The 144,179-nt window shown below is 47.0% G+C and overlaps 1 protein-coding gene across 1 annotated transcript; it reads left to right on the forward strand.

The window, feature by feature from the left end:
* Window positions 1-1,804: 1,804 nt before the first annotated feature.
* Window positions 1,805-57,454, forward strand: LOC137562390 (embryonic protein UVS.2-like; the record flags this gene model as incomplete). Its single annotated transcript, XM_068273728.1, has 10 exons — window positions 1,805-1,856; window positions 2,478-2,595; window positions 8,601-8,776; window positions 13,178-13,259; window positions 13,355-13,482; window positions 16,692-16,807; window positions 18,499-18,724; window positions 35,921-36,042; window positions 52,389-52,605; window positions 57,188-57,454. Coding segments are annotated over 10 exons (1,245 nt in total), but the record flags the coding sequence as incomplete, so codon positions are not given.
* Between the last annotated feature and the right edge of the window lie 86,725 nt (window positions 57,455-144,179).

The raw sequence follows: 144,179 nt of genomic DNA on the forward strand, positions 1-144,179 counted from the left end.
TTTCATTCTAGGTGCCTGATAACTCCTTTAGGATGATTAGCCTCCCCCACCCACCCTGGCTTGTATCCTAGCCATGCCCTTATTAACAGAAGTTGTGATGAAGTTTACCTACTTTCTATCCTAACAAGAATGCAATATGTAAATTTCCCTCCAACAGATCCATAACATTGGTAAAGTTCAAAATAGTTTGTTAGCCTTTTCCGATTGATCTAAAGCTAGAACAAAAATTTTGGATGGAGTTGCACTATAATGGTTGTATAAGGATCCCTCCTGTAGGTTGCAGTGGAGCTGCAACCGAGCAGTTTTGATTTCTCTGCCTGCATTTGCTTGCTTGGTTTTGATTGCATTTGCAATGAGTCTCATTGCTATCTACAATCACAGGATGTTGCCATGAATCCATCTATGGCTTACTGCAGTTGAACTGCAGTCAGACAGCTGTGGATTTCTTGCATGCATATGGTTGCATAATCTGGCATGCATTTGTAATGAAAGTCCTTTCCATTCACAGGCAGCTTGCAGCCTACAGTCAGGCTAACACAGGATTGCATGATTGCCATTCAGCTGTGTGGGAATTTGCATGTCTGCTCTCATTGGCTGATGTCCACAGAAAAGTCTGCCTCTCCTCTCAAACCTCGCCCAACATAGCGTACAGCTTAGTCATAGTTGTTTGCTGGGTTCCTGGTTTGACAGTTGTATTGTATTATTGTATTGCATTTTTTTGCCTTGCCTGCCTGGACGTTCACTGCACCTGTGGAGATACAGTAAAGTCTTTACCCATCCTGATAGTTTGGAGACTGCCTTCACCACATTGGTGACTGGTAGTATTCCTGCTTGCTCTATTCCTGTGGACATGACTGTAGAAGTGGTTGCTTTTAGTTACGCTCCTACCTGTTTGTTTTGTCCTTGTCAGTGTGGATGTTTGCTATCGCTGGGGCAGCGAATAAATTGGCAAGCATTCTGTCTGTCTCTCTGTTGTCTGTCTTTGTTACTCAGTGTGTTGGACATCAGAGACTCAGGGCTGCGGTTGCCCTGAGCAACCAATGTGTCTTGTTTGCTAATAAGCATTCTATCTGTCTGCTGTCTGTCTTATGTGCTGGACATCAGAAGCTTAGGGCTGCGGTCGCCCTGAGCAACCATTGTGTCTTGTTTATTTGTGGCGGTTATCGGAAGCTCAGAGCTGTGGTTGCTCTGAGCAATCTTGCTCCTTTGTTTATAGCTCCTGGGGTGATCTGTGTAACTTCCTCCACAAGAGCATTCCGCTCTACTACCTAATATCAACCAGCTGCATAGTCTTGTTTGCTCTGGTGGTACTCTGGCTTTCTCAGCCTCAGCCACAATATCTTGCACCTACAAGGCCTGGGTGTAACTTAAGTCGGGCATGTGTTATTTCCTCCCCTCCCGTTCAAGCGGGGACGCGCCACATAGGGCGAAGAAGGTTGGGATAGATTGGGGTATAGTGGTTGAAAGAAAGCAGGAGTTCTGCCAGGCATTACAGGTTGCCATGTTACTGGAGTGTGATTCAGCATTCCTCCTCTCCCGTAGAGTCAGAGGAAGGATGGGAAGTCTCAGAAACTGGGGAAGTCACATGACCACCACTTCTCTCATAATAAGAACAAATAAGAATAGTGTATTTTGTATGGTATGATCAGCTGACATTGATCAGCCAGACTCAGCTATTTTCCTTGTATTGGACTAATTACTTTTCTTTGTAATGTTACATTTAGACCAAAGTTTGTTGACGCACGGAGGTGACATGCTGGTGCCACCTGGACGTAGTGCCTTCCGTTATGCAATCAAATGGCCTAGTGCTGCCGATGGGACTGTGCCTGTTCCCTACGCCCTAGACCCAGCTTACAGTGAGTAATTGCCTTGGTGGCAACACAGCTGAATAATATACATCTATAATATACTTCATAGAAACTTTGCCTAAGTAAAATTAATTCTATTAACCCAGCTCCTTGTTGTGGACAATTTAGCCCTTGACATGAGGGGGAGGACAGAGACACTTTGGCCTGGACTGGTGATGGAAGTGGTGAAAAGGGATGTGTTCACAGTCACCACGGTTTTGGTGGCTAGGTCTGAGCTGAGCTTCATGGCCCACACTATTGAGTACCTTTTTCTCTACAAATACCACTAGATTTCTGGACCACTGAAGCTTTTATTGTATCTGGATGTTCCAAGCGGTTCTTTTTGATAAGTATATAAACATTATCTGAGTGTGGTGCACAGTAGATATCAGTGTGCTTTAAGTTAAGCAGAAGAACTAATACTTCAACTGGTAACCTTCTTTTATATTTTTATGCAAAGTTCCTGGACATAGCTTGGTTTTATACCATGAATAAAGCAAAGACCTGCGTGCAACGTGCATTGGCTCTCAGAAAGTAATCAGTGTCTCTCTTATAATGGTTGACCCCATTCATCACTGTTTATTGCAATGCAGCATGTCATCTAGTTCCCACATCCTCCTCTATTCCCAGATGGCGACCAACTCAACTTGTTCAAGAGGGCCTTTGAGGAGTTCCAGACTTTGACTTGCATAAGGTTCATTCCTCGAACAACAGAGAACGACTACGTGAACATTGTGTATGGAAGCAGGTAGGTTGTTGCCCATCTCCTGAGTCATTCCCAAGAGAGAAATTTATGTCAAGAACAGACAGATGAAAGAGTAGAGAACATGTATATAGCATAACAACAGCAAGTGTGTTCATCATCAACATCCACTTAACTTTCAAAACCTAGGATAGATTGGGCTCGATTCACAAAGCGGTGCTAACCCAGTTAGAGACTTTAGGCGTGATAACCATTGCACCACGCTGGTGAAAATCCAGTTTAGGCATGATAAGTTTAGGCGTGATAAGTTTAGGCATGATAAGTTTAGGCATGATATGTTTAGATAAGTTTAGATCATGCGCAAAGTCCCGCACGCAAAGCAGCGCCATTAAACTCTATACGAAGTGCACCAGACTTTGCTAGCGCAAAACTTTTGATCAGCTGTGCACTGCGGTGCTAACCCAGTTGGTGCTTAAACTTATCACGCCTAAACTTACCACACCTAAACTTATCATGCCTAAACTTATCACACCTAAACTTATCACACCTAAACTTATCATGCCTAAACTGAGTTTAGGCGTGATAAAGGGCTTTTCACCAGCGTGCTAACTGTTAGCACCGCTTTGTGAATCAGCCCATTGGGCTTGATTCACAAAGCGGTGCTAACCCAGTTAGAGACTTTAGGCGTGATAACCATTGCACCACGCTGGTGAAAAGCCAGTTTAGGCGTGATAAGTTTAGGCATGATAAGTTTAGGTGTGATAAGTTTAGGCATGCTAAGTTTAGATAAGTGTAGATAGCGTGCAAAGTCCCGCACGCAAAGCAGCGCCATTAAACTCTATGCAAATTGCACCAGACTTTGTTAGCGCAAAACTTTTGATCAGCTGTGCACTACGGTGCTAACGCAGTTGGTGCTTAAACTTATCATGCCTAAACTTATCACACCTAAACTTATCATGCCTAAACTTATCACACCTAAACTTATCACACCTAAACTTATCATGCCTAAACTGAGTTTAGGCATGATAAAGGACTTTTCACCAGCGTGCTAACTGTTAGCACCGCTTTGTGAATCAGGCCCATTGTGTTTGTTTAAAAAAATGTTTGCCACAGTTGCTGCACATCTGCCATTTTACTAACCTTCCAGCAACCCTACTATAGTCTTTAATGACCGTGGCAAACCATAAGCTTTTTCAAACCAATAGCAAACATGTTAAAGTTCAGACCAGATTTACTGGATGACTTACAGTATATTCGCTAATTTCTACTGTTATCCAACTGTAGTGAGGCTTAACCACTTGCCGACCGCCTTAAGCCGATGGGCGGCGGCTAGGGCTGGGCCCAAACGACCGCAATACGCCCATCGGCGGTGGCGGCGGCGGGCGTGGTTATGCGGCGATCGCGTCATTCGTGACGCGATCAGCCGCCGGCGACTGGCTCCGCCCCCCTCGCGATGTAACCCACCGGCCGTTCGGAAGCGCCGGCGGGTTACTAGCACCCAGATCGCCGCACACACTATGTATAATAGGCTTTGTAATGTATACAAAGCCTATTATACAGGCTGCCTCCTGCCCTGGTGGTCCCAGTGTCTGAGTGACCACCAGGGCAGGCTGCAGCCACCCTAGTCTGCACCCAAGCACACTGATTCCCCCCCCCCTGCCCCCTGATCGCCCACAGCACCCCTCAGACCCCCCCCTGCCCACCCCCCCAGACCACTGTTTGCACCCAGTCACCCCCCTAATCACCCATCAATCACTCCCTGTCACTATCTGTCAACGCTATATTTTTTTAACCCTAAACTGCCCCCTGCTCCCTCCTGATCACCCCCCCACCCCTCAGATTCTCTCCAGACCCCCCCCCCCCTCAGACCCACCACCTGTGTATGCCTCTATCCCCCCTGTAATAACCCACTGATCACCTGTCAATCACCTGTCAATCACCCATCAATCACCCCCTGTCACTGCCACCCATCAATCAGCCCCTAACCTGCCCCTTGCGGGCAATCTGATCACCCACCCACACCAATAGATTGCCCGCAGATCCGACATCAGATCACCTCCCAAGTGCAGTGTTTACATCTGTTCTCTCCTCTAAACACCCACTAATTACCCATCAATCACCCATCAATCACCCCCTATCACCACCTGTCACTGTTACCCTAATCTGCCCCTTGCGGGCACCCAATCACCCGCCCACACGCTTAGATTGCCCTCAGACCCCCCCCCTTATCAATTCGCCAGTGCATTATTTACATCTGTTCTTCCCTGTAATAACCCACTGATCACCTGTCAATCACCTGTCAATCACCTATCAATCACCCATCAATCACCCCCTGTCACTGCCACCCATCTATCACCCCCTGTCACTGCCACCCATCAATCAGCCCCTAATCTGCCCCTTGACAAAAAAATAAAATCTTCTATGAACTCACCATACTCCTAACAGAATACCTTTGGGTGTCTTCTTTCTAAAATGGGGTCACTTGTGGGGTTCCTATACTGCCCTGGCATTTTAGGGGCCCAAAACCGTGAGGAGTAGTCTAGAAAACAAATGCCTCAAAATGACCTGTGAATAGGACGTTGGGCCTCTTAGCGCACCTAGGCTGCAAAAAAGTGTCACACGTGGTATCGCCGTACTCAGGAGAAGTAGTATAATGTGTTTTGGGGTGTATTTTTACACATACCCATGCTGGGTGGGAGAAATCTCTCTGTAAATGGACAATTGTGTGTAAAAAAAAATCTAAAAATTTTCATTTACAGAGATATTTCTCCCACCCAGCATGGGTATGTGTAAAAATACACCACAACAGGCATCTTTTCCTATTTTTCTGTGATACCAAAGGCACTCTTGATGGTCTCTTGCTGCTAAAGCCCGTCCTTTGCAAAATCTGTCTTGTTGTGCATTTAGAAATGCACCTGCATTGAATTCAGCTATAATCTGTCATGTTAACAGAAAAAAGGGAAAAAGGAGGAGCGCTTCATAGTGTAAAAACAGATTTGTTGGGTTAAAATGCGCATAAAACAATTGCACTTACTAGAAAGTAGATGCATACAGGCATATCAAATGAGGGCGAGGCCCTATTCCTGGAACCCTGGGGCGCCGCCTTCTACGTCCTCCATGGCCTGTGGGGGTCTTTGTCCTGATGGACAACGCGTTTCGGCGAATCCTCACCTTCATCAGGTCACCTGATGAAGGCGAGGATTCGCCAAAACGCGTTGTGACGCTGCCAGCACGCACAAGTTCCCTGGGTCGACCACCCCCTCTCCTTTCCATCAGGACAACAGGCCACGAGGACGTGGAAGGCGGCGCCCCAGGGTTCCAGGAATAGGGCCTCGCCCTCATTTGATATGCCTGTATGCATCTACTTTCTAGTAAGTGCAATTGTTTTATGCGCATTTTAACCCAACAAATCTGTTTTTACACTATGGAGCACTCCTCCTTTTCCCCTTTTTTCTGTTTTCATACAAAAATGCCTTCCAGCCAGGCTTGAAGTAGCTGCCAACTGTGTGAAATCAAGTTCTCTTGCCTATATATCCCCGGCGCCAAGAAGCGCAAGATTTCCCCTCATTATAATCTGTCATGTTGTTGCCCTTCTGTTGCTGCGGACTATGCATGCTTCTTGCCTTTAACCTTTCTCAATCACCAGCCTTTTTCGACCAGAACAGTCCTTATCGCTTTAAGTTTTTTTTCTCTCAAATGGCATTCTCTAAACACCCGAGATACTATTGGGTGAGAAAATCCTACACTCTGTAATTTTTGTGTAAAATTGTTGTTATTAGAGCTTATGAGGCCATATCTCTCCAACTGACTAAGGCCTCGTTCACATTGGGTGTGTTCAGAAACGTATTTAAGCACATGATAAAAAATGCATGGGTTCATTTGCGTTTCAGTGCGTTGCAGTGCGCTTTTCATAAACTAACCCATGCTTTTACATGTGCTTAAACGCACTTGAATACAATTTTTGTACAGCATACATTCTACTTATTTGATGTAGCAGTTGTCCACTTGCATTGCTGTCCGCTTCAAAGCACAATGCACGGAAATGCATGCAACCAGTGGTAGGCCGAGATTTCGCATCGAAATTTGCAATTACGCATCATAATTAGAGATGGCCCGAACCTCCGATTTTAGGCTCGTGAACCCGGTTCAGGAAGTGTAAGCCCTCCTCCCCTCCTCCATAGGAGGAGGGTCTTGTCTTCCAGGGAATTGTAGGATTTCAAAAGCCAGCTCACATACATTGGCTGGGAATCAAAACCAGGTCTAGTGCTTGGTAGGCAGCTCTCCTCACCACTATACCACCACCAACACTACATGCTGAAGCTAGCCTAGCATGCACCATTATGATATATCCAAGAGAAAAATTAGCTTGCTTAGGGATTTGTAGGATGTCAAAAGCCAACTCACATACATTGGCCAGGAATTGAACCCAGATCAACTGCTTGGAGGGCAGCTATGCTCACCACTATTCCACTAACACTACAGGCCAATGTATGTGAGTTGGCTTTTGACATCCTACAACTCCCTAAGCAAGCTCATTTTTCTCTTGGATATATCATAATGGTGCATGCTAGGCTGGCTTCAGCATGTAGTGTTGGTGGTGGTATAGTGGTGAGGAGAGCTGCCTACCAAGCACTAGACCTGGGTTAGATTCCCGGCCAATGTATGTGAACTGGCTTTTGAAATCCTACAATTCCCTGGAAGACAAGACCCTCTTCCTCCGGAGGAGGAAAGGAGGGCAGAAGCTGTTGTGGGGTGCTATATAAGGAATAACAATCAGCTAGGAGCAAGCTAAGAAGCCTACAAGAGCCTAACTAATCTTCTCCTAGTAGAGTCTGTCAGCAGCAGTCCCTTGACTAACTACTGTAGGCAGACGAGTGAGTAAAATGGCTAGAGAACCTTGCCTTTTATAAGGGGGGGGGGGCTTTAGGAGTGAGTGTAGTCTGATTGGGGATAATGTGCCTGCTGACTGGGATGTAGAGGGTGAAAGTTGAGTCTAATGGAGCATTACGGGGGCGAATCGAACTTACGGAAAAGTTTGCCTTCGCTGGCGAACGCGAACCACCCAAAGTTCACCTGGAACCGTTCGCCGGTGAACCGTCCGGGCCATCTCTAATCATAATCATAATGCAAAATTTTCAGAGAAAATCATAATTCATTTCGTATGTAATCGTAGTATTTTAAATTTTTGCGTAATTTTGTGCTGACTTTAGAGGTTAATAGCAAAGCCCTCATACATGCTATTGCTACCAAAATATTTACATATGTTAAGCAGAACAGTGGGTATAAGTCACAAAAAGACCTTGTAGTTTTTGAGAAACTCGAGTTTAAAAATGCAAAGAAAAATGGTTTTTAAGTTTAAAAACCATTTTTTACTTGCATATTAAAATAAGGGTTTCTCAAAAACTATAAGGTAGTTTTGCAAAATTCTTTTTTTGACTTGTACCCACCATTCTCCTTAGCATATGTGGCAATTTTGGTGTCCATAGCATATATGGGGGCTTTGCTGTTCACTGTTAAAGTCGGAAAGAAATTATGCAAAATTTCGCGAAATTGTATGCAAAATTATGAATGACTACACAAAATCAATTGCATTTGCAAATCTTAATTACATATAAGAATAGTTGCGAAAATTTACACAAAATGTAGTGAAATCGTAGTTTGTTGATTACGATCATCCCTACATGCAACACCGTGACAGTAACAAAGCGCATAGAGGTGAAAGTGGCACATTAGAATCAATGTAAAAAGCTGTGGAAAGCATCGGCAATGTCCCTGGTGTGATCGAGGCCTGACAGCAATAAAAGACTAATAGAATACTAGGTTCTATCTCTTCCCCGTTCTCCTGCAGAAGAGAGTTCTGGGATTCCCTTTGTGTCTGTTGTCCATCATACAGAAAGAGATGCAATGTAAATCCTGAGCTCACAGATACTGATTATCTTCACAATATAAAGATGCTTCATCTGTTATTTCAAACAAAAATAAATAGCCATTATGCTCTGTGGCTATCCACGACTGAAATATAAACACATTGTGATTTGCTCTGTCTCCAGCTGTGTCTCCTTTATTGGAAAAATTGGTGGTGGCCAATACCTCTCGCTGGGTTCCGGCTGCATGCTCAGAGGGGTTGTCCAGCATGAGCTTGACCACGCGCTGGGGTTTGTCCATGAGCACATGAGAGACGATCGGGATAACTATGTCACGGTTTTCTACCAGTATATTAACCCAGGTAACACAGATCTTTCAAGGTGTATCTTATTATCTTATAACTACTTCTTAAGCAGGAATGGCAATAACATTTGTTATGTATACATTTTATATAATGCTTCTCCTTATCAATGGGAAGATTAAAAAAAGGAACCAATAAGAAAGGAGGAAGAATTTCATAGGCCAGAATGACAATGTGGCTGGTTATTTACTCACTGCAATGTTTCAGGTTTGTCCATATTAATTGCATGATCCAAGCTGATACCTGGGGGTGAAGCAATAAGTCTCATGCAAAAGCAGGAAGCACACTGTGGCAATGAATAAGACATGCCCTGGCTATAAACATAACAGAAGAGTTTGATACAAAACAATGATATAGTAAGGGATGTGTGGTGGAAAAACAGAAGAAAAACAAAACACAGTATCAACATATGTGATAACAGTTCTAATACTTCATCGGGAATCTCTATTTCTTGCTAGCTACGCCTCTCATCATATGTGTCTGTATATATCCCTCTGTGTCAATGTTTACAGGTCCACCTTCATTATGTACATCCTCTTTGTTTGGCCCATCATGGCATCTTAGGCCTCCCAAAATAAATGTAGCATGCCACAAAGTTACTGCAAACTCCCCACACCCTGCCCCTAACCGATCATCACTTTGAGTCTTATACCCACCTTCCACATTTATTGCTTTAATAACCTGTACTGCTGCCACATATGGGCACCTATTTACTAGTTAATGGAAACACATGAGTTTTAATAGCGTTTTTTGTGCGTTTTTAGCGCGTTTTTGCGGATTTTTGAAGATAGACGCGGATTCCGCATATGACAATGAGTACTTCCACATTTTATTGCGGACTCCGCATTTTTATGCGGTTTCCGCATTTATGCACACTGCTATAAGATGCAATTGTCAGATATTATCTTTGGAAGGTACAAATTTAATTTTTAAGGATAAGTCAATGTATAGACATCTTGTTTTCTATAATTACACTGTGCTCAATAAGTATATATCTGTTTATTAACTCTATTTCATACTTTTGTATCTGTATGTTTTTTCTTTGTATAACAATGCCATTGGATGCTTATATATTATGTTTGCTGAAAATGTTTTCAATAAAAAACACTGTAATTGGAAACACATGAGGACGCACACACCATATGCAGGAGATAATATATGCAAAAGTAACACTGAATTGGGTGCTATGTATGTAATGATCCGCTCAGTTGGTTGCACAGGCAGACAGCTGTTTGACCATTCCTTATGTCTGAGAGATGCAGGTCTCTGGAAAAGAGACCTGGCTTCATCTTGCAACTTTCAGAGTTGCTTTGCTGAGGGATTTGCATACATGCAAATTGCCCAGCTGTCTCCTTTGAGGGCTGGCAGTATAAAAGCCTTCTGCTCCCAGAAGGCTTTGCTGGTCATAACGGTTTGTTAAATACACTCCTGGAGTGTCAGCCTTCCCTGTTGGATTGTTATAGTTATCTTAGAGTAATTCTGGGAACTGCACTAGGCAGCTCCTCTAGTGCAGTTAGCCTGCTTATCTGTTTTGTCTATGTTGCCTCTCTGCTGTGATTGTCCTGTCGCCAACGGTGGTCGATAGGAAATCTTCCTGTATGTCTGTGGGTGCTAACCAGTGCAGCGGTTGCTACTGGTAGCCCCTTCTGTTTCATCTGTCTTACTTGGATCGCACCAGTCTCTAGCGGTAGCGGCTGTGGATCCTTCTGATCTGCTTTCTTGGAGTATAGCTGGAGCAGCGGTTGCCACCGGCTATCTCATCTGCCTGTCTTGCTTGGATCGCACTAGCCCCTAGCGGTAGCGGCTGTGGATCCTTCTGATCTGTGAACCCGGATCGCACTCGCTCTGGCGGAAAGAGCAGTGGATCTTTCCTATCCTGTCCCTGAAATTGAATCGCACTCGCTCTGGCGGAAAGAGCAGTGGATCCTGCTAAGCTCTGTTGCTTTACTCGGATCGCACTCGCTCTGGCGGAAAGAGCAGTGGATCTTTCCTATCCTGTTTCCCGTCCGTCTGTCTGTCTTGTCTGATACGAACGCTTGCTGTAGGCTCGGTGTGGTAACAGTTAAGCAAGCGCTCGCGTTCTTTGTTTCGTGTTTGTGTGGCGATGGTTAGTTAGGCATGCTTGTCTCTGTTGCGCTTCACGTGCAAAGATCGCGCTGTAAACGCGTTCGCTGTTGTGAATGAGTGCGGTGTTCGCGTTTAGTTAGCGTTTGTTATTTTCCTTATCTTCTCATTATATGATTTGCTGTGCCTTTGCTACTCTCGTGCCCTGTCTTGCTTAAGTCTTGTGTCACCTCTGGCAATCGCCTCTCTCGCGATTGCGTTCCTACTTTGTTTCTGCTGTTGTGTGTGCACCGTCGCGGGTTGGCGACTAGATTGGTGCACACATATACATTCTGTCCCTGTGCTCATTCTCATTCGTAATCGCTTCTTTTGCGATTGCGTTCTCACTTGGTTTCCTCTGTTGTGTGTTCACTGTCGCAGGTTGGCGACGAGATTGGTGGACATACATACATTCCTCCTCTGTGCTTATTCTGTCTTGTGTCACTGTTAGCAATCGCCATCTCTTGCGATTGCCTTCTCACCTGATCTTCATGGTTGTGTGTTCATCGTCGCTGGGTGGCGACTAGATTGGTGGACACACATACACTCTGTCGCTTTACTCTCTCTCTTTAAGGGCTATCTTGCCCTGCGTTTCTTCCCTTCGTACAATTCCTATCTGGCGTCTGTGGCAGGGCAGGGGATCTGTTCCTCTGCACTCCACAGCTCCATCTGCCGACAGGAATTTCCCTCTACAGGTGCGTTGCACCTTTTGCTGGGTTCTCTCAAATTATACGCTTGTGGAGGATTTACGCAGTGTCAGCGCGCATCCTGTGCGCTGACCACGGAGAGAATTCCACATTTGTTACAGTGTATAAATAAGAGTCTTTAAGTATATATACAAAACACGCAAACCATGCAAGTTCAAATGCAAAAGGAAAGTATTGAAATGTTATAGGCTGACAAAATCAGTTAAAAACATGTATCACAATGCAACAGGGCATATATACAACTATATACAAAGCTCAGCAACAACTATAAGTACGTGTGCATGAAAAAAGGGCGCCATGAAAAAAGGGCCCGGGTTATTAACGAATTTGGCGCCAGTTATTAACGAAATTTGCTAACGAGAATCATCATTGTTAAGCTTTATTAACGATAATTACTGTTGCAAAAACAAGCAAAAAATAATAACGAATAAATATTAATGTTAAATGTCGTAGCGTTTTTCGTCAATACTGCTTAACCCAACCCAATCCTCACACAGAACCCTCCCCTGGTGGTGCCTAAAACTAACCACTCCCCTAGTGGCGTCTAACCCTAACCACCCACCCGGTGGTGCCTAACCCTAACCACCCCCCAGTGGTGCCTAACCCTAACCCCCCACCCCCGGTGGTGCCTAACCCTAACCACCACCCCTGGTGTTGCCTAAAACTAACCGCAGCCTAGGTGGTGCCTAACCCTAACCACTCCCCTTGGTGGCGCCTAAGCCTAACCACTCCCTCTGCAGAAACACCCTTTTACAAATATTGACGATAATACCTTTGAAAACATCAAAAATATGTACTTATTAACGAAAACATATGACAAAAACTATACCGTTGTAAACTTCTAAAACGATAACTACCTCAAAGCCTATAACGTTATAATGATTTTAACGAAATTTTTCGCGCCGCCCTTTTTTCATGCTTTTTTCGCTGTATTAACGATTATTGCATTAAAGTCTATGGTGGCACCCTTTTTGTCCACCCTCAGCCGGCGCCCTTTTTTCCTGCTCCCGTAAGTACAACATATGGGGTAACAATGGATGTGCAAAGTACACACTCCACCACTCTGCAAGCTGCTCTTGCTGCCAACTTCACTTACCCCATTAAAAAAGGACATTCTGAAATGCCGCGTCTGGGTAATGCAGCTGTGTTCGTGCCTCGCACTTGCACCATTATATTGTCTTGTACTCTGTGCAATCCTTTGTACATTTATTGTGCTACCAGCCAGCACTCCATGTTAAAACTAAAGCAATTGCTACTCTTTCTTGTTTCCCTGCATGTAATTTGCACATCTATTGTTACTCCCTATGCTGTACTTACAGTTGCTGCTGAACTTTGTATATAGTTGTATATATGTCCTGTTGTATTGTGATACATGTTTTTGACTGATTTGTCAGCCTATATCTTTTCAATACATTCCTTTTGCATTTGAACTTGCATGGTGCGTGTTTTGTATATATACTTAGCTACCTATTTACTAGTGTCATGTAATAATGGAAATACGATGAAACAATTGTGAAACAATGAGAACAGTCATCTACACAAATTGGTGTCTATAAGAAGTGAAATCAGAATTGTGTTGTTCTTATTGCAGACTATTATGCTGCTTATAACAAAACGGACACTGATGACCAAGGCTTGGAGTATGATTATTCCTCAGTGATGCATTATGACAAGTAAGTGCATTCTGCTGTGCCCATCACCAAACTACTACTGATCAGTGATGAACATCATGCAGTGACATCTTTACATGCTTTTGTGTTTTGATCAGCTCTGCCTTCGGCAACACTTCAGGCAAGCCCACCATGGTTTCCAAGCCTAACCCCAACATACCGTTTGGGCAAAGAGATGGACTGAGTGTTCTGGATGTCTCTAAAATCAACCGCCGGTATAACTGCAGTAAGTATCTGTAGCTGTGGAACCTGTCAGGGTGATGTTTCTGGCTGACTCCCTGGAATAGATTGAGCTATAAAAGACTGGTATATATTACTTTTACTGTATTGGTGAGATCCCTTCGCCCCACATTCCAGTATTCACACTACATTTACCTTATATACTCGTATATAAGCCTAATTTTTTGGCACCAAAATGTGCTGAAAAGTTACCCCCTCAGCTTATATGCAAGACAGTGGAGCAGAACAGATGGTGGAGCAGGTTTTGTTACTGGCAGAGGAATGTAAGGATTGTGCACTAGTGATCCTGCTCTTGCCAGCTGGCTCCTTGCTGTGTCTATGGTCCCCACTACATGTGTAGTCTTGTGAAGCATGCAAACAATGTGTCAGCATTGCAATGACCGGGGAGTCTTCCTGTTTGGCAATTGCTGTGTCTCATATCTATGATGCCATCTAGTGGCATCTTGAGACACAGCTGTATCTTCCTTGGGGCACATCTGTCTAAGGGGAAGGGGGCTGACTTGTACTGGAGGCACATCTGTCTACTGTGGAGGGGCTATACTGTGGAGGGGGCTATACTGGGGAGGGGGCTTATATGCGAGTCAATCATTGTTTCATGGTTTCTGAGGGAAAAGTGGGTACGTCGGCTTATACGTGGGTCGGCTTATATGCAAGTATATACATTACATAAGCTGCACACCAGTAATATGTACAAATGAATGATCTGGCAGAATCTGTTACCATATTTTTTGGACCATAAGACATACTTTTTCTCACCTAAAAGTGGGGGGAGAAAGTCAGTGTGTCTTATGGTCCGAATACAATGATTCCACCGCTGCAATTTGTCCCCCTACACATGCTATCCCTGCTGCGCCCTCTGTCCCACCGCAAGTGTCATCCCTGCTGCTCCCTCTGTCTCCCTGTGTCCTCTTCTGTCCCCATTGCCAGTACTTTTGAGAATACTCCCTTAAGACCCGCTGAGCCATCCATCTATTCCCTTAAGACCCTCAGAGCTGTCTCCTTAACCTCCTTAGCGGTATGGACGCATTGTTATGTCCATTACCGCCGGAGGTCGCCGCTCAGGCCTTGCTGGGCCGATTTTTATCAAGTAAAAAGCAGCACACGCAGCCGGCACTTTGCCAGCCGCGTGTGCTACCCGATCGCAGCCGCTCTGCGGCGATCCGCCGCGAGCAGCGGCGAAAGAGGGTCCCCCCAGCCGCCGAGCCCTGCGCAGCCGGACCAATCAGTTCCGGCCAGCGCTAAGGGCTGGATCGGAGGCGGCTGGCGGCAGGCGAAACAAGGGAGGCTGCTCATTGCGGCCTTCCTTGTTAATTCTGATCGCCGGAGGCGATCGGAAATACGCTACAGGAGCGCCCTCTAGTGGGCTTTCATGCAGCCAACTTTCAGTTGGCTGCATGAAATCGTTTTTTTTTTATTTAAAAAAAACCCTCCCGCAGCCGCCCTGGCGATCTCAATAGAACGCCAGGGAGGTTAAGACCCACCAAGCTGTCCATCTGCTAATTTAAGACCCACCGAGCTGTCCCCTTAAGACCCACCAAGCTGAACAACCAATCCTTTAAGACCCTCGGAAGCGCAGTGATTTGCCCCAATGTCAGACCCATGGACCCGCCACGAGAGACCGTCAACTCCTGTACAGAGCAACTGTGATTGGCAGCTCTCATTCCAGCAGCTGATTGGCCAGTGTGTGTCTAGTGGATGATGATTGGAGCCGCCGCATGCTGCTTCTAGCACAGTAACAGCTGGGACAGCTGTGGGGGTCTTAAGAGGATGGCTTGGTGGGTCTAGAAGGAACAGGTGGATGGCTCGGTAGATTTTAAGGGAATTGCTCGGTGGGTCTTACAGGAACAGATGGATGGGTCTGTGAGTCATAAGGAAATGGATGGATGGCTCACTGGGTCTTAAGAGGACTGGTCGGCGAGTCTTGAGGGAACAGATGGACAGCTCGGCAGGTCTTAAGGGGAGAGCTCGGTGGGTCTTAAGGGTGGTGGATGGCTTGGCAGGACTTAAGGGAATATTCTTAAAAGTACTGGCAAATAGCATGAGCCACCAATTCCAATAGTGTCTACTCTCACAAGTATGTTAAGAGAGGGTAGGAGGTGCCCAAGGTATAATTATTCAAGTGGACTAATACATTGGTAAGAAGATCTTACCTTAGTGTTACCAATTTCAAGAATGCAAGGTTTTCATTAGAAATATACTTTTTATTGTGCACAATAGTCTTATGTGCACAATAAAAAATATATTTCTAATGAAAACCTTGCATTCTTGAAATTGGCAACTCTACGGTAAGATCTTCTTAACAATTTATTAGTCCACTTGAATAATTATACCTTGGGCGCCTCCTACCCTCTCTTAACATATTTAAGTACGCTCCCTTAGGGGATTGTGCTGAGTCCTAGACCCCCTTGAAGGTCAAAAGACTCCCCTTTTTTGTGTTTGGAGCAGCGACCGATAGACCTTCCTCTCTCAAAGGCCGAGTGGGGACGGTACTTCGTCATATGCCAGTACGAGTGGTTGCCTTGCTTGCAACCTATCTTTGCCTTGCTTGCAACCTATCTATATATCGTCAACACTGACTTGACAATATTACACGAGATTGGGCTCCCAGTGTCTCTGTGTCTTTTTCTCGCCCCTACAATATACACTCTCACAAGTAAGCCTGTGTCTCTGATGGAACAGAGGACAGAGGAGGACACAATGGGAAAGAGGGACACAGGGGGGACAGAAGAGGACATGGGGGGACAGAGAATGACACAATGGGACAGATGGGGGCACAGACACAGGAGGGACAGAGGAGGACACAGGAGGGATAGAGAAGGACACGTGGACAGGAGGGACAGAGGAGGACATGGGGACAGAGGAAGACACAAGGGGACAGAGGGGGACACAGAGGGACAGAGGAGGAAACAAAAGGTAAAAAGGGGGGCATAATAATTGGGTGGAGAAATTCCACAAGATGCCTCTGCACCATAGATGCAACTGGCTTACTATATTTTTTTTTCACATGGTTTTTGTTGTCTAAACCTAGGTCTTATGATCAGGAGTGACTTATGGTCCGAAAAATACGGTACTTCAGATGAGTGTAAATGAAACATCTGTAAAATGAGATCCCCGGGTACACATGGGATGACTAATGTTATAAATCTGCTATCTTCACAGAGTGGACTCACTCATTGCTATCTCTCTCTTTTTCAGATGTCTGTGCCAATTTGCTGAACCAGGATAGTGGAGTTTTCACATCAGCTAATTATCCCTCTCCTTACCCCAACAATGTTAACTGTGTTTGGTTGATCAGGACCCCAACTGGACAGGTAAGTGCATGCAAAAGGAGGAGACACCCAGGGATTTAGTGGAAGGCCTATATACTGTATATATGGGCTTTAATTCAGTAAAGGCTTATTTTGGTTTTGCAGCAACACCAACACAGATGAGAGAAAGAAAGCAGGATCGGGAGTCAGATGGGGAAAGTAAAAAAAGAGAGATTGTGGAGACAGATGGGGAGGGAAAGATAGTGACTAGTGAGAAAGTGAGAAGGGGAGAGAGAGTGCAGAGATGGAGAGAACTATATACATACTGTATATTTTATGTATTTGCACTTGTTATAATGCGGATTAATGTTGGTATTCAAATTCGGCATAGCCAAACCAGAAAGAGGAATTATTGGAGTCTCATGAAACACAATGTGACACGCAATACAGTGACCTCCTCCTGACCTTGTCCACTTGTTCGGTACTGAACAGTGGCAGTCGGGAGTATTCTGGTGTTCCAAATTGGCTATGCTGGTTTTGAATACCAACACATATGCTGATATCTTCTGAAGCACTTTACAGAGTGTATAGTCTTGTGACTCTCAGTGGGTCTCAGAGTCTAATCTTTACCACAGTCATCCATCACAGTCTAAGGCCAGTGTTAGGGGAAACCAATATATAGTCATTGGTGGAAACAAGGAAATGAAAAGAAACACTGATCACATCTAAGATAAAGAGAATATAAAAGAAGAAAGAAACTAGACCTGACCAGTTTAATAAAATTTAGCACATTTGCAGATTAATGCATCAATGGAAAGCTGTAGATTCCTCCTTCGGCATTTAAACTTTTTATTTAGCTACAGACATACAACTCTTTGTACTTAACCCCTAAGAAATTAGCCACCCCACCTCCTCTCTGCATGCACAACTGGACTCCACCTTATCCATTATTCATGTTCACAGCAACCTAAAAGGTTACCCCTTCTCTGTCTGCACAGACCTTCTGAATCGTACCTCTTCTCTTGTTGCAGTCACCCAGAACTTTGCTCCTCCTCTGTCCTCACAGCTGTTGCCAGAACTTCACTTGCTCTATATCATAGGCCCTAGGCCCTAGAACCTAGAATTTTTATACCTTCTTTGCCTACACAATCATGTTCTTATTTGCCTGCATAAGGTTTCACTTCCTCTTAGGCTGTGTTCCCAAATGTGCTGGACCATGTGCAGCCAACGGGAGCCGATGGTCCACCATGGACTGTAACTCGGGGCAGATGCGCTCCCCCATAGGCTATAGGCTGTATGGGGGAACACATCCACCTGCACAGGATTATCACAGACTGCACAGAAGTGCACTCTGCTTACTGCATCGGATCATGCAGATCCATTGCAGTGTGACAAGTGTGTACAATTGCTGTAAAATCGTATCATTTTATTGTATTGTGTGTGGCCACCTTTAGCCTTTACAGCCACTTAGATTCCACTCATTCTTTGCTTCCCCAACCACCCGAGACTAATCCTATTCTGCTAATTGCATGGCCTATTTTGTACCCAGTGTTTACAAATTTTGTTAATCTTCATTATGGTGATATCTTTTACAAATATTTGATAAAAAAAGGATTTTAAACAAACAATTTGTGTTTGAATCAAGTCCTTGTCACACTATAGTGCTATCTGTGTGGAGTGTCTTACAGAAGAATACAGAAGAGTTTTCACAATTAGCTATAACAATACTACAAGTTGTTTTCTATGTCTTTCAGGTTTCCCTGAATTTTGTTGCATTTAATCTGCAGTCCTCTCCTGGCTGTACATCTGACTATATAAAGATCTATGATGGCCCCACCAAGTCTTACCCTGTGCTGCTGGATAAAGCGTGCGACAGCAGTACATTTCCCCAAATCATTGCCTCTACCAATCAAATGCTAGTTGAGTTTGTTACGGACAGTGACTCTACCGATGTCGGATTTAAGGCCACATACGATTCAGGTAAGGGTCTATATACATATATTTTGTGCCGTTTTTCTTAATTGAGAGGCAAGACCACATTTGGTAACACAGTTCTAGCTTCTTGGATGATTTGGGCCACAAGTATTGCAGGTGGGTTTTTTTTGTTTCAAAGTTTTTATTAAAGTTTTGAAAATTTAACAGAGCAAATTGTACATAAAGAAATGAACAACATTAAGGAAACTCAGGGGACAACATATACCAGAACCTTCCATTAGTATCTGAACTTGGTCGGGAGGGGATAGGAACGATAATAACCAGTAGTATGTAGAGTTGAGCTGAAATTTTCGTAATTTCGCATTACTATAATTACGCATGCGAAATTTGCGATTACGATGCAAAATTAGCGTAGCGAAATTGCCATTAAAATCGTAATTGAAAATACCGTAAGCGTAATTTTCAACGCGAAATTTCGCGTTTCGTTCTTGCCGTAATTTCGCATTAAACGCTACCGTAATTTCGCGTTAAACCGTAACGCTCCGTATAATATAAAAAGCCGCCGACTTTAAGGGTTAATAGCAAAGCCCCCTTAAATGCTAAGAGCCTCAAATTTGGAGAATATATTAAGGAGATCAGGAGGAATAAGAGGAAAACAATTTTTTTCAAAAAGACCTTATAGTTTTTGAGAAAATCGATGTTAAAGTTTCAAAGTAAAAATGTATACATTTAAAAACCCGCCGACTTTAACGGTTAATAGCAAAGCCTGCTTAAAGTTTAGGAACACCAAATTCCTAGGGTATATTAAGGGGATCAGTGGGAATAAGAGGAAATTTTTTTTTTCAAAAAGACCTTATAGTTTTTGAGAAAATCGATTTTTAAGTTTCAAGGGCAAAAATGTCTTTTAAATGCGGAAAATGTCAGTTTTTTTTGCACAGGTAACAATAGTGTATTATTTTCATAGATTCCCCCAAGTGGGAAGAGTTTTACTTACTTCGTTCTGAGTGTGGGAAATATAAAAAAAAAAACGACGTGGGGTCCCCCCTCCCAGACCTCTTTAACCCCTTGTCCCCCATGCAGGCTGGGATACCCAGAATGCGGAGCACCGGCCGCGTGGGGCTCCGCACCCTGACTATACCAGCCCGCATGGTCCATGGATTGGGGGGTCTCGGAAGGGGCAGCCAAGCTTTCCCCTCCCCCTCTGAGCCCTTGTCCAATCCAAGGACAAGGGGCTCTTCTCCACCTCCGATGGGCGGTGGAGGTGGAGGCCGCGATTTCCTGGGTGGGGGGTTCATGGTGGAATCTGGGAGTCCCCTTTAAAAAGGGGTCCCCCAGATGCCCACCCCCCCTCCCAGGAGAAATGAGTATAGAGGTACTTGTACCCCTTACCCATTTCCTTTAAGAGTTAAAAGTAAATAAACACACAAACACATAGAAAAAGTATTTTAATTGAACAAAAAACATAACCACGAAAAAAGTCCTTTAATATTCTTAATTAACCATTAATACTTACCTGTCCCTTTAAATAAATGATCCCACGCAATATCCTCGGGAATGTTCTATCAGTTACAATGTAACAAAGTTATTACAATGTAACAACTTTGTTACATTGTAACTACGCCGCACCCGACGTCACTCGCCGCTCACCCGCCGCACGGACCCGACAGAGCTCTGAGCTATAGCTCAGAGCTCTCGAAAGCATCTTTGTATTTGGGCTCCAAGGAGCCCCATTGGTCCTTAGCAGACCCCACGCGGCCGGTGCTCCGCATTCTGGCTATCCCAGCCTGCATGGGGGACAAGGGGTTAAAGAGGTCTGGGAGGGGGGACCCCACATCGTTTTTTTTTTATATTTCCCACACTCAGAACGAAGTAAGTAAAACTCTTCCCACTTGGGGGAATCTATGAAAATAATACAATATTGTTACCTGTGCAAAAAAAAACTGACATTTTCCGCATTTAAAAGACATTTTTGCCCTTGAAACTTAAAAATCGATTTTCTGAAAAACTATAAGGTCTTTTTGAAAAAATTTTTTTCCTCTTATTCCCACTGATCCCCTTAATATACCCTATGAATTTGGTGTTCCTAAACTTTAAGCAGGCTTTGCTATTAACCGTTAAAGTCGGCGGGTTTTTAAATGTATACATTTTTACTTTGAAACTTTAACATCGATTTTCTCAAAAACTATAAGGTCTTTTTGAAAAAAAAATTTTTTCCTCTTATTCCTCCTGATCTCCTTAATATATTCTCCAAATTTGAGGCTCTTAGCATTTAAGGGGGCTTTGCTATTAACCCTTAAAGTCGGCGGCTTTTTTATATTATACGGAGCGTTACGGTTTAACGCGAAATTACGGTAGCGTTTAATGCGAAATTACGGCATGAACAAATAACCATTGTAATGCGAAAATTACGCGAAAATTACGCTTACGCGAAATTTCACGAAATCCTTCTTCATTACGATTATGTACTTACGGCCATAATCGTAATTACACTAATTACGTGAAATTTCGCGAAATCGTAATTAGGTCATTACGCTCATCTCTAGTAGTATGAGTTTGGCAGATGTTGGAGCGGCTGGGAGTGAGGTTACTACCATCAGGAATAGATTCTGTGAGCCCTCAGAGGACTAGGTCCAGCTATCTGGGGCATGCATAGGGAGACTTAGGTGATAGGGCAGGGAAGGGTCCAGCTCAGGCTGGGTATTATAAATGCCTCCTTGAACGCCTGTCATCCAGTGATAGACAGGCGGGACAAGAGAGGTTACCAATGGAGTCTAAACCAAAGAGAAGTTGAGAGAGAGAAATAAGGAAAGAAAGAAAAAGAAGGGAAGAGTGGAGAAAGAAAAGAGAGGGGTCAAGAGTAGGGGGGGCCACCTCACAGTCTCGAGAGGGAAGACCACTCCAGATTTGGATGCTCCATGCGAATCCAGGGGTCCCAGATTTTTTCAAACTTCTTTTATGTATCTTTAAGGATACTAGTAAGGCGTTCGTTTACCATTATTGAATTAATTCTTGATTTCACTTCATTGATAGTGACAGAGGGTTTCTTCCAGTTCCGTGCTATGGTCATGGTAGCTGCCGAAAATACTATGGAAGCCAATTTGTTTTGTGCAGAGGTTAGGGATCCTATTTTCCCATGTAATAAGGCTTGCCAAGGGTCTTTCACGATTGATTGGTGGAGGAGAGAAGAAAGTAATTTATATACCTGGCACCAGAAACGAGTCAGTCGTGGGCAAGTCCACCAGGTGTGTGACATATCGCCGAGCACTCTACAGCCTCTGAAGCAATAAGGGTTAGTAGATGGAAATATTTTGACTAAACGGGCTGGGACCAGATACCACCGGGTCATGACCTTATAGGCGGCCTCGACTATATATAAATTATTTGAGCAACTAGAAGTCCTACTCCAGATATCCAGCCAGTCCTCCCTGTCCTTGGGGCTAGCAAGATCTTTTTCCCATTTTGAGGCGTAAGGGTGTGTCACTGGGGGGGAGATGGGCAAGATAAAAAGCTGTATAATCTAGAGATTAAGCCTTTGGTGTTAGGGCTATGAGAACAGATGTGTTCATAGGGAGTTGCAGCAAAAGGGGGGTCTTTTCCACGAATGAGGGATTTGACCCAGTGTCCTATCTGTAAATATCGAAAAAATTCTCTGGGGGGAGCCTGAAATTTTTCTTGTATGTCTGGCCAAGAAAGGAAGCCTCTGGAGGTAAGAAAATGCGTTACTTTAGTGAGGCCTTTCGTGCTCCACCAAGAGAATGCTGCTGGGTCATCAAGGCCTGGGGGAAACAGTGGGTTATTCATCAGTGGGAGCAAGGGTAAGAATGGTGATTGAAGATTAGCGGAATAACGGACCGAGTCCCACACCTGGAGGTAGTGGGCCATAGGAGGGCTGAGTGAGGGAGGCCTCATTTTCGGGGGAAGCCATAATAAAGTACTGGCCAATAAAGGGTCGCAAGTAGGCATCTCCATAAAAACCCAAAGAGGGGTATCGTGCGCCTGAAACAGTAAGTTGGGCAATGGTCGCTGCCCGGTAATAGGATGTGACTTGCGGAACTCCCAATCCCCCATCTAGTTTGTGAGCAAAGAGGGTCGATTTACAGACCCTAGGGCCTTTGCGGCCCCATACAAAGTTCAAAATTTTCTTTTGGAGAATCCGTAGATAATGGCTGGGGACTGTGACCGGAAGTGTGCGGAAGTAATAAAGAAGTTTTGGTAGGTAAGTCATTTTAATTGCATTGATCTTCCCTAACCATGATAAGGGGGAGTGAGACCATCGTTCAGTCAGTGCGGAGAGTGATTTCAGCAGTGGGGGATAGTTAGCAGAAAAGAGGGAGGCATAGTTGGGGGTGAGAGTAATGCCTAAATAAGGTAAGGATTGAACCCAATGAAATGGGAAGTACCCTCGTAATTGGTCCAAGTCGACCGGGGAGAGGGAGATTCCCATGGCCTTGGATTTGTCCACGTTTGTAGGCCTGAGACCCGGGCAAAATGAGCAGAAGCCTGGAGGGCCTCTGGAATGGATGTATGGGGCTGTGTTAAAGTTAACAAGGTGTCATCCGCAAACATAAGGATTTTATGGGTTAGGCCAGCGTGTTCGATCCCTTTGATTGCAGAGTTGTTGCGTAGGTAGAAAGCGAAGGGTTCAAGGGCAAGAATTAACAGCAGGGGAGATAGTGGGCAACCCTGCCTGGTGCCTCGCTTGATGTCAAAAGTTTGGGAATTGTGGCCAGAAAATCTCACTGAAGCTGTGGGACCCGTGTACATCCCCTGTATCCAATTTAAAAAATGTGTGTCTAAACTCCATTTATTAAGGGCAAGTTTTAGGTAGGGCCACGAGAGAGTATCGAAGGCCTTATATATATCCAGGGATAAGGCCACCCCGGGGATTTTATTTGTGTGAAGGTAATGGGTTAAGAGGATAGCTCTTCTGGTGCCGTCCTCAGCCTGTCTACTAGGAACGACACCTATCTGGTCCCTATGAATTAGAGTCGGAAGAACTTTGTTCAGTCGCAGTGCTAAAATTTTGCCCAGTAGTTTAAAATCTGTGTTGATAAGGGAGATGGGGCGAAATTGATGGACTGCATGATGTTCCTGTTCTACCTTGGGGACCATTGAAATATAGGCCTCAAGCATGGATCTAGGAGGACACCCACCCTCACGAATTTCATTGTAACATTTTGCTAATTTAGGGGCTAGTAGATCTGATCATTTTTTTATAATAGAGAGCCGAGAACCCGTCTGGGCCAGGAGTTTTATTAGGTTTCAGGGTTTTAATGGCGAATAGGACTTCAGCTGTGGTGATAGGGGCGCTAAGACTAGTAATGGAATCCTGATCCAGTGTTGGGAGTGTGATCTGATCCAGAAAACTACGGATAGTTGCGTCAGGGGCGGTAGAGGTATCAGTGTATAGATCTGATAAAAATGTTCCAAAGGCATCGACAATTTTGTCTGGGTTAGCAGTGATCTGCCCTGAAGAATTGCAAATTTTTACCATGGTCGGATGAGGGGGTTTATTTTTAAGACACTTAGCCAACAGAGCCAATGGCTTATTAGCATTATAGTAGTAAAGCTGTCTCCGCCATCTAAGCTGTTGTTCCACTCTGTCAGTCAAAAGAAGGTCTAGTTCTGTACGGATGCGGTCTCGGATAAGTCTGTTAATGCGTGTGGGTGTGCGTTTCCACTCTTGCTCCGAGCGATCCAATTTTACGGTTAATTCTTCAATTTTTTGATTACGACGCTTTTTGAGGGCACTAGCAATTCCTATTAGTGTCCCTCGTATGGTGGCTTTGTGAGCCTCCCATAGAGTGAAAGAAGAGGAAACAGAGCCTGTGTTGTCGGCAAAGTATTCCTCAACTTCAGTTGATCAATAATATCTACTCTAGAGAGCAGGGACTCATTGAGGCGCCAGCTAAATGCTCTATTGATCGGAAGGATCGCGGAACAGCAGATAGAAACTGGAGAATGGTCTGACCAAGAGGTTGTATGAATTTTTGCTGCTAGTGCAAGGTGCAAACATGCTTGTTGTACAAATATATGATCAATCCTGCTAAAGCTATCGTGGGCATTAGAGTAAAATGTGAAATCTTTAGAGGAGGGGTGATGTTCCCTCCAAACGTCAACATAACCGTAACAGTCTAGAAGTTCTTTGATCTTTGCACCTTGTGGGTCTGTGAGTTCTGTGTTAGGGTTAGGATTAGTGGTTCGCTGTCTGTCTAATTTGGGGTTTATTGTGGCGTTAGTATCACCTGCGACTATTATCTGGCCTGAACCGTGTTGAGAGAGGACCTGTAAAAAGTGGGAATAAAAGTTGGACTGGTGTGCATTGGGGCATAATATGTAGCTAAAGTGATCTCTCTATCATAAATTATGCAGGAGAACAGAGGCGCCAAAAGGATAAAAGGAAGCTAAATGAACTTAAAAACCAAATTCTTGGTAAATAGAGGAGGCAGTGGTGGACTTACCTCCTCCAAGCAGACACACAACGACTGTAGTAAACACAGTCAATATATTTTATTTATGAACTCCAAATATGCAACGCGTTTCGCAGGTTTGATCCCGCTTCATCAGGCAATAACAACGGAGCAATAGCATATGTGGTCAGTAGAAGAGCCAGGCACCTCACAGAGGTGCCTGACCACATATGCTATTGCTCCGTTGTTATTGCCTGATGAAGCGGGATCAAACCTGCGAAACGCGTTGCATATTTGGAGTTCATAAATAAAATATATTGACTGTGTTTACTACAGTCGTTGTGTGTCTGCTTGGAGGAGGTAAGTCCACCACTGCCTCCTCTATTTACCAAGAATTTGTTTTTTAAGCTCATTTAGCTTCCTTTTATCCTTTTGGCGCCTCTGTTCTCCTGCATAATATTGAGTCCACCCTGGGTGGAGGGTTGAACCCCCTTTTTCTCATCTACAGAGAGCGACTTCTTATTCCTGAGTGGGGTCAGGAAAATCTCCCCACCTGCCTTTACAGTGGTTGCCTAATGGTAACCCTGGTTTGTGAGTATTAATATTTACTCTATCTAGTAACCATTTACCAGTACATATTACACTATTGGGGCTCTTGGTGTTCCTTGTTTTTATCTCTATCATAAATGGTGCCCAATAGGATGAGATGCACTAGACAATTGTAAAGAGGCTCCCTTGGCTCAGGAGAGGCTCCCTTGGCTAAATATTCCATTTAGCTTGGCACTTGTATTGGCCTGAGGAAGCGGGCTTGGACCCGTGAAATGCGTTGCCTGTGCTATAATAAATCTTTTGTTTATTACAAAGATTTGTCGTCATTGAGGTAAGCTACCTCACGTTTTTGTCAATTTTAAACTGTTTTTAGATGCTTTTATCTACGATTAGGGCGCCTCTTTACAATTGTCTAGTGCATCTTGTACCCCCATACGTGTCCCGTTTGAGGGGTGGAGACAGACCACACGTGGTGTACACCACGGTGGACACCTGTCCCCCTTTTTACCCAAGGAGTGTGACCGCATCCAGGTCCTTGGTGACCTCCCCGAGTGGAGTCTGGTTTATTGTCTCCACCTGCTTCCTGCGGTCGGTTGCCCCTCTGCAACCTACCTTTGTGAGTAGATCTTTACTTACTACAATTACCCGATTTTATTGACTTACTGCACCATTGGGCTCCCCGTTTTGTTCCCTGTGTCTTTTTTCAGAAGGTGTCCTGACACCCACTACCCACTTAATAGGATGAGCTATCTGCCAGTAGGATCTGCTATGTGTTTTGTGTAGCTGAAGGGGAAGTTCTTCCTAAAGGCAATTAAAACGCACGCACCTTCTTGCGGGCGCAGGCAAAAAAAACTGTGGGGTAATGGCGACTCAGGTATTTAGGACAGGTAGGCTGGTCTAGTCTGGTCTCTTGTAGGCATATTATATCCGCTTGTCAAGCTTTATAGTAGGCAAACTCTTTGGAACGTTTATGGGGGGAGCCGAATCCCTGGACATTATGAGAGAAAATGTTGAAACTGGAGGAAGTCATGGAGGATTAATGTAGAAGCTCATTGTGTTGTGGAGAACTGTGAGGTGGAAACCCAAGGGAGTAGGAAAGAACAGCAGAGGAAAGTGAAAGAAGGGGAAGAGGAAGAAACAAGGCTTAGAGAGAAGCGAAAACAAGAAGACAGGGAGAGCGCAGTTTCTTGGTATACAAGAAACTGAGCTAAATTGAGCGCATGACCACTTAAGGGTCAGGAACAGAGAGACCTCAGGAGAGAGGGAGTCCCAACAATGTAGTGACTCCGGCTGGGTCATAGGGGGACATGTGTTGGCCGACTGCTCTGCTGGCTAAATTAATGGACCATAATGAAATAAGGCCCCAGCTTGAGTTTTATAATGGGAGGGGGGGGGGGGAGAGGAACGTGTAAGGAACGTAGGAAGGGGTTAGAGGTGCTGTTAAACCAATGGAAGGCAAATGGAGTAGAGAGATATAAGGCTATGAAATTGGTGAGTAATTGAGCGGCAAGCCATGAGAGAAGTTGGTCTGAAATATTGTTTGAGAAACAAAACTTAACTCTAAAACAACATAACAATGAGCATAAGAAAAAGGCTACTTTATAACGGTGTAAAGGGGAGGACATATTGAAGAACATTACCCGTCTACTGACACCGAAAGAGTAGTGAGCACTGTAGTGTATTAGGGGAAGGGGGGGGGGGGAGGACACAAGATATTTGCGCCTCTTGAGTGCAGGTAGTGAAGGGGAGGGCCCTGTACAGCAGGCTTATGCATGCTTCTATTGGCCTCAATTAGATCAGGAAACCAGAATAATAGAAATTTTGCGTAAACATGATGCCCTCCCATGGAGTAAATATGCCACGTCTAAGGCAGAAGCTTCAGAGTGTACTATTGGTTCCATAAGTAATCGTCCAGGGAGGGGGGTTATATTATAAACAGTGCGTGCAGGATCAGGAGGTGAGGTGAAAATGCAAGCTAGTGCCAGCAGAGGGGATGCTCGATCAGGCGCAGGACTTGGCCTGCGTTGTGCAGTAAAGTAGGGAAACTACCCATCTGATCAAAACTTTATATAAAACAAAGGTAGTATATTCGAGCAGTGATGGGTAGGCCAGGTAAGAATGGGGAAGGGGGGAGATGGGGAGAAAGGGGAGGGGGGTAGACTGCTCACATCGGGACAACAAATGATAATCAGCAAGTTACTTTAGAACCCATCAGATAAGCCAACTAAGATTAGTTGAATGGAAATACCAGGTGCGTTATATCTCCGATTGGCATGTGTGTGTGGGGGGGGGGGGGGGGGGAGGGAGAGGGAAGGCAAGCTCCGACGTTGAAGCAGCCGTGAGGGGGAGGGTAAGGGTAGGTGTGGAAGAAAGGGTAATAAAGAGATTTACAGCATACATTACAACTTCGGAATGTAAACATTAAGCATATGCCTAACTATGGTTAGCCGTGGTATCGTCCAGTGAATATCTCATCGGTCCAGGTTACAATAGCAGTTCCACAAACAAAGTAAAACATGTATGATAACAATGAGATAATGAGCCCTAAAAAACAGTTGTGTAGGACTAAGGTCCGTCATTATGAAGGTTCAGGGGCTGGGTAGCAGCCACAGCTGGGTCATAACAGAGTCTAATGAGGAGTGGTATGTGAAACATTAAAAAAGCACACAGTACTTGAATGACTTAAGAAGATCATAAAGTCTTACCCAACCATTGTGGCAGATGGCAAACGAAGAGGGAAAAAGGGCTGTGTCCTTCTAGAAGTCAGCGTTGAAGTGCTGGGTTGACGGAGACATGTGTAAAAAAGCTTAACGAGACACAGTAGCGTACCTAGGGCATTTGACACCTGGTGCTGGGTATTAAAAGACACCCCCCCCCCAAAAAAAAATGGACGTGGCTATAACCTGCGGTGAAAAATGGGCATGGCCATGACCAAATGAGGGCGGAGCTAACTAATTTAAAGTAAACCCGGGATGAGAGTGATATGGAGACTGTACCCCCAGGAGGGGGAAGCAGGGCTAGATGGAGGGGCTGTGGAGGCAGTGGTGGGGAGGGGGGACATATCCCCCCCTCCCTCACCTGGGACCCCTCCTTCTGCCTCTCTCTTCCCCCTCCAGAATAGCGGCCCCAGTATAGCTAGTATAGTTGCCCCAGCCAGTATAGCTAGTATAGTTGCCCCAGCCAGTATAGTTGCCCCCAGTATAGCTAGTATAGTTTAGTTGCCCCCAGTATAGCTAGTATAGTTTAGTTGCCCCCAGTATAGCTAATATAGTTGCCCCCAGTAAGCTAGTATAGTTGCCCCCAGTAAGCTAGTATAGTTGCCCCCAGTATGGCTAGTATAGTTGCCCCCAGTATGGCTAGTATAGTTGCCCGCAGTATGGCTGGTATAGTTGCCCCCAGTATGGCAGGTATAGTTGACCCCAGTATGGCTGGTATAGTTGCCCCCAGTAAGCTAGTATAGTTGCCCCCAGTATGGCTAGTATAGTTGCCCCCAGTATAGCTGGTATAGTTGCCCCCAGTATGGCTACTATAGTTGCCCCCAGTATGGCTACTATAGTTGCCCCCAGTATGGCTAGTATAGTTGCCCCCAGTATGGCTAGTATAGTTGCCCCCAGTATGGCTAGTATAGTTGCCCCCAGGGTAGCTAGTATAGTTGCCCCCAGTATGGCTACTATAGTTGCCCCCAGTATGGCTAGTATAGTTGCCCCCAGTATGGCTAGTATAGTTGCCCCCAGTATGGCTAGTATAGTTGCCCCCATTAAGCTAGTATAGTTGCCCCCAGTATGACTAGTATAGTTGCCCCCAGTAAGCTAGTATAGTTGCCCCCAGTAAGCTAGTATAGTTGCCCCCAGTATGGCTAGTATAGTTGCCCCCAGTATGGCTAGTATAGTTGCCCCCAGTATAGCTGGTATAGTTGCCCGCAGTATGGCTGGTATAGTTGCCCCCAGTATGGCTGGTATAGTTGCCCCCAGTATGGCTGGTATAGTTGCCCCCAGTAAGCTAGTATAGTTGCCCCCAGTATAGCTAGTATAGTTGCCCCCAGTATAGCTAGTATAGTTGCCCCCAGTAAGCTAGTATAGTTGCCCCCAGTAAGCTAGTACAGTTGCCCCCAGTATGGCTAGTATAGTTGCCCCCAGTAAGCTAGTATAGTTGCCCCCAGTAAGCTAGCATATTTGCCCCCAGTATGGCTAGTATAGTTGCCCCCAGTATAGCTGGTATAGTTGCCCGCAGTATGGCTGGTATAGTTGCCCCCAGTATGGCTGGTATAGTTGCCCCCAGTATGGCTGGTATAGTTGCCCCCAGTAAGCTAGTATAGTTGCCCCCAGTATGGCTAGTATAATTGCCCCCAGTATAGCTGGTATAGTTGCCCCCAGTATGGCTAGTATAGTTGCCCCCAGTATAGCTAGTATAGTTGCCCCCAGTATAGCTAGTATAGTTGCCCCCAATATGGCTAGTATAGTTGCCCCCAGTAAGCTAGTATAGTTGCTCCCAGTATGGCTAGTATAGTTGCCCCCAGTATGGCTAGTATAGTTGCCCCCAGTAAGCTAGTATAGTTGCCCCCAGTATGGCTAGTATAGTTGCCCCCAGTATGGCTAGTATAGTTGCCCCCAGTAAGCTAGTATAGTTGCCCCCAGTATGGCTAGTATAGTTGCCCCCAGTATGGCTGGTATAGTTGCCCCCAGTAAGCTAGTATAGTTGCCCCCAGTATGGCTAGTATAGTTTCCCCCAGTATAGCTGGTATAGTTGCCCCAGTGTAGGTGCCCCAGGAGGGAGAAGCAGGACTAGATGGAGGGGCTGTGGAGGCAGCGGTGGGGAGGGGGGAAATATCCCCCCCCTCCCTCACCTGGGACCCCTCCTTCCAGTGGCGTACCTAGGGCATTTGATACCCGGTGCTAGGTATTAAAAGACACCCCCCCCCCCAAAAAAAATAAAAAATAAAAAAAAAATAAAATGGGCGTGGCTATAACCTGCGGCGAAAAATGGGCATGGCCATGACCAAATGAGGGCGGAGCTAACTAATTTAAAGTGAACCCGGGATGAGAGTGATATGGAGGCTGTACCCCCAGGAGGGGGAAGCAGGGCTAGATGGAGGGGCTGTGGAGGCAGTGGTGGGGAGGGGGGACATATCCCCCCTCCCTCACCTGGGACCCCTCCTTCTGCCTCTCTCTTCCCCCTCCAGAATAGCGGCCCCAGTATAGCTAGTATAGTTGCCCCCAATATAGCTAGTATAGTTGCCCTTAGTGTAGGTAATATAGTTGCCCCCAGTATAGCTGCCCCCAGTATAGCTAGTACAGTTGCCCCCAGTGTAGCTAGTATAGTTGCCCCCAGTGAAGCTAGTTGCCCCCAATGAAGTTAGTATAGTTGCCCCAGTATAGTTAGTATAGTTGCCCCTGTATAGCTAGTATGGTCGCCCCAGCCAGTATAGCTAGTATAGTTGCCCCCAGACAGTATAGCTAGTATAGTTGCCCCCAGCCAGTACAGCTAGTATAGTTGCCCCAGCCAGTACAGCTAGTATAGTTGCCCCCAGCCAGGATAGCTGCCCCCAGTATAGCTAGTATAGTTGCCCCAGCCAGTATAGCTAGTATAGTTGCCCCAGCCAGTATAGTTGCCCCCAGTATAGCTAGTATAGTTTAGTTGCCCCCAGTACAGCTAATATAGTTGCCCCCAGTAAGCTAGTATAGTTGCCCCCAGTATGGCTAGTATAGTTGCCCTCAGTGTGGCTAGTATAGTTGCCCCCAGTATGGCTAGTATAGTTGCCCCCAGTATGGCTAGTAAAGTTGCCCCCAGTATGGCTGGTATAGTTGCCCCCAGTATGGCTGGTATAGTTGCCCCCAGTAAGCTAGTATAGTTGCCCCCAGTATGGCTAGTATAGTTGCCCCCAGTATAGCTGGTGTAGTTGCCCCCAGTATGGCTAGTATAGTTGCCCCCAGTATGGCTAGTATAGTTGCCCCCAGTATGGCTAGTATAGTTGCCCCCAGTATAGCTAGTATAGTTGCCCCCAGTATGGCTAGTATAGTTGCCCCCAGTAAGCTAGTATAGTTGCCCCCAGTAAGCTAGTATAGTTGCCCCCAGTATGGCTAGTATAGTTGCCCCCAGTATGGCTAGTATAGTTGCCCCCAGTAAGCTAGTATAGTTGCCCCCAGTAAGCTAGTATAGTTGCCCCCAGTATGGCTAGTATAGTTGCCCCCAGTATGGCTAGTATATTTGCCCCCAGTATGGCTGGTATAGTTGCCCCCAGTATGGCTGGTATAGTTGCCCCCAGTATGGCTGGTATAGTTGCCCCCAGTATGGCTAGTATAGTTGCCCCCAGTATGGCTGGTATAGTTGCCCCCAGTAAGCTAGTATAGTTGCCCCCAGTATGGCTAGTATAGTTGCCCCCTGTATGGCTAGTATAGTTGCCCCCAGTATGGCTGGTATAGTTGCCCCCAGTATGGCTGGTATAGTTGCCCCCAGTATGGCTGGTATAGTTGCCCCCAAAATGGCTGGTATAGTTGCCCCCAGTATGGCTAGTATAGTTGCCCCCAGTATAGCTGGTATAGTTGCCCTCAGTATGGCTAGTATAGTTGCCCCCAGTATGGCTAGTATAGTTGCCCCCAGTATAGCTAGTATAGTTGCCCCAAGTATGGCTAGTATAGTTGCCCCCGTAAGCTAGTATAGTTGCCCCCAGTATGGCTAGTATAGTTGCCCCCAGTAAGCTAGTATAGTTGCCCCCAGTATGGCTAGTATAGTTGCCCCCAGTAAGCTAGTATAGTTTCCCCCAGTATGGCTAGTATAGTTGCCCCAGTATGGCTGGTATAGTTGCCCCCAGTAAGCTAGTATAGTTGCCCCCAGTATGGCTAGTATAGTTGCCCCAGTATAGCTGGTATAGTTGCCCCCAGTGTAGGTGCCCCAGGAGGGAGAAGCAGGGCTAGATGGAGGGGCTGTGAAGGCAGTGGTGGGGAGTGGGGAAATATCCCCCCCCCTCCCTCACCTGGGACCCCTCCTTCTGCCTCTCTCTTCCCCCTCCAGAATAGCGGCGACAAGTGCGGGGCGGCCGGAGGCGCATGGACAATTACGTACCTGATTTCCGCGTTCCAAGCGTGTAGTGCAGCGTCATGACGTTACAGGTCTCCGTCTCCAATGCCGCCCACTGTGCTTCCTGATTAGCGGAAGCACAGTGGGCGGCATTGGAGGCGGAGACCTATAACGTCATGACGCTGCGCTCCACGCTTGGAACGCAGAAATCAGGTAAGTAATTGTCCATGCGCCTCCGGCCGCCCCGCACTTGTCGCCGCTATTCTGGAGGGGGAAGAGAGAGGCAGAAGGAGGGGTCTCAGGTGAGGGAGGGGGGGATATTTCCCCACTCCCCACCGCTGCCTCCACAGCCCCTCCATCTAGCCCTGCTTCTCCCTCCTGCTGTGCTGCTGTGGGGGGTCGTGGCGACACCCCCCTGGGTGTCTGACACCCGGTGCGCCACGCCCCCCTGCGCCCTATTATAGAGACGCCACTGACGAGACATTACCGGAACAAAACTAGAGGCTCCAGCAGGAGCCTAAACAAAATATGAACTGTGAAGCTGTGAACCCTCAAACTTAAGGGCAGAAGAGCGCTTCAGCACCCACATGTGCCTCTGCTATTAGCTGCTGGGCATACGTGGGTTCGTGCAGGAGGAATCCGCATGGAGTAGATAGGGAAGCGGCGTCAGCGATTCTTCAAGTAGGAGAGGTATTCCGAGCAACCGGGGCAGATTGGGAAGATTTCCTGGAGGGAGAAACTTGTTGCCAGGAGTGCTGCGAAGCTGAAGGGTGCCTAGGCGAAGGGTTAGCAGGTTGCTTACTGGTATCCGACGGTAGAATCCGTTTGAGGCGCTCGAACAGCTTCTGCGCGTCATCAGGCGAGGTGACGGAATACGATTTCCCCAACAGCAGGAAGATTAACTTGAACGGGAAGCCCCATTTATATTTAATGTTCTGAGCCCGCAAGGCAGAGGTATAGTCCTTCATTGATCTCCGTTTTTGAATGGTAACAGGAGCCAGGTCTGTGAAGATCTGATATGAGTGATCTTGGAAGCTTAGCGGCTCCTTTTCTCTGGCAGCCTGTAGAAGCGTTTCCTTAGTGCGGTAGAACGTGAATTTGATAATGACGTCTCGGGGGGAACCGGCAGGTCTCTTTGGCCCCAGGGCACGGATGAATCCTGTCGAACTCCAGGCGATCAATGGGGATGCTGGGAACAAGCTCCTGGAACATCGCGGTGGCGGTAGCATTCAGATCTAAGATGGTTTCCGGCAGCCCGCGTATTCTTAGGTTCTCGCGGCGGGACCTGTTTTCTGAATCTTCCAGGCGCAGCTTAGTGTCTGCCAATTCAGATTTGACCTCCGCAAGTTCCCTGTCGTGGGCATCGACCACCGTGGCAGTCTTCTCATATCGCTCCTCGAATTCCGCCATGTGGGAAGTAAGGTCTCTGACTTCTCTTTTAAGTTGGTGGGCTAATCTGGAAGCCACGTCATTCATGGGCATCGACCACCGTGGCAGTCTTCTCATATCGCTCCTCGAATTCCGCCATGTGGGAAGTAAGGTCTCTGACTTCTCTTTTAAGTTGGTGGGCTAACCTGGAAGCCACGTCATTCAGCTCCTTATGGAGAAGAGTTTTGAATTTCTCAAGGAGGAGAGTGTCTTTCGGGGTCCAGTCTAGGGCGGGATCCGAGGATGAGTGTTCCGACCTCCTGGCTCTAGTACAGGGTCTGGAAGCTACCGTAGCGTCCGAGCGCGAGGAGGAGGCGGAAGACGCCATGCTTTTCGGGCCTCTGCGGCGCTGTGAGGAAGGAGGCCGAGAATGAAGAGATCCGTCTCTGGATCCGTTTGAGGATCGGCCCATCGGTGCACCGGTGTGTCTGAGTGCCGTTAGGGGTAAAAAGAGGGGAAAGCTGTGGATCAGTGAGCTGGGATGAATAGCTTCAGCAATCGGCCACGCTGAGCGAGACTAGAAAGCGGCCATCTCTCTAGCGCGCCAGCCATGCCCCCCATTTGCAGGTGGTTTTTTGGGTTGTTGGCTTAAAGGGGCCCATACACCTAACGATTTTCCCGCCGATATACGGCCGTTTTGATCACAGTGATCGAATCGGCTGTGAAATCGCGCGCACACCGCTGACAGAACGATCGATTTCCGTAGCGGCGTTCGAATGCCCGACAACCGACACAATACAGCGGGTATACATTACCTGTTCCGGCCGGCGCAAGTCCCCTGGTCCCCGCTGTCTTCTTTCCACGCTGGGTTCCGGACCGGCTGCAGCTACACAGAACTTCCTGTCCCGGCAGGAAGTTTAGACAGTAGAGCGCCCTCTACTGTTTAAACTTCCCCTGGACAGGAAGTTCAGTAGCTGCAGGAACGGTCTGGAGCCCGGAGCGGAGAAGAAGACAGCAGGGACCAGGGGACTCGCGCCGGCCGGAACAGGTAATGTATGCGGGGGGGGGGGGGGAAGCAGCTGCGGCAGCTCCACAGATTGTGATCGGTTTCAGGCTGAAATCGATTCACAATCTGTTTGCAGTAAAGGTGGCCATACGATCCCTCTCTAATCAGATTCGATCAGAGAGGGATCTATCTGTTGGTCAAATCTGATGGCAAATCGACCAGTGTATGGCCACCTTTAAGGTCCGTACACACGCCGGACTGAAGGCAATGACGGGTCTGTCGCTGCCTCCCGCTGGGTGGGCGTGCCAACGACAGTCCGGCGTGTGTACGCACTGTCGGCGGACTGATACGGCTGTTTCTGAGCGATCCGCCAGGTGTTGCCTCCAGTCCGGCGTGTGTACGGACCTTTAGTCAGACAAAAAGTATTATCTGCTCAGACACTGAGATAGTCTACATATTAAGATAAGGACTTTGAAATAAAGTGTGAGGGTGACAAGGCAGAGACAACCGCGCAGCAAGGTCATCTCCAGTCTTCATGTGAGCATATTTGCTGATTAGTGGAGGAAGTCACAAGGAAGAGCACAATTTCCATCTCCCATCACTAGGACAGAACTGGTTGATTCCATAATCTGAAGTGTTAAATACATTGGTGACATTATCCCTGTAGGTCACTACACCACCTGCTCTCTGGCAATCACAGTAGAAAATGTCTAAGAGAAGAGACAGTGACTTCCCATAACACACTAGAGGTTTCCCTGCTGAATTTCTTCTTGAGCAGGATTGTAATACATAACAATGTAGAGATGGATGCCTCATTTCAGGTTACAAAAAAAACCCTTTAATTTTGTGGAGTTTACATATTTAACTGACACTGCTGTGTTATTTTCCTAACAGTTCCATGTGGAGCAAGTTATTTCTACCCTAATGGAATCATTACTTCTCCTGGGTATCCTAACAACTACCCCACAAACATGAATGCCTGCAACTTCACCATCACTGCGCCTCCGGGATACAAGGTAAACATAAACACCTCCTGTTTAGAAATAGAAGTGACCTTGTCATTTTGGAAATCTCTTGGAACAGGAATGAATGGCTTTTTTAAAATGCGGTCTGCTGGTGATTAGATAGTGTAGTGAATAACTTCTGTGAACAGAAGGAGCGAGCAGCGGAAATTCAATGTGGTTACAATCAAAATAAAAAAATGGGTGTTGCTCTTTAAAATCTACTGCAATGGCAGGGGCGTAGCAATAGGGGTTGCAGAGGTAGCGACCACATCAGGGCCCTTGGGCCAGAGGGGCCCCATGGGGCCCTTTCTAAACCAAAGTATAAGCTGTTTATTGGTCCTGTGGTGGTAATAATCACTTCTATAGAAGCTTTGAATGGTAGTAATCATTAACACACTGTTCCCCATCCCCTTCTTGCACCTCTAATACTGTAGATTTTGTTACGCCGTATCAAGTGTTTTGTATAGAGTGCCTTGGGGGGCCCAATGTAAAACTCGCACCGGGGCCCCGAGCTCCATAGCTACGCCACTGTGCAATGGTAACTTAATCTGAAATGCAAGACAGAAAATAGAGCGCACTCAGGGAGCGGTATATATCAGATCAAATAAAGCTGGAATAATCTCACCTTGTGCAGCAGCTGGCAAGCCCATATAGGTTTGTCCAGCAGCAGGGCTTTTGTCCCTCTAGCTGGGGACTGGGCTTGGCAATTTAGCTGATCCTCCTCTGTTGTAGATAAAACCAGGATTTGCTGGCACACCTCTGTGAATATCTACCTGGTCTGTGTGCTGGTTCTGCTATAAGCAGCTGCACTACAGACTGTGGTAGTGAGGGCTGACAGGCAGCGCTGTCTGAATGGAGAGCTATCAAGAAACTCCTCTGTTGCTCTGCAAGGCTATAGAAACAGCTCCCAGGCAATTAGGGGTATGAATGAATAAGCTGTGCAGCATGCATGCGAGAAAGATAGGTGGCTGCCATGTAATGATAAAAGGTTTTATGATAAAAATAATAAAACCTTTTATAATTACACAGCAAATAATTCAAAGCTATGCCCCTATCATAAAAATGTGCATCAATAATACAATCAGAATCAGTTGAATAAAGGTCTTAAGTTTATCCGTTTTTATTTGATTAATTTGATTTATTAAGAAGTTTGTATGTTCTCCCTGTAGCTCCATGGGTTTCCTCCGGGCACTCTGGTTTCCTCCCACATCCCCAAAACATACAGAGAAGTTAATTGGCTTCCCCCTAAAATTGTCCCTAGACTACGATACATACACTACACCATACATACACAGACATAGGACTATCAGGGCCGGATTTGTACTTTTTACTGCCCTAGGCCGAATATCTCCAGCCGCCCCATGATTACAGTGAGATTAAGATAGGATTATCTGACATGGGGAAGGGGGGTGGTTAGGGATACTCATAGATCAGGCATATCTAAAGTTAGGCAAAAGTAACATAAATACAGTTAGTGGAGATTAGGGCCACATTCACAGTGGTGTGTTACGGTGTATAGCAATAGCACCACCTATGTTCAAATTGTGGCAGGTGCATTGCGGTATAACAGCTTGCGGTACTGTAACATACTGCATGCAGTGTGTTACTACTAAGTGCTCACAATAACAGTGAAAGTGATGCATGCTTTTAATTGACTGTATACTTCACTGTACCCGACACAAGGCTAACATAACATGCAGCACCGCTGTCCCGATCTGTTGCGTTCCTGCTGTCACAGGAAATGCAAGCGCCACTGTGAATGTGGCCTAAAAGCTAAACCCTTTGGCAACCTTGGGTGAGGATACAAATTTGAGAATGGAATTATGGGAAAAGGGATAACAAGTATCAGCTTAGGGTTACTCATCACAAGATTAGGGCAATTACATTGACTTAGGACTCCGTGACATGTGGCTATGTAGTCTGTAACATACTGCAGAAGATGTTAGTGTTATATAAATAAATAATAATAATATGGTAGGACATTAGACTATGACGACGGTAGGATTACATTGTGAGCCCCTCAGAGGACAGTCAGTGACATGACTATGTACTCAGTAATGTGCTGCAGAAGATCTCAGTGCTATATAAATACATAATAATATGGTAGGACATTAGACTATGACTATGGTATGATTAGAGTGTGAGCTCCTCTGAGGACAGTCAGTGACATGACTATGTACTCTGTAATGTGCTGCAGAAGATCTCAGTGCTAATATAAATACATAATAATAATAATATGGTAGGACATTAGACTATGACTATGGTAGTAGGATTAGATTGTGAGCTCCTCTGAGGACAGTCAGTGACATGACTATGTACTCTGTAAAATGCTGCAGCAGATGTTTGAGGGGGTTATAGACTGCAAGATAGGATAGAAAAGAGAGCACTAGATAACAGAGAGGGGAGAGGAAAATACAGCATGTGATGGGGAGGAAAGTGTAGAGAGAGGAGAAAAAGAATTGCAGCGTCAGCTGTAGAATTTATGTTGGACATGCTGAGGGAAGAAAAACAGTCAATAATCAGCAGCAGCCCCCGGCCCCCCTCCCTCTTGTACTTTAACTTATCTTTATTACAGCTGACTGTAGATAACTTTATAAGGGCTGTTACTTGCCTATGTTAGCTTTTCCTATTTAGCACTGATAGCAGCTCCTGCAGTGTGAATTGAATCTCCAGGCAGAGGCTGTGTGACACCAAGCAGCCCGGAGAGGAAGGGGGCGTGGCTGCAGAACACACAGCTCCATACAAGAAGAGAGAGGGGAAAGGGAGGACTCGGGGAGCAACAGGCTGCAGGCATACACGTCACTGTAAACAGCCTGCAGTGTCATCACTTCCCTCTGCCTCCTTACACATCCCCGACCCTGTCCGTGGCCGCCCTCAGCTATTTGCGGTAGAAGCAGGGCGGCCGCGGATCGGGTCTGGCTGGCTGCACGGAACACCCTCCACAGCACACAGACAGGACTATACTGCAGTCAAGCAGTCTCTGCGAGGGTGAAAATCGTCCTTGCTCTCTCAGGCGCCCTAGGCCGCGGCCTATGTTGGCTAGGCTGAAATCCGTCCCTGAAGACTATGGTAGGGATTAGATTGTGAGCCCCTCTGATGGACAGTTAAGTGACAAGAAAATATGCTATGTACAGCTCTGAAAAAGATGTTTGCGTTATATAAATACTAAATAATAATAATAGTAATGGGGCTCTCTCTGGAGGGCACCTGACCTATTTTATCTGTTCTATAGTTTATATACACTACATTTGGATACTGTAGTTTTATTCATACCATTTAACTGCCTAATGACTGCTCCATGCTGATCGGCGTGAGCAGTGCGGCAGCCCCAGGATCACTCCATGCCAATTGACGTGAAGTGCTGGGGGCGGAGATAACATGAGATCGCGTGCGCCGATGCGCTCGCATCTCCACATGAATGACGGAGCTCCACTCCGCCCAGTGGGGGCTCCAGGAATTTTTTTTAGGGGGTGCTATGCAGGTGCTGGACCAATTTCCGAGGGAGCCGACGACCTGCGTCGCGCGAAGCGCGCCGTGGCAAAGAATGGGTGTGGATACAACCTGCGGCGCGCGATGGGCGTGGTCATGACCGGATGAGGGCGGGGCTAACTGTAATTTAAAGTGAACCCAGGGTGAGAGTGATATGGTGGCTGCCATATTTATTTCCTTTTAAACAATTCTAGTTGCCTGGCAGCCCTGCTGATCTATTTGGCTGTAGTAGTGAACTGAATTACACCAGAAACAAGCATGCAGCTAATCTTGTCAGTTCTGACAATATTGTCAGAAACCCCTGACCTGCTGCATGCTTGTTCAGGGTCTATGGTTGAAAGAATTAGAGGCAGAGGACCAACACGGCAGCCAGGCAGCTGGTATTACTTAAAAGGAGATAAATATGGCAGCCTCAATATTATTCTCACCTCGGGTTCCCTTTAAAAGTGCAACGCAAAGACAGAGGGCCCAAGTTTTGGTGACCCTTTCCCCAGAAAATTCACATAATTGTGCAGGGTTTCTCAAGAAAATACACGTAATGTGAGCAGATTTGAACAAAAAACATGTTCAATAACTCCAATATGCACAATCGTTAGCAGATATGGCCCCAATATGCACAATCGGTAGCAGATATGACCCCAATATGCACAATCGGTAGCAGATATGACCCCAATATGCACAATCCGTAGCAGATATGACCCCAATATGCACAATCGGTAGCAGATATGACCCCAATATGCACAATCGGTAGCAGATATGACCCCAATATGCATAATCGGTAGCAGATATGGTCCCAATATGCACAATCGGTAGCAGATATGGCCCCAATATGCACAATCGGTAGCAGATATGGCCCCAATATGCACAATCGGTAGCAGATATGACCCCAATATGCACAATCGGTAGCAGATATGACCCCAATATGCACAATCGGTAGCAGATATGACCCCAATATGCACAATCGGTAGCAGATATGACCCCCAATATGCACAATCAGTAGCAGATATGACCCCAATATGAACAATCGGTAGCAGATATGACCCCAATATGCACAATCGGTAGCAGAAATGACCCCAATATGCACAATCGGTAGCAGAAATGACCCCGATATGCACAATCGGTAGCAGATATGACCCCAATATGCACAATCAGTAGCAGATATGACCCCCAATATGCACAATCGGTAGCAGATATGACCCCAATATGCATAATCGGTAGCAGAAATGACCCCAATATGCACAATCGGTAGCAGAAATGACCCCAATATGCACAATCGGTAGCAGAAATGACCCCAATATGCACAATCGGTAGCAGATATGACCCCAATATGCACAATCCATAGCAGATATGACCCCAAAATGCACAATCCGTAGCAGATATGACCCCAATATGCACAATCCGTAGCAGATATGACCCCAATATGCACAATCCTTCTGTCACGGACGATTGCGGGGACGCAGGCGCGTCCTGGAACCGCCCGTGAAGAAAAGAACGATCGCACTCGATCCCTGCATCGATTGCGCTTCAAAACGATACAATCTGGGTTGAGTGTGTAGGGACAGCTGAAGTCCTTTTCTTAGCAAAGAGAGCACCATTCCAAAGGCTGGCTGGCTCTTTTGATATGCTAATGAGCCTGAGCCTAATCTGCCCCAGAGAGTCCCTGGCTTCAAGCTGTGCTGATGGCCCATCCATCAGGTATAAGGTGACAAGCATCATGGCAGGAGCAATCTAGTTGGGCTAAAAGCCAGACCCACTGGCTCATTCCCAGCAGGGGAGGCGACACCTCGCTGGCTGCTCCAAACTTCAAAGAGCCTTTGCCTGGGAATAACCTGAGTCTCATAGCAAATCCATAACTTCCCAGATCTGTCATATTTCTGGGGTTCCTGAGATGGCAGCTTCACCAAACGTGGGGGAAGTGTAGCATGAGCCCCGGTGCTGGTTCTGAGGAAGTTTCAGAACATTCTGAGGTAAGGACTGCCAGTTAGGCAGTTTGAAAAGGCCCTGATGATACCACAGGGGTCCCACCCCTCATGTCTGGTATCAGGGCGCTGGGTAAATCGAGACAGACCTGAAAATGTTAATAAATCTGCCCTGACCTGTACGGTTCTGTGAGATAGAGCCCAGTACAAGGGGAGGGCTCATCTCATCTTTGAAGGGGGTGTATGGCTCCCCGCCCTCACTCCCTCCTACTGAAGCAGGGGCATAAGAATGGCTGAGGACCCAAACTCAGTGTCCTCCACACTGAACCATCTTGCACTCATCAGATGCCAGCTTGAGGATATGCTGGCATCCACCTGGTCTGAACTCTGAACTCTGGACTTTGAAACCAAGAACTTTATGATTCTTCCCACAATAAGGACATCTTTCCAGGAACTAAGTATTTTTCTCCCTTCTTTTATTTTTCATACTGGCTATTACTGTTTTAATAATTGTTGATTTTCATAATTGTCTGTATATATTAATTATTTATATTGCGTGAATAAACGACTTTCCCCAAGTCATTCACTGTTTCGCTACCCTGCTTATCAGCACACACAGAAATGATCCCCGGTCTCTGAAGATACGCTACTGTTTGTTTGTTGTTGGCTAGACAGAATATCGTGTGTTTAACCGTTTTATTCGCAGGATTAGTCAGTCAGTTAGTGGGCCCCACGGTCCCATAGTAACCGCGGTGGTGGCAGTTTACTCTGAACCAGTAGGTGACGTTGTAATTACCCGTGTCTCACAGGCTCCCTTCTGAGTTGTCTGCGGCTAATTCTTAACGGTTCCTGCGCATTGACTGCGACCAGAGTTCGCACGATCTGTGCGCTGGCACCGTTTAGAAGGCTAAGTGCGGTCAGCCACTGAGGGCTCATGTGACAGTGTTAGGCAGCGGTTGGGACCTGTGTTGTGCTGAAAGTATCTGCGATAGCGCTAGCGCTATCGAGAAACGAACTAATTCGTTGGTGTAGCTGGAAGGCAATATATTTTTTATATATACAGAGAGACTGTGTAGCCAGTACCCCTCCCCAAAAGTTTTATTTTATTTGGCGTGGAAATGTCCGGGAACTACAAGAAAATGTGCCTGGCGGACCTGCAAAATCTTTGCCAAGAGAGAGGCATTGATGTCGGCCGCAAGAAACAAGGGGACCTGGTAACGGAATTGTTTCAATGGGATACCCAGCAACTGCAGGAGCTGGATGTGTCTGCTGAGGTAGACGCTGACCCATCTGACTCAAGGCAAGGGGAACCAGAGACTGAGACTCCTGACCGTACAGAGGTTGTGCATCCTGAGGGCCCTGCATCAACAGTTACGCAGGAGAATGTCAGTGTGGACCCCAACCCCAAAGTTTCTGAAAATACTCGCCCGGAACTGGCCAGTACTGGACTGTCCAGGGATGCTGACCCGGTAATGCAGCAGGCATTACAAAAGCTGATGGAGACTGACCTGGACAAGTACATGCAGTACATGGAAGCCCGCGAGGAGCGGGAACGCCAATCTGCAGAACGCAAGGCTGCTGCTGCTGCTGCTGCAGAACGCCACGCGGAGAGGGATGCCGCTGAGCGAGAACGGGAGCGCCAACGACAGCATGAGCTAAACATGGCAAAAGTGCAACAGGCCAGCCGGAGTTCACCGCCCAGCCTCCCTGCTGAAGGAGCTGCAGCACCCGTAAGTGCAAAATTTAAATTTGCTAATATCGAGAAAGACACAGACATTGACTTGTTTTTGCGATCTTTCGAAAAAGCATGCCGTCAGTATCGTCTGTCCCAAGACCAGTGGGCCAGACATCTGACACCATTGCTGCGCTACAAAGCGCTTGATGCTTTCGCAGAATTGCCTGCGGAAAAGGATAATGATTATGCTGCTATAAAAGACGCTATCATTACTAAGTACCAGCTGACGCCAGAAGCCTATCGGAAAAAGTTCAGGGCCTGGCAGAAAAAGCCTTCTGATTCGTACCGAGATGTGGCCAGCAGCTTGCTCACCACACTCCGCCAGTGGACACTAGGCCTCACCAAAGGGTCTTATGATGTCCTGGAGGACTTGATAGTCCTGGAACAATTTCTGAACATTTGCCCTGCTGATGTACGACAGTTTGTGTTAGAACGCAGGCCGGCTTCAGCCACTGTCGCTGCAGACCTTGCTGAGACTTTTGCAACTACCCGGGTGGCTGATACCCGCAGAACTGTCCCATCCAGCTGGAGAGGAGGTCAGCCCAATACCTCGGCAGACCCTCCTGCCCCTGTGAGCCGTCCGCCACAGAGGCCACCCAGCGCAGCTGCTGCACCCAGGCCTGCAGCGCCTGGAGAGGTCACCTGTCACTACTGCCGCCAGCCCGGACACATGAAATTCGACTGTCCGGAGCGGAGACAGACACCACCAGCACCTGGATCATCTGCATCACCTGTACCTCACCCACAGCAGAGGCAACCCGCCAGCGAACCACAGCCGGGGTCATCAGATTTTGTCCTGTTTGCCCGCGGAAAGGAAATCCGCGACCGAACCGACCAGCAGCAACTTGTTAGAGTGAACGCCAAAGTTGTCACCGGATTTCGAGACACCGGAGCTGACATCACGTTAGTTCACTCACACCTTGTGCCAAAGGAGAGCATCAGCTCCAGCCGATCCCTTGCCCTTACTGGAGTAGAGGGCACCCTTTTTCACATAGCCCACGCGACAGTGAAGCTTGATTGGGGATTAGGAATCCAAGAAAGGGTTGTTGGGGTTATGAAGGATCTCCCAGTCCCTGTGTTGCTGGGGACTGATTTGGGCAAGCTTGTGTCCTACTATGAACCTGCCACGACCGCCTTGTCGCTCACGGAAGGAGACGGACTCTCCACCCACCACCAGGTACTTTATACACTTGGGGGAGCACCAGGGGGAGGTGGGTTGAATGTGCCCAGTTCAAGGGTACCAGGTTCAATAGTGCCTGCTTCAAAGGCACCTGAGTTTGAGGTACAGACTGTCTGTTGTGATGATGCTGTAACTGTACCTGAGTTTCTTGTACAACCTGTCTGTAATGAAAAAATGTCTATACCTGTCAATGTCATTACTGCATGCAATGATGATTTGAGTAATGCCCGTCTGTGCCATTCTGACAGTGTACCTGTGCTAGCAGTACCGCGCAGCTGCACTGCTCAGAACCCGAGCTCAGAACAGGTGGAGGGGGTTCCGGCCTCCTCCCCCTCCTCTGGCCGCAGGGATAAGACCTTTCAGCCGCTGGCCTCGTGTGACATGAGCCAGTTGGCTGAAACTGACAGCGCCATATTCTCAGCCGCACTACAAGGTGACCCGAGCCTGGAGGTGCTCAGGCAGCAAGCCGCTGAGCCCCTCGCAGACGGGGCCGCTTTCAAGGTGTACTGGGAAGGTGGGAGACTGTACAGTGAGTCTGTACAGCCCCCTACAGGTAGATCCCACGCGGATACCAAGTGGCTTGTGGTCCCGAGTGCGTTCAGGGGACATGTGCTGAAATCCGCACATGGTAATCCTCTGACAGGGCACTCGGGTGTCCGCAAGACACTCGCCGGTATTCGGAAACCGTTTTATTGGCCCCGGATGAACAGGGATGTAGCCAACTACTGCAGGGCATGTGCCGTCTGTCAGGAGCTGGGAAGGTCCAGGGATTCCCGCGGGGTTCCCTTAGGTCCACAGCCACTCAGCAGGGGAACCCTGCGTGGGCTGGCTGTTGACCTAACCAACCCACTGCCCGTTGTCAGCAGTCCCGGCAGACACCACGTCCGACTGCAGTGGCGCAAACGCCCTGTCCAGAACGGTCCATGTTGGGTCAACCCTGAGGGTAGCAGACCGCGACCGGTCCAGGGGAACCGAGCCACAGGCTCCAATAGGTTTTCCCGCCGTACCGGCAACTCGAGGCCCGTCAGCCAGGTTAGCGGCGCCGCCACACATCTTGCGGATGAGTGGCTAAGCCACGGACAAGGGGGAGGGCTGTCACGGACGATTGCGGGGACGCAGGCGCATCCTGGAACCGCCCGTGAAGAAAAGAACGATCGCACTCGATCCCTGCATCGATTGCGCTTCAAAACGATACAATCTGGGTTGAGTGTGTAGGGACAGCTGAAGTCCTTTTCTTAGCAAAGAGAGCACCATTCCAAAGGCTGGCTGGCTCTTTTGATATGCTAATGAGCCTGAGCCTAATCTGCCCCAGAGAGTCCCTGGCTTCAAGCTGTGCTGATGGCCCATCCATCAGGTATAAGGTGACAAGCATCATGGCAGGAGCAATCTAGTTGGGCTAAAAGCCAGACCCACTGGCTCATTCCCAGCAGGGGAGGCGACACCTCGCTGGCTGCTCCAAACTTCAAAGAGCCTTTGCCTGGGAATAACCTGAGTCTCATAGCAAATCCATAACTTCCCAGATCTGTCATATTTCTGGGGTTCCTGAGATGGCAGCTTCACCAAACGTGGGGGAAGTGTAGCATGAGCCCCGGTGCTGGTTCTGAGGAAGTTTCAGAACATTCTGAGGTAAGGACTGCCAGTTAGGCAGTTTGAAAAGGCCCTGATGATACCACAGGGGTCCCACCCCTCATGTCTGGTATCAGGGCGCTGGGTAAATCGAGACAGACCTGAAAATGTTAATAAATCTGCCCTGACCTGTACGGTTCTGTGAGATAGAGCCCATATATGGGTAGATATGATTTCTAGCCCCAGTACAAGGGGAGGGCTCATCTCATCTTTGAAGGGGGTGTATGGCTCCCCGCCCTCACTCCCTCCTACTGAAGCAGGGGCATAAGAATAGCTGAGGACCCAAACTCAGTGTCCTCCACACTGAACCATCTTGCACTCATCAGATGCCAGCTTGAGGATATGCTGGCATCCACCTGGTCTGAACTCTGAACTCTGGACTTTGAAACCAAGAACTTTATGATTCTTCCCACAATAAGGACATCTTTCCAGGAACTAAGTATTTTTCTCCCTTCTTTTATTTTTCATACTGGCTATTACTGTTTTAATAATTGTTGATTTTCATAATTGTCTGTATATATTAATTATTTATATTGCGTGAATAAACGACTTTCCCCAAGTCATTCACTGTTTCGCTACCCTGCTTATCAGCACACACAGAAATGATCCCGGGTCTCTGAAGATACGCTACTGTTTGTTTGTTGTTGGCTAGACAGAATATCGTGTGTTTAACCGTTTTATTCGCAGGATTAGTCAGTCAGTTAGTGGGCCCCACGGTCCCTTAGTAACCGCGGTGGTGGCAGTTTACTCTGAACCAGTAGGTGACGTTGTAATTACCCGTGTCTCACAGGCTCCCTTCTGAGTTGTCTGCGGCTAATTCTTAACGGTTCCTGCGCATTGACTGCGACCAGAGTTCGCACGATCTGTGCGCTGGCACCGTTTAGAAGGCTAAGTGCGGTCAGCCACTGAGGGCTCATGTGACACCTTCCTCAGCAGTTTTGACCACAATCAGCACCACCTGAAAAAGAAAAGAAAAACCCATTTACTCACCTACAGCCAGAAGACCTTCTTTCCCGAGTCCCGACCTCCTGTCCCGACCTCCTTGTGGCGCGCAGCGCCCGTGCGCCCACGATCCTCTTCCTTCCCGACGTCACGAGACTTCCTGCCTGCATGCTGAGAGCAGGGCTACGGGAAAATGGCCACCCGAAGCCATACACTGCAGACTCGAAGTCTGCAGAACAGGGCTTCGGGCGGCCATCTTACCGTAGCCCTGCCTGCTGCTCCGGGCTGCCGCTGTGTGAACTGACTTGGCGTCTTTTAGACGCCTGAAGTCAGTTCACTCCAGGGGGTGCTTTGGGGGTGCTTGGACAATTCTAGGGGGTGCTCGAGCACCCCCAAGCACCCCCCTGGCGCCGCCCCTGACTCCGCTAGGAGACTTTTAGACGGTGAAACCGCCCTCTATTTACTATGTACAGCGCTGCAATCTACGGCAGCACTGTACTGAGGACAGCAGTGTGACACGGGAGCGATCCGCTGTGATAGACGGAGGGAGGGTGGGAGGGAGGGTGCCATAATAAAATAAATTAAAAAATAGCAAAATTTACTTTAAAAATAAACAAATAAATATTTATAAAAAAATAAATAAACAAGGCAGGAGGGATGAGACCCCACCAACAGTAAGCTCTGTTGGTGGGCAGAAAAGGGGGGGGGATAACTTGTATGCTGAGTTGTACAGCCCTGCAGCGAGGCCTTAAAGCTGCTGTGGCCTATATTGTAAAAAATGACCTGGTCACTAGGGGGGTTTAACACCGCGGTCCTCAAGAGGTTAATATATGTGTATTCTTGTGTTTGGCTGGAGTTAAACTATGTTATAGTGGAGCATCTCCATCTGTGCCTGGTCTTTTGATTTATATGTTTTTTGTTTTTATAAATCTTTTTATTGTGGGATAAAGAGATATATAAATACATCATATAATTAGCATACGTTCAATAGCAAAAAAACACATTTTGTTGTAAAAAGGAGAACAAAGAGGAAAACAAAATAACATATTCAATCATGCTACATATTGGATTTCCTGGTTTGGTGGATTTGCTCTGATCAAATATAGGAGTAAACATACCAGTAAGCAAATAAGTCGCGGTGCTGTGCGCGGTGTAGCTTTCCGCGGCTATTAGTGCCCGCAAATCTACTTTTCGGGCACTACGTGGCTTTTCACTCCGGCGCTAACACTTAGCGCCGGTTAGTGAATCAAGCCCATTGTGTTCCAATCACACGGCCATTTGATGTGAACGTACCCTAAAACTTATGCAGTATAGTTTATATACACCCAGATATGGAATTAAACAAAATTACATGTAGCTTATAATAGAACCTAAGACGCCTACCAAACTTTACAGCAGTTGTAATCAACTAATGCTAATGAGGCCCATCGGGGGGGTCTCTACTGGGCTGAAGCTAGGGCTATTTCCTCTAATGATGAGCACAAACTGCATAATAATAGAAGGGTATGTTTGAGGAATGAATCGCCAATTCCTATGGCTCAAGATAAAACATTTGTTTGTTCTTGTTTTTTTGACTTTTCAAAGGAACAGTCTCCATGAGAATTGGCCTACCCGATGGCAACAAACAGGGCTTCATTGCTTTGCTGTCACATGTAGTATGACAGTTAAGGGGTAGGGAGTATAAAGTCAAACTTAAAGAGAAACTCCGACCAAGAATGGAACTTTATCCCAATCAGGGATACGGAAACCAACATCCTCCAATGGTAGACAGGTGCATTTTATTTGAATGCTGGGTGTGTATTTTATCCCACTAGTGGGGCTTGCACTCTCAAGCAGGTAGTCATAAGGATGCAATCTGTTTTTAAGTAGCGCTGTTCCTTTCCTCGCCATGTACAAATGTAAGTAACTTTGGTCAGCTGCTCCCATTTAATAGCATTGCTTATTGATGTTTATGCAGAGCTTCTGTTTGGTTTCAAGGTGCGTTTGTAGTTTCTTGGGAAGGGGGGGGGGGGGGGGGGTTCAGCGCACCTCTGATTGGTGGCCATTCAGAGGCAGCCTGGTGATGCACTGATCCATCTTTGCGCAATTTTGAATTTTTACTTGGTAGCGCACCCAGGCTATGCATATGCATAATTTAGGATTAGTTAGTGTTAGGGCCCCTCCCATGGGGGATAAATTCTTCGCAGTGGGAGGGATGGGTACTTAATAAGTTGCATGCAAGCTATTACGGAAACCAACATCCTCCAATGGTAGACAGGTGCATTTTATTTGAATGCTGGGTGTGTATTTTATCCCACTAGTGGGGCTTGCACTCTCAAGCAGGTAGTCATATGGATGCAACTCTGTTTTTAAGTAGCGCTGTTCCTTTCCTCACCATCACTGCATATACCTACCTGTTGTTCAGTGCACCCACCCACCTACTTATGTGAGCGCACGCAATGTCACTGTACCTGTTCGGTACCTGTGTGTTTGTGACAGGTGCACTTTTGTAATACCCATCACTGCATATACCTACCTGTTGTTCAGTGCACCCACCCACCTACCTACATGAGCGCACGCAGTGTCACTGCTGTTGGTGCAGTTTATGAGGTGTCTGAGGCAAGCGAAGCTGGGGAGGATGATTATGATGATTATGATGATACAGATGCCACGTGGGTTCCTAATAGACAAGATGACCAAGGGGACAGTTCAGAGGGGGAGTCAGAGAGGAGTAGGAGGAGACAAGTTGCTGAAAGAAGCAGGGGGAGCTTGTCATCAGAAACAGCTGGTGGCAGTGTCCGGCGCCATGTATCGCCACCTATGGACAGCAAGCCAACATGCCCTTCAACGTCAGCTGCTGATGCCACCATAGTGCCATCACCCCAGGGGGGCTTAGCGGTTTGACAGTAAATTAGAAGGGTCTGCACACCTAATGCAACATCTGCACAACAACAGAAACATGAACTGAGCAAGGTGGGTGCTGGGCTAGTAAACCGGACCTGAGTCCTACAGAGCACAAAAAATATTATAAAATATTATAAAATACCCGCACACCAGGCTTTTGAATAATCAAGTAATCAAGTGTATTGAAAAGAGCATAAAGAAGTTTGACAACAGCAGTACACTATGACACATAGATACAATCAATGAGCAACATAAATTGGATGTACATTGAACAAATACAAAGTCTGTGGGTTACAACAACAGGTTCATACAAGCAGGGCAATTGGCTGAATGGAAAAGTCCATGCACTTTGCCTAAGCATGAGTGCTTTTGCAAAACGAGCCGCTTAATATGGCCAAATGTGCAGCTTATGGAGACCAAATGAACCTTAAGCAGGTTAGACCAGAGTCCTTGACAGCGCTGTTTCGGAATACCTTTTTCAAAGGGCACTGGAGGATCCTTTTCAGGCAGCATCCATCCAGGAGATGGATAGTACGTCTGCATCCAAATTTGTGCAGATGGCGTCTTTCATGCTGTCCAGCCTGTTGAGGGACTCCCGTATAAAAAAAACTCAAGAGGAATGAGCTGTGCTGAGTGGCCACGCTACTAGACCCTCGGTATAGGCACAAAGTGGCGAACATGTTACCAACTCACCTGATGGCAGAAAGGATGCAGCACATGCAGAACAAGCTGGCAACTATGCTTTACAGTGCGTTTAAGGGTGATGTCACAGCACAACTGAATAAAGGTACCACTGCCAGTAATCCTTCTCACATGTCCACGCAGGCAAGGACAGGGCGCTCTAGTGATCTCATGGTGATGTAGGACATGCAGACATTTTTTAGTCCAACGCCTCGCCTTAGCCCTTCCGGATCCACCCTCCACCAACGCCTGGACCGGCAGGTAGCCGACTAACTGGCCTTAAGTGTGGATCTAGACACTGTGAGCAGCGATGAACCCTTGGACTACTGGGTGCGCAGGCTTGACCTGTGGCCAGAGCTGTTCCAATTTGCCATCCAACTTCTGTCTTGCCCTACCTCAAGTGCCCTGTCAGAAAGGACCTTCAGTGCAGCTGGAGGCATTGTCACTAAGAAGAGAAGTCGCCTAAGTTACAAAAGTGTTCAGGACCTGATCTTTATCAAAATGAATAAGGCATGGATCCCGGAGGGCTACTGCCCGCCCGAAGACTAAGTCAGTCCCCACACACAGCATTTCTGCCTGCATGCCATGGGACTGGCTGGCTGCCCGAGGACTAAGTCAGTCCCCACACAGCATCTCTGCCTGCAGGCTGCTTGACTGCCTTCTCCGCCACCACCAACAGGGCCCAGGACTCCAGGCGGATCCCTGAATTTTTAAGGCCGCTGCTAGCAGTGGCCGCTTTAATAATTTTTCTGGTGCGTGTACATGCCTGACAAATTTTTCTGGCTGCACTGCAGCTGCAACAACAAAACAAAAGGCATGTACATGTGTCAATTCCCCTTCGTGATCGTTACCTTGCCGCGGTGAAGGGGCTTGCGTATCACAATGAAGCAATGACCGCCGGCTATATGAGTGTCTCGGGGGGGGCACACCCAAGATAATAATCTTGTTGCTTCATTGTGGACAGACCAAATTCGATCAGCTGGACAGTCACTGTTGTTCTGTCGTTGAGCTACCTCAGTCCGGCGACCATATAGGCTTGAAAACCGTCATGGACTGCACTCTCGCCATGGTGCGCACCAGTCCAGTATGGCCGTCGCTACACAAAAAGCTGTGTGCAATGCGTTACACAGTGAGTTTGGTCTGTCAGTGTGAAGCAGTACACTAATTACACTCCCTGACTGATGTATACACATGCAAGATGTTTTAAAGCACTTTAGGCCTCCAATTTAGCATGCAATGTGATTTCTGCCCTTAAAACGATGCTTTGCATCAAATCCAGATTTTTCCCCGGGACTTTTGACGTGTATCCCACTCCTCCATGCCCCCTCCAGGTGTTAGACCCCTTGAAACATCTTTTCCATCACTTTTGTGGCCAGCATAAATGTTTCTAGTTTTCAAAGTTCGCCTCCCCATCGAAGTCTATTGCACTTCGCGAAAGTTCGCGCGAACCGAACTTTTGCGGAAGTTCACGTTCGAGGTTCGCAAACCTTAAGTCAGAGGTTCGAGCCATCTCTAATGATCTGGTACATTGTATCCTTGTATGACCTTTTGCTATCTGTCACCCCTATTATCATTGCCTGTGTTGTGACCCTTTTTATTGTACAGCGCTGCCTAATATGTTGGTGCTTTTATAAATAGAATAAATAATAATTATAGCATATTGTGTCCTTGGGACTCCACGTATGCCATATTTCACATAAACATTCTAAAGAAAATATTTGATTATTTATTTGCATATTATTACATTATATTAACAAAAGCATTATTTATTTTCATCACCTCAATGCTGGAATCGGTCATTGATACTTGTCAATATGCATTTTTGGGACCTGAGTCTTTCTAAACAGGTTCCTTTCCTGATATTTTCCAAATGAATCACAGTTATGACCAATTGTGTTTACAGATTTCTCTGAAGATCTCAGACTTCCTACTTAATCCTTGCTCTTCCTGTGCATGTAATGGTGTAAGATTTCTGTTTGATAACACCAATTGGACTCCTACGGTCTGTGGCATCATGTATTTTAAACAAACATTTATATCCACTACCAACGTTATGGTGATCCAGATGAGCAGTAACTACGAGTCAACAAACAGAGGCTTCAGTGCAACTTACAGCTTCAGTAAGTATAACCAACTCACCTGTATGTGTGCCTGTGGCTGAGCCTTGGTGGGAATTATCAGGCCCCCTCCAGATAAAATGTAAAAACATTTTCTTCTAACTTCTCTGCCCTACTGAGAACTCAGTTGTGCTTTTTCTTTGTTTATTTATTGCTTATTTTGGAGGGAGCCTTTAATCCCAAATATTTGACATTTTTATATATCGGGCCACATTCATTGCACACAAATAATTATAGCAAATTCACAATCCCCAAAGAATATGGATCACATTAATACCAGACATGAATAGTGTGTGACATTCCCTTCCTGAGAAGTTTAATAACAGGGTTGCTGGTTATGTCAGCTCCTTGAAAGTACTAAAAAGTCCGGCAGGACGTTAGCTGTCAAATGATATAGTTTCCATACAAATCACAAGTACGGTATCTCTAAAAAAGGCAAAAATCATATGATACAACTATTTAATATCCGGTACTAGTGGCCCCACTATGTCTGCTGTCCTGCCGTTCTCAGGGTTGGCTTTTTTTGCCCCAGTAGTCAAATGGTGCATTTCAGGCCAGAGTCCACACTCCTGTGTGAGCCACCTGCTGAAAGAAGATTCAAGAAAAATATTGTCATCCCAGAATAGCAGCTTGTATCCAGCTGGAATAGGCAAGACCCCAGGCTTTTGCTCTGTACTACAACTACACATACAATTTGAATTGGAATTGTGAATCCCATTCAGCAATCAGAAAACCAATTGTGATTGCGATTTCCACAGATTGTACATGACATACCGTATATCATTACAGACACCGATCTTTAAAGAGACTCTGAAGCGAGAATAAATCTCGCTTCAGAGCTCAAAGTTAGCAGGGGCACGTGTTCCCCTGCTAAACCGGCGCTATCTCGCCGCACAAAGGGGGTCCCTTCACCCCCAAACCCACCCCAGCACGACTTGGTCGTGCATTTGGTCGCTCCTGGAGGCAGGGCTAACGGCTGCAGCCCTGCCTCCAGTCGCGTCTGTCAGCGGCGCATCGCCGCCTCTCCCCCGCCCCTCTCAGTGAAGGGAGACTGAGAGGGGCGGGGGAGAGGTGGAGATACGCGCTGACAGACGCGCGTGGGGCAGGGCTGCGGCGGTTAGCCCTGCCCCAACCAGGAAGCGCTCCCCCGCATTACGGAGGGGGATTTGGGGGTGAAGGGACCCCCGTTAAGCCGCGCTATAGCGGCGTTTTAGCAGGGGCACACATGCCCCTGCTAACTCTGAGGCCTGAAGCGAGATTTATTCTCACTTCAGTCTCTCTTTAAACAACTTTCTGCTAATGTCTTTGGAACTTCCACCAGTATCCTTCTTTGCTTAAATCTTCTTGCCGTCTATTGCTGTTGTCTACATCCAATCAGTAAAGATCTTTAGTATATAGATTGTGGAAACGTCATCTGCAGTTTCTAGCAATTGAGTCTTGCAGTGGGTACTTCGCTTTATGCTTTTAGCCATAGACCTTGAACAAGCATGCAGATCAGATGTTCCTGACTGAGGTCTGACTGGATTAGTCACATGCTTGTTTCAGGTCTGTGATTCACACTACTGCAGCCAGATAGATCAACAGGACTGCCAGGCAACTGGTGTTGTTTAAAGGAAATAAACATGGCAGCTTCTATTTCCTTCTCAGCTCAGGTGTCCTTTTAAAATAACATTCCATAATCGGTCAGTTCTACATATTGCATGGTGTAAAGGCAATCATCATTTCAGCTTTCTTAGTTGGTCTTTATTGTGGTATAAAACACAGTCATACCGCAGTGATTACAGTAGGAAGTGACAGGAAGTGTTGCACAGCCAGATGGCAATCACTCCATTAGTCTACACATGTGTGAACCCAATAACCCGGGCAGGGTTGGATTTTGTGTTGTCTATGCAGTATGGTATCTTGGAAATGGCCACACACAAGGAAAATAAAACTTAATCTGGCCATACACTGGTCAATGTGGTAAACAGAAAGACCCCTCTCAGATCATTATCTGATCAGAGAGGGATCTATCTGATCGAATTCCTCCACTTACTATACACAGACTTTCAATAGATTTCAGCATGAAAATATGTGCACTGCCTGCTGGGTGTCCTCATCTATGCCCCCATGGGCCACTCAGAGAGTAGGGGCAGCGGAGCTACTGTCACCTGTCTGCCAGCATGTATCTTCTCTCCACTGCTGGGGCTTCTCTCTATCTCTTCACTCCTGGGGACTGGGAGTTGCGTGACTAAATGCTCTTTCACACCAAAGCCCTTTTTCAGCGTTTTAACGCAAAGTCTATACTTTGCGTTAACCAAGGTAAAAGGAAAGTCCATAGACTTTCCTTTTACCTTTCATACCTGCGTTTCGATGCGTTGCAGTACGACGCATCCCGGTGCATTTTATCGTCAGGAATCGGCATTTCCCCGTCGGGTTAATTGATACTACCGCCGCTACTCAGCGTCGCACCGCAGATTCCCGACGACACGCCACAACGCGTGCAGGAGCCGTTGTCCTGCACGCGTTGTAATGTGTAACCGGCCTAAATGCTAGAGGCCCAACACTAGGAGCACCATGGCACATACCTTGGCTTACATGACTGCTGGAGGCCTCTAGTGTGTGGCCTCTAGTGTCACATGACATCCAGCTTGCTGGAGTGAAGAGACAGGTAGAAGCCTTGGCGGTGGAGAGAAGATAGAGGAAAAGCACTGGTGACAGGTGAGAGTAAGCTCTGCTGCTGCATAAGTTGCCCCTTAATTGAACACTGCTAGCGACACACACCCTACCAGTTGTTGATCAAGAAAAAAGTTCTGTCCGGCGCATTCAACCACATTGATTGATTTTGGCCAAAAAGCAATCAATTAAGCATAATTTGCGGCATCAATTTCTAGCAGATTTAATTAAATGATCAAAATCGACTAATGTACAGTGGGTTGCAAAAGTATTCAGCCCCCTTGAAGTTTTCCACATTTTGTCATATTACTGCCACAAACATGAATCAATTTTATTGGAATTCCACATGAAAGACCAACACAAAGTGGTGTACACATGAGAAGTGGAACGAAAATCATACATGATTCCAAACATTTGTTACAAATAAATAACTGCAAAGTGGTGTGTGCATAATTATTGTGTGCTCCCTTTGATCTGAGTGCAGTCAGTTGCCTATAGACATTGCCTGATGAGTGCTAATGACTAAATAGAGTGCACCTGTGTGTAATCTAATGTCAGTACAAATACAGCTGCTCTGTGAGGGCCTCAGAGGTTGTCTAAGAGAATATTGGGAGCAACAACACTGTGAAGTCCAAAGAACACACAAGACACTTCAGGGATCAAGTTATTGAGAAATTTAAAGCAGGCTTAGGCTACAAAAAGATTTCCAAAGCTTTGAACAACTCACAGAGCACTCTTCAAGCGATCATTCAGAAATAGAAGGAGTATGACACAACTGTAAACCTACCAAGACAAGGCCATCCACCTAAACTCACAGGCCGAACAAGGAGAGCGCTGATCAGAAATGCAGTCAAGAGGCCCATGGTGACTCTGGACGAGCTGCAGAGATCTAAAGCTCAGGTGGGAGACTCTGTCCATAGGACAACTATTAGTCATGCACTGTACAAAGTTGGCCTTTATGGAAGAGTGGCAAGAAGAAAGGTATTGTTAACAGAAAGCATAAGAAGTCCCGTTTGCAGTTTGCCACAAGCCATGTGGGGGACACAGCAACCATGTGGAAGAAGGTGCTCTGGTCAGATGAGACCAAATTGGAACTTTTTGGCCAAAATGCAAAACGCTATGTGTGGCGGAAAACTAACACTGCACATCACTCTGAACACACCATCCCCACTGTCAAATATGGTGGTGGCAGCATCATGCTCGGGGGGTGCATCTCTTCAGCAGGGACAGGGAAGCTGGTCAGAGTTGATGGGAAGATGGATGGAGCCAAATACAGGGCAAACTTGGAAGAAAACCTCTTGGAGACTACAAAAGACTTGAGACTGGGGCGGAGGTTCACCTTCCAGCAGGACAATGACCCTAAACATAAAGCCAGGGCAACAATGGAATGGTTTAAAACCAAACATATCTATGTGTTAGAATGGCCCAGTCAAAGTCTAGATCTAAATCCAATCGAGAATCTGTGGCAAGATCTGAAAACTGCTGTTCACAAATGCTGACCATCTAATCTGACTGAGCTGGAGCTGTTTTGCAAAGAAGAATGGGCAAGGATTTCAGTCTCTAGATGTGCAAAGCTGGTAGAGGCATACCCTAAAAGACTGGCAGCTGTAATTGCAGCAAAAGGTGGTTCTACAAAATATTGACTCAGGGGGCCGAATAATTACGCACACCCCACTTTGCAGTTATTTATTTGTAAAAAAAATGTTTGGAATGATGTATGATTTTCGATCCACTTCTCACATGTACACCACTTTGTATTGGTCTTTCACGTGGAATTCCAATAAAATTGATGCATGTTTGTGGCAGTAATGTGACAAAATGTGGAAAACTTCAAGGGGGCCGAATACTTTTGCAACCCACTGTATGCCCAGCTTTACAGACCAGTACAATAAATGTCTTCTAAGTCTTTTTTGTTTTGCTTTTTTCACAGTTCAATGAAGGAAAAACTGACTGCTGGGAAGATACAATGAATGGGATTGGCAGACACACCACAGAATTGGGACATGCAACTTAGCTCTCACTTACCAAAGATCAGCTCTACCACTAGTTCATCGTCCATTTTGCAGATTTGACAAGATTCTTCTGCATCATGTCATTTTCCAGTCCTGACTGCTTTATACTCTGTATGATTTATGGTGTAAACGTATTTGGATTTTCCTATCACGTTACATATTAATTACTAATTATTTCCAAATAACATTAGGCTTTGTGCTTGTTCTGTGCTGCCTGTCTCCATTAAAGGGAATATGAAGTGAAAATAAACTTATGATATAATGAATTGTGTGTGTAGTACAGCTAAGAAGTAAAGTACAGGAAGTACAGTACAGTACAGGAAGAGTTAAGAAACTTCAGTTGTTATCTATGCAAAAGAGCTTATCTGAGCTCCACGACCAAAAAAGTGGTGGAAAGCACTGTCTTTTGAAGCTCTTATCTCAAATGTCTCTCATTGTTTCTTGTTTGTTCATTCCCCTGGCTCCTCCTTCCGTGCAGCGCAAGACGGTATGAAGGAGGAGCCAGGGAAGTGAACTTGCTTCTGCCAAAATTATGCGCCGGCAGAAGCGGTGAAGAAAGGACATACCGCGCATGCGTGGTGCAGTATGTCCGGGTTAGAGGTCAGGATAGTCGCCCGGACACCGGCATCTATTGGAGAAGACTGGCGGCTGATGCCGGGGAACAATTAAGGTGGTAAGTATTTCATTTTCCTTCCCTAGCCACCGCAACTTTCATTTTACCACAACCGTTCGGTTGTGGTATCCTTTAATGGCACAAGCCTCAAACCTGGTAAAGTTGGTCATTGGGGTTAAAATTCAGAAAAGGGGGTGGAACCACAAACAGCCAATCAGATTTGTTTCATTTCACTGGAAAAATACAAATTATTGATGCCAAGAACCGCAAAGCTCACAAACTTGGTCATTTAGTGTTTGTGTGTTAGGGTTAGAAAAAGTCCGGGCAATGCTGGGTCATCAGTTAGTAATATTAATAAAAAACCACCAACCTGAACCTGCACATATCCCAGTTATTCCAAGGAAAGGTGAAAAACCTACAATAATAATGGATACCACTATATAAATAAATGAATAATATGATAATGAACTATCTCCCTATGCCACTTCAGAAATTGAGCAACCTGAATAATCCAGAAACAGTAATAAAATAAAACAAAGGTTCTCTGCTCAAATTAAGGATAACTTAGATAAGTTTATTGTGTCAAAAAAGCACACACATGGTGACTGCATGCAATTGTCTGCCAAAATAGTTTAAAAACGACAGGGCCATGGGCTAAAGTGCAAAATGCATGAAAAAGCAAACATGCTGCGCTGCATACAATAAGCTAAGCCGGCATATCACACACTTACATACACGTGGCCACCCCATACATTCTCATCAGGCCGAAGAAGCAATGGCAAAGCAACTGCAAAGTAATATTCACCATGACTCTGCTTCAAGAGTTCCCCACAATAGGATATCAAGGTTGTATATGGCAATCATCCCAATTGTGCAGTGTAGCAAGCTCACTTTATGAATTGATGAATGGATGGATCCCACCAAGTTCAAGCAGTCCTGTGGGTACCCGCTCACAATGGAAGGATGAGGAAAAAGTCCATTGCGGGAGCAGTATTTTCTGGTATGCTCACCTGAACGCCGGCCATGAGAGTCCATGTGTAGTGCGATGCATCACTCAAGCTAAGGCCCCACCCACCTGTATTGATGTGAAAGTATCACACTGATCACATGACTACTGTGAGGTTGCCATCAGGGTTGCTCATCACGACCTCGTGATTACAGGATAGTCGTGATTCACGAGCATTTTTTCATTATCCAACATCGTGAGCCGAATTCGTGATTGCCTCTCAATCAGGAATTCAGATCAGAATGCACTCGTGATCGTGGTCCAAATCACCCAATTAACCGCCAAAACTCGCTGACTTTAACGGTTAATAGCAAAGCCCCCTGAAATGCCAGAATCACCAAATTTGCAGGTTATGTTAAGAAGAAAAGTGGGAGCAAGGGGACATTTTTTCTAATAGACCTTATACTTTTTAAGAAAATCAATTTTAAAATTTCAAAGGAAAAAAGTGTACATTTAAATGCAGTAATGACAGTTCTTAGTGAAACAATTCCCACCGACTTTAGCAGTTAAAAGCACAGGCCCCTTACATCCCAGCAACAACAAATTTGCAGGATATGTTAAAAAGATAGGGGGAAACAATATATATATTTTTTAAATTCAATATTTTAATTTGTTTTTTGTTTAGAGTGTGGAGAATTTTTTACAAAAAGACGTGGGGTGCCCCCTCCTGAGCCTCTGTAACCCCTTGTCTCCCATGCAGGCTGGGAAAGCCAGAATGCGGAGCCCCGGCCGACTGGGGCTTCGCACCCTGAGCTATAAAAGCCTGCATGGTCCATGGTATGGGGGGGGGGGCTCCGGGGGAGAGGGGCAGCCAAGCCTTCCCCTTTCGCCCTGAGCCCTTGTCCAATCCATGGACAAGGGGCTTTTACCCACCTCCAGTGCCCCAGGAGGAGGTGGGGGCAATGACTCCCTCAAGGGGGGTTCATGGTGGCATCTGGGAGTCCCCTTTAAGAAGGGGACCCCAGATGCCAGCCCCCCTCCCAGGAAAAATGAGTATAGGGGTACAAAGTACCCCTTACCCATTTTCACAAAGGGTTAAACGAAATAAAAACACAACCACAAGAAAGTATTTTATTAATCTTAATCAACCAGAAATACCTACCTGTACCTTTAAAAAAATGTCTCCACGTCTATATCCTTGAAAAAGGTCCCACGCCAATATCCTCAATCTTCTTAACAACTTGATTAAAGATCTCCGCCGGCCGATGCCACACACGCCGCAGCTCTCAGCTATACTAAGTATAGCTGAGAGTAGTGATGCTCATCTGAGCTAGGATATCCGAGTTCTTTTTTCACTATTCGAGCTCGAATACTGAGCTCGAATAGTATTAGCTATCCGGGCTGTGCTATCCGAGCGCACTCGGATAGCAAGCAGCTATCCGGAGATATCCTAGCTATCCGAGCTCGGATAGCGTCACGAGCTCGGATAGCGTCACGACAGACGTCACCTCGAGTCCTCACAAGCGAATCAGAGGGCTCCCAGCCCTCTGACTGCAGCCAATCACAGAGGGGGAGCCTGGCCAAGCCCCCCTCTATAAATAGCGGACGCCATCTTGCCTCACTCGTCCTGCTTGCGACTTACTGACTGATTGTACTGAGAGACTGCTCCAGTGCTTTTTGTCTGTGTGCAAGTGCATTGCTATTGTTCTAGACCTAGCGTTTTTACACTCCAACACTTGATATTCAACTGTATTGCTTTGTGTTGTAGATAGATTGTATTTTAGGCAGTTTAGTTTGGGTGATTACTAGGGGGACTAGGGAGGGAGAGAGACTGTCACTGGTGCTGCTGCAGGCCTGCAGCCAGCAGCTAGGCCCTGTGCCTAGACAAGGTTATGATTAGGGGATATGTTATATTGAGGGTTGTATTGAGGGTTTTGTATTGAGGGGACCTTGTCTAATAGGTATTAATAAATTGAACTTTATTGGTATAATTATGGTGGCCTTATGACCTTATTATGTGCACACGTATTTATTGAGCCTAGACAAGGCAGCCTGCCCTGCTCTGTGCTCTAGTCTCTAGTTACCTTACCTGTGCTATCACCTGTCCTACTCTACTCCTGTACTACTACTACTTCTGTGTTAGATAGATTTGTACTATTTTGGAGTTAGCAAGGCCCAGCTTTACTGCTATACCTGTCCTGCTGTATCTGCTCTCTGTAATCTAGTCACACCTGTTCTATTATTTAGCTAGATTCTTCTATTGTTTAGTTAGTAGTACTGTAGTGCATAGTCCCCAACAGTCCCGATTTGATCGGGACTGTACCGATTTGGGGGGCCCCTCCCGCCATCCCGCGCTGCCCCCCTTCTGTCCCGGCCGCTGGGCAGAGAGAAGGAAAAAAATTGATCGAGGCACCAGCCCCGGGGATCTGCATGCGGGATAGATTGCCGCCGCTATTTATTTCTCCCTCCCTCCCTCCTAATATGTCCCCCAGTGTCCCCTTCCCCCCCGCACAGTAATTATGGGCAGCGGAGCGGGCAGTGAGTCTTACCACTGCCTCTCCGCTGCGTACCGGGATCTCCTCTGATCTTCCTTCCTGTGACGTCACAGGAAGCGAGAAGATCAGAGGAGATCCCGGTACGCAGCGAAGAGGCAGTGGTAAGACTCACTGCCCGCTCCGCTGCCCATAATTACTGTGCGGGGGGAAGGGGACACTGGGGGACATATTAGGAGGGAGGGAGAAGGATAATGATGGCGGCGGCGGCCATCCATGCCGCATACCGGGCGGGCTGGTGCCTCGATCGGCTTTTTTTCCCCCCTCTCTCTGCCTGGCCACCCCCCTCCTCCTCCTCACCACCACCACCCCGGCATCCTCCCATTTGGGAGTAATTTAATAACAAAATTATTTAAAAAAAACAAAACTTTTTTTCCCCTGGGGTGGGCGTGACTAGGGGGTTGGGGGCGTGGCCAGGGGTGTGGCCTAATTGTCCCGTTTTGGGACATTGAAATGTTGGGAGGTATGCTGTAGTTAGTGTTGGGCGAACATCTAGATGTTCGGGTTCGGGCCGAACAGGCCGAACATGGCCGCGATGTTCGGGTGTTCGACCCCAACTCCGAACATAATGGAAGTCAATGGGGACCCGAACTTTTGTGGTTTGTAAAGCCTCCTTACATGCTACATACCCCAAATTTACAGGGTATGTGCACCTTGGGAGTGGGTACAAGAGGAAAAAAAATTTAGCAAAAAGAGCTTATAGTTTTTGAGAAAATCGATTTTAAAGTTTCAAAGGGAAAACTGTCTTTTAAATGCGGGAAATGTCTGTTTTCTTTGCACAGGTAACATGTTTTTTGTCGGCATGCAGTCATAAATGTAATACATATAAGAGGTTCCAGGAAAAGGGACCGGTAACGCTAACCCAGCAGCAGCACACGTGATGGAACAGGAGGAGGGTGGCGCAGGAGGAGAAGAAGGCCACGCTTTGTGAGACACAACAACCCCGGCCTTGCATGAGGGCAAGAAGCGTGCGGATAGCATGCTTTGTACCGCCATGCAGTCATAAATGTAATAAAGATAAGTGGTTCAATAAACAGGGACCACGCGGCAACGCTAACCCAGCAGCAGCAGACGTGATGGAACAGGAGCAGGCGCAGGAGGAGAAGGCCACGCTTTGTGAGACACAACAACCCAGGCCTTGCATGAGGGCAAGAAGCGTGCGGATAGCATGCTTTGTACCGCCATGCAGTCATAAATGTAATAAAGATAAGTGGTTCAATAAACAGGGACCACGCGGCAACGCTAACCCAGCAGCAGCAGACGTGATGGAACAGGAGCAGGCGCAGGAGGAGAAGGCCACGCTTTGTGAGACACAACAACCCAGGCCTTGCATGTGGACAAAAAGCGTGCGGATATAGCAGCAATGCTTTTTGCCGCCATGCAGTCATAAATGTAATACAGATGAGAGGTTCAATAAACAGGGCCCGGAAACGCAACACCATCCCAGATGTTCATTGGTCATGTTACTTGGTTGGGGTCCTGGAGTGTTGCGTAGTCATTTCCAATCCAGGATTGATTCATTTTAATTTGAGTCAGACGGTCTGCATTTTCTGTAGAGAGGCGGATACGCCGATCTGTGACGATGCCTCCGGCAGCACTGAAACAGCGTTCCGACATAACGCTGGCTGCCGGGCAAGCCAGCACCTCTATTGCGTACATTGCCAGTTCGTGCCAGGTGTCTAGCTTCGATACCCAATAGTTGAAGGGTGCAGATGGATGGTTCGACACAGCTACGCCATCTGACATGTAGTCCTTGACCATCTTCTCCAGGCGATCGGTGTTGGAGGTGGATCTGCACGCTTGCTGTTCAGTGGGCTGCGGCTGCATGGGTGTCAGAAAATTTTCCCACTCCAAGGACACTGCCGATACCATTCCCTTTTGGGTACTAGCTGCGGCTTGCGTTGTTTGCTGCCCTCCTGGTCGTCCTGGGTTTGCGGAAGTCAGTCTGTCTGCGTACAACTGGCTAGAGGAGGGGGAGGATGTCAATCTCCTCTCTAAAGTCTCCACAAGGGCCTGCTGGTATTCTTCCATTTTGACCTGTCTGACTCTTTCTTCAAGCAGTTTTGGAACATTGTGTTTGTACCGTGGATCCAGAAGGGTATAAACCCAGTAATTGGTGTTGTCCAGAATGCGCACAATGCGTGGGTCACGTTCAATGCAGTCTAGCATGAATTGAGCCATGTGTGCCAGAGTCCTACCAGAATCCTCATCATCCTCTTGTGAGCGTTGTGATAGTTGTTGTGATGCATCATAGTCGTCACCTTCCTCCTGGTCTGCTTCTGCTGACCATTCGCGTTGAATTGTGGAAGTCCAACGTGCACCGCTCTGGCCCTCGTCAGTGGTGGCATGAAATTCCTGCTCCAACTCCAGCTGTTCCTCCTCCTCTTCTTCGTCATAGCTGCTGGGGCCAGCGTTCCCTGAGGCGGATGGCCTGATGTTGGTACCATCACGCTGATCGTTTTCTCCTTCAGATTCCCCCAGTTGCATCATGACAGCTGTTTCCTTGATTTTTAACATCGACCTCTTCAGTAAACACAGCAGTGGTATGGTAATGCTGACTGAAGAGTTGTCACTGCTCACAAGCAACGTGGATTGCTCAAAATTTTGGAGGACTTGGCAGAGGTCCAACATGTTGGCCCAATCGGATCCACAGAAGCTTGGCAGCTGGCCGGATGCGCCTCGGTACTGCGCCGTCATGTACTGGACCACTGCACTCTTCTGCTCGCAAAAGCGGGCTAGCATGTGCAGCGTAGAATTCCAGCGCGTAGGGACATCACACAGCAAGCGATGGTGGGGGAGATTGAAGCGCTCCTGCATCTTGGCGAGTGCCCCCGAAGCAGTACTGGAATTTCTACAATGTTTGGACACTCGACGCACCTTCAACAGCAGATCGGGCACGCCTGGGTATGTCCTCAGGAACCGCTGAACTACTAGGTTCATCACGTGCGCCAGGCAAGGGATGTGTGTCAGCTTAGCCAACCTTAAAGCGCGAATGAGATTACTCCCATTATCACACACAACCATGCCCGGTTTCAGGTCCAGCGGTGCCAGCCACAAATCCGTCTGTTCCTTTATTCCCCTCCAAATTTCCTCCCCTGTGTGCTGCTTATCCCCAAGGCAGATGAGCTTCAGCAACGCTTGCTGACGCATGCCAACAGCTGTGCTGCACTGCTTCCACGATCCTACTGCTGCTGGGTTAGCGTTTCCGGATGAGGTACAGCTTTGAGATGCGTTGGAGGAGAAGGAGTCAGAGAGGTAGGTGCTGCTGTTATCCAGTGGGAGGGACGGCGGTGCAGCTGTTTGTGGCGTGGGCAACACCCGTGCCGTAGCAGGTGAGGAATCGCTGCCAGGCTCCACAAGGTTCACCCAGTGCGCGGTAAGGGAGATGTATCGACCCTGGCCGAACGCACTCGTCCAGGTGTCAGTGGTGAGGTGAACCTTGCAGGCAACGGCATTCTTCAAGCTTCGGGTTATTTTGCTGACCACGTGCTCATGCAACTCAGGCACTGCAGAGCGTGCAAAGTGGTAGCGGCTGGGAACCACGTAACGTGGGATGGCCACTGACATCATGCCCTTGAAGCTGTTTGTCTCCACCAATCGATATGGCAGCATTTCGCAGGCCAGAAGCTTGGCTATGCTGGCTGTTACTGCCACGGCCCGGGGGTCATTTGCTGGCAATTTCCTCTTGCGCTCAAACATCTCCGACACAGACAACTGAACCGTAGCGCTGCACACGGAAGGGCTGTTGGTTGTTGTGTTTGATGAACACTGGGAGACCTCAAGAGCACTACTCCGGAAAGTGACAGTGTCAGCGTCGTCTGATGTTTGTGAATGTTGTGAACCACGCAATGGCTGGGCTACTGCTGCTGCTGAGGCGGGTCTGGTGAACCCAAGGGAGGCAGTGTTGTTTCTGGTACCCTGTCCTGACGCGTTTGCCCAAAGAGTGGGATGTTTGGATAGCATGTGACGGCTCATGCTGGTGGTGGAGAGGTTGTTAATATTTTTCCCCCTGCTCAGGCGGGTCTTGCACACCTTGCAAATCGCCATGGTAACATCCTCAGTGCAGTCTTCAAAGAAAGCCCAGACTTTGGAGCACCTGCCTCCTTGCTGGCGATTTCTGTTTGCTCCTCTTTTGCCTCTCACTTGAACTTCCACGCTTGTGGTGCCTGAAATTGCGCGCCGCCTACCTTGTGGCACAAGGCGAACTCGTGCAGCAGCGGGTTCTTCAACAGACTCATCTGTGCTGCTGCTACGACGGCGATGTTCTCGTTCACAAACAAAATCTGGGTCTCTGTCCACATTGTCCATACCCTCCTCTTCCATCTCCTCAAACTCGTCATATGTCATTGTGGGCCACCGCCGTGGAGTAGAGCTCCCCACAACAACCTCTGCGCAGCACACTCCAACGTCGTCTTCCAGATCTTGTCGGCCGACCTCCTGCAATTGCAACCCCTCCTGCCCAAATTGCTCTGGGATTTGGGTTTCCGAGTCCTCTTCGGACTCGCCTTGTATTTCAGTGCGCGGTGCATTTCCCACAGTTAACGGTTGTGAATCCAGGCACAACATTTCTGGCTGTTCCTCCATTGACCTTTGAAAGGTGGAAGTTTGTTGGGCTGGGAATAGCTCCTGCGAATACCCCATTGTGTCCTGAGGTAATTCATCGGACTGGTTATCTGGCAGTTGTGTGCGTGGTGTCGCTGCCGGTTGTGTCAGCTTTGTGCCCACTGGCTCCTTGTAACTGGCTGAGGACTCGGACCTCGTGCGTGATGTGCTGGTGCTGCTTAACCCACTGCTGGACGCTTGAGAGGTCATCCAAGTAATTATCTGGTCCTGTTCTTTTGGATTTGTGAGGGTTGTTGTCCTGGACAACATGGGCGGTATTGAGTGGGTTTTCTTGGGTGCTCCCCTGTGGCCTGTACGTGAACCGTCAGGGGAAACACCTCTTCCCTTGCCCCTCCCTCTTTCACCGGATTTCTTCCTCATTTCACTTATCCTTACAGTACACGCTGACTGGCAGCAGTACAGTGGCAGTACAGAAATGCTATACAGTACCACTATTCCCAGCAGCGACACAGAGCACAATGCTATACAGTGACGGGTGAGCGGTGTACCACTATTCCCAGCAGCGACACAGAGCACAATGCTATACAGTGACGGGTGAGCGGTGTACCACTATTCCCAGCAGTGACACAGAGCACAATGCTATACAGTGACGGGTGAGCGGTGTACCACTATTCCCAGAAGCGACACAGAGCACAATGCTATACAGTGGCGAACGAGCGGTGTACCACTATTCCCAGCAGACACAGAACAGTACACAGAATGCTATATAGTGTGGCTGAACGAGCGGTGTACCACTATTCCCAGCAGACACAGAACAGTACACAGAATGCTATATAGTGTGGCTGAACGAGCGGTGTACTACTGTTCCCAGCAGACACAGAACAGTACACAGAATGCTATATAGTGTGGCTGAACGAGCGGTGTACTACTGTTCCCAGCAGACACAGAACAGTACACAGAATGCTATATAGTGTGGCTGAACGAGCGGTGTACCACTGTTCCCAGCAGACACAGAACAGTACACAGAATGCTATATAGTGTGGCTGAACGAGCGGTGTACTACTGTTCCCAGCAGACACAGAACAGTACACAGAATGCTATATAGTGTGGCTGAACGAGCGGTGTACTACTGTTCCCAGCAGACACAGAACAGTACACAGAATGCTTTATAGTGTGGCTGAACGAGCGGTGTACTACTGTTCCCAGCAGACACAGAACAGTACACAGAATGCTATATAGTGTGGCTGAACGAGCGGTGTACTACTGTTCCCAGCAGACACAGAACAGTACACAGAATGCTATATAGTGTGGCTGAACGAGCGGTGTACCACTGTTCCCAGCAGACACAGAACAGTACACAGAATGCTATATAGTGTGGCTGAACGAGCGGTGTACCACTATTCCCAGCAGACACAGAACAGTACACAGAATGCTATATAGTGTGGCTGAACGAGCGGTGTACTACTGTTCCCAGCAGACACAGAACAGTACACAGAATGCTATATAGTGTGGCTGAACGAGCGGTGTACCACTATTCCCAGCAGACACAGAACAGTACACAGAATGCTATATAGTGTGGCTGAACGAGCGGTGTACTACTGTTCCCAGCAGACACAGAACAGTACACAGAATGCTATATAGTGTGGCTGAACGAGCGGTGTACCACTGTTCCCAGCAGACACAGAACAGTACACAGAATGCTATATAGTGTGGCTGAACGAGCGGTGTACCACTATTCCCAGCAGACACAGAACAGTACACAGAATGCTATATAGTGTGGCTGAACGAGCGGTGTACTACTGTTCCCAGCAGACACAGAACAGTACACAGAATGCTATATAGTGTGGCTGAACCAGCGGTGTACTACTGTTCCCAGCAGACACAGAACAGTACACAGAATGCTTTATAGTGTGGCTGAACGAGCGGTGTACTACTGTTCCCAGCAGACACAGAACAGTACACAGAATGCTATATAGTGTGGCTGAACGAGCGGTGTACCACTGTTCCCAGCAGACACAGAACAGTACACAGAATGCTATATAGTGTGGCTGAACGAGCGGTGTACTACTGTTCCCAGCAGTGACACACAATGACTGGGGGGGACCCTGGCTAGCGTGGCTGGAGCGCGAACTACCCTGCCTGCCTACCCAAAGCTAAACCCACAGACAAATGGCGGAGATATGACGTGGTTCGGGTATTTATTTACCCGAACCACGTGACAGTTCGGCCAATCAGAGCGCGTTCGGGTCCGAACCACGTGACCCGTTCGGCCAATCACAGCGCTAGCCGAACGTTCGGGGAACGTTCGGCCATGCGCTCTTAGTTCGGCCATATGGCCGAACGGTTTGGCCGAGCACCGTCAGGTGTTCGGCCGAACTCGAACATCACCCGAACAGGGTGATGTTCTGCAGAACCCGAACAGTGGCGAACACTGTTCGCCCAACACTAGCTGTAGTGTACTGTACTCTAGTCTGTGTATAGGTACCGTCCGTCACCGCGTTACCTAGGGTCTTTGTGTGTGCAGTGCACGTCTGTGCTGTCCGCACCCTCTCGTTAGTGCTACACCCGTCCTATTGTTTATATATTACTTCTATTGTGTATTCGCTGACTTGTACTGTAGTCTGTGTATAGGGACACCGTCAGTCAGCGTCAGCTAGGGTCTTTGTGTGCGCAGTGCACATCTGCGCTGTCTGCACCCTCTCGTTAGTGCTACACCCGTCCTATTGTTTATATATTACTTCTATTGTGTATTCGCTGACTTGTACTGTAGTCTGTGTATAGGGACACCGTCAGTCAGCGTCAGCTAGGGTCTTTGTGTGCGCAGTGCACATCTGCGCTGTCTGCACCCTCTCGTTAGTGCTACACCCGTCCTATTTTTCCTATTACTTCTATTGTGTATTTGCTGACTTGTACTGTAGTCTGTGTATAGGGACACCGTCAGTCAGCGTCAGCTAGGGTCTTTGTGTGCGCAGTGCGCACTCTCTCGTTAGCGCTACACCGAACTCTGCTGTAGAGTACACCTGTCCGTCACCTCACACACCCACCACCACAAGTCCCACCCCATTAAAGTACCCCACTTGTCCCACCCGCCTTTACATACATACGTTTTTTTTTTTAATTTGTATAATATTAAAAATATACAATGTCTGGCACTGGCAGCCGCGGTTTGGGCAGGGGCAGCAAGGGCAGCAAGGGCATCGGCAAGAGAGGAGGTCGTGGGCGTGGCAGCCGCGCCACCACCACCATGCGCAGTTTTGCGTCTGCACTAGTGGCTATTCTGCCATTAGCCACTGGCAGTGGACGCCTTGGCCGCCCAACAGCTGGGAGTCACGCTGCAGAGACACAGCAGCAGCAGCAGCGTGTGGCCCAGATGTTCCTCCCACCGCCAGGTCATAGCCGTCCTATTGAGGAGAAGGACGCAGACACTGTAGTGGAACTGATGGTGGATGAGCAGGCCACCATTAGCTCTGGAACCGAGTCCTCCACCCCCGCCATCACTCCTGTTCGCAAGAGCAGCAGCAGCCGACCAGCACTGCCTGGGGAGCAGGAGGAGGAGGAGGAGTACAGTTCTCCAGCCCCAGCGGGCGACATTAGCACCCTGTCACTCAGCACCTTGTTATCCCCAAGCGCAGTGGGGTTATGGAATGCTGTTGCGGAAGAATTGGCGGAGGAAGGAATGCTCATGGACACTGAGGGGGGATGATGCTTTGGACAGTCAGACAGTGGTGACTGTCCATCCGCCCATGCATGCAGAAGGGGAGTTTGGGGGATCCCAGCAGGACATGTTTGCGGAGGGGGAGGATGATGATGACACTGTGAAGGACAATGACTGGTTGCCAGGTCCTGGGAGTGGGGATGTCATCAGCTCTGAGGAGGAGAAGGATGCGTCTGCGGGCCTTGCTAGAAGGATCAGCATCGCAGGCATGGGCAGGATCACAAGTGGGCGTGGTATGCAGGCCACACAGCGTGCTGATCAGGAGAAGAGTTCTGCCAGTGCCACCACCAGCCGCACCAAGAACCCCCCCCCCCACCCCCACCCCCAACCACCACAGGGAGACCAGCGGCAGCAGCACCTTCTAGCAGAAGGGGCAACTTCACCTCCCCAATATGGAATTTTTTCACCCTTCCATATTTGGAGTGCAAGTATGCCACCTGCAACCAGTGCCGCAAGCAGCTCAGCAGAGGGAAGGAGCCCTCTGCGTTTGGCACCACCTCTCTGGTAAACCATCTTGCAGGGAAACACTTTCACGAGCATGAGGAGTTCGTGAAGTTGAAGGAAGCTGGCAGTGGCAGTGGCAGACCCGCCACCACTGCGAAGCCGTCGGCAGCAGGAGTGCGTCAGCAACGCACTGCTCCTCCTCCCTCTGCAACTCCTGCCGCCGACACTGAGGCCTGTTCTGGCAGCCAGTCCTCAGTGGCCTCCTCTGCTCCCTCCACTGCTTCCCGTGCCAGCAAAAGGCCTCGCCAGACCCTACTCAGCGACACCTTCCAGGGGGTGGTCAGGGTTCTGCCTCCCAGCAGCCGTCGTGTGCGTCAGCTGAACGGCTTGCTGGCACGGGCCATGTGCTCCCAACGCTTGCCTTATTCCCTAGTGCAGGAGGGGAGCGACATGCGTGCGCTCCTGATGTTACATAGTTACATAGTTACATAGTTATTTTGGTTGAAAAAAGACATACGTCCATCGAGTTCAACCAGTATAAAGTACAACACCAGCCTGCTCCCTCACATATCCCTGTTGATCCAGAGGAAGGCGAAAAAACTCTTACAAGGCATGGTCCAATTAGCCCCTAAAGGGAAAAATTCCTTCCCGACTCCAGATGGCAATCAGATAAAATCCCTGGATCAACATCATTAGGCATTACCTAGTAATTGTAGCCATGGATGTCTTTCAACGCAAGGAAAGCATCTAAGCCCCCTTTAAATGCAGGTATAGAGTTTGCCATAACGACTTCCTGTGGCAATGCATTCCACATCTTAATCACTCTTACTGTAAAGAACCCTTTCCTAAATAAATGGCTAAAACATTTTTCCTCCATGCGCAGATCATGTCCTCTAGTCCTTTGAGAAGGCCTAGGGACAAAAAGCTCATCCGCCAAGGTATTATATTGCCCTCTGATGTATTTATACATGTTAATTAGATCCCCTCTAAGGCGTCTTTTCTCTAGACTAAATAAACCCAGTTTATCTAACCTTTCTCGATAAGTGAGACCTTCCATCCCACGCATCAATTTTGTTGCTCGTCTCTGCACCTGCTCTAAAACTGCAATATCTTTTTTGTAATGTGGTGCCCAGAACTGAATTCCATATTCCAGATGTGGCCTTACTAGAGAGTTAAACAGGGGCAATATTATGCTAGCATCTCGAGTTTTTATTTCCCTTTTAATGCATCCCAAAATTTTGTTAGCTTTAGCTGCAGCTGCTTGGCATTGAGTACGATTATTTAACTTGTTGTCAATGAGTACTCCTAAGTCCTTCTCCAAGTTTGATGTCCCCAACTGTATCCCATTTATTTTGTATGGTGCTAGACCATTAGTACGTCCAAAATGCATGACCTTACATTTGTCAACATTGAATTTCATCTGCCATGTATGTGCCCATATAGCCATCCTATCCAGATCCTGTTGCAATATGACACTATCTTCCTGAGAGTTAATGATTCTGCACAATTTTGTATCATCTGCAAAAATAGCAACATTGCTCACTACTGCATCTACTAGGTCATTAATAAATAAATTGAAGAGCACTGGACCCAGAACAGACCCCTGTGGGACCCCACTGCTAACAGTCTCCCATTTTGAGTATGATCCATTGACCACAACTCTTTGTTTTCTGTCCATTAGCCAGAAATCGGTGCAGCCCCCGATTGGCCAATCCCCAGCCGACATTATTTTGCACGCACGGCCATCCCTGCACTTCACCGCTCTGTGATGGCCAATGTCGAGAGAGGGCTGGAGCACGCGGTGGGTCAACGGGTCCACGTCACTATGGACTCGTGGAGCAGCCGGTTTGGGACAGGCCGCTATCTGTCCTTCACCGCACATTGGGTCAGCTTGGTGGAAGGGGGTGAGGAGGGGGGAGCAGCATCGGGCACTGTCAGAACAGCAGCACCAACAGCGCCGTGGGTGGTGCCACCATGCAGGGCCAGCGGAACAGCAGCAGGTTCATCTGATCCGCTTCCATCCTCCGGCACACCAGCCCAAACCCCCCGCCTCAGCAGCAGCGTGAAGCCTCGCCACTGCCAAGCGCTGCTGGAATTGGTCAGCCTGGGGAAGACCAAACTGACGGCGAACAACGTCCTGGCCAAACTCCGAGAGCAGGAGAGGAATTGGCTGACCCCCAGAGGCCTCAGAGTCGGAGAGGTGGTGTCCGACAATGGGGCAAACCTGGTTGCTGCCATCAGCAGGGGAGACCTGACCCACATCCCCTGCCTGGCGCACGTCCTGAACCTGGTAGTCCAAAAGTTCCTGCGGACCTACCAGGGGATGGACCGACTCCTTGAGGCGGCAAGAAAGGTTGTGTGTCACTTTCGGCACTCGCCTGCAGCCGTGGCGAGCCTGGAAGAGGTGCAGAAGAAGCTGCACCTGCCACAGCACCGGCTCATGCTCGATGTTCCAACTCGCTGGAACTCCACCCTGGCGACGTTGGAGCATCTGGTTGTACAGAGGCAGGCTGTCAGCCAGTACGTTGCACGAGCAACAGTTGCCTCCCTCACTGCAACTGGGCGTGCCGCCACCAACCTCCCATCCATCATCTCCACGGAGGACTGGGGGCACATGCAGCAGGTGTGCTCAGTCCTGGCACCCTTCCTGCAGGCCACCAACATGGTCAGCAGGGACCATGCAATGGTGTGCCAGTGGGTCTTCTTGGTGTGTGTGCTGGACAGGGCCCTGTATGCACTGGTGGAAGAGGGAGCGGCAGCCTTGCACCAGCAGGAGCTGCAGGCAGCTTCACAGGCCACCTCTGAGGAGGAGGAGGGCTTGGAGTTGGTCGAGGTCCCTGACCTTGCTGTTGATGAGGGGGAGCAGCAGAGCGCAGCTGGACTGGTGCGGGGGTGGAGAGAGGATGAGGTGGAGGAGGCAGAGGAGGACAGCAATGTCGGCTCTGGGGCTGCCGATGATGTGCCAACAGATGTGGCCAGACTCTTCCCAATGGCAGCGCACAGGCTGAGGTGCCTGCGCAAGGACCCAAGGGTGATCCAGATGAAGCAGAGGGAGGACATCTGGATCTGCATGATGCTGGACCCACGTCTGAAGGGGAAGCTCAGCCAGTTCCTGCCTGCAGGAGGAGACCGTGCGCAACAAATGGGGGATTTGCAGCTGTCCCTTGTTGAGCGCTTGGAGGAAGCCTTCCCTCAGACATCCACCCCCACTGTCCAGCCAGCACAGAGGCAGCAGCAGGTGCCTGCATCCACCAGCAGCAAGCGCACGCGCACCACAGACCTGCTGTCTCTGACCCAAGAGCTCTACATGAGCGTAGAGCTGCCAAGGACTAGAGAGGAGGTGCCTGCAGCAGCATCCTTCTCCAGTCACAGGCAGCGCTTGACCCGCATGGTGGCTGACTACATGGGGTCCTTCAGCGGGCTTGACAGCGTGGCCCCTGTTGATCCCATGGAGTATTGGGTCAAGCACCTGCCGATCTGGAGCGAGCTTGCGCAGTACGCCCTGGAAGTGCTCTCCTGCCCCCCTTCCAGCGTACTGTCAGAGCGTTGCTTCAGTGCAGCCGGTGGAGTCGTCACTGAGAAGCGATCTCGTCTGTCTCACAAGTCTGTGGACAGACTGACGTTTCTCAAAATGAACCAGGCTTGGGTGGAAGGCGAATTCATGGCCCCTGTTGTCGGCGAGAGGGGGACATGAAGTGACGACTGGCACACACACCTACACCTGCTGCTACTGCTGCTGCTGCTGTTGTATTTCATCCTGCTGTCTGTGTCTCCTCTCCACTGCCAGGGAACACATTACAAGGTGCTGCTGCCCATGCGCCACCAGCTATTACGCTCAACAATAGCTGCAATAATTAAAAAAAAAAATTGTAATTATTTTAGAGGTGTCCGGGCTGAAAATTGTGCTGTCCCAATTGTTTATTGGACACAATGTGGGCTTCACGACCGCTGTCTGGAACCTCATGCTGTGTATTTATGGCCATGGAACCACCGCTAGGAATCAGGGCCTACTATGTCTCGCTGCCTGCCCTCCTGCCTGCTGCCAAATGCCAGTCTGCCACACACTTATCCTCCTCACGCTGCCTGCTGTTATATTTCCTCCTGATGTCTGTGTCTCCTCTCCACTGCCAGGGAACACATTACAAGGTGCTGCTGCCCATGCGCCACCAGCTATTACGCTCAACAATAGCTGCAATAAATAAAAAAAAAAATTGTAATTATTTTAGAGGTGTCCGGGTTGAAAACTGTGCTGTCCCAAATGTGTATTGGACACAATGTGGGCTTCACGACCGCTGTCTGGAACCTCATGATGTTCATTTACGGCCCTGGTACCACCGCTAGGAATCAGGGCCTACTATGTCTCGCTGCCTGCCCTCCTGCCTGCTGCCAAATGCCAGTCTGCCACACACTTATCCTCCTCACACTGCCTGCTGTTATATTTCCTCCTGCTGTCTGTGTCTCCTCTCCACTGCCAGGGAACACATTACAAGGTGCTGCTGCCCATGCGCCACCAGCTATTACACTCAACAATAGCTGCAATAATTTAAAAAAAAATTGTAATGATTTTAGAGGTGTCCGGGTTGAAAACTGTGCTGTCCCAATTGTGTATTGGACACAATGTGGGCTTCACGACCGCTGTCTGGAATTTCATGCTGTGTATTTACGGCCCTGGAACCACCTCTAGGAACCAGGGCCTACTATGTCTCGCTGCCTGCCCTCCTGCCTGCTGCCAAATGCCAGTCTGCCACACACTTATCCTCCTCACGCTGCCTGCTGTTATATTTCCTCCTGCTGTCTGTGTCTCCTCTCCACTGCCAGGGAACACATTACAAGGTGCTGCTGCCCATGCGCCACCAGCTATTACGCTCAACAATAGCTGCAATAATAAAAAAAAAAATTGTAATTATTTTAGAGGTGTCTGGGTTGAAAACTGTGCTGTCCCAATTGTGAGATAGATTGAAGATATAGAAGAAGAAGAAATTGAAGAAGATGAAGAAGAAGATGAAGAAGAAGAAGATATAGAAGAAGATGAAGAAGATATAGAAGAAGAAGATATAGAAGAAGATGAAGAAGAAGAAGATATAGAAGAAGAAGAAGAAGATATAGAAGAAGATATAGAAGAAGAAGAAGAAGAAGAAGATATAGACGAAGAAGATATAGAAGATGAAGAAGATATAGAAGAAGATATAGAAGAAGAAGATATAGAAGAAGATGAAGAAGAAGATATAGAAGAAGATGAAGAAGATGAAGAAGAAGAAGATATAGAAGAAGATGAAGAAGATATAGAAGAAGAAGATATAGAAGAAGATGAAGAAGAAGAAGATATAGAAGAAAAAGAAGAAGATATAGAAGAAGAAGATATAGAAGAAGAAGATATAGAAGAAGAAGAGGAAGAAGAAGATATAGAAGAAGAAGAAGAAGAAGAAGAAGAAGAAGAAGAAGAAGAAGAAGAAGAAGAAGAAGAAGAAGAAGATATAGAAGAAGAAGATGAAGACGACGTAAATGAAGACTGTTACAACACCCATTTTGGACACACCTTCTCATGCAAACACTTTTCATGAAGTTAATTTACTATTTTTGAGACTTTTTTATAACTACTACATCACCACATAATCACTTGATGTTTTTCTTCATAAAAAAGGTGGTTTCATGCATCATTGACCTCCAATACAAGTTTTACAAGCTATTTAAGGCCAGCTCGAATATTTTACTCGAATACAGACTCGGATAGTGACGTCGGATATCCGAGGTCGAATCAGATATTCGATTACATCGGATATTGAACTTCTAGTGAATTCGGATAGTTTACTATCCGAATTCAACCAAACTCGAATAGGATAATGAGGTATCCGATCAACACTGGCTGAGAGCGCATCCACCTATGCGGATGCATTGCCTCCGGCTCCCGCTGTTCTCCCTGCTTCCCACACCTGTCACCCTCATTCTGTAGCTAGTAAAAGGTAAGGTGTTTTTAATTTACTTTTCTCCCATTTAGTTGACTCTTGGGTTTTTGGATTAGTTCCCACTAGACTGCTAATAAAAACTGGCATTTTTGCATGGTTAGAGTAGGACTCACCAGATTGGGGACACTTAGGCGCAGTTGGTGAGCTTAAGCGCGTTAAAGAGTGACCAAGATCCCCTGTCATTGTTTTCCTGTTGTGTGCTGCAGCCCCTCTGTATTTATATATTTCTTATGGAAACTGGAAAAAAATTATAGGGCCAGAGTTAGGACACCTATGTTTACCTGGGTACTTCTGCGCAGTATAGGTGACTAAGCAGGGCCGTGCAGAGGGTCCTTAAGTGGGGGGTGCTCAAATTTAAAAAAGGGGCCTGGCAACATCTTCCCCCGCATGCCCCCCTCCTCGTTTCTGGCTAGGGGGTATTGGTTGTCAACAGTGCTGAATGCAGATGCTGGGTGCCATGTGGGTTCTGGGTGTTAGTACAGAGTCTCATGTGGGTTCTGGCTATGGGTGCAGGTACTGGATGTGACATGGGTGCGAATACTTGGCACTATGCCTGTACTGGGTGCTGGTACTTTATGTGCGGGTACGGGTTAAGTGGGTGCTTGGTGCAGATAGTGGGAGCCATGTGGAGGCTCTGTGCAGGTGTGAGTACTGGGTGCAATTTTAGGCATGGGTGCAGATACTTATACCTTTATAGCAGTATCAAGCAGACTTTGTGTCTCCTTCCAACCAACTCTTTTGGCGCCACCCCCCTCAAATCAGCAGTGATAGGTGCCCACTGTTAGTGGGTTAGAGTGGGCACAGTGGAGCCCACAGTGGAGGCACAGACTCACCTTTCATTACTGGGACCTCTGTCCCTCTTGATCAGCACCCAAGCTTCTTTTCAGGCAAAGAAGAAGTGGTTACCAATATGCAGTGGTTGCTAAGCATTAGTAGATGCAAAACTGCAGTAAGTGCCAAGGTTCAGCGGGTGGTAAGATGCAAAGGTTCACTTTGTGCTAAGTTGCAGTGGGTGATGAGATGCCAAAGTACAGTCTGTGTCAAGCTGCTGTGGGTACCAAGGTCCAGTTTGTATTGGGTGTTTATTTGCAGTGGGTGCTATGCAGTATTGGGTGTTGAATGAGTAGCAGATGTTGATAAACAATAGTGGGTGCCATGTGAGTGTTAATTGGTACAGGGAGACATGTGAGTGTTGGACATGAGTGAGTAGGGAGTGTCATGTGTGGTCTGGATGTGTGCCATGGTAGAGTACTCTCCCATATGGGTTCAGACCAAGGATGGGTACTGGGTGCTATTTGGGTCCTGGCCATGGACGGGTACTGGGTGCATATAATGGCTTTGGAACTTGGTGACGTGCGAGTACTGTGCCATGTGGGTGTTGATTATGGGGGTATTTGGGTCTTAGATACAAATACTGAGTGCCAAGTGGGTACTGGGAGTGAGTACATGGTGACATATGGGTGATGGATGCTGGGTAGTAGGGTATTTGTTGTCATGTGGGTGCTAAAGGCAGATGCTGGGTGCCATGTGGATTCTGGGTGCTGACACAGGGTGTCATGTGGATTCTGGCTTTATGGGTGTGTATCAACTATCATGAAGGTGTTGATTGCAGGTACTCAGTCCCTTGTGAGTTCTGGGTGCAAGTACTGGATGTGATAGGTGAGTGCTTGGTGTTTGTACTGGGCACTTAGTGCAACTGAAACTACTGCAGATGAAGCATGTGGGTGTTGTGTGCAGGTACTGGGTATCACATAGGTGCGAATACTTGGTGCCATGCCTGCACTGGGTGCTAGCTATGGGTGGGCATTGTGTGTTATGTGGGTTCTGTGTGCAGGTACTTTGGGTGCTAGTACTAGTTATGTGAGTGCAGATAGTGGGTGCCATGTGAAGGCGGTGTGCAGGTGTGAGTAGTGAGTGCCATGTTGGGACTGGGTGCAAGTACTGTGCCATGTGGTGTGGGTGTGAGTACTGGGTGTCCGCTATAGGGTGAAAGGGTGCAGGTACTGGGTGTCATGTGGCTATTTGATGCAAGTACTAAGTGCCATATTGTGGCCGGATGTGAGTATTGGGTGCAGGGAGCAAATACTGGGTGCTTGCTATAGTGGGAGTTACTGGTTGAGTGTAATGTGGGTGCTGAATATTGGTGGGATTGTTGTGGGTGCAGGGGGTGGGAGATCACTGTGGGTACTGCTATGAATGGCATAGTTGCTGCTAGGGGAGGTAGAGGTTAGTATGGTTGCTGGGGGAGGTAGAGCTCAGTGTGGGTGCTGGGGGAAGGGTAGGTCACTGTGGGTGCTGGGGGGAAGTAACTGTGGGTGCTGTGGAAGGTAGAGGTCAATATGAGTGCTGGAGGAAAGGGAGGTCACCGTGGGTCCTTTGGGGGAGGTCACTGTGTGTCTTGGGAGAGGTAGAGGTCATTGTGGGTGCTGGAGGAAGGGGAGGTCACTATGGGTGCTGCTGTGAATGGCATAGTTGCTGCTAAGGGAGGTAGAGGTCAGTGTGGGTGCTGGGGGAAGGGTAATTCACTGTGGGTTCTGTGGAAGGAAGAGATCAGTATGGGTGCTGGAGGAAGGGGAGGTGACTGTGGGTGCCGGGATAGTCAGTGTAGTTACTGGAGGAGGGAGTGGATGCTGGGTGTTGGGAGAGGTCGCTGTGGGCGCTGGCAATGGGAGAGGTGCTGTTTTTGGGTTGGGAGGTCCCTGTGGGTGCTGCAGGGGACAGGAAGGTAGCCACTGGGGGAGGGAAAGATCACTGTGAGTGCTGTGGGAGGGATAGGTCAGTGTGGGTGCTGGGGTAGGCAGGATCACTGCTAGAGCTGGGGAGGGAGAGGTCACTGTGGGTGCTAGGTGGAGGGAGAGGTAACTGTGGGTGCTAGGTGGAGGGAGAAGTAACTGTGGGTGCTAGGTGGAGGGAGAGGTCACTGTGGGTACTAGGTGGAGGGAAAGGTCACTGTGGGTGCTGAGGGAGGGAGAGGTCACTGTGGATGCTAGGTGGAGCGAGAGGTCACTGTGGGTGCTAGGTGGAGGGAAAGGTCACTGTGGGTGCTAGGTGGAGGGAGAGGTCACTGGATGCTAGGTGGAGGGAGAGGTCACTTTGGGTGCTAGGTGATGGGAGATATCACTGTGGGTACTGGGGAGGGAGAGGTCAGTATGGGTCCTAGGGGGAGGGAGAAGTCACTGTGGGTGCTAGGTGGATGGAGAGGTCACTGTGGGTGCTGGAGGAGGGAGAGGTTACTGTGGGTGCTTGGTGGAGGGAGAGGTCACTGTGGGTCCTAGATGGAGAGAAAGGTCACTGTGGGTGCTGAGTAAGGGAGAGGTCACTGTGGATGCTAGGTGATGGGAGATATCCCTGTGGGTACTGGGGAGGGAGAGGTCAGTATGGGTCATAGGTGGAGGGAGAAGTCACTGTGGGTGCTAGGTGGATGGAGAGGTCACTGTGGGTGCTAGGGGAGGGAGTGGTCACTGTGGGTACTAGGTGGAGGGAGAGGTCACTATGGGTGCTGGGGGAGGTAGAGGTCAGTATGGGTCCTAGGTGGAGGGAGAGGTCAGTATGCCACACTAGGATTCCTGTTTGGGCCTCTTCACTGCAAAGTGTCCCAGGCGGGGGCGGAGCTTCCCGCTGGTGGGCGGGGCTTATCGCGGTCGGGGGCGTGGCTTATTTTGCGTGCCGAGAGGGGCCTTTTTTTGAAGGTTTTAAAAGGGGGGGGGGGGTGCCTGGGCACCCAGAGCACCCCCCTCTGCACGTGCCTGTGACTAAGCATAAGAATGCATTCTTCTGTGAACTAAGACCCCGGCTTTTAACTTAGCTGTAGGGATAACAGTTGTGCCTGGATGAATGATCTGTAAATGCATGTGTTTGAACATTTGAGTGCGAAGGGTTAATAGATTTTTTCTTATGGAGACTGGGGACCTCCAGTGCTGCGTGCATGCTTTGCATAAAATTGCATAAAATTTGGTTTGTGCTGCTCAACCCTCGGTATTTATTTATAATTTTCCCCTGTAAGCATGCATAACCACGCCTACCTCTAGCACAGTTAAGCATATAAAATGACGTGACAGTTAAAAATGGCGCACAGCGCCAGGGGAATAAAAAGGGCGTCCCATAGACTTACATTATATACCACTATTTAGCGTTATAAGTGTAAAAAAAATGGCGCAGGCAGTGTGCCTTACACTTATAACGCTAAATAGCGTTATAAGTGTTCAAAAATGCAGCGGGGGTCGGGAGAGGAGAGAGGCAGCGGGATAGTGGAGGACATAGGCATCGGGGGAGGATGTGTGCAGAAGCATATGTTACCTTGTCCTGGGCCACCGATCGCTCCTTTCCTCCGCTTCTTCACTTCTTTCATTCATTTACTGTAGTCCTGCAGCCGGCCAATCACCATGTGGCTTCAGTCTCCGCATGGTGATTGGCCAGCTGCAGGACTACAGCAAACGAATGGAAGGAGCGGAGGGAAGGAGCGATCGCCGGCCCAGGACAAGGTAACGTATGCCTCTGCATACATCCGCTGCCTATGCCCTCTAGTGTCCCGCTGCCTCTCTCCCCCAGCCCCCGCTGCCTATACTAGCAGCCCCCTGCATGTTTTTCATGGCGCACCGCTCAGCAATCAATGTATCATAAAACGAAATTTACTGTTTTATTGTATTTACATTAAAACTGTAAATAGCGTTTTATGATACATTTATCGGCAGAACGGTGCGCCATTTTTCTCCCTGCGCCATTTTCAGATGGTGTTTTGCAAATGTTCAAAGAGTTCATTCAGTAGCTAGTAAAAGGTAAGGTGTTTTTAATTTCCTTTTCTCCCATTTAGTTGACGCTTGGGTTTTTGGATTCGTTACCACTAGACTGCTAATAAAAACTGGCATTTTTGCATGGTTAGAGTAGGACTCACCAGATTGGGGACACTTTGGCGCAGTTGGTGAGCTTAAGCGCGTTAAAGTGTAACCTAGAGCCCCGTCACTGTTTTCCTGTTGTGGGTGAGAGAGAGAGAGAGAGAGAGAGAGAGAGAGAGAGGGAGTGAGAGATGGCCCGAACCTCCGATTTTAAGTTCGCGAACTCGGTTCGTGAACCTACTGCGAAAGTTCGGTTCGCGTGAACTTTCACGAACCGCAATAGACTTCAATGGAGAGGCGAACTTAGAATATTAGAAAACATTATGTTGGCCACAAAAGTGATGGAAAAGATGTTTCAAGGGGTCTAATACCTGGAGGGAGACATGGTTGAGTGGAATAGACATCAAAAGTCCCAGAAAAAAATCTGAATTTGACACAAAGCAGTGTTTTAAGGTCAGATTGCAGGCCTACACTTCTTTACAACATCAGGAAGTGTGATCCTCCCTTCCTCCCTCCAAGAGGGTCTTGTCTTCCAGGGAATTGTAGGATTTCAAAAGCCAGCTTACATACATTTGCCAGGAATCGAACCCAGGTCTAGTGCTCGGTAGGCAGCTCTCCTCACCACTATACCACCACCAGCACTACATGCTGAAGCCAGCCTGGCATGTACCATTATGATATATCCAAGAGAAAAATGAGCTTGCTTAGGGATTTGTAGGATGTCAAAAGCCAACTCACATACATTGGCCAGGAATCGAACCCAGACCTACCGCGTGGTAGGCTGCTATCCTAACTATTATACCACCAACACCACACACTACAATGCTACATGCTGAAGCCAGCCTAGCATGTACCATTATTATATATCCAAGAGAAAAATGAGCTTGCTTAGGGATTTGTAGGATGTCAAAAGCCAACTCACATGCATTGGCCAGGAATCGAACCCAGGCCTACTGCTTGGTAGGCTGCTATCCACACCATATATATATATATACCATTATGTCTATCTTAATTTTATTCAATCATGCCTGCACACCTTCCTCGTTAGGCAATCCATGCTGAATGAGGTAGATTGGGAACAACCCAGGGCCATATTATGAGCTAAAGGAATCACATTGGTAAAGACAAGCGTTTCAGATTTCTGCTTTAGCTCGGTCCTCCACAATCAAGTTTCCTGCCTGATCTTGTAATCGTCCTATATTCTCTTTTACTTCCAGAGTTCCAGAGTTTTCTCCAGAGTAAAATGAGCCATAAATTACTTTTCTCCTATGTTGCTGTGACTTATAGTAGGTAGTAGAAATCTGACAGAAGGGACAGGTTTTGGACTAGTCCATCTCTTCATAGGGGTGTTTTTTGTTTGTAAACACTGCCTAAAACTGGCGATTAAAAGCCAGGATCATGGCGGGGAGTGGCGCGAATGACAATTAGGGACCGAGGAGATAACAGTGACTCAATTGGTATGGTTTTTTTTGTACAAATCGGACAGTACAGATTCCCTTTAAACTTAAAGGGACTCCGAGCAGTGCCTGAAATCAAAATAGTACACTTACCTGGGGATTCTTTAAGCTCACCGTAGGCGGCGAGGTCTCCTGGCACCTCTCCTTGTGCCTCCGCCGGCCTCAGTTACCGACGTCACCCGGCGAGCCGGCTCTTCCTGGTTAATGACGCATGGTGTCATCACGTCGGCCGCTTTACGTCATCACGGCAGCCGGCGTGACAGGTCTGCGCATGCGCAGAAAGCTCGCGTGGTGACTCCGGTAAGGGGGGCCAGCAGAGGCACAAGGAGAGGCGCGAGGAGGACACTTTTGGGACCTCGCCACCTACGGTGAGCTGGAAGAAGCCCCAGGTAAGTGTACTCTTTTAATTTAAGGCACTGATCAGGGTCCCTTTAAAATAAATTTAAAATAACCATTTTCATAAAATTCATATTTTTGGCGACTATTTCGCAGTTGATGCTCCTCTGCCATGCTACTGGCCTACTGCCCAGGTTTTTGGTAAACTTTTTATACCTTTTTAAAAGGAATAGGCGTGTATCAAAAAAGGGAGCCTGGAAAAAAGGGCGCGGGATATAGCCGAAATTATAGGTTTTAACCAGTTCAGCCTTCAGTCGTTTTCACTTTATGCATCCGAGCAATGTTCACCTCCCATTTATTAGCCTATAACTTTATCACTACTTATCACAATGAACTGATCTATATCTTGTTTTTTCCGCCACCAATTAGGCTTTCTTTGGGGGGTACATTTTGCTAAGAGCTACCTTACTGTAAATGCATTTTAACAGTAAGAATAAGAAAAAAAATGAAAAAATTCATTATTTGTCAGTTTTCGGCCATTATAGTTTTAAAATAAAACATGCCTCCATAATTAAAACCCACGTATTGTATTTGCCCATATGTCACGGTTATTTCACCATTTAAATTATGTCCCTATCACAATATATCACGACAATATTTTATTTGGAAATAAAAGAGCATTTTTTCCGTTTTGCATCCATCACTATTTACAAGCTTATAAAAAAAAATAGAGAGAAATATTTCATCTTTACATAGATATTTAAAAAGTTTAGACCCTTGGGTAAATATTTATGTGTTTTGTTTTTTTTAATAGTAATGTTTTTGTTTTTTTTATTAAACATTTTATGTGGGTATTTTTGGGGAGGTGGGATAGAAATAGTGTTTTATTTGGGGAAATATTTGTGTATTGCAATGTTTTTTTACTGCTACTTGTAGTTTTACTTTTTGGCCACAAGATGGCAATCTTGAGTTTGTTTACATGACGTCACTCTAAGCGTACAATGTACGCTTAGAGGGACAGAGCTTCAGAAAAAGCGTAGCTTCCGAGAGAAGCTGTCGCTTTTTCAGCGGGGGAGAGGAATCAGTGATCGGGCACCATAGCCCGATACATTGATTCCTGGGCTACCGAATACGTGGCCGGAAGTGCGCGTGCATGCGCGCGATCGGCCGCGGGAGCACGCGGACGCGCACGTGGCCTCCTGGACGTAGGTACTACGTCCTGGAGGCATAAATGGTTAATGTAAAACAATAATTTTCGTTTATAGCTTGTAAACGAAAATGTAGTGCTAAATAGGTTAAATAAACGGAAATTAAACGGCAAAATACCATCTATAACAACAAATGAATTCTGAAATGAAACGTCAAATAGCGTCTATAACAAAAAACGACATTTACACTTGTATTAAGCATAGTATTAGTAATACAATGGTAGATTTTACAGATATTTTACTGCAATTATACCTAACTGTAGGCTCACACAGATCTCTCCCTATCCCTAACCCCTAGACCACCTCTTTGTTTAAATATACATAATTTAATACATTGTATATATTACATATATTCTGCTGTAACTATACCTAACCTTACTCTCACACAGAACCCTCCCTGTATCCCTAACCCCTAGACCCCCCTGGTGGTCCCTAACCCTAACCACTCCCCCGGTGGTGTATATTTTACTGTAACTATACCTAACCCTACTCTCACACAGAAACCTCCCTGTACCTATCCCTAACCTCTAGACCCCCCTGGTGGTGCCTTACCCTAAGACCCCCCTGGTGGTGCCTAACCCTAAGACCCCCCTGGTGGTGCCTAATCCTAAAACTCCCCTGGTGGTGCCTAACTCTAAGACTTCCCTGGAGGTGCCTAACCCTAACCACCCCCCTGGTGGTGCCTAACCCTAACTACCCCCTGGTGGTGCCTAACCCTAAGACCTCCCTGGTGGTGCCTAACCCTAACCACCCCCCCTGGTGGTGTCTAACCCTAACCATCCCCCTGGTGGTGGTGCCTAACCCTAAGACCCCCCTGGTGGTGCCTAACCCTAACCACCCCCCTGCTGGTGCCTAACCCTAAAACTCCCCTGGTGGTGCCTAACCCTAAGACCCCCTGGTGGTGCCTAACCCTAACCACCCCCCTGGTGGTGCCTAACCCTAACTACCCCCCTGGTGGTGCCTAACCCTAAGACCCCCCTGGTGGTGCCTAACCCTAACCACCCCCCTGGTGGTGTCTAATCCTAACCATCCCCCTGGTGGTGCCTAACCCTAACAATCCCCACTGCATAAACACCCTTACACACATATAAACAATAATATAAGAACCAACCATTGAAGAGAGAGCTCCCTCTTCAATGGTAGGTTCTTGTATGAGTAGTTCATGAAGTGAGACGAGCGCTATATACAATTTATAGCTCCTGGTTGATATCCTGTTAATTTGCAGTGTTTCTCTTTGAATTTATAAACAATAATATATTCAATCCTTAAAATACTTCACTATAAATAACATGAATAGAATAATTTATATATTTTTAATAGAATGAATAGCTTTAAAATCACATACACATTAATAACATTATAAATAGAAAAAGGTGTGTGTGTGTATATATATATATATATATATATATACATATATATAGTATATATAATAGAATAAATAGCCCTACAATCATGTACGCATTAGAATTCTTAAAATAACGGTAGTATTAAAAGCGATATATTAGTAAGTTAATAAAACTATAATCGACACATTATAAGTGTGAAAAACAAAGTTAACCATCTCCACTCGTATGTTCCACATAGCTGTCCAAGTAACGTATTAAATTAAACTAAACGTTATAATGTTGTGTTCTTTGAAATAAAATATACCATGTTACTATGTTATGTTCCATGTTAAAATGGGAGAGAGAATAAGAGAGAGAGTGCATTTCTGAAAGAAAAAAAACTCAGAGCAGAAACGACTCCCTTTAGGAAACAAACTCTGAGTGGAAAGGGTTAATACCAAAAGCGATGTATTTGTAATAAAATAACTTTGAAAACGATATTTAAGCATTATACGTATGAAAACGAATTTTAAATGACAAAATAAAAATACTTGTTACAGTCCTTAAGGCTAATTTCACACCAGGACGTTGCGTTAGAGGGGGCGTTAAGGTCGCATAACGTCCCCCTAACTCAATGCCTGGTGGTGCTGGATCTGGACGTCAGAGTGAGCCGCGTTGTGCAGCTCACTCTGGCGTCAGTGATGCCGTGATGCGCACTCTTGGACGCATGCGGCATCACGTGGTCCCGCCTGCCAATCGCCGCACAGAGCGGCTGCTCCAGGAAGTAAACACTGCACGTCATAACGTGCAGTGCATATTAATTAGCCATGTGCCTGGCCGCTCTCCGCTCCTCCCCAACATTACTGAGCATGTGCAAGCAGTCTAACGCGGCTCAGCCGCGTTCAAAGTACTGCATGCAGTACGTTGTCTTGTGACGCAGCGTTACAATGTAACGCAACGTCCGCACTGTGAACAGCCCCATTGATTTTTCATTACTGTGCGGTGGGCTGCGTTACAGGCTGCTCTAACGTGCGCCTGTAACGTCCCACTGTGAAACCAGCCTTAAGCGAAATTTTAAAAATGGGAAAATAAGTAAAAGCTCCTATAAGCGAGATCTAAAAACGAAAAATAAGTATAACACAAAGTCAAAACGAACTTGTAAACGATATTTGTTATAAACCTTATTCTGTAAACGAAAACTTTTGTTAACACGATCCCTGCAACCGATATTTTGAAAACGAATTTTAAATGACAAAATAAGTGTAAACGACAATTTACTTGTTACAGTCCTGTAAGCGAAATTTTAAAAACAGGAAAATAAGTAAAAGCTCCTATAAGCAAAATTTAAAAACGGAAAAAAAATATGTAACACAAAGTCGAAACAAACTTGTAAACGGTATTTGTTATAAACCTTATTCTGTAAACGAAAACTTTTGTTAACATGATCCCTTCAACCGATATTTCTTAGGCACCCTTTTTTTCCTGTCAGGTGCCCAATAGCCGATATTTTGCATTGCAGTCTATGGCCGCGCCCTTTTTGTCCACTAGCCATGTGCGCCCTTTTTTACTGGCCCGACCCTGTAGAACCTAGTGGCTTTCAGGCATCCTCCATGCACAGCTCCCAGTGTTTCACCTGACCTGCGTGTGTGTGGGGGGAGGGGTGTTTGGTTAAAGGGACCCTGTTACGAGAAAAAAGATCCCCAAGGGGGTACTTGCCTCCCTACAGCCCTGTTCCAGTGGTGGGACCCCCAAAAGTTCGCTTGTCTGCATCTATCAGTAGCCTCAGGCAGACACAGTAGCAGCTTTACGCTGGGTTTCCGGCAGAAGTAGCCAAGCCCAATCGGGTCTGCCCTACTGCGCAGATGTGTGCCTGCATACAGAGGCCACTCTTCAGGAGTAGTGTTGGGCGAACAGTGTTCGCCACTGTTCGGATTTGCACGGACATTTTGGTGTTCGTGCACTGTTCGGGCTCGGCCGAACACCTCATGGTGTTCGGGCAAAAGCTCGGCCATATTGCCGAACTGCGAGCGCATGGCCGAACGGTCCCTCGAACATTTGGCTAGCGCTGTGATTGGCCGAACGGGTCACGTGGTTCGGCCTGAACGCGCTCTTATTGGCCGAACGGGTCACGTGGGTCGGGTAAATAAATACCCGATCCGCGTCATTTCCCCGTCATTTGTCTGTGGGATTAGCTTTGGGTAGGCAGGCAGGTTAGATAGAGTCTCTCTCGCTCTCCAGCCAGGCTAGCCAGGGTCCCCCCCAGTCAGTGTGTGTGCTGCTGCGTTCAGTAGTACACCGGCGCTCAGTCACCCCATTACTATTTAGCATTCTGTACTCTGCCAATCAGTGTATATATAGCTGGGATCTGTAGTACACCAACGCTCAGTCACCCCATTGCTATTTAGCATTCTGTACCCTGCCAATCAGTGTATATATAGCTGGGATCTGTAGTGCACCAATGCTCAGTCACTCCATTACTATATAAAGCATTGTGTACGCTGCCAATCAGTGTATATATATTACTGGGATCTGTAGTGCACCAACGCTCAGTCACCCCATTGCTATTTAGCATTCTGTACTCTGCCAATCAGTGTATATATTGCTGGGATCTGTAGTGCAGCAACGCTCAGTCACCCCATTGCTATATAAAGCATTGTGTACGCTGCCAATCAGTGTATATATATTACTGGGATTTGTAGTGCACCAACGCTCAGTCACTCCATTACTATATAAAGCATTGTGTACGCTGCCAATCAGTGTATATATAGCTGGGATCTGTAGTGCACCAACGCTCAGTCACTCCATTACTATATAAAGCATTGTGTACGCTGCCAATCAGTGTATATATATTACTGGGATCTGTAGTACACCAACGCTCAGTCACCCCATTGCTATTTAGCATTCTGTACTCTGCCAATCAGTGTATATATTGCTGGGATCTGTAGTGCAGCAACGCTCAGTCACCCCATTGCTATATAAAGCATTGTGTACGCTGCCAATCAGTGTATATATATTACTGGGATCTGTAGTGCACCAACGCTCAGTCACTCCATTACTATATAAAGCATTGTGTACGCTGCCAATCAGTGTATATATATTACTGGGATCTGTACTACACCAACGCTCAGTCCCCTTATTGCTATTTAGCATTCTGTACTCTGCCAATCAGTGTATATATTGCTGGGATCTGTAGTACACCAACGCTCAGTCACCCCATTACTATTTAGCATTGTGTACTCTGCCAATCAGTGTATATATTGCTGGGATCTGTAGTACACCAACGCTCAGTCACCCCATTGCTACTTAGCATTGTGTACTCTGCCACTCAGTGTATATAATATTGCTGGGATCGTTAGTACACCAGCGCTCAGACAGTCACCCCATTACTATATAGCATTGTGTACTCTGCCACTGAGTGTATATAATATTGCTGGGATCATTAGTACACCGGCGCTCAGTCACCCCATTACTATATAGCATTGCGTACTCTGCCAATCAGTGTGTATAATATTGCTGGGATCAGTAGTACACTGCCGCTCACTCAGTCACCCCATTACTATATAGCATTGCTGGGATCTGTAGTACTCTGCTCACCCACCCATACCATTGTACTGCCAGTCACTGTGTATATTGCTGGGATCTGTAGTACTTCACTCACCGTCAACCACTATATAGCATTGCGTACTCTGCCAGTCAGTGTGTATATTGCTGGGATCAGTAATACTCCACTCACCGTCAACCACTATATGAGCTCACCATGAGTTCCTCAGAGACCTCCGCTGTGAGCAGCACTCCCAACAACAGCAACAGCCAATGCCCCACGCAAGCTATAACATCCACCCCAGCAGCCAGTGGTCAGCAGCAGCCCTCCCCGGAGGAGAACGTTGTGTCCATCGGTCCGGCGCCAGAGCGATTATTGAGGGCTGCCATTGAGGAGATGATGGGGCCTGATGTGGAGGAGAAGGTCGGGCTCAGGCCAGCATCCCAAGTTAATGTTGAGGACGATGAGGGGTCTGTGTCTGGGGATGTTGGGGTGGCAGAGATGGTGGGTGGGTCAGACTCAGGAGAAGAGTTGTATGATAAGGATGATGATCGGGACCATCTGTATGTGCCTCAGAGTCCGACCCCGGAAAACATGTTGTATCGTGTGTTTAGGTACTAAAATCTGCGTTCCCAGTACTGCCCGGGTCCACGGATCCATATAATTTTTTGGACAGCACTATCAAACTGTGGTACTATGAGTGAGTTGCCATGGTCTTTCTGTGCTGTCACACTCACCGTCTGTCTGCAGATGGATTGTTCAACACAGCTACGCCATCTGACATGTAGTCCTTGACCATCTTCTCCAGGCGATCGGTGTTGGAGGACGTGGAACTGCCCGATTGCTGTTCTGTGGGCTGCTGCATGGGTGTCAGAAAATGTTCCCACTCCAAGGACACTGCCAATACCATTCCCTTTTGGGCACTAGCAGCAGCTTGTGTTCTTTGCTGCCCTCCTGGTCCTCCTGGGTTTGCTGAAGTCAGTCTGTCGGCGTACAACTGGCTAGAGAAGGAGGAGGATGTCAATCTCCTCTCTAAAGTCTCCATCCTCAAGGGCCTGCTGGAATTGTTCCATTTTTGACCTGTCTGACACTTTCTTCAATCAGTTTTTTAACATTGTGTTTGTATAAACTGGGTATAAACCCAGTAATTGGTGTTGTCCAGAATAATGAATAATAATGAATAGTGAATAATGCGCGGGCCGCGTTCAATGCAGTCTAGCATGAATTGAGCCATGTGTGCCAGAGAGTCCTGCCAGACTCCTCTGTCTTCATGTTCTTGTGAGCGTTGTGATTGTTGTGATGCACCATATTCGTCACCAGCATCACTTTCTTCCTCTTCTGCTGTCCATTCCCGCTAAATTGTGGAAGTCCAACGTGCACCGCTCTGTCCCTCGGCAGTGGGGGCATCCAATTCCTGCTCCAACTCCAGCTGTTCCTCGTCCTGTTCTTTGTCATAGCTGGGACCAGCGTTTCCTGAGGCAGATTGCCTGATGTTGGTATCATCACGCTGATTGTTTTCATCTTCAGATTCCCCCACTTGCATCATGCCAGCGGTTTCCATCTTCAACGTTGATTTCTTCAGTAAACACAGCAGTGGTATTGTAATGCTGACTGTAGAGTTGTCACTGCTCAGTCACAAGCAACGTGGATTGCTCAAAATTTTGGAGGACTTGGCAGAGGTCCAACATGGTGGCCCAATCAGATCCACAGAAGCTTGGTAGCTAGCTGCTGGAATGCGCCTCGGCACTGCGCAAAAGCGTGCTAGCATGTGCAGCGTAGAATTCCAGCGCGTAGGGAGGGATATCACCCAGCGAGCGATGGTGCGCTAGATTGAAGCGCTCCTGCATCTCTTGGTGAGTCCTTCAGAAGCGGTACTGGACTTTAAAAAATGTTTTTTTTTTCCTTCAACAGAAGATCTGCCACGTTGGAGTGAGGAGGACGCCACCGACCCCGACACCAAGCTGAACCACGGCGAACTCCAAGCAGAGGATCTTCAGGAACCCTCAAGGCTTCGAGCAAGCTGAGGAGGATCAGCAGTCCCGACGAGACCTCTCCTCATATGTGACTGTGTGCAGTGGAGTAGAGCTCCCCAGAACAACCTCTTGTCACTTTGTCACTGGTCACTTTGTCACTTTGCCATTTTGTCACTTTGTCACTTTGTCATTTTGTCACTTTGTCACTGGTCACTTTGTCATTTTGTCACTTTGTCAGTCACTGTGGTCACTTTGTCAGTCACTTTGTCACTTTGTCATTTTGTCACTGGTCACTTTGTCACTTTTCACTTTGTCACTTGTCACTTGGTCGGTACACCTCCTGCGATTCAAATTCCTGCACACATTGCTCTGGGATTTGGGTGTGATGAATGATGCATCTAACTGGCCACCGGAGGCAATTAAGGCCTTCAAAACATTGAAAGCAGCTTTCTGTTCCGCCCTCATTTTGCGTCATGTTGAGTTGTTGACGTCATGTTCATCCTCGGCCTCGCCTTGCATTTCAGTGAGAGGTGCATTTTCCACAGAAAAAGGTTGTGAATCCGGGCACAGCGTTTGTGGCTGTTCCATTGACCTTTCACAGGTAGAAGATTGTGGGGGTGGGAATAGCTCCTCCGAATAGCCCATTGTGTCCTGAAAACTACTCATTGCATTGCTTTGCGCACGCATTTTTTGTCCTCATGCAAGGCCTGAGTTGCGCCTGAAAGTGTGGCCTTCTCCTCCTGCGCCTCCTCTTCCATCCTGTGTGCTGCTGCTGAGTTAGCGTTGCCGCTCCCTTTTCCTGGAACCTCTCATCTTTATTACATTTATGACTGCATGGCGACAAAATTAATGTTACCTGTGCAAAGAAAACAGACATTTCCCGCATTTAAAAGACAGTTTTCCCTTTGAAACTTTAAAATAGATTTTCTCAAAAACTACAGTATAAGCTCTTTTTGCTACATTTTTTTCCTCTTGTACCCACTCATAAGGTGCACATACCCTGTAAATTTGGGGTATGTAGCATGTAAGGAGGCTTTACAAAGCACGAAAGTTCGGGTCCCCATTGACTTCCATTATGTTCGGAGTTCGGCTCGAACACCCGAACATCGCGGCCATGTTCGGCCTGTTCGGCCCGAACATCTAGATGTTCGCCCAACACTATTCAGGAGTCCCAGCGCTGGACTGAGACTGCAGAAAAGGACGGGGAAGCATTATTTAGGATCCAGAGGCTTCCCCTTCCCGAAGTAAGTATCCATTTTCTTTTTGTCAAAATTACAGGTTTACTCTAAAATGTGCCTGATATAAACATTGCAGACAATATTTACCTAGTGCTTCCTCCAGCGCCCTGTAGTCCATGGGATCCCTTTGTGTCCATCCAGTCTCATCCATTCTGCTGCTGGCAGCCTTGGTAAAGTCCCCGTCCCCTGTGCATGCATGCCTCTGGCCATGCATCTCCTTAGTCATGCTCCCTTTGACCAGGAGTGTTCTGCGCCTGCACAATTACAAGCCTTAACTAACTGCCCAGGAACAGAATGCTTCAAGCCACAGGAGAGCGAGCGAGGAGGTGCACGGCCAGGTCTGCACATGCGCAGTGTGGATGTATGTGTGGTGCAATTTCAGTGCTTGGCTCTATCATAGGCACTATTTTCCCTAGCTACATCTCTGGGTTGGTGATGTGAAGTGATAGATATGTAAGTCTCTGATTTGCTAATCATGAGTATGTGCTAAAGCAGATCAGAGCTTTGGAAATCTATCAGCTGATCAAACAAATCACATTCTTCTCTGTGACTTGTTCTACACATGACCATTACTATTAAAATTATGTAGAGTATACGCCTTTCAGCTAAGGCATATCAGTGACAATTCTTGCCATTACTTCCACTTATAGAGTCATCACTTTAAGATTTGTGGGTTGTTTATAGTGGCTGCCTTTGCAATATCTTTGCATGAGACTTTGTCTCCATCTAGTGGTCCTCACATTATGAGTTTTAACTATTACTGCAGCAGACTGTTCAAATTTCGGATACCAGGAGTAAACCAGCCCTTTCTCCTAAGCTTATAGATACATGCTCACCCCTTTGTTATGAGTCTATCTGTACAATGCTTAATATCAGGGGCACCTCTGGCCATTTTGTCACTCCAGGCGAGGAAACCCGGTAGTTTCAAAGTAGAGAGTGCTTTTCTCCTGGTGGACTCAAATTGCTTGAGCTGCAGCCACTGAGACTCGATCATTAGGCAGTAGCAGTATTAGGGAGTCTTGCCCAAGGTCTCCTACTGAATAGGTGTTGGCTTACTGAGTAGGAAGAGCTGAGATTTGTTGAGCTTTGAACCCAGGTTTCCTGTGCCAGAGGCAGATTCCTTAACCATTTCACTATCCAGAGAGAGAAGGGACAAAAGCACTTTTACTTAGATTTCCTGTATGACAAGAAGACAGCCAGCACTAGGGGAAGGGGGGAAACAAAGGTTAATGAGGGAAAGAAGAGGAGTGGAGAGATACTGAGAATAGCCTGAGATGTAGCAGAGAGCTTATTTATATTGCAGTCTCACATCACACAGAGGCGACTTGCCTGTAATGTGACTCCTGTCCCTGCCAATCTCTCACACAAAGCTGCAGCAGCCCTCCTGGAGTCTAGGGACAGTCGAAAACGTTTCAAGCTGTGTAATACCTTATCTAGCTGCCCACATGCAGTCTTTACAATGGTGAGACAGCAGACAGAGTTTATTTCTCTACAGACTCTGCAGGAGGCAAGACTTTCTTCTGCATCATGCTGTGTACATTTACCAGCTTTCCGTCCCCTGAAATTGCAAATTGTACTTTTATTTCCCTTGGCCAGCTTAGTGCTTCACATTGCTTTATGCAAAAACCTGAACACACCAGGCACTGTACCAGCAGCCTGGGGGAAATGTTCCTCCCTTTCCCCCCTGGCCAGTCCATTCTGGAATGTCTTGTGCTTACCTGGTTCCACAGATAGACACCATTCTCCTCTTCTGATGTGTTTTATTTTCACGGTCATTAGGACGGGTGGGACAGGAGTGCACATACACACTCTAGATCCCGAGATAACACTATTTAGGGAATGACATACAAAGTGTTGTTGTAGAGAAAAGGAATGTAGATTCCTTATGAGAGGCTTAGCAGATGCTTTCACTCTCCGCGCCCTTAGTTTTCAGTCTCTAAGGATAGGAAAAATAAACTTTTTTTTCCCTGGAAGCCGCCCCTAGATAAATCTCCTCTCCAGGCAATTGCCTTATCAGCTGGTGCCTAGGGGCACCTCTGCTTAATATATTAACCATGTATTGCATATGAGAACGTTGGTCACATTATAATGATTAATCATCTACTCATGTGAATCATATTCCCCATGCAGGGTAATAAAGTTGAGCAATTATTTTATTTATGTATTTATATAGCGCCAACATATTATGCAGCGATGTATAGAGTATATTGTCTTGTCACTAGATAGATATCAATAGATATGCATGAACGTTGTAAGCAGATATGAATATTTAACAATCAATTGTGAAACCATATCTCTCTAGCAGAATAGAAAAACCTCTGATTATGTCAAACATCACTGCTTCTTGCATTTGCCCTACAACCATAGGATCAATCCAATGGTAGCTGTAGTAAGAATGTGTACAGTGGTTCATCCTGGGTTTCCGCCAGCCATAAAGTTGCGTACCGGTAGTTTTCAACACAAGTCTAACCACAGGGACAACAGGCAAAAATTTTAAACCAGCACAGAAGTTCTATTCCAGGCTTACTATGCCTGTTACAAGCATTGCAAAAAGAGAAAATAGACAAGAGGAATAATATATACCCAATAAACTCAGTGATTTTGTCTATATCATAAATGCACAGCAGTCACAGACTGAGTCTGTTCCTAGTCCATAGTACACAGACTAATTGCGTCGAAACACCAACATATAGCAAGTTCGACCCACCCCCTATACTACATAATTGGGCTAAACTTTGACCCTCTACATCACAGTCAGCAGACACATGGCAACCAATCAGGCTGCACTCCCTCCTGGACCCCCGCCCCCCCCCATCCCCCTTTATAAAAGGCAGCAGCGTTGGCCATTTTCTCACTCTGTCTGCTGGCTGCTTTAGTGAGAGAAGGGAGAGAGGTTGCTGCAGAGATAGGGAAAGTGATAGTTAGGTCTTGTTAGCTTGCTCTTTGCTGATATTTGTTGCTGAAAAGTACCACAAAAAAGCTCTTTTGAGAGCTAATGTTCTTGTAAAGTGTTTTTTTTTTGTGTGTGTGCCACTGACACTGCATATACAGCCCTATCTGTGGCAGCTGTCCCTTGCTAATTTCTATACTGTGCCAGGCCCAGCACATTCACTGCATACCTTTCCACTGCACCTGTGTGACTGCACATTGTATTATACCACCAGTCACTGCATACCTTTCACTGCATCTGTGTGATTGCACACTGTTTTATATACCAGTCAGTGCATACCTTTTTACTGCACCCGTGTTACTGCACATTGTATTACACCACCAGTCACTGCATACCTTTCACTGCATCTGTGTGATTGCACACTGTTTTATATACCAGTCAGTGCATACCTTTTCACTGCACCTGTGTGACTGCACATTGTATTATTCCTGGCAGTCAGTGCATACCTTTCACTTGAATGGATGGCAGACTTGCCTTCATAACAGATTCTCATTAAAGGATTTCAAGTGTATTCGTCTCATCATTATACAGCAGGGCCTCGAAAGAGTCCTCCTGTATTTTTATTTTTCATCACTACCTCCCTAAGTCAGGACTTGCATGCCGTGCCTGCTGCCTTTTCTGGATGTGTGGTGGTAGCAGTTTCTCAGGCTCCAACTCCGGACCAGCATCGAATTCTGATTCCCGGCCCGCACGTTACCCGTGGTCACAATGGTACTGAGAAAGTACCATGGAAAGTTGATCACACAGTTGAATGAATGGCAGACTTGCCCTCCAGAACAGATTCTCGTTGAAGGAACTGCACAGACAGCAGAAAGAGTAATTTAAAAAAATAGATGTAAGCTTTAACAATGGTAGAGAAAGAGCCGTCGACAGTCTGAGCAGTAATGAACCCCTGGACTACTGGGTGTGCAGGCTTGACCTGTGGCCAGAGCTGTCACAATTTGCCATCCAACTTCTGGCTTTCCCTGCCTCAAGAGTCCTAGAAAGGACCTTCAGTGCAGCTGGAGGCATTGTCAGCAGGGGCGTAACAAAAGACCCTGCAAGGGATGCAGCTGCAGGGGGCCCCATAAGCCATAGGGGGCCCCATCCTGAGACAACTGACAACTAAGGGTATGGAGAGAAAAGGCTTCTTCTATTCTCTGCACAATTGTTCTAATGACTGCATCTGCTCAGCCACTGATAACAAATCAGACAGTCCTATTCAGTGCGCCCAGCACCCAACCTCTCTACCCCTCCCCAAGTGCTAAGTACTGTAGTGATGCTGGAGAAGTCTGCAGAGCTAGTTCTGCTCCATCAGAGATGGACAGAGTGAGTGTAATAAGCTGAGGCTGGGAAATCACTCGTCTATCTGTTTTCTGCATGTGTTTTCTGCACAAAATGTGGGCTAAGGGGCCCCATCAAAAGTTTTGCACGGGGGCCCAGTGATTTCTAGTTACGCTACTGATTGTCAGTGAGAAGAGAAGTCGCCTAGGTCAAAAAAGTGTTCAGTACTTCACCTTTATCAAAAGGAATGAGGCATGGATCCCGGAGGGCTACTGCCTGCCCGAAAACTAACTCAGTCCCCACACACAGCATCTCTGCCAGCATGCCGTCTGACTGCCTGCCCAAAGACTAAGTCAGTCCCCACACAGCATCTCTGCCTGCTGGCTGCTGCTGCCTGCCCCAATACTAAGTCAGTCCCCACACAGCATCTCTGCCTGCAGGCCGCTTGACTGCCTTCTCCGCCACCACCAACGGGGTCCAGGACTCCAGGTGGATTCCTGAATGTTTAACCACTTGAGGACCTAGGGCTTTACTCCCCTTAAGGACCGGCCACTTTTTTTCCATTCAGACCACTGCAGCTTTCACGGTTTATTGCTCGCTCATACAACCTACCACCTAAATGAATTTTGGCTCCTTTTCTTGTCACTAATAAAGCTTTCTTTTGGTGCTATTTGATTGCTCCTGCGATTTTTACTTTTTATTATATTCATCAAAAAAGACACGAATTTCCATTTCTTCTAACTTGCGACAAAAAAAAATGAAATCTGCCACGGACATACCATGCCCCTCTCTGAATACCTTGAAGTGTCTACTTTCCAAAATGGGGTCATTTGTGGGGTGTGTTTACTGTCCTCGCATTTTGGGGGGTGCTAATTTGTAAGCAACCCTGTAGAGCCTAAAGGTGCTCATTGGACTTTGGGCCCCTTAGCGCAGTTAGGCTGCAAAAAAGTGCCACACATGTGGTATTGCCGTACTCAGGAGAAGTAATATAATGTGTTTTGGGGTGTATTTTTACACATACCGATGCTGGGTGGGAGAAATATCTCTGTAAATGACAATTTTTTAATTTTTTTTACACACAATTGTCCATTTACAGAGATCTTTCTCCCACTCAGCATGGGTATGTGTACAAATACACCCCAAAACACATTATACTACTTCTCCTGAGTACGGCGATACCACATGTGTGGCACTTTTTTGCACCCTAACTGCGCTAAGGGGCCCAAAGTCCAATGAGTACCTTTAGGATTTCACAGGTCATTTTGAGAAATTTTGTTTCAAGACTACTCCTCACGGTTTAGGGCCCCTAAAATGCCAGGACAGTATAGGAACCCCACAAATGACCCCATTTTAGAAAGAAGACACCCCAAGGTATTCCGTTAGTAGTACGGTGAGTTCATAGAAGATTTTATTTTTTGGCACAAGTTAGCGGAAAATGACACTTTGTGAAAAAAACCAATAAAAATCAATTTCCGCTAACTTGTGACAAAAAATAAAATCTTCTATGAACTCACCGTACTACTAACAGAATACCTTGGGGTGTCTTCTTTCTAAAATGGAGTCATTTGTGGGGTTCCTATACTGTCCTGGCATTTTAGGGGCCCTAAACCGTGAGGAGTAGTCTTGAAACAAAATTTCTCAAAATGACCTGTGAAATCCTAAAGGTACTCATTGGACTTTGGGCCCCTTAGCGCAGTTAGGGTGCAAAAAAGTGCCACACATGTGGTATCGCCGTACTCGGGAGAAGTAGTACAATGTGTTTTGGGGTGTATTTTTACACATACCCATGCTGGGTGGGAGAAATAACTCTGTGAATGGACAATTGTGTGTAAAAAAATCAAAAGATTGTCATTTACAGAGGTATTTCTCCCACCCAGCATGGGTATGTGTAAAAATACACCTCAAAACACATTGTACTACTTCTCCCGAGTACGGCGATACCACATATGTGGCACTTTTTTGCACCCTAACTGCACTAAGGGGCCCAAAGTCCAATGAGTACCTTTAGGATTTCACAGGTCATTTTTGTTTCAAGACTACTCCTCACGGTTTAGGGCCCCTAAAATGCCAGGGCAGTATAGGAACCCCACTAATGACCCCATTTTAGAAAGAAGACACCCCAAGGTATTCCGTTAGGAGTATGGTGAGTTCATAGAAGTTTTTATTTTTTTGTCACAAGTTAGCGGAAATTGATTTTAATTGTTTTTTTTCACAAAGTGTCATTTTCCGCTAACTTGTGACAAAAAATAAAATCTTCTATGAACTCACCATACTCCTAACAGAATACCTTTGGGTGTCTTCTTTCTAGAATGGGGTCATTTGTGGGGTTCCTATACTGCCCTGGCATTTTAGGGGCCCTAAACCATGAGGAGTAGTCTTGAAACCAAATGTCGCAAAATGACCTGTGAAATCCTAAAGGTACTCATTGGACTTTGGGCCCCTTAGCGTACTTAGGGTGTAAAAAAGTGCCACACATGTGGTACCGCAGTACTCAGGAGAAGTAGTAAAATGTGTTTTGGGGTGTATTTTTACACATACCCATACTAAGTGGGAGAAATATCTCTGTAAATGACAATTGTTTGATTTTTTTTACACACAATTGTCCATTTACATAGAAATTTCTCCCACCCAGCATGGGTATGTGTAAAAATACACCCCAAAACACATTATACTACTTTTCCTGAGTACGGCGGTACCACATGTGTGACACTTTTTTGCAGCCTAGGTGCGCTAAGGGGCCCAACGTCCTATTCACAGGTCATTTTGAGGCATTTGTTTTCTAGACTACTCCTCACGGTTTTAGGGCCCCTAAAATGCCAGGGCAGTATAGGAACCCCACAAGTGACCCCATTTTAGAAAGAAGACACCCCAAGGTATTCCGTTAGGTGTATGGCGAGTTCATAGAGGATTTTATTTTTTGTCACAAGTTAGTGAAAAATGACACTTTGTGAAAAAAACCCAATAAAAATCAATTTCCGCTAACTTTTGACAAAAAATAAAATCTTCTATGAACTCGTCATACACCTAACAGAATACCTTGGGGTGTCTTTTTTTCTAAAATGGGGTCACTTGTGGGGTTCCTATACCGCCCTGGCATTTTACGGGCCCAAACCCGTGAGTAGTCTGGAAACCAAATGTCTCAAAATGACTGTTCAGGGGTATAAGCATCTGCAAATTTTGATGACAGGTGGTCTATGAGGGGGCGAATTTTGTGGAACCGGTCATAAGCAGGGTGGCCTTTTAGATGACAGGTTGTATTGGGCCTGATCTGATGGATAGGAGTGCTAGGGGGGGTGACAGGAGGTGATTGATGGGTGTCTCACGGTATGGTTAGAGGGGAAAATAGATGCAATCAATGCACTGGGGAGGTGATCGGAAAGGGGGTCTGAGGGGGATCTGAGGGTTTGGCCGAGTGATCAGGAGCCCACACGGGGCAAATTAGGGCCTGATCTGATGGGTAGGTGTGCTAGGGGGTGACAGGAGGTGATTGATGGGTGTCTCAAGGTGTGATTAGAGGGGGGAATAGATGCAAGCAATGCACTGGCGAGGTGATCAGGGCTGGGGTCTGAGGGCATTCTGAGGGTGTGGGCGGGTGATTGAGTGCCCTAGGGGCAGATAGGGGTCTAATCTGATAGGTAGCAGTGACAGGGGGTGATTGATGGGTAATTAGTGGGTGTTTAGGGTAGAGAACAGATGTAAACACTGCACTTGGGAGGTGATCAGACGTCGGATCTGCGGGCGATCTATTGGTGTGGGTGGGTGATCAGATTGCCCGCAAGGGGCAGGTTAGGGGCTGATTGATGGGTGGCAGTGACAGCGGGTGATTGATGGGTGGCAGTGACAGGGGGTGATTGATGGGTGGCAGTGACAGGGGGTGATTGATGGGTGATTGATAGGTGATTGACAGGTGATTGACAGGTAATCAGTGGGTTATTACAGGGGAGAACAGATGTAAATATTGCACTGGCGAATTGATAAGGGGGGGTCTGAGGGCAATCTGAGCATGTAAGCGGGTGATTGGGTGCCCACAAGGGGCAGATTAGGGTCTGATCTGATGGGTAACAGTGACAGGTGGTGATAGGGGGTGATTGATGGGTGACTGATGGGTAATTAGTGGGTGTTTAGAGGAGAGAATAGATGTAAACACTGCGCTTGGGTGGTGATCTGATGTCGGATCTGCGGGCGATCTATTGGTGTGGGTGGGTGATCAGTTTGCCCGCAAGGGGCAGGTTAGGGGCTGATTGATGGGTGGCAGTGACAGGGGGTGATTGATGAGTGGCAGTGACAGGGGGTGATTGATGGGTGATTGACAGGTGATTGACAGGTGATCAGTGGGTTATTACAGGGAAGGACAGATGTAAATAATGCCCTGGTGAATTGATAAGGGGGGGTCTGAGGGCAATCTGAGCGTGTAGGCGGGTGATTGGGTGCCCGCAAGGGGCAGATTAGGGTCTGATCTGATGGGTAACAGTGACAGGTGGTGATAGGGGGTGATTGATGGGTGATTGATGGGTAATTAGTGGGTGTTTAGAGGAGAGAATAGATGTAAACACTGCGCTTGGGTGGTGATCTGATGTCGGATCTGCGGGCGATCTATTGGTGTGGGTGGGTGATCAGATTGCCCGCAAGGGGCAGGTTAGGGGCTGATTGATGGGTGGCAGTGACAGGGGGTGATTAATGGGTGATTGACAGGTGATTGACAGGTGATCAGGGGGGATAGATGCATACAATATATGGGGGGGTCTGGAGGGGGGGGTCTGGGGACAATCTGAGGGGTGGGGGGGTGATCAGGAGGGAGCAGGGGGCAGGGGGGGGATAAAAAAAATAGCGTTGACAGATAGTGACAGGGAGTGATTGATGGGTGATTAGGGGGGTGATTGGGTGCAAACAGGGGTCTGGGGGGTGGGCAGGGGGTGGGTCTGATGGGTGCTGTGGGCGATCTGGGGCAGGGGGGGGGGAAATCAGTGTGCTTGGTGCAGACTAGGGTGGCTGCAGCCTGCCCTGGTGGTCCCTCGGACACTGGGACCACCAGGGCAGGAGGCAGCCTGTATAATACACTTTGTAAACATTACAAAGTGTATTATACACTTTGTATGCAGCGATCGTCGGGTTAACATCCCGCCGGCGCTTCCGTATGGCCGGCGGGATGTTGCGGCGGGTGAGCGGCGCCAGGCGGAGGTGGAGGATCGCGTCACAGATGACGCGATCGCTCCGCCCATGCCCCTACAAGGACCACCGCCATTTGTCAATACGGCGGTCCTTGCGGGGTCCACTTCCCGGCCGCCATTTGTCAATACGGCGGTCGGGAAGTGGTTAAGGCCGCTGCTAGCAGCGGCCGCAAACACAAAGAATAATAATTTTTCTGGAGCGTGTACATGCCTGCCTAATTTTTCTGGCTGCAACAACAAAACAAAAGACATGTACAAGTGTCAATTCCCCTTCGTGATCGTTACCTTGCCGCGGTGAAGGGGCTTGCGTATCACAATGAAGCAATGACCTATATGAGTGTGTTAGGGGGCACACCCAAGATAATAAGGTCGTTGCTTCATTGTGGACAGACCAAATTCGATCAGCTGGACAATCACTGTTGTTCTGTCATTGAGCTATCTCAGCCCGACTATATGGGCTTGAAAACCGCCATCGCCTGCACTCTCGCCATCGTGCGCACCAGTCCAGCACGGCCATCACTACACAAACAGCTGTTTGCGGCAGTGCTGCTCGGATACCCCTTTTCAAAATCCGAATTGATTCAGATCCGGATACCCAGATATCTGGATCCGAATCGGATATCTGAATCCAAACTTTTTGGTATCCGCGTACATGCAGATATCTGAACGCATTATCCGGGATATCTGGGCGGATTTGGATATCCAAATAGAAAACCGGAAGTGGCCTTTAAATTGCTTCAAAAACGTTTTTTAGGGTAAATGAGGCATGTAGCATTGTTTTTTTTAAGGGAAACACTAATTGATTATGTGGGGACTTAAAATCCCCCCCTCCCCCCCAAAAAAATGGCTGTTAATTAACATCAGGACTAGGTTCCAGACAGCGGTCGTGCAGCCCACATTGTGTCCAAAGTCCAACTGCACAACTGGGACACCTTCAAAAAAATTACGCAGCAATTGTGTTTTGGGTTAAATATAGGTGGTATCAGTGGCCTGTGGCACCCTGGCGGTGGGAGCAGCACAGGCAGCAGGAGCAGGGCAATGCAGCAGCAGCAGGTGTAACGTCTGCCAGGAGCATGCTGGACATGGCACGTGGCACTTGGCACTTTGCACATGGCACTTGACACGTGGCACGTGACGTGGCACTTGGCACATGGCACTTGGCATGTGGCACTTGGCACGTGGCACTTGGCACGTGCCAAGTGCCACGTGTCAAGTGCCACATGCCAAGTGCCACGTGCCAAGTGCCACATGCCAAGTGCCACGTGCCAAGTGCCACGTGGCATGTAGCGTTGGTGGTACCATGACTGTAAAACAATTGTGAACCAGGCGGCTTAGTTAGTAATAGTTAATCAGGAGGAGCCAGGAGGTTGTCATGGTGGTGGTAAAGGGTGGTAAGGCAGGCATAGTGATTCCCAGCCACTTCATGTCCACCTCTTGCCAACAACAGGAAAAGACTCGCCCAACAGGGTCTGGCAGCGGTTTTTCCTTGCACGGGAAGTGATGGAGAGAGCAGAGGAGGCTACTGTGGACTGGCTGCCTGAACAGGCCTCAGTGTTGGGAGGAGTGGCAGAGGGGGTTCTGGTGCTCCGAGTCCGACCACTGCCAGCGCCAGCTTGCTTCAGCCACATGATGTGGGGTACTTGTACTTTATTAAAATCGGGGTTGGACTTTAAAGCAAATCAGCACGGAGTGACAGACAGCAGAGGAGTGCACACTAACTGTCACACTGTCACTGCTCAGCACAGCAGTTCTGTAGTAAGCTAACACAGTAGTACTACTCTAACAACTTACTAGCACTGACTGCAGTACTAACTACACAATAGCACAGTAATCCTATTCCTTAACCCATACTGTAGCTAAGGCTAATAGCAGGCCAGCAGCTGGCCTGGTCTGTGCATAACACACACACACACAGAGACAGGACAGGACCTATAGCAGCTGCTGCAGCAGGTCTGCAGCACACACTCTGACTGTCACTGAATGAAATCAAGCTAGCTACCTAATAAACAATAGAACAATAGTGTAGTGACAGTGAAGGTGTTAATCACTGAACAGCTTTAGGTTTATCACTGTATACAGCACTTGCTAGGCCAGCAGCACTGGGGCATGTCTCTCAGTGAGCAGTCACAAGCAAGGACGAGATTTCTCATCTTGGCACCCCTCCTTAATATACAGGAGGGGGGGGGGGGCTGGCCAGGGTTCCCTTCTGTGATTGGGTGCTAAGGATTAGGCTGGGAGCCCTCTGATTGGCTCAATGAGGTCAGGAGGGGCTGGCCAGGGTTCTGTGATTTGTTGCTAGGGCTTAGACTCGGAGCCCTCTGATTGGCTCAATGACGTCATCTCCTTAGATACAGTATCCGGATTCGGATAGTCGAGATATCCGGATTGCGGATAAATATCTGCGTAGTGCTATTCGGATTTGCACAAGAAATCCGGAATCCGGATCCGAGTCGGATAGCTGAAAAAGTTCAGATTATCTGGGTAATTTGGATATCCGGAATCCGGATGAGCACCCCTGGTTTGCGGTGCATTACACAGTGAATTTGGTCTGTCAGTGTGAAGCAGTACACTAGTTACACTACCTGCTGATCCATGTCTACACACGCAAGATGTTTTCAAGCACTTTATGCCTCCAATTTAGGATTGCATGTGATTTCTGCCCTTTAGGGATTATGACTAGTGTTGGGCGAACAGTGTTCACCACTGTTCGGGTTCTGCAGAACATCACCCTGTTCGGGTGATGTTCGAGTTCGGCCGAACACCTGATGGTGTTCGGCCTTTTAAGTTCGGGTTCGCCCCGAACTACTAATTGGCCGCCGAACAGGGCCGAACAGGGCCCCTGTTCGGCCGAACAGGGCTCTGTTCGGCCGAATACTGCCCCCCTATGGGGTCGCAGGCATAAGGGGGGAGCATGCCCCGATCGCGGGGGGGGGGGCGCGGTCGGAAATTCCCCCCACCCCCTCCGCTAGCGCTCCCCCCTCTGCCCGCGTCCCCATACAAAAGTTTCAGGAAGTACCGGTCCGGTGGTAGTGGGTGGCTGGCAGTGGGCGGCACTGTGAAGTGAGTGACTGTGGAGGAGGAGTCCGGAGAGTGACGCGTTGAGGGAGGCCGGGCAGCGGGCGGTTCAGCAGTAGTACGGTACTACAGGTGTTCGCCCAACACTAATTATGACCCTGCTGTGCGTCAAATCCGTAATTTTCTCCGGGACTTTTGTCGTGTATCCCACTCCGCCATGCCCCCTCCAGGTGTTAGACCCCTTGAAACATCTTTTCCATCACTTTTGTGGCCAGAAACAGTGTTTGTAGTTTTTTAAGTTCGCCTGCCCATTGAAGTCTATTGCGGTTCGCCTGGTTCACGCGAACTCAAACTTTTGCGGAAGTTCGCGTTCGAGGTTCGCAAACCCAAAATCGAAGGTTCAAGCCATCTCTACCAGCAAGATGGCAGGTTGCTTGGCCGCCTATGAGTTTGGACTGCGATGATGTATTTTTAAGTTGCACTTGTATCCAATGCCTCCAGGCTGTGAAATGGTCTCTGCAGTGTCACTGTATGTCCCCAAATAGATTAGCTTGGGCAGTAGGAACTATAGCAGAGGTAGGACACCTGTTTATCATTTATACAACCTGCTAAAGAGAATTGGCAGGACCTTTTTTTTCCCCATACACAGAGTTATACAATGTACCTGGCAGAGAGTAGGAGATAAGAGACCACTATCCCCCCTCCTACTGCCTCCTTATTTCATCCTCACCAGATGGTAGGATTTATCTGTCTTTCTGCTCTTTTCTTCTTTATGCTGCCTCTAAGGGCGCGTTTCCACTTGAGCGGAAACCGCTGCAAATCTGCAGAGTTTCCCCGCATGTGAATAGTGCGGGAAAACTCTGCCATAGGGTGCAATGGTAACGCCGGCCAAATCGCTAACGCTAGCGATTCAGCCAGCTTTTCCATCCGAAACGGCGTGGGAGGCTGTGGATCCCATAGCCGTGCATGGCACGGCTGATGGGATTTGTCTGCTTTCCCCGCAGACCTCGCAGACGTGCGCCGCTCTAGTGGAATCGCGCCCTAAATGAGGCGGTGTCCATGCACATTCTATGCTTCCCCTGCATGAGGTCCCATTTCTACCCATCCTTATTAGGCTCATGGGAATCAGAAGCTCATCTGGTGCTTTCTGGGCAGCCATCAGCTAAAATTAGCTAGGCAGAGGTGGCTGTTGTGACTGGCATCCTGGGTATCTCCAGCAGTTTGAGCACAGTCCTGTGTACTTCCAGGTTTGGCTGGTTGCGGTGGCCATTTGGGTGTGATTTCCGTCCAAGATTTTGCTCTCTGGTGAAGGTGGGCAGGGGAAGTGATGCTATTTAAGAGTGTCCCTGTCACTTTCGCTGCTCCGTTCATTGCAGCAAGTCGGCAGTTGGTTAGCCCTGTGGTCTGCATCTGAGGTGTGACTGATATTCGACTTAAAGCCCACTAAGCTGCTATTAAATATGGGGTGTTTATCTAAAAGTGAGCACCATCATGCTGAGAGGTAAGGAGAAGGTAAGAGATGTAAAAAAGAAGCAGGATTCGTGATGTAGGATCCAAGTTAATACGAGAATTGCTTTACTTTTTTGTAGCCCCCATAAAAAAGTTCAATAGTTCTTCAGACACTCTCCTCTGGAACGGCAAGAGTCAAGTGGAGAAGGTCCTCCTAGTCAATATTGGGAGGAATCAACAGCATCTAGATCACGAAGCCACATATCTAGGAGAAAGTCATGTTCACCTAGACAAGTGCATCATAATCGTGCCTCTTCTAACTCAGCAAGAAGGTCCAAGGAGAACCAGTATTAAGTTTGTGGTAAACCCAGAATTCTGGGAAAGATAGTCTGTGAGACATGTCTGACTGACGTTACCAATAAGCATCAAGATCTTTCAGTGATTATTAAGCAAGTAGTCAAAGATACAATGACTGAAGTAATTTCACAGCCTGCCTCCTCTGCTTCTGCTAATCCTACAGATGAACAAAGAGTCTGATGAATCAGATACATCTCAAGATCTTGACACTGAGTTTGATTTTGCTCTGGTGCCTCCATTTGTAGTGCAATTCAGGGAAGCTCTTGGCTGGGAAGATGATCAAGAAGCCTCAAAATCTAAAGAGAAAATATATTATAAGAGACTTGATTGGAAGCAGACCTCCTTTCCCTTCCTTGAAGAAATAAACAGATAGAACAGATTGTGTAAAACGTATCCATTAAAGGAATCAGATTAAAAATTGATCAGTGATGAGCAAACATGTCGATATTCTTTATAGAAGAAATTCAATATACGCACTCCCGGCCCGCGGTTCGTTAGCCAGGCAATCAGTGAATCGGGCTATGGTGCCCGATCACTGATTCCTCTCCCCCGCCGAAAAAGCGACAGCTTCTCTCGGAAGCTGCGCCTTTTCTGGCTGTTACCTCCCCCCTGCGTCGCTCTAAGCGTATGTTACGCGTAGAGTGACGTCATGTAAACAAACTCAAAGTAATACTACAACTGAAAGTAAGAAAAAAAAATACACATTTACATTATAAACATATTGTTTACATCCCACCCTCCCAAAACTACCCAAATAAAATGTTTAATATATAAAAAAAAAAAAAATTACAATAAAAAAAAAACATGTAAATATTTACCTAAGGGTCTAAACTTTTTAAATATCAATGTAAAGATGATATATTTCTAGATTTTTTTTTATTTTAAACTTGTAAATAGTGATAGATGCAAAACGGAAAAAATGCCCCTTTATTTCCAAATAAAATATTGTCGCCATACATTGTGATAGGGACATCATTTTAATGATGTAATAACCGGGACATATGGGCAAATACAATACGTGAGTTTTAATTATGGAGGCATGTATTATTTTAAAACTATAATGGCTGAAAACTGAGAAATAATGATTTTTTCCGTTTTTTTCTTATTCTTCCTGTTAAAATGCATTTAAAGTAAAGTGGCTCTTAGCAAAATGTACCCCCCAAAGAAAGCCTAATTGGTGGCGGAAAAAAACAAGATATAGATCAGTTCATTGTGATAAGTAGTGATAAAGTTATAGGCTAATGAATGGGAGGTGAACATTTCTCAAGTGAAAACGACGGAACGCGAATGGGTTAACCTCATAGCAATTTGGGTGAAAATTCTGACAGTTTTGGCAAAAATGTTGGTGAATGTTTTGCGAAAAATTCACATTGCGAAAATAGCATTTTCGTGTGGACGACAATAATAAAGGTTGTCAGGAATGTTACACTTCCATTACAAGATTCAGTATCATTCAAAGACATGTTGGATAGGCAAATACACCTAGATCTGAAGAAAAAATGATGTGTCAGGAGAATCAGCAAGACCAGCGGTGGCTTTGAGGGCAGTAGCAAAAGTAACAAAAGTTTGGATTGAGAATCTGGAGAAGACAGTTAATAGAGAAATAGATAAGGAGTCATTATAACTGCCTTAGATGAATTAAAGTTGGCAGCAGATTTTGTTGGCAAGGCATCAATTGATGTGGTTTATGCCTCCAGCAGAACAATGTTGTACTCGGTGCTTGCTAAGAGGGCCCTATGGCTCAAACCTTTGGCAGCAGACCCGGCATTGAAGCTAAATCTGGTTGAAGATCCCATTTGATCATCATAATTTGTTTGGGCCTAAGATGGTCAAAGCAATTGTAAAAGTGACAGTAAATCCGGTTTACTACCTCAAGCTAGAACTTTAGACGTGAGAAGTTCATTCAGCCAAGGTTTCAGCAATCTTCAAGATTTACGAAAGCCTAAAGTTATAGACCAGGTAGACAATACAATACAAATTGGAAGGGGGCTCACTCACCTTTTCTATCAACTTAGACGGGTCAAGTGGGAGTCCAATTAAGAAATATTGCAACCGTCTGGGAAGAAAACTTCCAAGATTCATGGGCTTTAAAGACAATATCTTAGGGTCATCAGTGGAATTTTGTAAACATTCCGCTTTTGCCTAGTTTATGTCACATGAAAATTATTTCATCAATTTAGAAGTCATTGGTTCTGCAGGAATATGTTATTACTCAACATCGGCATTGTTAGGGTCATATATCCATGGCCAGTGCCACGGATATATGTTTGGGGTGCTCCTTACATCTCCTCTGGGGTGCCCAGCCCAAATTATTTAATATTGCAGCGGCTGAGCGCTGTACATAGCAGCCGCCATCTTGTGGGCGGAGCTTGCCGTCTATAAATATTACCAGGCAGGCAGCCGGCTTAGCCTGCAGCTATTGGCTGAGGCTAAGCTGCCTGTGTCAGCAACACCGCCCCCTGTCCATTCATGAGCATTTGGAAGGGGCGGTGAGTTGAAATCAAAAGGCAGGGGGATGAAGAGAAAGTGAGTAGCTCCGCCCCCTGCATGTGCGGATGCAGAGTCATTTATCCGCCACCAGCCAGCAAGTTTCGGGCATGGAGACAAGCCCACCACCTCTACCTGCCTACTTCTAGCCCAGTGCTTCATCCTTCAGAAAGTAAGTGCAATGGGACAGTGCACTGCAGTGTGTGTGTGTGTGTGTGTGTGTGTGTGTGTGTGTGTGTGTGTGTGTGTGTGTGTGTGTGTGTGTGTGTCACATCTGTGGTGTTACGTTTTATGCAATCCAAATCTGTGGAGTACCGTTTTATGCATTCCAAATCTGTGGTGTTCTGTTTTATGCATTCCACATCTGTAGTGTAATATTTTATGCATTCCAAATCTGTGGCGTTACATTTTCTGCATTTCCAGTATGTGGAGAAACACTTCTTTGATATGTGTATATATATATTTATTTATTTTTTGCAGAGGGAATGCTGCCTTACACAGTATGTGTGCTTTTGGAGGAAAATGTTTTTGTCTAATCGCCTTTAGGGTCACTTCGCCTGAGTGTGTTTTGGGAAAAAACTTTTGGCCCTTTTGAGTTTCTGTTACATTACAGTTGGCTATGCCCACGTCACAGCCACGCCCATTTTCCCGGCCATGACCACACTCATTTTTTGTGTCCCAGGGTGCCCCATATCTTTTAGGATCCTAACAACGCCCTTGTTACTCAAGGTGCTGTCAATTAAGTTCCAGAAGATAACAAGAATTCAGGGTTTTACTCCCCCATCTTTCTCATAAAAAAACGTCAGAAGACAGGAGACCCGAGTTAGATTTGAAGGCACTGAACAAACACAGCAAGATCCCCAAGTTCAAGACTGATATATTACAGTCTGTGACATTAGCAATTCAGGCTGGATATTGGCTATTTAATAGATTTAAAAGACGCCTACTTTTACATTCCCATACACACTCCATTTCAGCGTTTTTGCATTTTGTTGCGGTAGACCTCCCACCTGCAGTTCACATGCCTGCCTTTTGGGCTGGCTACGTCCCCAAGGGCTTTTCCAAAAGTACTATTAGTGGTGATTGCATATTTAAGAGAGGAAAAAAATAGAATAATACCTTATATAGATGATATTCTAATTTTGGCACAGACAACCTGGATGGACGGAGACGGACAACATTTGGAGAATCATCGAAACATGGCAATTCGAACCCTGTTCAGTTAGATACTGAACGTAAAAAAGGAGTCATTTTGGTTACTTTTTAAAAACTAGTCTTTTAGGGGTCCCAGTTTTGCGTGGTGGAAAACTACATTGTGCTTCCCAAAGAAAAAATTCAGAGGCTAAGAGAGAAACCGAAAGACATGCAGGCAAATAACTATTGGTCATCCAGGGAGTGACTGTCAGTAATACGTTCAATAACATCAACATCAGGTTAAATATGTTGTATTCATTTTATTTATGATAAAAACAACATATTTTAACTGTGTTTTAAGAGCTTGTGTTCATAAATGGCTTTGGTGTGATGAACATGTGGCTAAACAATGGTTGCTTTCTACTGCAAATACATTACGACTGGAGAAGGATTGCAATGCTATAGTGGTGTGTTTGCCCCACAGTTCATATTCATAGGCAGTGTTTTTTTTTCTCAATAATAGGTCACCATTGATGACACAGCCACGGTGCATAAACACAACCAGCCTTGTGGAATCAAATGTCAGCAGATGCTAGCAAGACGTTCTCTTTGGTTTTTAATTAAGCAATGAGGAAAGCTCACTAAATCGCATTGATCTGATCACAGGAAGGAGAATGTTAAGCAATCCAGGGACAATGAGGTGGAAAGGGCACCGTATAGACAACAGGGTGGCTGTATCGATCTTCTATTTTGGTGGATGGAAGTAGTCAATTACAATCAGTGCTTAGAGCTAATAATTTATGTATTCCAAAACACAACAATATATAATGCAGACATTGATAACTGGAAAATCATTAATTGCTGTATCTGCTACTGTCATTTGAAGGCATTACTTATTTTTAAAGTATTAGTACACTTAAGATTTTGTATGTTTTATAAAGAGGCTCTAATGAATGAGGCAACATGCTTCACTATTGATTTTCTGTTTCAAAATACTCAGAATTTCCACACAACACATATCATTAGCGATGAGCACAAATTTAGCATAAACGTAATTTTGCTTCGTAATTCACAATTATGATGCAAAATTGTATTGTAAAATGTTGGGTACTATTCAGTACACAGGCAAGTGTGGGGAAACCTAGTGGACAAAAAAGAAAAATACAAGCAAACTACATATAAATTACATAAATAAATAAAATCCCTATTAATTATTAACCCTTTATTCCCTCCTCCCCATTATTATCGAAATAAAACAATTTTAAAAAGACAGCATTTAAAAAAATAAAATACAAAAATAGTTACCTCAGGGACTCAGCTTTTTCAATATATATGTCCTTAGGGTGTATTACTGTTATTTTTGCAAATAAGGTCTTGTAATTATTTATAAATTATAAAGAAACACAAAACAGAAAAAAAACCTTCATTTACAAATAAAATATTGTCACCATACATTGTTCTATGGATCTAATTTATAAGTTGTAATAAAAGGGAAAATGGGCAATTGTTTGGTTTTTGTCTATTAAGCACATTTTATTTAAAAACTATAACAGCTGAAATGTAAGAATTATTTTTTTTTTTAATTTTTTTGTATTCCTTCCTTTAAAATGCATATACAATAAAACAGTTCTAAGCAAAAATCACTCAAAGCCTAATTTGTGAGGAAAAAAACCATGTATAGATCATTTAGCGATAAAGTTATTGACAAATGAATAGGAGAAGAGTGAAATGTTAAAATTGCTCTGGTTTTTAAGGGGAAAACCCTAAGTGGGGAAGTGGTTAACAGGATAATGACTCGAAACACCCCAAGAGGCCCCCAAGAAGAATTACTAAGATGAACATTTTGGACTATTCTAAAGTGGTCATCTGTGACACCTGATTAGGAATTTCATCAAACATCTATGGAAATTGGAAAGAACTGAAACCTGCAGTCTGGGGAACAAAGCTGTTGGTTTTGGCACAAGGGTAATTCAGGGTTCCAGCAATCACTGGACCTGGAATTACTTCTCTGTACGACTTGGAGGGGAATAGTATTTGAGTGGCAGCACACTGAGCCATCATTCGGCTCATCCTGCACCCAACTCACCAGCACGGATTATACATACGCCTGGGGAATGCACCTTTTGAAGATGACACAGCCAGAGTGGCTTGTCCAAGAAGAAGAGGGCCAAATTACATATTGGAAGCTGATAAAGTCTTGAGAGTTATAACAATTGCGTGTTTGCCTCTAAAGGTTGTACAACAAAATATTACAATATTCATGCTATCATTTTTGTGCATGCCATGAAATGTTCTACTAAGTCATAAGCGCAAAGCAAAATATGATATTGTTGAATAAGATAAAAAAAAAATTGGTTACCAGTTAGGGCTGGTTCACATGGGCATTTTTTTCGGCGTTTAACACTGCGAAAGCTAGGCAGAAGCCCATGTGAACAAGCCCTTACTTTGGTGAGCTTCAATTTATTTTGGGCAAGTGAGGGTTTTTCTTTTTGTGGAGATGTTTCAACAAATGTGTCCCCGTTTGCATAAACATAATGCTTTACTTGTAATCTACTTAAGTTTGGAACATTTCTCCTGCTGCTATCTGTAATACTATTAGACTTTAAGGGATAAATGTGCACATGCTAAAAATATTCTTCATTGCTACGCAAGGGAATGCTTTCTTCAAAGATCAAGTTCAGTCTTACATTTAATAAATTAATTTGATAGTAAATTTACATTACTTAATGAGACTCAGTAACAACATTTTCAGCCTTTTTTCTACTATCCTCCTACAAGTTCCTATATCGATTCTAAAGTGCTCTGGCTTACTGCAGCTTTTTTTAGTTGCTCTATTGCTGTAATAAATCAAATTTACTCTCCTTTGTCAGGCTTGTCGGCGCAAAGAGGAAGTGGCTGTAATAGTTTACAGACAGGCGGAGGTTACATTGATGCATCCATCTGAAAATGGCGCCTGCATATAGAGGGCGCACGATGTTGCCGCTAATCCGTTTGTCGCTTATCGCTATTTAACGTTAAAGCTTTATCGTTATTTAGCTCTGTTTGTTTTATTGAAAATTTGCGTTAACACACAGAGCCCTCTCTGTACCTATCCCTAACCCCCAGACCCCCTGGTGGTGCCTAACCCTAACCACCCCTTGGTGGTGCCTAACCCTAACCACCCCCTGGTGGTACCTAACCCTAACCACCCCCCTGGTGGGTGCCTAACCCTAAGGCCCCCCCTGGTGGTGCCTAACCCTAAGACCCCCCCCTAGTGGTGCCTAACCTTAACCACCCCCCTGGAGGTGCCTAACCCTAAGCACCCCCCTGGAGGTGCCTAACCCTAAGCACCCCCTGGTGGTGCCTAACCCTAAGACCTCCCTGGTGGTGCCTAACCCTAACCTTGACAGTGTTACATTAAATTTATTCACCGTTTTGCAGTTAAATAACGTCTGCAGTTTGGCTTATGAAGGGCACTATTGATAAATAACTGGCTCTTGGGTGCATGGAAAAATAGAAAATTGCTTTATTTCACACATAATATAGAAATATTATTTTCCCTTCCCTTTCCCCTCCCCCTTCCTTTTGCAATTTTTCTCTTTTCCACTGCATATATATTTTTATATATTTCTTTACCTATTATTACCAGCTATGGGCTTTTTTAGCTTTCCATTAGACTGGAGATATTATATATATCGTTTTTTTTTTTGTTTTTTTTGGGGTGCCACTGTCCACTGCAGTTTCATTTTATTTATAGTTTTTTCATTTGTGAATATGGCTGGCTTGTCCATACCATGAGCTCATGGGTCAGTGATTCAGGGCATTTTGCCCTGATGAGGTTGTTTGGGTTCATGGTTTGATACGGGCTTTTTGTATTTAGTGGAGCTAATTATGTTTATGTGAGTTTTCGTTCATTATTAATACTTTCAGTTGTGCTATGAAGTTATATTTAGATAACCGCCTTTTTTCTCCCCCATCTCCTCCCCTTTGGTCGCCGTGACGTGGATCACATGATGTTTCCCTGACTGTGGTGTGCGGTCCGGGTGGATGTCTGTGGAGCGCATTTGCGCTCCAGTGATCCATGTCTGCGCGCCGGTCCTTGCTTTGGCCGGCGCGCATGATGACGCACAACGGGTAGGACGGGTAGAGGGCGGGCATCGATTCGGCATAAAGACGCGACTGGCATCTTATGCCGACATGAACAGGCTGTCTCGCCTTTGATAAGGCCGACAGGAGCGGCGAAACATGTTAGGTTATTGACGGCCTTTTTACTCCTCTGGGATCTAATCTTTTCAAGCGCCACTTCGTGCTGCATCCCAACTGCGCCATTTCCAGACCGCAAACTACAGGCAATTCATCGCTTGACATCTGTTATGTGGAAGGACCGGTAACTATGCATGTGCTGCCTATTGCTCCATACACCACGCTATGCTGAACATTATGCTTTGCTTGTCATCTTTGCTGTGCACCTGCATTAACATTTTTTCTGAACTGTGATTAACCTGCACATTATATGCCCTCCGATTGAGGGCCTTCTATGAATGGACCATCGTTTCTATGGAACAGTTTTGTGCAGCCTTGCATGCTTATAGCTTACAGTGGACATAAGCCCTTTTCAAGATGTATGATCTTCACCTTTAGGAGTGTGGTACACCCTTCTCTTATCATCCTGCGAGTGGGGGTGTCGTTCTGACACATGACTGCTTGCCATTTGTTTGGTCTGGTTTACATGGACTTTAACATCTTGATATCAAGCTCATATCATTTGCAGCATCTAAAGTAAAGAAGAGTTTACCTCAACAATAATCCAGACTATTTTTTTTGTCTGGCTCTAGAATCAAGTGGTGCTATTTTTGGTTGGTTTATGGGGACTGCAGCCCCATTTTCCATGGTTAGCTTACCCAGATGGAGTTGCATCTCTATTTTTATTGGGTTTAATGTAGTGTGTTTTTTGTTTTTTGGGTTGGGTTTTTTCCAACCAATTTCTATATTATATGTGAAATAAAGCAATTTTCTATTTTTCCATGTACCCAAGAGCCAATTCTCTTTCTTCTTTGCATTTATTAAATCATGTTTGCATGGTGCATGGATCTACATTGATATCTTAGATTCTAAATTTAGTACATTTCCCATTTGTCCACTGCCTCTCCGATTTTTGAGATTTTTCTTTTTATATTGATAAACAACGTTACTGTGCGCAATAACATCTGCTGTTTGGCATATGAACGGCGCTATTGATAATTAATGTTCCTGTGTGCCATTTTTCTTCTTTTTTCCCTGTGCACCATTATTATGCAGTACTAACGATAAATAGCGATAAGCGTATCTTTTTAATGCGGCACCGTTTTTATGCATAGGCACTGTGCGCCAGTATTCACTGATCTGACACTGATAGCCCTGCTCTGAGTTTCTTTAAAAAGACTAATTACAACAGAGAAAGAACATGTGTGCATCAACCAAGTGAACCTGACAAATCTGGCTTTGCAAATTTGGCCTATTGGCTAATCACGAGACATTGCTCATGCAAATAAGCATTTGCTTTCGCATGCCTAAATATGCAGGGTCAAAAACCAAAAACTGCAAAACAATCGCCCTGCGGGAATTAGTTCATGCTATACAGCACTATCCAGGGGCGCCACGAGGAGGCTTCCCATTGCCCCCATACAACCGGGGGGCCGCGGGGGTCCCAGGCACTCTCACCGCCTGGAACCCACACAGCGGCACCCCGGAGGTGGAGGCTGAGGGGTGCAGGCGATCTCCCCAGCGTGGCCAACGCCGGGGAGAGCCGCCCGCACACACCTCCCGAGATTAAAAACAGGCACTTACCTCAACGTCCATTGCGTTCTGCTATATGCGCATAACCTGGGCGCGACACATAAGGGGCGGACAGGCGCAAATAGCCTGCTCCAGGGCTCTCACCTCCTAAAACAAGCCACTCACTACCTGCCCTCAGAAAAAAGAAAAAAAGAAATGCAATACTAATTACAACAGAGAAAGAACATGTGTGCATCAACCAAGTGAACCTGACAAATCTGGCTTTGCAAATTTGGCCTATTGGCTAATCACGAGGCATTGCTCATGCAAATAAGCATTTGCTTTCGCATGCCTAAATATGCAGGGTCAAAAACCAAAAACCGCAAAACAATCGCCCTGCGGGAATTAGTTCATGCTATACAGCACTATCCAGGGGCGCCACGAGGAGGCAATGGGAAGCCTCCTCGTGGCGCCCCTGGATAGTGCTATGTAGCATGAACTAATTCCCGCAGGGCGATTGTTTTGCGGTTTGCGGTTTTTGACCCTGCATATTTAGGCATGCGAAAGCAAATGCATATTTGCATGAGCAATGTCTCGTGATCAGACAGCCAATAGGCCAAATTTGCAAAGCCAGATTTGTCAGGTTCACTTGGTTGATGCACACATTTTCTCTCTGTTGTAATTAGCATTTCTTTAAAAAGACTCTGAAGCGAGAATAAATTTCGCTTCAGAGCTCATAGTTAGCAGGGGCATGTGTGCCCCTGCTAAAACGCCGCTATCCCGCGGCTAAACGGGGGTCCCTTCACCCCCAAACCCACCCCCGCAAGACTTGGTCGCAAAGTTGGTCATGAAAAATCTCTTCCTGGAGGCAGGGCTAACGGCTGCAGCCCTGCCTCTAGTCGCGTCTATCAGACGCGCATCGCCGCCTCTCCCCCGCCCCTCTCAGTGAAGGAAGACTGAGAGGGGTGGGGGAGAGGCGGAGATATGTGTCTGACAGACGCGCGTGGGGCAGGGCTGCGGCGGTTAGCCCTGCCCCAATGCGGAAGCGCTCCCCCGCTGTACGGAGGGGATTTGGGGGTGAAGGGACCCCCGTTAAGCCGCGGGATAGCGGCGTTTTAGCAGGGGCACACATGCCCCTGCTATCTATGAGGTCTGAAGCGAGATTTATTCTCGCTTCAGACTCTCTTTAAGTCTTTCACACACTGAAAACTGAGAAAAGCAGAGCTCACACATTCCCTGCTCTCAGTAACTCAGTACCATCTACTGATAAAAGCTGATAATTGTGAGAAGCATAGCTCATAGAGTAGAATGCAGACATGGACCTGCTATCAGTAATGACTACTAAAGATTGCAGCATTCTTTACAAGGTAAAACTTCTTCTAAACTATGAAATAAACTTTAAAGGCTGAATTTATTGTTCAATAATATAACCTTTCATGGAAACTGTAATGCAGTTTACAGGAACATGCAAAATTATGATGAACTTCCTGTTTGGCAGCCATCTTTTTTGTTTACAAAAACAGTTTATAAAACTGCTTTTTTTGGGCCAGGATCCTGGTGGGAAGCAGCGAAAATGTGACAGAGGGGGACAGGAGATGAAAACCTGCAAACTGGCATGTTTATTTATATGAGGTTTTTAGGTTACAGATTCTCTTTATTGACATGTGCATAGCATGTTTGCAATTTTTGCAAAACAAAGAAAAAAAGAACAAATTTTGAGGGCGGGGGTTTAGGTTGCGGGAGGTTGGGGAGGCACAAAGGGAGCAGGGTGGCTGGCTGGTGGGGCCAATTTGGGAGATAAAAATTGATGTTGTTTGGCAAGCTTTAGATATTTTATCCTCCTAACTCAGGAGATAAAATGAAAGGGACCCTGAGCAGAGGGGTACATTGAAAATCTGGACTTACCTGGGGCTTCCACCAGCCTCCTGTAGAACGCAAAGTCCCCTGAGGTCCTTTTGGTCCCTTTCATGGTTCCACTGGGGGCTCCAGTAATCCGACAACTTCAGCTGAAGTCATGCATGCATGTCCCCGGCGGGCACCCAGTGCGTCATCATGCCGTTCGCCGTAAGCCTCCTGCGCATGCCTCATTCTCTAAAGACTGAACTGCGCATGCCGGAGCCACCAGTGGGACTACGAGAGGGACTAAGAGGATGCTGGGGGACCTTGCAGGTTATGGGGGGGCAGAAGGAAGCCCCAGGTAACTCCAGATTTAGTTTTTCTACCACTGCTCAGGGTCCCTTTAAGTTCAGTGTCTTCCTAAAACACCTACTGGGGTTTGGCCAGAGCCATAACTACATTTCATGGGTCCTCCCAGCGAAACTTTGATGGGTCCCTCCTCCAATGTTCACACCCATTCCCTTGCCTCCCCTTGGTGCCCTTCACAGCCTCGGAGTCCACCTCACAGGGGCCATAAAACAAGTGTGGTCATCAAGATCTTCACACCCATAACAAGTGTAGCCTCAAAAACACCTGATCTGAAGTATACATCTCTGTATCGGAGGTAGGGAATTTCAGTAGTTGGGGCAACCCACAGTTCTAGGCTGCTCCCATCTAGTTATGCCCCTGGGTTTGGCTTCATTTTAGCTGTTGACGGCTTGTCCATTAATTGCTTATGTCAAAAAGGCTGCAAATGGAAAAGCTTAAAAGGGGGGGAAACACATGGAAGAGAGGAGCTGCTGCTCAAGGGAGCTATACATAAAATAGAAGGGCTGCTGTAAATTGATGGAGGAAGGGGCTTTACAAGGAATGGAAACAGGGTTGCCCAATGATGGGGGTCATCAAGATAGTTGGCTTAGGGGTGGAGGGGTGAGGAACAAATCCAGCCTTGCTAGTGCCTCTAAAGTATGTTTGATCTGGTGGGTTGTCCCTGAGTTCCCCAGCACAAGTTGTTATTGACCTGAAGAATGGGGATGGAGGACTGGATGTTTTTTGACCTCTTTTGAAGGAAATAGTTCTACCCAAAACAATATTTAGGAGAGCGACCATCAGCATCCAACATAACCTGGAAAGCCAAGTGGGACGGTTTATTCCCTGTGAGCCTATACAATGGTTGCAGGGATCTGCAGCCCATCCTTGTTAGTATAAAAATCATAATTTAACAAACATAAGGATAAGCACCATCCTAAAAATGACATTTAAGATAATGAGGACGGAATGTGCTAAATGGGTAGTAACACAACCATGGATATGAAAAGAGAAAAGTACCCAATATGCAGCACCAGACCGCTCCAATTATATTCAAAATACAAATTCTTTATTTGATGAAAAGCAAACACAGTAAAAACAATATTAAAAATCACCAAAAGGTGATAGCAGCGGTATACATAATTAATAAATAATAATTATAATAGTGGTACCAACAATCCATATAAATATCCTCCCACTCAGATTATTACATATAAATACATATTAGTAAGTAGGTAAACAAAGGGACCCTCCATTGGATAATAAAGAAGAGTAAATAGGGCCTATATAAACTGCAAAGCGTGATAAAAGCTTTTCTCCTTTTCATATCCACAGTATAAAAATCATATACTTACAATTACTCCTAAACTAACAGTACTTTTTTAATGCTGAAATCTCTCAGGAATCGGCCTGTGGTATATAGGCGGGCAGCCAACAGATTTCTCTCCTATCAGAGTGAGATCTGTCTCTAGGTCGATCTGCCTATACATCTTCTGATGTGGGCACCTTAAAGCGGAATATAACCCTGCATTTCAACTTTGCTCTAAAACATTATTTACAGTCAGTGGCGTAGCTACAAACCTCTGGGCCCCGATGCGGAATCTGGATGTGGGCCCCCCCCCCCACGGCAACAACAGCCCCCCTCCCCCGGCAACATCCGACGCACACACATATCCGAATCCCTATAGCCAGCTATAGGTCCCCCCAGTATAGGTAGCCAGGCATAGGTACGCCAGTATAGTTGCCCCCGGTATAGGTTAGCCAGGTAGGTGCCTCCAGCATAGGTAGCCAGTATAGTTGCCCCCAGTATAGGTTAGATAGGCAGGCGCCGCCAGTACAGGTTAGCTAGGTGGGTGCCTCTAATATAGGTAGCCAGAATAGTTGCCCCCAGCATAGGTTAGATAGGTAGGTGCCCCCAGTATAGGTTAGTTAGGTAGGTGCCTCCAATATAGGTAGCCAGTATAGTTGCCACCTGTATAGGCTAGCTAGGTGCCCCGAATACAGGTTAGACAATTAAGTGCCCCCAGGTTAGATAGGTAGGTGCCCCCCAGTATAGGTTAGATTAGGTAGCTGCCCCCCAGTATAGGTTAGATGAGGTAGGTGCCCCCCAGGATAGGTTAGGTAGCTGCCCCCCAGGATAGATTAGGTAGCTTTCCCCCAGGATAGGTTAGAGTAGGTAGCTGCCCCCCCGGATAGGTTAGAGTAGGTAGCTGCCCCCCCGGATAGGTTAGGTAGGTAGCTGGCCCCCCAGGATAGGTTAGGTAGGTAGCTGGCCCCCCCAGGATAGGTTAGGTAGGTAGCTGGCCCCCCAGGATAGGTTAAGTAGGTAGCTGCCCCACCAGGATAGGTTAGGTAGCTGCCCCCCCAGGATAGGTTAGGTAGCTGCCCCCCCAGGATAGCTTAGGTAGGTAGATGCCCCCCAGGATAGGTTAGGTAGGTAGCTGGCCCCCCAGGATAGGTTAGGTAGGTAGCTGGCCCCCCAGGATAGGTTAGGTAGGTAGCTGGCCCCCCAGGATAGGTTAGGTAGGTAGCTGGCCCCCCAGGATAGGTTAGGTAGGTAGCTGGCCCCCCAGGATAGGTTAGGTAGGTAGCTGGCCCCCCAGGATAGGTTAGAGTAGGTAGCTGCCCCCCCGGATAGGTTAGAGTAGGTAGCTGCCCCCCAGGATAGGTTAGGTAGGTAGCTGGCCCCCCAGGATAGGTTAGGTAGGTAGCTGGCCCCCCAGGATAGGTTAGGTAGGTAGCTGGCCCCCCAGGATAGGTTAGGTAGGTAGCTGCCCCCCAGGATAGGTTAGGTAGGTAGCTGGCCCCCCAGGATAGGTTAGGTAGGTAGCTGGCCCCCCAGGATAGGTTAGGTAGGTAGCTGGCCCCCCAGGATAGGTTAGAGTAGGTAGCTGCCCCCCCGGATAGGTTAGAGTAGGTAGCTGCCCCCCAGGATAGGTTAGGTAGGTAGCTGGCCCCCCAGGATAGGTTAGGTAGGTAGCTGGCCCCCCAGGATAGGTTAGGTAGGTAGCTGGCCCCCCAGGATAGGTTAGGTAGGTAGCTGCCCCCCAGGATAGGTTAGGTAGGTAGCTGCCCCCCAGGATAGGTTAGGTAGGTAGCTGGCCCCCCAGGATAGGTTAGGTAGGTAGCTGGCCCCCCAGGATAGGTTAGGTAGGTAGCTGGCCCCCCAGGATAGGTTAGGTAGGTAGCTGGCCCCCCAGGATAGGTTAGGTAGGTAGCTGGCCCCCCAGGATAGGTTAGAGTAGGTAGCTGCCCCCCCGGATAGGTTAGAGTAGGTAGCTGCCCCCCAGGATAGGTTAGGTAGGTAGCTGGCCCCCCAGGATAGGTTAGGTAGGTAGCTGGCCCCCCAGGATAGGTTAGGTAGGTAGCTGGCCCCCCAGGATAGGTTAGGTAGGTAGCTGCCCCCCAGGATAGGTTAGGTAGGTAGCTGCCCCCCAGGATAGGTTAGGTAGGTAGCTGGCCCCCCAGGATAGGTTAGGTAGGTAGCTGGCCCCCCAGGATAGGTTAGGTAGGTAGCTGGCCCCCCAGGATAGGTTAGGTAGGTAGCTGGCCCCCCAGGATAGGTTAGGTAGGTAGCTGGCCCCCCAGGATAGGTTAGGTAGGTAGCTGGCCCCCCAGGATAGGTTAGGTAGGTAGCTGGCCCCCCAGGATAGGTTAGGTAGGTAGCTGGCCCCCCAGGATAGGTTAGGTAGGTAGCTGGCCCCCCAGGGTAGGTTAGGTAGGTAGCTGCCCCCCAGGATAGGTTAGGTAGGTAGCTGGCCCCCCAGGATAGGTTAGGTAGGTAGCTGGCCCCCCAGGATAGGTTAGGTAGGTAGCTGGCCCCCCAGGATAGGTTAGGTAGGTAGCTGCCCCCCAGGATAGGTTAGGTAGGTAGCTGGCCCCCCAGGATAGGTTAGGTAGGTAGCTGGCCCCCCAGGATAGGTTAGGTAGGTAGCTGGCCCCCCAGGATAGGTTAGAGTAGGTAGCTGCCCCCCCGGATAGGTTAGAGTAGGTAGCTGCCCCCCAGGATAGGTTAGGTAGGTAGCTGGCCCCCCAGGATAGGTTAGGTAGGTAGCTGGCCCCCCAGGATAGGTTAGGTAGGTAGCTGGCCCCCCAGGATAGGTTAGGTAGGTAGCTGCCCCCCAGGATAGGTTTGGTAGGTAGCTGCCCCCCAGGATAGGTTAGGTAGGTAGCTGGCCCCCCAGGATAGGTTAGGTAGGTAGCTGGCCCCCCAGGATAGGTTAGGTAGGTAGCTGGCCCCCCAGGATAGGTTAGGTAGGTAGCTGGCCCCCCAGGATAGGTTAGGTAGGTAGCTGGCCCCCCAGGATAGGTTAGAGTAGGTAGCTGCCCCCCCGGATAGGTTAGAGTAGGTAGCTGCCCCCCAGGATAGGTTAGGTAGGTAGCTGGCCCCCCAGGATAGGTTAGGTAGGTAGCTGGCCCCCCAGGATAGGTTAGGTAGGTAGCTGGCCCCCCAGGATAGGTTAGGTAGGTAGCTGCCCCCCAGGATAGGTTAGGTAGGTAGCTGCCCCCCAGGATAGGTTAGGTAGGTAGCTGGCCCCCCAGGATAGGTTAGGTAGGTAGCTGGCCCCCCAGGATAGGTTAGGTAGGTAGCTGGCCCCCCAGGATAGGTTAGGTAGGTAGCTGGCCCCCCAGGATAGGTTAGGTAGGTAGCTGGCCCCCCAGGATAGGTTAGGTAGGTAGCTGGCCCCCCAGGATAGGTTAGGTAGGTAGCTGGCCCCCCAGGATAGGTTAGGTAGGTAGCTGGCCCCCCAGGATAGGTTAGGTAGGTAGCTGGCCCCCCAGGGTAGGTTAGGTAGGTAGCTGCCCCCCAGGATAGGTTAGGTAGGTAGCTGGCCCCCCAGGGTAGGTTAGGTAGGTAGGTAGGTCGCTAGCTGCCCTCTCCCTCCCTTCCTCTCCTCCTCAGATGCAGAGTGCGCAGCGCACGGAAGCGCTGTAGGCGGAACTCACCTCCGTCCCTGCGCCGCGGGTCTCCTCCCGCTCTGTATAGATGTTGTTACACACTGCTTCCTGTTTAGCCGGAAGCAGTGTGTAACAGCAGATCTATGCAGAGCGGGAGGAGACCAGCGGCGCTTGGAACGCAGGCAGGTGAGTTCTGCCTACAGCGCTTCCGTGCCCTGCGCACTCTGCATCTGAGGGGGAGGGGGGGGCCCGGGGAGAGGTCGGACTGCCCTCCCCACAGCTGCAGCTCCCCCCTCCCAATAACGCACGCAGGGATCTCCGAGTCCAAACGGACATGGGCCCCCCGGGCCCCTCCCCCGCCTCTTCAGGAGCCGGGCCCGGTCGCCGAGGCGACCGTTGCGACCACAGGCCCTACGCCCCTGTTTACAGTATATTATATGCAACCAGCATTTTTTATTACTAGACCAGCATTGGAAGGGTTACACAGGGCTTTAAAGTTCCTGGAGATTTCTGCAGACGCATCCGAAGCTGAAATAGATACATTTTGTTTACATAAATGTATCTAAGTGTTGAATGTGACTCACTCTCTCACTGAGAAGGAGCTTGGAAGACAGCCAAAGAGTGTGTAACATTTATCAATAGATACATCTAACTAAATAGAATGTAACAATCTGAACTTCTGCATATCTCTCCACAGAACTTGAAACCTCTGTGTTTAACCCTTCCAATGCTGGTCTAGTAAAAAAAAAATGCTTTTTGCATATAATTTGCTGTAAATAATGTTTTAGAGCAAAGTTAAAATGCAGGGTTATATTCCGCTTTAAGAATAAAGATATGCATACAAATAGATAACGGATAAATAAATGGAAAAAAAAACAGATAGATGGATAGATTGGTAAATAAATTATTTCTGTCCGAACTAAAGCATATTGCGAAATTTCATTATGTGACAAGCACATGGAAACCCTCCAGAATTGCAGCCAGAGAGAGCTGGAATGAGGACAACAGAAGTGTGAGGAGACAAAGATAGTTATGAATCATGAATTCTATTCTCGTGTGAATTATATGAGCTGTCTCTGACCCCCATCAAGCAGCTATTAGTCACTGGCTGAGAGTGACAGCACGCACGCAGCGCATTACTTACCAACACCATTCATGAAATAGAGAGACGGCGCTCAGTGGCCTTAGTTCATGATAGGGATATAGATCACTGGTAGGGATTAGATTGTGAGCTCCTTTGAGGGAAAGTTAGTAACATGACTGTATACCTTGTAAAGTGCTGCACTGCAAATCTGCCCTATATAAATACACAATAATTATAATCAATGACTGGGTTCACTTGTTTGTCCTGGAATTCCTTTTTCCCTCCCCACTTCAAGGGGACCTTCATTCAGGTATTCCATAAGCTTAAAGGCCACTTTCACCCAAAAAAAAATATAAAATGTAAAATACATGCAAAAATGTAGCTGTTACTTTCAGTAGGTACTAAAAAGCTGAAAGATCTGACAGATTCTGGACTGGTCCATCTCCTCATGGGAGATTCTATCATGGAAGAATTAGATTTATGCTATAAAAAAAACACTCTCTGAAAAGGATCTATACAAATATGTCAGCCAGCTTCCTTAGCCATTTGCACACTATTTTGGCAGTTGGACTGAGCAACTTCTGAAGTTCAGTAAGTGCTTTTGTAAATAAAGAAATACTGTATTTTTTTGACTATAAGACTCACTTTTTCTCTTCTAAAAGTGGGGAAAAAAGTCACTGTGTCTTATAGTCCAAAAGCAGCGGCTGCCAAGACGAGCTTCCAACCCGCCGCAATGTCAGGGACTCCCTGTACTGTGCCCATGCAGAGGAGGACCGAGGGGGACAAATGGAGGTCACAGGGGGACACAATGGGGCATAGAGGAGGCCACAAGGGGACACAAAAGGGCATAGAGGAGGACACAAGAAGGACAGAGGCAGACACAAGGGGGGCAGAGAGGAGGACACAGGGAGACGCAAGAGGTACAAAGGGGGCATAGTCCACAAGATGCCCCTTCACCATGGATGCACCAGGTTTAGTATATATTTTTTTCCCTGGTTTTTGACCTCTAAACCTAGGTGCATCTTATGGTCAGGAGCGTCTTAGGGCTAGTCCACACTAGGTCTGGAAACTTATCCGTGGCTGCGTTTTTCAGCCCTGATGAAAAACGGAGTCCCGGATACTAATGTTAAAAATAGCAGCCGTCCTCACCCAAGAAAAAAACGGATCCGTCTGCGTTTGCAGGGACCCGTTTTCAAAACTTGAACGGAAGGTCCGGAATTGCTGCATTTTTACGGACCACGGATACTCGGATGGGTAGTGAAAAGCAATGGGAAAACGCAACTCCATCTCCACAGGCAAAATAGCACCAAAAACGGATGAAAAAACGGATAGCCTGAACTTTATTATTGGCCCAAAAAATCCTCCCACTACCTTCCTAATGATAGAGAGGTTTTCTGTCCGTTTTTTGGTGGGGTAAAAGACTGAACGGAAACTGATGCAAAACTGATGCAAAACTGATGCACTTTTTATGAAAACAATTGTGGTCTGGTGGTACTTCCCCTGATCCCGGACTGCAGCGTCCGTCCTGCAACCGTGGCTAGTGTGGACCTAGCCTTATTGTTTGAAAAATACTGTAACTGAGAATTCTTCATATCGAGATGGACTAGTCGAGTGATCTGCAAACTTGTCTCTCCAGCTGTTATGGAACTACAAGTCCCACAATGCATTGCAGTAGTCTGACAGCCACAGTCATGATTCATAAAGACAAATGCATTGTGGGACTTGTAGTTCCTTAACAGCGCGAGAGCCAAGTTTGCAGATCACTGGACTAGTCCAAAACCTTACGGATCTGTTAAATTTTCATTATCTAATGTAAATGACCGCAACACAGGAAAAAAATTAATGTATAATACATTTTACTCTGGGTGAAATTAAATGTATATGTATGTATTTTAGATTTTACAATTTTTTTGCAATAGTTGTGCTGTAAATATACCGTCTGATTGCTCAGGTTGGGTACACACATACTGAATTTTTCAGCTGATTTGGTCACTTTGATGAAATCAACTAAACATCTATTGCGCCCAACAATTCTGATCGATTCCCTTTTCATTGATTTTGGTTTGTTTATTGATTGAAATGTATTTGATTAGACATGTTGGAAAATCTGTGTGATAAGGGGTCGCAGTGGTGCACTTGATCCTGAGGAAGATGGCTGAGTCCATTGTAACATGTAGATCTGAACTCGCTTCAACCTTTTGTGGTATTATACGAGGCCCCACGGCCGCCTGTCAGCCCTTCATCGCCCTCTGAACTTTATTCAGTGAGCTATCCTTGAACTGCACACTCTTGACACGCACAAAGGAAAGAGGGAGGCAGCATACCAACGTGGAATGCAAGGAAACACTGCAAACTGAAGTGCAGAAGTGATGTCACGGTCAGAGGTTACCTAGCAGGAAGTGATCGTAACTAAGACACACAGCCGCTGGTCCACGTCAGGAACACCGCTGCTACATGCAGAGTCACCGGCCAGGACTCTGCTACTGAAATTGCTTTTATAGACACGGATGCAAACCTGGATTTACCTTACAGGGGCCTATAGGCACAGATGTCCTGGCACCCTAGACTTCGCCCTCCATGAACCTACAAACCCTGCTGAACCACATCACAAGTGTGCTGGCTGTCCCAGCTGTCACTTCTCCCTTACTTTCCTTGCCCATCTTAGGTAGCTACAGGTGCCCCCAAGTATTAGGTAGCCAGAAGTACCCTCAATATTAAGTAGCTAGAGGTGCCCCGAAGTATTAGGTAGCTAGAAGAACCTCAGTACAAAGTAGCTAGAGGTGCCCCTGACTGAAGGCAGATCTCATCGGTGGAATGCAGAAAGCGGGGTGAGTAACCGCTCATTTACACTCTCATCAGGACTCTGCAGAGGGAAGGAGGGAGAGAGGCACTTGGGAAGGGGAGCGAGCACTTTTTTAACATCAGGCGCCTGTAGGCACGTGCCTACAATGCCTTATAGTGTCTAATGCTGGGAATACATGGTACATTTATTCCCGCTGAATCGAGCCGCTGATGGGGGCTGCTAATAAAATCCGACGTGCCCGATCACCCACTGGATCGATTCCCCGCTCGATACCGCGGGCAACACAATAGAAGAAAATGAGCAGAAGATAAGAAGCACCAGCGGGGACGAGCGGGAATCGATCCAGGCGCCCGCAGGGACGAGCGAGGATGCGCCGGAATCAAGCCAGCGACTCGATTTAGTGGGAATAAATGTACCGTGTATGCCCAGCATAATACAGATATGTTATTTCTAGTATAGAGCTGAAATCATAAGGTCAAAACTACAGTATATAGAAGAGACATGGGGCTTGATTCACTAAGACAAATAGCATGCCTTATCCAAGTTAACATGCCTTATCAGAGATAATATGCCTTGTCAAAGTTAACATGCCTTATCAGAGTAACATAGTGAGCGCTACAAACTTATACCTACTGGTGCTAACTGGCAGTCCACTCATCCTGCCCTGAACCCCTGCTGGTTTGTAGCACTCGCTATGCTACTTTGATAAGGCATTTTAACTTTGGTAAGGCGTGTTATCTCTGATAAGGCGTGTTATCTCTGATAAGGCGTGTTAACTCAGATAAGGCATGCTATTTGTCTTAGTGAATCAAGCCCATTGTGTATTACTATTATACCCACAGAACTATTATGAAGAGGCTTGTACCTGGAGTGGACAATAACCTACATACATGAAGGATTTTTATCAGTGTCTTTTTAGGCTTTTTAGACACACTTTTTTGCATAGTATTTGGTATACATATATTAGTATTTTTTAATTTTATATTTTATTTTTTATGATTTATGGGGACACCAGCAAGCTCCATGAGATGTGTATGTGTGTATTGTGATTGTCCATGAGGCATGTCTATTTTTAGGGTACTGCTAATAAACAAAGTTGTTTTATACTTTTATCTGCATTTTTTGGGGTAGGGGAGGGGATTTTACCCACCTTATACAAGGTAGCAGCACAATATATAGTTATCGTGCTGCTACCTTGTATAAGGTGGGTAAAATCCCCTCCCCTACCCACAAAAATGCAGATAAAAGTATACAACAAGGTGCGCTGAGAGGTAGTATGCACTTGTAAAACTTTGCATTTATACAGTGCCCTCTGTCTTTTTTGATTCACCTTTGTTAGTAAGACTTGCAAAGGTCAGCAGATCAGCACTTGAGTTGGTCAAAGTGATCAAGCATGCTAGTAAATAAGGCCAAAAAACTGCACCAAGGAGCAGTTAAAAAAGTCTGTTATTTATCGATATATGTGGGTGCAATTGTTATTTATCGTAATATAGAAAGCCGTTATGCTAGTGGGCGGCTGCAATTACATTGAAATTTATTGTATTATTGTATCACGCTGGAGCGTGAACGGGTAGCGTAACTAGTACAATACACAGCAGTGGAGTAAAGAATAGTCAAATCCAGGCCGTAGCCATACACAAGTCAGAGATATCGAGGTACAAAGTCACTAGGCAATAACGTAGTCAATTAACAGGCAGGATCATACACATAGGTCAGATGTCAGTCAAATTAAAAGGATCAGGCAATAGAGTAGTCAAGGCAGGCCAAATCAATATACATGAATAAGATGGCAGCAGTACAGTAGGATTAGGCAGGAGCAAGGTCAGGAGACAGGCAAGGAGTCGGTACACAGATAATATACAATGAGATGTTACAATAATAATATAATAAAGAATATATGCGATATAATAAAGACTGGAGTACATATATATTGTGCGTCTACACAATATATCAATGTAGCTCAAAATCACTAGCTACTAGCAGGGATGCTCATCCAGATCCGGGTACCCGGTTAAACCCGGGTATCCGACCATTTTTCCTCTATCCGGTCGGATCCGGATTCCGGATACCTGGGGCCGGATCGGGATAGCTCTATGCGGGTATCTGGCCGCATAATCCGGATACCCGCGGGTACCCGCGTATATCCGACGGATATCCGGATCCGGGTATTAAAACAAGGAAGATTATGTAATTGAGCCAGTCAGAGGGCTCCCAGCCAATCAGAGGGCTCCCAGCAGAAGCCCTAGCAACCAATCACAGAGGAGAACTCTGGCCAGCCCCACCTGACCTCATTGAGCCAATCAGAGGCCTCCCAGCCTAAGCCCTGGCACCCAATCACAGAAGGGAACCCTGGCCAGACCCCTGTGTAATAAGGAGGGCTGGCATGATGAGACAGATCGTCCTTGCTTGTGTGGCTGGCTGGTCACTGACAGACTTGCTCCAGTGCTGTTGGCTTAGCAAGTGCTGCCTGTATACAGGGATAAATCTAAAGCTTTGAGTGCTAAACACCTTCACTACACTATTGTTCTATTGTTTTTTTTAGCTAGCTAGTGTAATTGTTTGATTTCATTCACTCAGTTAGGTCCTTTCTGTGTGTGCTGTGCAGGCCAGCAGGACAGTATAGGTTTGGGAATAGGATTACTGTGTTATTGTATTGTATTATATAGTTAGTACTGCAGATAGTTGTTAGAGAGAGTAGTACTGTGTTACCTTACTACAGATTACTGCAGTACTGCTGTGCTGAGCATTGTCAGTGTGACAGTTAGACCGATAGTGTGCACTGTCTGTCCTCTACTCTGCGGTCTGTCACTCCGTGCTGATTTGATTTAAAGTCCAACCCCGATTTCATTAACGTAAAAGTACCCCACATCATCTGGTGACATCATCACGTATAAGTTGTACTATGTCTGCTGGCAGCCGGGGGAGGGGCAGCAAGGTTAAGAGGACAGGGAGCAACATTACAGCCACCCTCAGAAGGTCTGCCGTGTCAGTGTCGACCCCAGCGGGCAGCCTACCCTCAGTCAGCGAGCTTTTCGCTCCAGGCGCCATAATTGAACTCAGGGCTGTTAGCCGCAAGGAGTTTGAGGAGGATGTTCTGGGTTTTGAGGAGGGGGGGTATGATGTTGATGATGGGATGAAGGACCGTGACTACCATCCACAGGATGGGAATGTCAGCTCTGACTCTGAGGAGGAGGATGCGTCGGTGGGTTTGGCACGGAGGATCAGCATTGCAGACAGTGACAATGGAATGCGGGACCCACCACATCCTTCTGCCGCTACCACCAGCTGCACCACCACCGGGGGGGGGGGGGCGCGGCTCTCTCCTAAATTTGCCTCAGGCGGCAAAAAGTCTAGGGCCGGCCCTGATACCACCACCTATATTCAACCCAAAACACAATTGCGGTGTCATTTTTTGGAGGTGTCTGGGCTGAAAACTGTCATGTCCTAGTTGTGCGATTGGACTTTGGACACAATGTGGGCTGCACGACCACTGTCTGGAACCTAGTCCTGATGTTATTTGACAGCTTTTTTTTTTATTTTTTTCATTTTATGTCCACCACATAAGAAATTAGTGTTCCCCTTTAAAAAAACATGCTGCTACATGCATCATTTACCCTAAAAACCCTTTTTAAAGCTATTTAACCACCTTAGCGGTATGGACGAGCTCAGCTCGTCCATTACCGCCAGAGGGTGCCGCTCAGGCCCTGCTGGGCCGATTCGGATGAAATAAAAAGCAGCACACGCAGCCGGCACTTTGCCAGCCGCGTGTGCTGCCTGATCGCCACCGCTCTGCGGCGATCCGCCGCGAGCAGCGGCGAAAGAGGGTCCCCCCAGCCGCCTGAGCCCTGCGCAGCCGGAACAAATAGTTCCGGCCAGCGCTAAGGGCTGGATCGGAGGCGGCAGACATCAGGACGTCGGCTGACGTCCATGACGTCACTCCGCTCGTCGCCATGGCGACGAGGAAAGCCAAACAAGGAAGGCTGCTCATTGCAGCCTTCCTTGTTACTTATGCTTGCCGGAGGCGATCGGAAGAACGCCTCCGGAGCGCCCTCTAGTGGGCTTTCATGCAGCCAACTTTCAGTTGGCTGCATGAAATAGTTTTTTTTTAATTAAAAAAAAAACCCTCCCGCAGCCGCCCTGGCGATCTCAATAAAAACGCCAGGGTGGTTAAAGGCCGGTTTTTCTATCCGGATACCCGAATAGGTCGGGTACCCGCGGGTAATTTGGTCGGATATCCAAATTCACTCGGATATCCGCAAGGTTGGATCCAGATATCCGAATCGGATCCAGATATCTGGGTACCCGGATTTGGATCCGGGCGGGTTTTAAAAAGTACTACTCGGGCAACCCTGCTAGCTAGACACAGAACCAACGAACTGATTAGTATCAAGGTCGGTAAGTAAGTGAGAGGTCCGGCCTTAAATACAAAATGATCCATACCAAAGCCACTCCCAAATTAGAAAGAACGTTCTCCACGTTGATGTCCTTAAATGACATCACCACTGGCGTGGCTCATACCCGCCTCCTTCGGGTCTCGCGCGCATCTGTTCGAACGCATTGCGCATGCGTGCACCAGAAGCCACAGGGGAGCCGGGGAGGCCGCCGGAGGACTCCAGCATGGAGACTTCGTCGGCAGCATGGGTCCCGTCAGAGACGCCGCGGGAAATGCCGCTGGAAGGTAAGATTGTCACATATTGTTAGCGAGGATCAGGGGGTGTTAAAGTTAGACACCGCTAGGGGAGTCTTAGAGGAGCAGTTGAAAAAGTTGAAAAAGCCCAAAAATGGGCGCAATTGTTATTTAGCGATACATGTGGGCATAATTGTTATTTATCGTAATAAAGAAAGCCGTTACGCTATTAAGCGGGTGGCTGCAATTGCATTGAAATTTATCATATTATTGGTAGCTGGGATAAGGGGATGTTAAGGTTAGGTACCGCTAGGGGGTCTTAGGGTTAGGCACCACCAGGGGGGGTTTTAGGGTTAGGCAGGCACCACCAAGGGGGTGTTAGGGTTACTGTTGGGCGAACACCTGGATGTTCGGGTTCGGGAAAGTTCGCCGAACATGGCCGCAATGTTCGGCATGTTCGGGCCGAACCCCGAACTCCCCGAACATCCTGCTTTTGGGGGCCCTATGGGGTCGCAGGCATAAGGGGGAAGCATGCCCCGATCGCGGGGGGGGTCGGAAATTCCCCCCACCCCCTCCGCTAGCGCTCCCCCCTCTGCCCGCTTCCCCATACAAAAGTTTCAGGAAGTACCGGTCCGGTGGTAGTGGGTGGCTGGCAGTGGGCGGCACTGTGAAGTGAGTGACTGAGGAGGAGGAGTCCGGAGAGTGACGCGTTGAGGGAGGCCTGGCAGCGGGCGGTTCAGCAGTAGTACGGTACTACTGCTGAACCGCCCGCTGCCCGTCCTGTTCGGCCCTGTTCGGCGGCCAATTAGTAGTTCGGGGCAAACCCGAACTTAAAAGGCCGAACACCATCAGGTGTTCGGCCGAACTCGAACATCACCCTAACAGGGTGATGTTCTGCAGAACCCGAACAGTGGCGAACACTGTTCGCCCAACACTAGTTAGGGTTAGACACCACCAGGGTGATTTTAGTGTTAGGCACCACTATGAGGGTCTTAGGGTTAGGCATCACCAGGGAAGGGTTCTTTGTGAGAGTAGGGATAGGTTAGGTTACAGTTAGGTTCATAATGTAATACCGCAATTAAATTGTTATTTACCATTTTTTGTTATCAATTTTCTTATTTACCGTATTTTTTCAAAAATATGCAGTCTTAGGGTTAGGCACCACCAGGGGGGTCTTAGGGTTGGCACCACAAGGGGGGGTCTTAGGGTTAGGCACCACCAGGGGGGGTCTTAGGGTTAGGCACCACCAGGGGCCAGGGGTCTTAGGTTTAGGCACCACCAGGGGAAGGTTCTGTGTGAGAGGTTAGGTTATAGTTAGGTTCAACATCATTGGCAAATTTACCAATAATGTAATACCGCAATTAAATTGTTTCCCACCGTTTTTGTTATTATTTTTGTTATTTACCATTGCGTTTAAATTGTTATTTACCGATATTGCTAGTAATATAGTTATTTAACGTCGCGCCTAAATTAGCTTGTGACTTTTTCAAATGTATGCACTGCACCAGACTGTAGTACTACTCAATCAATAAACCATTTTATTAAATCACGTATATAAAAAGAATTAAAAGCATAACTTCAACTGGGGAGCAATAAATCCCATGATTATAACAATAATGACAGGTAGGTAATAATTACTCTGATGAAGCCTATTGGCAAAACTTGATAGGGAACTGGTGGGCAGTGGCACACAGGCATTTTACTCCTCCATCCTGGTAGGTCATTCTTCCACAATCTTTGCACAGCTGGTTTTTATTTTACCTGGCATGGCAGGATTCTGTCATTCTCTCCTACCTTTTTTGGCCTTCTTTATTATTGATGAAATTCAATTGTTGGCCTTTTCTGTGCATTATGTTTTGTTACAATTTAGCTGCTATTCACATTCTAATTATTTTATGGTGCTTGTCCAATTTAGTGTATTGTCAAATTTGCTAGGAAATTGATGAACTGTAGGAAAGAGGCCAAGCTCAGGACTAGGCAAGTCTAGGTATATTATCTGGGTCAGGAGAGCTGATGTCTTTGCTTATTGTAACCTTACTGGCACTTTAATGAAGGTGGTGATAGTAGCAATGTAGGTAATTCATTTGAAATATCAGCATTTTGCTGGCAAACAGCTTGTTTACTCTTTATAAATAGCCCCCCTACCGCTTTGTTTCTCCGACTGCAGTGCCTTTTCTAGCCAAGAGATGGCAGCATACAAGCTATCATGTGCTGTCCTGAGTGACAATATATAGTGGATAGAGCAGGTGATTTTGTCTCATAGCTATGTCTGCTAAATTGCATCCCTGAGATGCAGCCAGCTATGGAAAGCAGGACAAGTCGTGACAGTAGTTGCCATAGAGACATTGATGCTTGACAGTAAAAATATTGATGAATATACATCGTGTCACAGTTTCCCGTAGTGCTGCTACTTAAAGGGTCATCCCAAAAGCATAATTCACTGCTATCTTCATAGCTGGCTGGGCTTAGAAACCTCTGCTAGCTTCTTGAATCTTTTAAAGACGATGTCAAAAATAGATGAAAACAAAAGAAAAAATAGCATTTTTGTTTTATTTATTTTAGTTTTGGACATTGAGAAAAAATGGTTAGGAGCTCCTTTAGGTTTATTGGTTTCTGTGACCCCCATATGGAAGAATTTCCTTTTCTTTCTGTTATGTTAGAAATTGAAGTAAAATTTGTGAGGGATAAACAAACCATAAAGAGGCCTATTTATAAAGAGGAGAACAGCTTGTTTACCAGAGCAATGCAGAAGTGTCTATACTGCCTGAGCTCTTCTACTGAACATCTGCATGGCCGCTGGACCTACCTATATTCATAGACGGGTGAGATGTCAAGGTTACAGTGGCGCAGAGTGGCACCGAGTGTAGCCAATGCTAGGGGGCGACACTGTGGTGCTTAGACTCTGTGTTCTTCCACCTGGGACCTTTTTTCATAGTTTGGGCAACATTGGGGAAAATAGCATATGTCAGTGCAGGGGACTGTACTAAATCCTGCACTAGATGCAGCACCCCTCCCCATTCATGTCCTGTGGTCAATGTCTACTCGCTCTCTACACACAGCTTGTAGTGAGTGAATGTGCAGAGCAGCAGAGTGAGTAGAGAGAATAATTGCTGTGCTGCAGCTGGGTCATTAGCAGGGAGAGGTGGCAGAATGTGTTTAGTGCTTCAGAAGTTTCCTGTCATTAGTAGCCATGTGCACTGGCTGCTCTAATACCAGAGTGCCCTGGACTATTGATTGTTTATCCTGATCAGAGTAATGAATCAATAATGCAGGGCAGTCTGCTATTGCAGAAGCCAGTGATACAGAGGCTGACAGCCGACTTCTGTAGTGAGCAGAGAAGCAAGCTCCAGGCAATTTAGATTGGCTTAATTGCAGGTAATTTTCTCTTTTTCCAGCTCCCCTACCACCCTGTTGTCTTCCCCCATCACCCTTTCCTCTTTTCTTATTTTAGGGGCTTGTTTTAACAGCATGTCCCTGCCAAACAGCACTGGTGATGTCTTGGTGAGAGGACTTCCTGCCATTTCTCCTGTCCCACCAGGCTCTCTGTCTTGTACCTCTACCTCTTTATCCCCCCCCCCCCCTCGACCTATGCATCACTCTCTTTCGTATCTCTCCCTTTTCTGACTGTCCTCAGAGGAGCTCGCAATCTAATGTACTACCATATTATTATTGTGTACTAGCTGATAACCCAGCGTTGCCCGGGTATGTATTTGGCTGGTGTTGGCTCTGCCCCCTTTTTCTAACTGTAACACACCAATACTCAGTGACCAAGTTTTTGAGCTATTGGGTCTTTGGCATCAATAATTTGTATTTTCCCATTGAAATTAAACAAATATAATTGGCTGTTTGCAGCTCCACCCCTTTTCTGAATTTGAACCCCAGTCAGCCAATGACTGACTGTAGCACCTTTGAAGCCTCTGCCATTAACCGTGTAGGAATGGCAGCAGTTTAAATATTCCCCTTGAAATTTAATAGATGAATTTTGATTGGATGTTGTAGGCTCCAATTGTAATGATCTGCTCTGCTGTCTGCACAGGCAGACAGCTGTTTGACCATTTTGTAAATCTGAGTGTGGCAGGTCCCTGGAAAAGAGACCTGTCTCCACTCTGCAAGCTGCAGAGTTGCTGTTCTGGGGAGGAATTTGCATCCACTTGTCATGCAAATTGCTTAGCTGCTTCCTCTGATGGCTTGCAGTATAAAAACCATTTCATCCCAGAATTCCTTGCTGGTCATGATGGTTTGTTCCTGCTAACTTACCTGGGGTCTCAGCCTTTGCTAATTGTTTGCTAAAATTATCTTAGAGTAGTTCCTTGGGACTGCACTAGCATTCCTTCTAGCATAGTCAGGTTGTATTATCTGTATTGCCTTGTTCTGTCTATCTGTGTCATAATGGTGCCCACCAGCTCCTCCGGTGAGGTTCTGACAAACTAGTCAGCTACTGTGTTTATGATTGTCTTGTCGCCAGCGGCGGTCGACAGGAAATCGTGCTGTCTGTTTATCTGGATCGCATTCGCCCTAGTGGTAGGTTCCTTCTGTACTCTGTCTGGGAGTGTAGACCAGAGCTGCGGTTGCTCCTTCTGTCTGTCTTGTCTGGAACGAACGCTTGCTGTAGGCTCGGTGAGGTAACCGTTTAGCAAGCGTTCGCGTTCTATATTCATTTTCGTGTTACATTGGTTAGTTAGGGTTGGCGTGTTTTGTCTCTGTTGCGCTTTTCGTGCAGAGACTGCGCCATTAGCGTGCTTTGTTGCTGTTGCACTTTTGGCACGGCGATCGTGCTTAGCGAGTGCGTTTGTTATTTTCCTTGGTGTTCTGATCATTGTTATTTGCTGTGCCTTTCTTGCTACACTTGTTCTCTGTCTTACTCGGTCTTGTGTCACTGTTGGCAATCGCCACTCTTGCGATTGCGTTCCCACTTGGTTTCCGCTGTTGTGTGTTCACCGTCGCCGGGTGGCGACTAGATTGGTGGACACACATACATTCTATCTCTGTGCTCTCTCTCTCTAAGGGCTATCTTGCCTTGCATTGCTTCAACGTGTACAATTCCCATCTGACATCTGTGGCAGTACAGAGGCTGTGTTTCTTTGCACTCCACAGCTCCATCTGCCGGTGGGAATTTCCCTCTACAGGTGCATAGCATCATAGCTGGGTTCTGTTAATTTACACGCTTGTGGAGGATTTCTGCAGTGTCAGCGCGCATCTTGTGCGCTGACAACGGAAATAATTCCCCAATCGTTACAGTATGACCAGCCAAACTGAAAGGGAAAAGGGAATTTCCGATTTGTATGATGTTGTCAAATATGGTTCTTATACCTTTAAGAGCTTTAAAAGATTAGACTCTGAAACCAAGGAGGACTTCCTTTCTGAATGCGTAAGATTTCTTTTGAATCCTACCTTTCAAATTTCTGATTCGTCCACGTCAGCTCTCCAATTAGCTCATACTCTATTGCATGGTGATCTGTTTGTGTGGGCTTATGATATTTTGAAAAGCAATTCCTGGGATGATAATCCTTATCAGTTTCTTACATTTATTTTCTCTCACTGGTTTAAACTGCCTTGTTTACCACCCGTTCTTGATGAGTATATATCTGCTAATCACTCAACTATTCTATCCCATCCATGCAAAACCATTCAGTATATTAAAGGAGTAAGAAGATCTATGCATGTTCCTGAGCTCAACCCGTATGAGTATTACCTTGATACAGGGTTGTTTGAGCCTCCATTGGCTCCATGGGAGACTGGGGTTCTGATTAAGGAGTTTGAGATGGATTGGAAGGCGTTTTGCGATTTTTACATCGCAAAAAGCGAAGTGACTCTTAACGCTTGTGTTAATTCTGTGTACACTTTGATTGACTCTGATGAGTGTGATGAATGTTTTGTGGATCCGGTGATTTGTGTGTGGCAGACGATTTTAGATGAATTGCACCCACACCAACCAATTGATTCCAATAAAGAGACACCGTTATCAGATGATTGTTCCTGCCTTTCTGTGGTGAAGCAAGTGAGTTTAGACACTGTGCGATCTGAAATGAAGCAAAAGAGAGCAAAAAGAAATCCGGGCACCAGCCAGCAGGAATTGCTGCACAGAACACCTTTAATTCATCCCCAAGATCTCCGACAGATTAGTGCAAAAGCCTGACAGCCGTTTCACAGATAAGACTGCTTCTTCAGAGGCAACAATAAGGTAATAATAAAGTTATTGTTGCCTCTGAAGAAGCAGTCTTATCTGTGAAACGGCTGTCAGGCTTTTGCACTAATCTGTCGGGGATCTTGGGGATGAATTAAAGAGAATCTGTATTGTGAAAATTGCACAAAAGTAAACATACCAGTGCGTTAGGGGACATCTCCTATTACCCTCTGTCACAATTTCGCCGCTCCCCACCGCATTAAAAGTGGTTAAAAACAGTTTTAAAAAGTTTGTTTATAAACAAACAAAATGGCCACCAAAACAGGAAGTAGGTTGATGTACAGTATGTCCACACATAGAAAATACATCCATACACAAGCAGGCTGTATACACCCTTCCTTTTGAATCTCAAGAGATCATTGTGTGTTTCTTTCCCCCTGCATCTCTCATGCACTGAAGTTTCAGGCTGCTCTTTTCTTCCTGCAAACAGCTTTGCCCTTGTCTAATTCCTCAGTATGTGAAAGCCCAGCCAGCTCAGAGGATGATTTATCCAGCTTGTAAAAGATAAGAGAGAAGAGAGAAGCTGCCCTAATCTAAATAATACACAGGCAGTGTGCATAGAGGAGCCTGGAAGGGGGAGTTCATAGCAGAACCACAACACTGAAGAACTTGGCAGCCTTCCAGACACAGGCCGACAAGTCTGACAGGGAAAAGATACATTGATTTATTACAGAGACTGTGATAGCAGAAAGTGCTGCAGTAAGCCAGAACACATTAGAATAGCTTTTGGAACTTGTAGGATGATAAAAAACAGGATGCAATTTTTGTTACGGAGTCTCTTTAAAGGTGTTCTGTGCAGCAATTCCTGCTGGCTGGTGCCCGGATTTCTTTTTGCTCTCTTTTGCTACATTACATGCTGTTCAATCCGGAGGCACAGCGTTTACTCCAGCTACCCCCTTGGGTCTGCCTACCAGGGCATCTGGTGCCACCTTACGTGTCTACCTCTATTGCGATCTGAAATGAATGGGTGTACTACCGTGGTTGACACCTGTGTGAATTCTGAAAGATTCTCTTCTGCTTGTGTGGAGTTTGAGTCTGTGCGATCTGAGGCCTGTTTCTCAGATGTTCCGGCAGATTGTGATCGGCGTAAATGTATCAGTTTTGTCGAAGATATGTGGGATCCCTTGTCGTTTAAAAACAGATCTTTTCCTCCCAGTGATTTTTTAAGACCCTCCATCTATGATCCTGCTATGGGGAAAATTCCTAAACCATGCAGCCTCAAGAGTAATGTTAATATAACTAATAAAATCTCTCATGTTGTTGTCACAACCTCTTCTGCAAATAAATCTTGTGTCTCGCTCTGTTCACACCTGTAAAGGCATGTTGTCAGATGACAGCTGTTCCAGTATTTCTGTTTTGAACACTTTGCAGTCTGCTCCACAGATTGCAGAGGTTTGCGCTCTGGAAGCGTCAGTTTCACAACCTAAAGCGACTTTGGATTCGCAAATTTTGCGCTCTGACTCCTCGGATTCGACATTGTTAGCCGAGTCTAAGGGTGAGACAGCGCTTTGGTTTTGCGAATCTGATACTAAGGAAAGTAATGACTTTCCACCCTGTACTCTGGATGAGTCAATATTACTGTGCAATAAATCTTCTGCAGGGAGCCCAGAGGCGCCTCTAGGTATTGCAGCTAATTTTATCTGTTGTTCTGCCATTTCAGAATTGCAGTCTGATTTGACTGCTATGAAGGATTCTGCCTGCAGTGAAACTAAACTCAGGGAGTCAGTATTGGTTTCACTAGATATTCCTGTGCATCCTGTTCTAGATGATGAAATTCAGTCTCAGCATATGCTAGAAACATCCCTGGGACATTTGCCTTGTCCGCAAGAGGTATTCGATGTTCGGCCCTGTAACATGGATAGTTCAGAATCCTTGTCAGAAAACTTGGGAAATTATGCTTCTGAGGTCTTGTTTGATGTTCTGGAGGTCTCCGAGTTCCTCCCGAAGGGTGCAGAACTTTTAGGAGGTGCCTCCTGCCCCGCAGGGCCATTTGAGGTTTTGCCCACTTCAGTAGGCATTGCTATTATGCTGACTACTTTTGCAGCTTCAGTCATGCGCAGTCAATGATGAGTTCTGGTTAGATACTATTACAGTCACAGAAACTTCTAAGTCTGAGTCCAAGTCTTCTTTTGAAAGACCAGTACCTGTGACCACTACTCATGATGATTTTCTGCCCGGTCCTGGTTTTGGTCTTGTCGTGACGGACTCTGAGGTTGGCAGTTCCTCGACATGTCCTGAGGGTCCTCTTGTGCTAGTGTACCCCAATGTGCTCTGTCAGCCAGAATGCCCAAGTGTGTCTCGGTTACCAGCATGCTCAGATGCTTCCTCGGAGGAGACATGTTCTGATTTTGCCTGCCTGCCTGCATGCCCAGAATTGGTCCCTGAAAGCCCTGATCTTGATGGTTGTCCTGGTAATCCTGAATCCGGAATTGTCATTGGTTCCATAGGGGTTCTTGATAGTTCTCCATGTGAGCCTGGTGAGCATTCTGGCCTCTTGGGATCTCTGCGGAGCTTCAAAGTGTTCTGGGAGATTCCGGGACAAATTTTGCTTGGTACCCTGGATGGGATCAACAGTGGCTTTTGTGTCGAAAGGGACACTTCGAATAGGTATTGTGGCAGGTTTGGTATTTTTGGACGGTCCCTGGAAGGTGGTGGGTATTGCTTGGAGGGCGTCGATGGGTTTTTCTCTGGCATTCACAGTTCTGATGGGTGTTATGCTGAGACTTGTAGTGCTGATGGGTATGTTTCGGTGGCTTCTGCTTCCGACAAGGTCGGTTTCGGGAGGATTGACCCTAGAATTGGGCCTTGTCGGGCTGACCCGACCTTCATGAGTGTTCAGTCAGATTTTTTTGGAAACGTCAGTTTTGAGAGACGTCTGGAAGTCATCCCTAGAGGGGGGGGGGGGGGTACTGTAATGATCTGCTCTGCTGTCTGCACAGGCAGACAGCTGTTTGACCATTTTGTAAATCTGAGTGTGGCAGGTCCCTGGAAAAGAGACCTGTCTCCACTCTGCAAGCTGCAATGTTGCTGTTCTGGGGAGGAATTTGCATCCACTTGTCATGCAAATTGCTTAGCTGCTTCCTCTAATGGATTGCAGTATAAAAACCATTTCATCCCAGAATTCCTTGCTGGTCATGATGGTTTGTTCCTGCTAACTTACCTGGAGTCTCAGCCTTTGCTAATTGTTTGCTAAAATTGTCTGTGACAGTCGGCCGACCATGACGTCACGGATCACACTAACTCCTGCCCTACAGAGTACGGAAAGGACAGGCGGATGGTCTAATGCCGAGCCGGGTCATACACAGGAAATCAGGCACAGGTTAGAGGTATGAGGCAAGAGAATGGTCTAATGCAAGCCGGGTCAAACACAGGTATCAATACAGGTATCAGGTACTGGTTCGTGGGATGAGGCAAGAGAATGGTCTAATTGAAAGCCGGGTCAAACACAGGTATCAATACAGGTACTGGTTCATGGGATGAGGCAAGAGAATGGTCTAATTGCAAGCTGGGTCAAACACAGGTATCAATACAGGTATCAGGTACTGGTTCGTGGGATGAGGCAAGAGAATGGTCTAATTGCAAGCCGGGTCAAACACAGGTATCATTACTAGGACTGGGTCACAGCAGCTAGGAGCTGAGGACGTACAAGAAGCCACACTGTGACTCAGAGATCAAACACACACTTTGCTAACAACTGAGTTCAGGAGCAAGCTCACTGTAGCCTACATGCGGCAAATTACACGCTATAACAGGTGTGCAGCCGCGTACCGGAAACGCCTTTATACCCTCTCTTCGCGTCACTTCCGATACGCCTGCTCGCACAGACCGGACGCGTCCTCTGACGCGTACATCTCGTCGCGTCACTTCCGGTACGCCTGCCGCCTGCTCGCATAGACCGGACGCGTATTCTGATGCGTACGTCCCGTGCGTCCTCTGGAACGCACGCTCCTACCTGCAGCCGCTGGGGAAGACGTCGTGGAAGCCGGAAGTGTCGCAGGCACAAGGATCAGGTTGTATTATTACACTACCCCCCCCCCCCCCGAGGAGCGCCCTCCGGGCACTCTAAGCCTGGTTTGTTCGGAAAATTAGTATGGAATTCCTGAATCCGATCTTGAGCATGCACCTGTTTCGCCGGAATCCAGCATCTCTCCTCCGGTCCGTACCCTTTCCAGTCGATTAGGTATTGCAGAGAGTTCCTAACTCTTCTTGAATCCAAAATTTTCTCCACCTCGTATTCAGTCTCACCTCGTACTGACACGGGAAGTGGTGGGGACGTGGAGGTCTGGGACTCGTTTGCTGGTTTCAGTAACGATACGTGAAAGGAATTTCCGACTCTGAGGGAGACAGGTAACTTAACCTTATAGGCCACTTCATTCAGTTTCCTAATGATAGGGAAAGGTCCAATAAATCGTGGACCCAGCTTGGGTGTTTGCTGTCGCAATGGAATGTTCCTGGTGGACACCCAAACTAGATCCCCCGAAGAGAACTCCATTTCCGGTGACCGATGTTTATCAAAGGAACGTTTTTGTTTGTCTACCGCCTTACTCAAGTTCACACGAACCTGCTTCCACACTTCAGACATGTGGGTTACCCAATTTTCGACAGAGGGTAGATTCGACGGGGGCCCTGACAGTGGAGAAAACTTTGGATTCAGCCCAGTAACTACCTGAAATAGAGAGCACCGCAAGTACTGCTCTACAGACTGGTTTATCCTCTCGGTCTGGCCATTGGTTTCGGGGTGGAAGCCCGATGAAAAAGACAATGTGACCCCCAGCCGGGAACAAAATGCGCGCCAGAACCGAGAGACAAACTGGACTCCCCTGTCGGAGACAATTCTCTCAGGCACCCCATGGATTCTAAATACATGAGAAATGAAAATCTCAGCCAATTATTTTGCGGAAGGTAGTTTAATTAACAGAACAAAATGAGACATCTTGCTGAATCGGTATACCGTGACCCAAATAACAGTATACCCCTTGGAGGCAGGAAGGTCCACAATAAAGTCCATGGATATGTCAGTCCAGGGCTTAGATGGAATGGGGAAGGACCGTAGCAGGCCACTAGGTGCAGCCCGGGAAGCTTTACTGAGGGCACAAGTGGCACACTTGCTCACAAATGCCTTGGAGTCTCGGTTCAGCGATGGCCACCATACCCAGCGCGACAGAAGTTCACGTGTCTTGTTTTCCCCAGGATGACCTGCTGATTTGTCTTCATGGAACTGCTGTAGGACCTTGAGCCTCCACGGAGGGGGAACGTACATCCGCCCGGCAGGTTTTCCCGGAGGAGCATCACCTTGACAAGAAGAAAGAATGTCCATTAAGTCTGTGTCTGGCACTGAGGTAGACATAGTTGCAACTACACATTGCAGAGGCACTATTGGCTCAGGAGTCTGAATTTCGGCGGGACTGGGCCTAAACGATTGTGACAAGGCATCTGCCTTCACGTTCTTGGGGCCTGGCTTGTAGGTGATGGTAAATTGGAACTGGGGGAAAAAAAGCGCCCACCGAGCCTGTCTCGGGGTCAACCTTTTGGCTGACTCGATGTACTCCAGATTTTTATGATCTGTGTACACTGTGATGGGATGAGCTGCCCCCTCTAGCCATTGTCTCCACTCCTCGAATGCCCACTTTATCCCCAATAACTCCCTGTTCCCAATATCGTAGTTCCGTTCCGCAGTGGAAAATATCTTGGACAGGTAGGTACAGGGATGCAACTTTTCCAGGATTCCCGAATACTGGGAAAGGACCGCTCCTACCCCCATCTCAGAGGCATCCACCTCCACAATGAAGGGACGGGTGACATCAGGATGCACGAGAACGGGTGCGAAGCAAAAGGCTTCCTTTAGGGTCTTGAAAGCTGAATGAGCTTGGGGAGACCACCGACTGGGATCGGCTCCCTTTTTGGTCAGGTCGGTCAGCGGTGTCACCTTCAGAGAGTACCCCTGGATAAACCTCCTATAGTAGTTGGCAAATCCCAAAAATCTCTGGAGAGACTTGAGATTGCCGGGTTGTGGCCAGTTGAGAACTGCGGACACCTTTGCTGAATCCATGGTCAGCCCTGAATCCGACACTATTTACCCCAGGAACGGTACCTGGTTAGTTTCGAACGTGCATTTTTCGAGCTTGGCATACAAGCAATGTTCTCTCAGTTTTTGTAGCACCATTCGGACCTGGTGTCGATGTTCCGCGAGGGTCGGGGAGTAGATGAGAATGTCATCTAAATAGACGATGACGAACTTCCCGAGGAAGTCTAGGAAGATGTCGTTCACAAACTCCTGGAAGACTGCGGGGGCATTACACAGCCCGAAGGGCATCACCAAATACTCATAATGCCCATCGTGAGTATTAAACGCAGTCTTCCATTCGTCCCCCTGCCGCATACGAATACGGTTGTACGCCCCTCTAAGATCTAACTTCGTGAACACCCGAGCCCTGGCCACCTGTCCAAATAGATCTTCGATCAGCGGAAGCGGATAGCGGTTCTTTATGGTGATCTTGTTCAGCCCCCTGTAATCAATATAGGGTCTGAGCCGACCGGAGGGCCGGATGAACCCTTTCTCCAGGATTTCTCGAATATACTCCCTCATGGCTGAGCGCTCGGGACCTGATAAGCTATATAAATGACCCGGAGGGGGCATGGTTCCTGGCAAGAGATCTATCGGGCAGTCGTAGGGGCGATGTGGGGGCAGCTCATCCACAGCCTGAGGAGAGAATACATCGGCGAACTCCCTGTAGCTCCCGGGTACCTGCGACAAAGCTAATTGGGTGCTGAGGAGAGGCAATGTTGGAAGGCAATTCTTGTGACAGAATCCCGACCAATTAACGAGCTGCCCCGAATGCCAATATAAGACCGGATTGTGTCATTTCA

The sequence above is a fragment of the Hyperolius riggenbachi genome, chromosome 3, assembly GCF_040937935.1.
Source record: "Hyperolius riggenbachi isolate aHypRig1 chromosome 3, aHypRig1.pri, whole genome shotgun sequence".
NCBI classification, from domain to species: Eukaryota; Metazoa; Chordata; class Amphibia; order Anura; family Hyperoliidae; genus Hyperolius; species Hyperolius riggenbachi.